General features: G+C 37.1%; 2 protein-coding genes across 7 annotated transcripts; both read left to right on the top strand.

Annotated features, from left to right (window-relative positions):
* The first annotated feature begins 23,505 nt into the window (after window positions 1-23,505).
* bean1 (brain expressed, associated with NEDD4, 1) lies at window positions 23,506-138,883 on the top strand. Of its 6 annotated transcripts, none has more exons than XR_007935881.1 (7): window positions 23,510-24,499; window positions 39,837-39,911; window positions 45,389-45,523; window positions 98,704-98,913; window positions 104,774-104,915; window positions 133,337-134,022; window positions 135,879-138,883. XR_007935881.1 is itself a non-coding variant. In XM_051932157.1 (6 exons), exons 1-6 carry the CDS (start codon window positions 24,472-24,474, stop codon window positions 133,671-133,673), a joined length of 924 nt encoding a protein of 307 aa, XP_051788117.1. In that variant the 5' UTR covers window positions 23,506-24,471; the 3' UTR covers window positions 133,674-138,883. The 6 variants fall into 6 exon arrangements, 3 of the variants coding, with proteins under 3 accessions (XP_051788117.1, XP_028665467.1, XP_051788118.1); XR_007935880.1 differs by having other exon boundaries at window positions 135,876-138,883; XR_007935882.1 differs by having other exon boundaries at window positions 133,337-136,039; window positions 137,940-138,883.
* On the top strand, window positions 86,442-86,826 carry LOC114657750 (60S ribosomal protein L30-like). The gene has a single exon (XM_028809635.2). The coding sequence runs from the start codon at window positions 86,450-86,452 to the stop codon at window positions 86,795-86,797; it is 348 nt and encodes a 115-aa protein (XP_028665468.2). The 5' UTR covers window positions 86,442-86,449; the 3' UTR covers window positions 86,798-86,826.
* Window positions 138,884-144,179: the final 5,296 nt, after the last annotated feature.

Genomic DNA, 144,179 nt, shown 5'->3' with positions numbered 1-144,179 from the left:
AAAAAAAAAGCAAATACCAAGCACCATTTTTATCTTTTAATCCTGTTCAAATAACAGTTGAGCATGTATGAGCTCAACAACTATGGCATACAGTATACATCATTATATAAATTTTCACTCAGCCTTCAAAATAGTGAAAGGTTAGTGTCAGATGACCTCCAGTGTCCAGCAGTTTGGCATGAGGCAAGTAAAGACAGCGAATAATCAGAGATGCTGGAATCATCAGCTTTGTAAGTCTTAACAGAATTTTGAAGATAATATGATATTGCACTGTAAGCCAGTGAAGCTGAGGCAGTTGAGAGGTGTTGTGTTAACTGGGTTTGGTCAGCGGCAGTTGTAACAAGAATGAGTCTTCAGACATTACAAAGGTTTGGGGCAGCTACCCGTATATTATATCCCAGCTGCAAAAGTTTAAAATAATTAAACAGAGATGTTCACAAGACTGAGTCCAACACAGAACTGAATATTTGGAGGTAAGATGGCGGTTTTAAGGGCTGGGGAAGGAAATGATGTCATCTATGCCGGAACCGGAAGTGATGTCATCCGATGTGTCAGACCAGGAAGTGACGTCATCAGAGGTTCCGGATGTGATGTCATCAGAGGTGCTGAAACCTGGCGAGATTTCCCAGGAATGGTCTGCAAGAAACTGAGAGAGACAGTCAGCACACTCTGCCACCCCTTGGTCTGGTGTAGTATTCCATTTACTCAGGCCCTTTAGATGTCTCCTACTCGCAAGTATGTGGCACAGTATAACACTGGCACATTTAGATATTGTCCAAAGAAATGTAATAATCAGCAGGTTTGCAGCAGGGCTTTATATGGACCCCCTAAGCTCAATAGGGAGTTTAGGTATTGTGTCTAGTGCATCTTGTCTGAAAAAGGGACCTGAGTTACCTCAAAAGCTTGCATTTTGTAATCTTTTTAGACAGCCAATAAAAAGTGTCATTTTTCTTAACTTCACACCACAAGGTACTATATACAGTTTTGGTCTCCGGGCTATAAAAAGGACATAGCAGTGCTAGAAAAAGTACACAGAAAAATGACTAGGCTGATTCCAGGGCTACAGGGGATTAAGAAGATTAAGAGGTGACGTGATTAAAATGTTTAAAATGATGAAGTGAATTAGCGAGGGGTTGAGACTTTTACTTTAAAATGAGTTCATGAAGAACACAGGGACACAGTTTGAAACTTGTTAATGGGTAAATTTCTAATGACTGTATGAATATATGATTATCTTGTGAGGGTGACATCATTAGTAACATCCTAGGCTTAAAATATCTCATGCATTAGTACCATATTCTGAGTAAGTGTTGAACCTAGGATTTCTGCTTAGTTGACCGAAATTACTGTAGTAGTGACTAGTGCACAAAGCAAGCATACAGAGACAGTGAAATTAATTAAATTATTAGATGAATAGACAAATTATAAACTTGGCTTATATTGATATTTTTCCAATATATTTTTCCTCTTCATGACTAGCAAAGATTGTTGTTATGCTATTTAGGATGGCTACACTCAGCTTTAGGCCCAAAAGCTTTTAAATAATGAATATTCAAACAATCTTTGGTGCTTTGGTTGAGGAAATGTGTTTGTTAGCTCTGGTATTTCACCTTTTGCTCAATTTTCAGGTTTATTCACTAGTTAGTTTCTTTACCGTTAACAAACCTTTGTATGTTTAAATGTTTAGATAGGCGGCTTCTTTCACTTTTTATTTCCTGGTCTGTTCTTCATTTTCTTTCCCAAGTATGCACTTTTCTCATCACAACATATACAACATGAACCACTTCATTTCTTTCTGATTCCTCCCAAGCCTCACAGTATGCAAATCCACAAAGCAGCAGTAAAGCAGAAAATTACGCAGCGCCATAATCCTCTGTGCTTTAGATCTGTGAATAATTTAAGTATGTAATGTCAGATGGCTACCTGAACTGACCTGATAGCATCTTGTTTAACATTTTAATACTTACTAATATATTTTCTTAATGTCTTTGTAGTGAGACAAGACTTGTCTAAAAGAAAATAAACAGCAGAGTGTAACATACTGCCAACTGTAAAGAAAATAAGCTACTTTATAAAAAAAAAAGTATTGTGTAGCTTTATGTATCATTTAGTACAGTATGTAGATACTATATTGTCTTTTTGTAAGTATGCATTTGATTGGGTATGTTGCATAGATGAGACCTTAAATTTTAATCAATATTTTAAAATAGTAGTGGATAAATGGATCAATGTTTGGCTAGTATATGAGCTATAACTCAAGTAACTAGGCCTGATGTTATTATAGGTTCTAGCCCTCATAGCTCTAGTTATTCCACGAGAATATGATGATATTGTTGAGTTGGTCTTCGAATTACTTGGTATGTTGTTCAATATATTGTACGTTATCTATAGTTCTGCTTGAAAGAAAAGAATATTTTCTAAATTGTATCAGCTGTTATCCTGAAATAATAAATGTAGGTTAGAGAAAGCAAGCTGTCCCAATTAGGGTTAACTAGTATACAAGTTATAGCTCAGGTATGAGTGAAACATCCATCACCAAACCTGATTAATTCAATAAACGATCACAAATATAGAGCCTGTTCAAGCAGCATATGGTAGGGACCAAACCTGGAAGGAGCACAGGTACAGTCAAGAGTACAACTAGAATTGCATTTTCCAGTTAACACACTCTCTCTCATTCTCTCTCAGCCCTTTCTCCTTCTTTTAGTCTTATTTGGCTTAAATTATTACCCCTTGTTTTTAAACATTTTAAATCAAGTGTGTCCTGTTTTCTTACTGGAACGTTTTCATGGTTTGACTCAATTTCCAAATTCCCCAGCTGTTCTGATAATCTGTCAACAAGGCAATAAGTTCACAAATTCAACTATGTCAAATTTAATGTCATGTACTTTATACCATCTTCTTTGGCCATTCAACAGACACATTTAATTTAGCTGAATTTTGCTATTTTTCTCTTTTTTCTTTTTTTAACATTTTATTGAATTTATTAAAATCAAATAACATTCCATACAAGCAAATCAGGTTTTACAAAACTAGGTTTGAATGTCAGTAATAAGCATGCTTATTCAGAAAATGCACTAGGGAGGGATGAAAAAAAATTCTTTAAGTAAAACAATCAAAAGAACAACAAAGACAACATGGTCTTGACTTCCCTTCAACTTTAGTGGCAAAACTCATTGATTTGTGGAAACACTAAATACTTCCACATTCCCCCAGATATCGGCTTCTCTTATCCCCAACTGCAGCATCCTAACTGCCACTGACCCTTCATCACAACTCACTCCCCCACCTCCAGTGTCAATATCCACTAGTATGGTGGACAGATTATAACTCATCTAGGGTTTTACTTCTGGGATTCTTTTCCTGGGTTGGAGATTTCCCATAAACTTTAGGATGCCACCACTGTAACACACTCTAGCAATCTAATTATTTCCCTGTACCCCTGAGCACAAATATAAAGGCTGCACCTGGGCTCCGTGCCTTTGTCCATGCAAACCGTAACCCCAGAGTTACCATTTGTGGGTTCTTTGTTATCACCTGGTATTCTTCCTTGTGTTTTGCCTTTTAAACAGAGTGGGCCCTAGGCTAGTAACTATACATAATAAGAATACTGTCCCCCAATAAAAGTTCATTCAGGCCAGACTAATGTGGATGTCTTGGTTCACACCAGTTTGTTGGGATCTGGCACCAACCCATTTTCTGCTTTAAACACTTCAGAGTGAAGTTGGGGAACCCTTAAAAATACACTAACTGGATAACTGCTGTGGTATTGCCAATATTTTTTTCTGTTAATTAACATTCCTAAGCTGATCTGTGAGTTTCTAAATTTCAAAATGTCTTACATTTTTAAATAAACTCAATAAAGGACCCCACTAGCTCTAAGATTTCAAAGCAGTAGTTTATACTTTGGCAGTAAATAACATGCCAGGAACAGGCAGGGTTTCTAGAGGAAGCCTATTTTCTTTAATCAATGAGTTTTTCTTTGATTATTAATCATCCTCATTATCATTTATTATATAGATGGGTTTATCACTAATAAATGTGTTGCTTTTGCTGTTTTGGTAAAAAGTAATTTTTTTTATCATTTTAACAAACACAAAGATTTCCATCTACAAGAGTAAAAGCTGAACCTAAAAGTTTTATGAGCTTTTACAAAGAAAACAAATCATGTTGGAATGCCGAGTCATGACTTTTGAACTGCAGATATATCAAAAACAATAAAAACATGTCAAGAGGATGTGCCTGTGAATCAGAGATCCAGGATATAAACGGCTACAAACACATTTTCATGGAAACACATGAATAAACAAAATCCCACCTAAAGGAAAAAGTACAAAATCCTGTTACCTATTTTACGTGGAACTCAAAATATGAAATTGAAAAGCCAATTTAGGACTGTGTTTTTAGTCAATATAAACAACACAAGGAGATACATTTTGAAAATCTATCAAAAGGTTAAATAACAACAAGTATGCTAGATTTGAACTGTGTTCATTTTGTACTTGGCTACAAAGACGCAACATTTTTCAGATAACACTGCACTTCTAATGTAGATGCCACTTTGTTCGGACTAGAAATCTACTGAGATTTGTTCATTAAGCTTATAAAAAAAATCAATATTAGATACAAAATAAAACAGTCTTAAGAATCTTTATATTGACAGAAGGCGTTTGCTAATGGGTAGGATTATTATTACTGAAATGAAAAAGAATCAATTAGTCATGACTCTTATGAAATAATAAAAGATTTTTTCAACTACTGAATCCTAAACTTTCATATTTAAAATGGTATAAAACTCAAATAAACAAAATACATGATCACTTCTGCAGTCTTGTTCTGAACAGTGAGTGTAAATACTCTCCTGTACAATTTTTTTTTTGCCAGCCTCTATTGTCATGATTGTTATGTTACATAAATGATCAAACATACAGTAAATACAATCGATATATTATAAATAAAATAGAAACACAGCTCTGCTTCATTTTAAACAATACAAACACCAGAAAGTAAAAATATATATAAAATTTCAATGATGTGCAGTGAAAACACCTTAGATAATGTCTGAATTTTGTCTACATTTCATACGGCATAATCTGTAGCTCAAGACAGAAGTTGTGTAGGAAGTAGGATAAAAATAGTCAAAGGCACAGAAAATGGTATGAAAAGACAACTTCAAATAAAGGATAAAAATTTGCACAGTTAAAAAAGCACAACAAACAAATATCTCTTTACTTACCATACTGTATATTTCTTGCACAATAGTGAACTAATCATTTTATGGGACAGTGTAATTTTATATATTGGAAAAATATCAATATTAGCCATGTTTGTAGTTTGTCTATCCATCTAATATTTTAATGGTTTGAAGTTTTCCATTATATGCTCTCAATAAGGAATTGCAGGTCCTGTTATCACTGAGCGAAAAGCAGAAACCACCTTGGATTGGACACCAGCCATACTCTTACATTCACATGTTCAACACAGTCACACACACTCAGTTTGATCCACTAATTAACAAAACCTGACTGTGTCTGGGGTCCCAAAACAGAACCACTATGCCTTAGATTTGCAAACTCCACACAGAAAGTTACACACTAATCATTTAGTACAAACCCAGTTGCTCTGCAGCCATGAATGTGTTTTTTCCCACCAATAATTCACATCTATTCAGTTTCATTTAATAAATATTAATTAATAAGATCTTTAAGAATAGTAAAAGTATACAAGTTGACCCAGATTTGCTTTATAATATTTCACTGCAGTAGATTGACAGCATTAATAAGTAATAGTAAAGCTTTTCCTTAAGCTCAACTGTGCAGTCGCTCATTGCCTCTTTAGATCACCTTATAATATTAATGAATGATTAAAAAGGAAATGTGAGCTATTTCTGGCCTGCATAACTGAACTGCTTCATCTAATGGAAAAAATTACTTTCGGCCAAAGCTGATCGGAAGGACATGACGTAACATACAGGGCAAATGACTAAAAATGACATCAGGTTAATGAAAACATCAGCACCGCACAACAATTATTCAAAATAGGAATGTAATTAGAAACAAAAGATTTCTATTAACCAATGTTTAGAATATTTAAAAAACATGGAAAGAAGATGGATGGATGAAAAATACTTTTCATGTACAGTAAATGTATTCAAAGGTAAATTGTTAACCAGGGTAAAAGAAAAGTTAAAAACTCTAGAAAAATATGTAATTTAGCTTATATTTTACTATAATATAAACTTAAACATCCAAATCAACTGCAGAATTGATCATCTGTTTATTCAGTAAAGGAAATAAAAAAATAATAAAAATAATTTTTTTCATTATGATGATTATTAATTAGAGATGTTAATCATCATGGTCAATGAAGAATGTTCAATTTAATGTAAGCATTGGGTTTCAATGGCCCCTTTAGAGGATTATGTATTTACTAGTCTAAGAGGGGTTTAAATCTAAGTAATCAACATAGACCTCAGTGTTAACGTTTGCAGTGCAGCATCTTTTGGAATGTATTTTAGTATGCATGTAGTAACAAAATGCATGGGACCTGTCATTCCAACAGATGGCATATCATAAACATTTGTAGTAATAAAATGCATCCCTACAAATGTTTGTGATGTACCATTTGTTGGAATGGCAAATGCAATGTCTATGTCTTGGTTATATGCCATTTGGTATGAGATTTGTAAAAACAGTGTTAATGTTTATGATGAATGTGCTGAAATGACAGAGACATAGCAAGTGGACAGACACACAGATACTTATCCTTTTATTAAGGTGGATTAGCCACATTACCTGTCGACAGGTAATAGAATAAGTTTAAAAATACCTGATACCTCTTTCCCTAAGTGTACTTTCAGTGACTTAGATTGGTATCTTCATGCATCTGTACCTCTGTTACCCAGCGCTCCTTCTGTTGAATGCATTCTTATAAAGTCTTCTTCTCAAACTCTGCCATTTTGAGGCCCCTTGCTTGCCTCATCTCTGGTTTTATACTCCTGATCTTTGAAGGCGACTCTCAGAATGCCTACTACACCATTATACCTCATCATGTATTTCACACTCATACTCCCTCTTTTGAGGAAGTGGCCAATCATATCAAAGCCATACTGACCAATCAGATTGCTTGGAGGAACCAGACACACTCACAGACCTTAATTGTATTATATAGTAAATATTATTCAAGCACCAAAAAAGATAACTGCCAATGCTATAGTACAAATCTATTATCACCCATTTTGTGGTAAATTAATAAATTCATGCATATAAAATGAAAAGCTGTTAAAACTACAGACTCTGCCCCGTTCTTTGCACTTTGCCTCATTTGTTTGAACTGCTTTGCAATGCTTGATATGACAAAGGGTGATCAATCAAGGGGATGATATCAGGAAATAAAGCATCAGGCACAACAGACAAAAACAGAAATGGACTTAGCAAGAATAAAAGAGCACAGAGGTGAGGATACTCTAGACAATCTTAAATCTGAACTGAAAAAAGAACACACAATAGAAAGGCAAGGAAGTAGTCTGTAAACTAAAGTCTTCTTGGAAGTGCTTTTCAGCTTCCTTGTTCTGAAGAAAAGGAACATGCCTTGGAGGCAGAGCAGAGCGGTGACCAGGTCTAGAACAGATAGGATCTCAGAATTGCTAGGAGTCAGAAAGGGAATTGAATAACCAAACCAAAACACTAAGCTAAATCAAAGTAAAAAGTAAAAAAGAGAAAACAAAACAAATGTCCTTTCACTATCTTGTTTTAAATTGCTCCAAACAGGAAAAAAAAACACTTCCAAGTACTATGCAAGCAGCAGACTCTTTTTACAGAAGCTGGTCATTTATGTGAATGATGAATGGTGTAAAAGGGAGCATATTACTGTTAAAGCTACAGTTTGTAATTCAGACATTGAAATTCTGTCTATCCAGTTTGCACATTATTTGCACAGGAGAAATGATTCATTCTGTAAACAACACTTTAATGACGACTCATCCTGACCATGCAGTTGTAATATGTGTTTACTTCAACCATGTGATTTTGGAAGGTATAATGACAAACTTTCATCAGTGTGTGTCAGGTTCTACTTGAGGAAACAAGGTGGACCATCTCTATTTAAATGTTATAGATGCCTTTAAATGTAAACTTCTGGCACATCTGGACAGATATCTTCACAACCTAATTCATCTAATGACAAACTTTCATCAGTGTGTGTCAGGTTCTACTTGAGGAAATAAGCTGGACCAACTCTATTTAAATGTTAAAGATGCCTTTAAATGTAAACTTCTGGCACATTTGGACAGATATCTCCACAACCTAATTCATCTTATTCTCAGCTTCAAGCCTATTATTAGATGGCAACCTGCTACCACCAGAACAGTGAGGAACAGGAGCTTAGAAGCTGAAATGGTTCTAAATGACTGCTTCCAAAAAACAGACAAATAATGTGTGAGTCACATGGGGACCAAGTGCAGAGACAACTGAGAAAGCTGCACTCTGGAAAAGCCATGGGACTAGACAGAGCCAATCCTTGAATACTTAAGGCCTGTGGTGACCAACTTTGTGGTATCATCTGTCACCTATTCAGTCTTTTCTTGAGGCTCCAGAAAGTGCCGCTGCTGTAGAAAACATCCTGCATTGTTCCTGTTCCAAAGAAGGCAGGCGCCTCGTCACCTAGTGACTACAAACCAGTGACAAGTCTCACCTCATGGAGACCTTTGAGAGGACTGTTCTGGACTATATGAGTCCTCTTCTGGCAGCAATGAGGATTATATTTTTTGATTTCCCTAGTGCCTTCATTACCTTCCAACCATCCCTGTTAAGGGGTAGGTTCAGAGATATGAAGGTAGATGAGCCTATGGTGTCCTGGACAATGGTCTAGCTGTCCAGCTGTGTTACAGCAGGGTCCATGGCGATTGTGTCATTTTAAATAAATAAATATGATTTCAGGTTTGAGCTATAGATATGTTTGGTAGTATGGAGGAGCAAATCTGGAGTGTGAATTGAAGTGATCTTCTGAGCATGCATTCATGTGCAGGCACACATAATTCAGGTGATTTCTTCATTATGTCTTCAGAGATGAAAATCAGCACCAGCACACCTGCATTCTTTGAAAGGGTATAAAGAAGCCTGAGCAGGAAACAGAGTGGAGAACGGAACAGAACAAGAGAAGGACCGTGAGTGAGAAGGCAGTATCGTGTACTGAACCATGAGTGAGAAGGCAGTATCATGCTTGAGCCAGTATGAGAGAAAAGAGGCACAGCAGTTGGTAGTCCTTCAAAGGAACAAGCGTTAAGCACTCCACGGGTGGATCATCCCTTGCTGAATAATTATAGCGGAGTGGGGTACAATTTTAGTAATGCCCTCCTAGGGATCCTGAATACTCATTTTGCAGACACCTACAGAGGCAATTGGGACAGATACGGAAGTGGGGATCGCAGCTACTGACGTCTTCACTGGATACAGGACTGTTTCCGTGAGCGGGGGAGACAATGGAAGAAGGCAAGCTGGGCTCAGAAGGAGAAATAGAGAGAGAACAGTAAGTACTCAATGCCTGCATGGTTTTATTCTGGTTTTATTATTTGATTAATTCTTGGGCTTTAACTCATGGACAAATACTGGTTTTATGGATTATTTGTTTATGTGGCGCAGTGGTAGTGCTGCTGCTTTGCAGGAAGGAGACTGTGGAAGATTGTGGGTTTGCTTCCCGGTTCCTCCCTATGTGGATAGCGCTTTGAGTACTGAGAAAAGCGCTATATAAATGTAATGAATTATTATTATTATTATTATTTATTGGAAGAAGCACTGCACTTTGGACACTTTATTGTTTGGTTTGTGATTAAAGCACTGAAGAACTTTTCGCATTCCTCTTGGTGACTGCGTGTGTCTCCATTTTCCAGGCTCGTCCTCAGTTTCATTATCAACAGATCCTGGTTCAAGCTGCTAGGGACATTGCAACTAACCCGAACTGTCACACTACCCTTCATTTGTACAATTAACACCATAAAAATACAATATTTGTATCTTACCAGCAAACAAAGTAATTTAAACTTTGCTTTCCCAAAAAAGGAAGAAAGAACCAGATAAAAAATATTAATAAATTAACAGTAGAATTAAAACAGAACACTGGCAATAGGTTTAAGGTAGAACATAAAAGTGACTGAACTAATTCCAGGTTGCAGAAGCACAGGACCCTTGGTGGTGTCTATAGTTATTTGTTTTTTCCATACGTTTTCATATATTTCTTTCCAAACACACAAAATTACTTTCTTTAATCCTACCATACTTTACAAATTCCTATGATTTTGTCACCTGCCAGGAAGTATGATACCAAAGATTTCTGTTTTGTAAAGAAAGATCATCACCCTTTGGCATTATCAGATACACTTTAATTTTGGTGGATTTATACTTGTGAGTGAAAATTGGTGTCTTGACTGCAATTAAGAAGGAACTTTAGCAACACGAATGTGCCTTGCTTTATTATTTATCTTTTTCAGTCTCTTGTTTGACTTTTCTCTTATATTGCCTCTTGAGATCTTTGGAGTTTCAGGTTAAATGACAAAAGATTCAGCATACTCAGGCTGCCTTTGGCAAAACAAAAAGCAACTATGTTTTCCTGCAATTCTCAAGGCTATTAGCAAAGATATGCCGCAGTTCAAAAACTTGTGAGTCTTCCTCCGCTGGTTTATATACAGTAGGTGTTACATCGTAGGTTTAGTTTGAAACATGCTGTGCCTCAAAGTAACTTGGTCAGACTCTGATAATGCTGGTAGTGTTTGCTACTTGTGGTATGTAAAACAAGAAGCAGACAAGCAACAAGATTTGGGGCACATCCATGTGACACTGGACAACACATTACCTGCCTTCTCCCAGTATGTGGACTGTAACACCCGGGGAAATAGACTATTGATTTACTGTATGCAAATGTTAAAGACGCATACAGCACCACCCCGCTGCCTGCGCTTGGGAAAGCATCATAACCTGGTTCTGCTTCAGCCTCACTACAAACCAAGAGTGAGGGAGCTACCTACCACCACACGCTCATTCAGGAAGTGGTCCCCTCAGGCAGAGCAGGCTCTCAGAGACTGCTTTGAAACTACGGACTGGGATATCCTGCAGGGATCTTATAGTGAGAACATTGAGGAGGTTGTTGTCTGCACTACTGACTACATCAACTCCTGTATGGACATTGTAGTTTCAGTAAGAACAGTACGCTGCGATGCTAACAACAAGCCATGGATTACAAGTGACATCAAGGGCCTTTTGAACCAGAAGAAAAGGGCCTTTAAAAGCGGTGATCAGCATGAGCTCAAGCGCGTGCAGAAGGAATTCCAAGGCCAGTTCAGGGCAGCAAAGGAGCAGTACAGGAGAAAGCTGGAGCAGAAGTTGCAGAATAACAGCATTAAGGAAGTGTGGGATGGGATGAAGATCATCACTGGCTGCAGCTCGAAGCAGGGTGCCACCATCGAGAGAGATGTGAAGAGAGCAAACCAAATGAACAACTTCTTTAACAGGTTTGACCACCCTAACCCATTCTCACCTCGGAGTACTGCACCCTTCACCCATCCTTCTGCTGATACCAGCATAGGAGAGACATCCCCACCCACAATTACAACAGCGCAGGTCAGCAGAGAGCTGAGGAAACTTCGTGCCAGCAAAGCAGCGGGTCCAGATGGGGTATCGCCACGACTGCTGAAGGCCTGTGCGCTGGAGCCAGGGAGTCCTCTACAGCGCATCTTCAACCTGAGCCTGGAACGGGGGAGAGTCCCGAGGCTTTGGAAAACATCTTGTATCACCCCAGTCCCAAAGGTATCACGTCCTAGTGAGCTGAATGACTTCAGGCCTGTCGCTCTGACGTCACATGTGATGAAGACCATGGAGCGGCTGCTGCTTCACCACTGGAGGCCACAGGTTTCCACGCCCTCGACCCTCTGCAGTTCGCATACCAGGAGAAGGTGGGAATGGAGGATGCCATCATCTATATGCTACACCGATCCCTCTCCCACTTGGACAGAGGCAGTGGTGCTGTAAGAATTATGTTTCTGGACTTCTCTAGCGCCTTCAACACCATCCAACCTCTGCTCCTTAGGGACAAGCTGACAGAGATGGGAGTAGATTCATACCTGGTGGCATGGATCGTGGACTGTCTTACAAACAGACCTCAGTAAGTGCGTCTCGGGAACTGCACGTCTGACATTGTGGTCAGCAACACAGGAGCGCCGCAGGGGACTGCACTCTCTCCGGTCATGTTCAGCCTATATACGTTGCACTTCCAATACAACTCGGAGTCCTACCATGTGCAAAAGTTCGCTGACGACACTGTTATCGTGGGCTGCATCAGGAGTGGGCAGGAGGAGGAGTATAGGAACCTCATCAAGGACTTTGTTAAATGGTGCGACTCAAACCACCTACACTTGAACACCAGCAAAACCAAGGAGCTGGTGGTGGATTTTAGGAGGCCTAGACCCCTACTGGACCCCGTGATCATCAGAGGTGACTGTGTGCAGAGGGTACAGACCTATAAATACCTGGGAGTGCAGCTGGATGATAAATTGGACTGGACTGCCAATACTGATTCTCTGTGCAAGAGAGGACAGAGCCGGCTATACTTCCTTAGAAGACTGGCGTCCTTCAACATCTGCAATAAGATGCTGCAGATGTTCTATCAGACGGCTGTAGTGAGTGCCCTCTTCTACGCCGTGGTGTGCTGGGGAGGCAGCATTAAGAAGAAGGACGCCTCACGCCTGGACAAACTGGTGAGGAAAGCAGGCTCTATTGTAGGCACGGAGCTGGACAGTTTAACATCCGTGGCAGAGCGACGGGCGTTCAAAAGGCTCCTATCAATTATGGAGAATCCAATGCATCCACTAAACAGTGTCATCTCCAGACAGAAGAGCAGCTTCAGCGACTGCTGTCACTGTCCTGCTCCACTGACAGACTGAGGAGATAGTTCCTCCCCCAAACTATGCGACTCTTTAATTCCACCCGGGGAGGGTAAACGTTAACATTATTCAAAGTTATTGTCTGTTATACCTGCATTTTTATTACTCTTTAATTTAATATTGGTTTTGTATCAGTATGCTGCTGCTGGAGTATGTGAATTTCCCCTTGGGATTAATAAAGTACCGTATCTATCTATCTATCAATTTATCTAAATAAAAGTGCAAAAAAAGGAATAATCATGTTACAAAGAAAGTGTAAATGTTTTTTTCAGATGGAAGACCAATGTAGAACTGATTAAAAGATGGTTGAGAAGCTGGTCATATGGGTTCCAGGCAGGAAGGGGTGGGTTCAGAACGATGTAAAACAGAAGTGCTGTCAGAGGTGGAACGGCCATCAATCTTCCCTTCTACGGAGGGAGAATGAGAGAAGGCATTGCTAACCCCATTGCAGGAGTAAATTATAAGAAGACCCAGGTTTTAATAGATATAATGAGATCTGGGATGAGAAGAAAAGAAAAAAATTCTTTTATCAGCATTCTAAGACAAAAAAAAAACTCTTTGTGTCCACAGCCCTTTAGAACAAGCTTAGTCGGAATTCTGCTGACCTTGCATTTTCACATTTTCTGTAATATCATACACCAAACAATTAAGTCCACAAGTATAATTATAGCCTTGTTATAGGTGGTTTGTTGTGCGGTGGGTGCGGCAACTCACTGTATCAGTGCATACTCCCAACATCCCTATACTGGAAATGTGCATAACACAACAGATGTTGATCTGACACACTCTTCTTACTTTGAACAAAAAGCAATCAGGAGTAGATATTAGCCAGAACAGCATGATTACCACACACATACTGTCTGAAACCAGCCTTGCCATCTCTTGCACTATAGAAAAACTAGTGACACCTAACTACTTTTCCATTTGCAGTTAACACAGAATATTTAACCACCATGAGGAGTGCCTTGCCTTGCTGCTATTTTTTTCAGTCTGGATACATATTTTATATTTTTCAATTTACATTTCATCAACAGGCATCAACTGCAACCAGTTAAGGAAAAGAATGTTATCCCTGCAGTTCTAACAGTGTTAGGTTTTAAGTTCTTCATTAGACACAATATTTTCATTTGAAGTAAACTTGTACTTTCCCAGCTCTGTAAAAGGTCATAAGGTAGAATGCTTTTGCTTTGGGTATTTCAAAAACTGGTGCTGATAATAGCCAGCTCTCCCCCAGCCACCCTCAACACAAATAAATGTAACTGGCCATTTCACACAATTTGTCACATGACCCTGGCAAACAAAGGCGCTGTTGCTAACAGCATGAAGAAGACAGTTAAAGAAGCAAATAAATATCTATTTCTAAGCAGCTATCTGTGCATGTCAGCCTTTTCACAAGCTCGAGTTACAGAATAAGACTGTTCCTAAGGGCCTTTCTAAGCTTTTTCCACACTGGTCTTCTGAGACATTTCCCCCTGAATTGAGCAAATGTGTATTATATATCCACATACAATACACAGCTTTGAGCCACAGAAAGATGTGCTTAGTTTTAGAAAATGTCACCAGCATTCTACTTATGGTCATCTAAAATAAAACTGAAAAGGATGTGTCACCTTCAGCAAGAATTATTTCTGTTAAGTTGTCCACAAATATTAACATTTTTCAGTTCTTTCTGTGGAAAAAATATGGGGAAACTCACTGTCAGCAAAATGATGATACAGGACAATGCTATGAGCTCACACAAGACCCGCTTATTAATGACCTATGTTTTGATGTAACAAATTATTAGAGGTAATTTATGCAGATATTGCACTGTGCATGCTGCTGCACTTAATACATCATAATGTTAAAACCTAATTATAAAATTAAGACATAAATCATGAAGTAAATATAACTGAATCACAAATTTAATGGAGAATTACTTACATTAGAATTAATGAATACTGTACATTAAAACTTGTGTTAAAACTCCACAAATACAATCCTCAATTGTTCATTACCATCAATGACTTGGTGCGCCATAGAAATAACAGTGTAGTACCCCAGGGTCCAGACCAGAAACAGACACACTCCTCACATTGTCGAGACATGTCCGAGGAGGACTGGAATACCTGGTGAAACCGACATAAAACCAGCTCTGTGACCGCCATTTTACAGACACAGCACTTAGAGATCACTTTAGAAGCCAGGAGACATGTTGGTGGTCCATCTGCCTGGGTGCGTGTTCAACAGCGACTCTTCCAGACCCAAGGGCCTGTGGGCATACAAGTTGCCTCTGACCCTGGGTCAGTAGAGTGAAGGCAGAGAGAGGACTGCCTGTATGAGTGGGCAAAGAGACAAAGCTGGTGGGAAATGCATCCAAAGTGCTCACTATGTGTTGTGTTTGCTTTTATTGCCTTCCCCTGATTTAATGCTTTTGTAGTTGGTAGAATCATGTCTGGCGATTTTTTGGGGTTACAAAAAATGTGCCACCACAAAAAAGCAGTTGGAAAATATTGTTCTACCTACATCATTGCTCCTGGCACATTAAAAATATCTACTTAGCTGCTATCTTGCTTAAAAACTGGCAATGTGCATTACTTGGATGGTTATGTTGCATTATTTGCATACATTAGTGAAGACACTGCAAACTTGAACATGGGTAGGGGTAATCATTACACTTCTGTTTCATAGAATTTCATCATTATATTAGGACAGACTGCACTGTAAACTACCTGGCAGACCAGCAAGTTAAATACAGAGGTACTAGAGACTTATTTTGGTTTTAGTGTTACTCAAAGATAACTTATTTAGCAATTACCCTAAGTTCTTGTCTATAAGCCGCGGCTTATCTAAGGAAAAAAGTTGTGAAAATGAAAAAATTGAATCCGGCTTATACAGTAATCCCTCCTCCATCGCGGGGGTTGCGTTCCAGAGCCACCCGCGAAATAAGAAAATCCGCGAAGTAGAAACCATATGTTTATATGGTTATTTTTATATTGTCATGCTTAGGTCACAGATTTGCGCAGAAACACAGGAGGTTGTAGAGAGACAGGAACGTTATTCAAACACTGCAAACAAACATTTGTCTCTTTTTCAAAAGTTTAAACTGTGCTCCATGACAAGACAGATGACAGTTCCATCTCACAATTAAAAGAATGCAAACATATCTTCCTCTTCAAAGGAGTGCCTGTCAGGAGCACAGAATGTCACATAGATAGAGAAAACAATCTCTAGCAAACAAATCAATGGTGCTGTTTGGCTTTTAAGTATGAAAAGCACCGCGGCACAAAGCTGTTGAAGGCAGCAGCTCACACCCCCTCCGTCAGGAGCAGGGAGGGAGAGAGAGAGAGAGAGAGAGAGTTTGTTTTTCAGTCAAAAATCAATACGTGCCCTTCGAGCTTTTAAGTATGCAAAGCACTGTGCAGCATGTCGTTTCAGGAAGCTGCACAAAAGATAGCAACGTGAAGATAATCTTTCAGCATTTTTAGACGAGCGTCCGTATCGTCTAGGTGTGCAAACAGCCCCCCTGCTCAATCCCCATACGTCAGGATCACAGATAGTCAGCGCAAGAGAGAGAGAAAAGTAAGTTGGGTAGCTTCTCAGCCATCTGCCAATAGCGTCCCTTGTATGAAATCAACTGGGCAAACCAACTGAGGAAGCATGTACCAGAAATTAAAAGACCCATTGTCCGCAGAAATCCGCGAACCAGCAAAAAATCCACGATATATATTTAAATATGCTTACATATAAAATCACAATTTAAATGACCGCTACGCGCGCGTGTTGACTCGGCGACGCCCAGAGCAGAAAGAACGCGCTCCGGCCACTCCAACCGCGCCATGCGGGGAGTGAGAGAGACGCCAATATCTCACACTCTCTCCCCCCTTAAAAAAATTAAATGGGTGTGAGTGAGACCACTGACCTCCCTCCCTTCTATTAGTTATAGGTTATAGTACGTTCGGCTTATCCATGAGTCCGGCTTATCTATGATAAGATTTTATTTTAAAAATTCGTATGATTTTTGGTCGCCGGCTTATACACGAGTCCGGCTTATAGACAAGAACCTAGGGTATGTGATATGACTTTCATTTGATCTTCTTAAAGAAACATGAAACAAAAAAAAAAGAGCATAATCTTTACCTTCGCAACTTTTCTCTATTGCACCACAACTGCCATAAATTCCCCCTCCTCACCCCCTTTCCTCCCACCCCGATGCACCTATGTCAGTATGTATAAATCAACAAAATGAACACCAGTGCTATTTATTGACATGTGGCATATTGTCGTGAACTGCATAATACTGTACTAAATATTAAACCTTTAAATGAAAATTTTATTTCACAAAATTTTTGAAGGTAGTATATAAATATGGCACTGTATGTGTATGTAATTCTTTAGGCTCACCAAACCCCCTGGCCTGCGCTACACACCACACACTTCACGTCTCTGCCGCTCGTGTTGTGAAGAGGGGGTTTGAACACACCCCAAGGAGACACAGTCGCTCCTCTGAAACCCCCTCTTAAACGGTGATACAATGGGAAACAATTTTTTTTTTACCTCCTCTTTGCTTGATCAGCTGCTGGCTTGCTGCTTCTGCCTTGCTGCATGATCTGCATCTCGTGCAGCACTTTGAACATTTAAAAGCCTGTATAGCAGCTGTCATTGTCATTACACTTTGTCTTTTATTTCCGGCCCAGGGCATGTTTAAATCACTTGGCACAAACTCTCATCTCACGGGATGGGAGTTCTTAATATTTTAGTTTATAATTTAAAAATGGAATAAGAATCTGAAAATCTAACAACATGACATTAAAGTTTGATCAGTTCTGAAAAGAATGATACCAAACATATACAGTCATATGAAAAAGTTTGGGATCACCTCTTAATTCTTTGGATTTTTGTTTATCATTGGCTGAGCTTTCAAAGTAGCAACTTCCTTTTAATATATGACATGCCTTATGGAAACAGTAGTATTTCAGCAGTGACATTAAGTTTATTGGATTAACAGAAAATATGCAATATGCATCATAACAAAATTAGGCAGGTGCATAAATTTGGGCACCCCAACAGAGATATTACATCAATACTTAGTTGAGCCTCCTTTTGCAAATATAACAGCCTCTAGACATCTCCTATAGCCTTTGATGAATGTCTGGATTCTGGATGGAGGTATTTTTGACCATTCTTTATACAAAATCTCTCCAGTTCAGTTAAATTTGATGGCTGCCGAGCATTGACAGCCTGCTTCAAATCATCCCATAGATTTTCGATGATATTCAAGTCAGGGGACTGGGAAGGCCATTCCAGAACATTGTACTTCTCCCTCTGCATGAATGCCTTTGTAGATTTCGAACTGTGTTTTGGGTCATTGTCTTATTGGAATATCCAACCCCTGCGTAACTTCAACTTTGTCACTGATGCTTGAACATTATCCTGAAGAATTTGTTGATATTGGGTTGAATTCATCCGACCCTCAACTTTAACAAGGGCCCCAGTCCCTGAACTAGCCACACAGCATGATGGAACCTCCACCAAATTTGACAGTAGGTAGCAGGTGTTTTTCATGGAATGTGGTGTTCTTCTTCCGCCATGCAAAGCGCTTTTTTGTTATGACCAAATAACTCAATTTTTGTGTCATCAGTCCAAAGCACTTTGTTGAAAAAGCACAAAATGAATCTGGCTTGTCTAAATGAGCATTTGCATACAACAAGTGACTCTGTTTGTGGCATGAGTGCAGAAAGGTCTTCTTTCTCATCACCCTGCCATACAGATGTTGTTTGTGCAAATTGCGCTGAATTGTAGAACGATGTACAGATACACCATCTGCAGCAAGATGTTCTTGCAGGTCTTTGGAGGTGATCTGTGGGTTGTTTGTAACCATTCGCACAATCCTGCGCATATGCCGCTCCTGTATTTTTCTTGGCCTGCCAGACTTGGGCAGCAACTGTGCCTATGGCCTTCCATTTCCTGATTACATTCCTTACAGTTGAAACTGACAGTTTAAACCTCTAAGATAGCTTTTTGTAGCCTTCCCCTAAACCATGATGCTGAACAATCTTTGTTTTCAGATCTTTTGAGAGTTGCTTTGAGGATCCCCTGCTGTCACTCTTCAGAGGAGAGTCAAAGGGAAGCACAACTTGCAATTGACCACCTTAAATACCTTTTCTCATGCTTGGACACACCTGTCTATGAAGTTCAAGGCTTTACAAGCTAATCCGACCAATTTGGTATTGCAAGTAATCAGTATTGAGCAGTTACATGCATTCAAATCAGCAAAATTACAAGGGTACCCAAATTTTTGCACAGCCAGTTTTTCACATTTGATTTAATATCATACTACTAAATACTGCTTCACTAAAAATCTTTGTTCGGAAAACACCCCAGTACTCAGTTGTTCCCAATAAATGAAAGACATACCACTGTTGTCTTTTTTGTTGAAAATAGAGTCAATTATTATGCAGGCTGAGAGGGCCAAACTTTTTCATATGACTGTATATGTAGGTTTTAAAATAAGCCCGATTTAAAGCGTGACAAAAAACGTGACATAAAATCGTTGCACAAAATCATTCCACTTTTAGGCTTAGTATTTTATATATGTTATGGCCGAATCGGTCAAAGTGGGAAGTGTACAGCCAAATCAGGAAATGGCCAATGTCGCTGTAAATTGACCAGCCAATGTCCGATCTTTTCCTCGATTTCGGGATTTGGCCAGGCAGTTTGCCAAATGACCTGAGGCGATCGGCCAAAGTCGGAAGAAAAAAGGCATGAGCAGCGATTTGTTGCGCACTTAGTAGTGCAATTGCATCGAGTGCAGTCTTGGCTGCTAGTCCGTGACTGGGAAGACACGATTGTTCGTAGTGATTTTTTCTATTGTGCCTACGGATTCCAGTGTGAGCAGTTTCTCATGCAGAATGGAAGACTCACTTCTGAATCTGCATCTGAAAGATTTTAAGCATCTTTGCACCTTGAGTGGACAGTCTTACATCAGCACATCGAATTTTGTCCAGGGAGTTCTCACCACTTCGTGAAATGGCCGGCCAAAGTAGCATATACATTGGTTATTTCTAGTAATTTGTGAAAATAACCAGGATCTATGCAGCGTTATTTTTGGGGTGTGTTTATCCCTATTCCTAATTAATAAATATAGTTAACTGTTGTCTTTTTATATCAATTTATCAGTTAACCAATTATCAATCTAACAAATAAGCAAATACAGCATGGACCTGATTGTAAAAAATATACTTTGATCTTATCTTTTTATTACTGTCTCTATCTCTATGCACAATCTGTATAATGAAGTTTAAAAACCTACAGGATAAAACGTTGTTAGGCCTACCTTCAACATTTATCTAGATTTCTAATTCTGTATTATTAATTGAATGACATTAAACAAAAGCACCTTTTTTGGTCCTAGCAAAACTGCTTTTTTATTACGTATAGTATTTACAAACATATAGCTAATATAATTTTTTTTTAAATTACTGTAATAGATATCTTAGCTCATTAAATATTCAAGTTGCAAGCAATTTAAATACTGTAATTTTAATCCTGTAGTATAACTATGCTTTTGGAAAACTTCAACTGTTTCAGTTTATACATTCAGCATCAATGTGTATTTTATTAAATATTTTATCTTATATTACACATCCCCTACTTCATCTTTAACAATACATGTTAAGAAAAGCATACAGTCTAAAACTGAGGTGATACAAAGTAAGGGGATCTCATTGATATTAAGTCTGAATATTTGGATCAAACAGTGGGAATGACGTTTCTTCAAGTCACTGAGAGGCAATGTCCAGTGACTTAGGCAGGTCATTGAGCCAAATTCAATAGCACTGCCAATGTGTCCAGGAGACACGTGAGATACTGTATACATAACATGAATGAGGTGTTTATTTTCATTTTTTGCATTCTTTAACTAACTCACAGCATCTAACAATATCATTTTATTAACCAATCCTAAAGATCTAAACAACTTCAAAACCCATTTCTAGGGTACCCATTATCTTTTCATATCTCTTTCATTTTACTGTGCTGCATAAAACATCTGTTAGGAAAAGGTAATGCCAGGAGTCTTCTTACTGTATATGAGGTATACAGTGATAAACACAAAAACATTATACACAGTATGCATAAATGAATTTTTAGCATGTTTCTATTTTGAAAACACTTATTTATTTTTTTAACATTGCAGAGACATAAACATTAGACTTTGTGGCATTTATACCATATTTTCTTCACCTCTGAAACCTATATGATTAACATGTCATACACCAATCTGAAGTAAGAAAATAACGGTTATTATTTTATACACATTTTATAATAATTTTACTTAGCTTGTAATAAAGTAGAACACAATAACCAAAAGGAAATATAGACAAAGACTACAGAAAGGACACATTTACCAATAGAAAGACTCATTCAAATTATTTATAACAGACTTAAAAAATAAACAACAGTAAGAATGCCATGGGAGAGGTTGGAAAGAAAACATGACAACTACCTCACAAAAAAAACTATTCTACTCCTTTCTGTATTTCTGAATGGGCATCTTTCACCTCTTGTTGAAAAGTTTAAACCATCAATTTAAAACAAGCTAAATACATATAGTCATAGCATTTTACTTTGCTTTATCTGCAAAGGTGAGGTGCCAACCCCCCAACAGTAGCACATCTGCTTGTGGTGTAATATCACAGGCCTTTGACCCTGGTTCAATTTCCAATTCAAGATCCATCTCTGTAGTACCTATTTGTTCTCTTCATCTTCCATTTAGTTCCTCACAGGTCTCCAGTTTGCTCCATTAGTCTAAGCCATTTTGTTTCAGAGAATAATGTCACTTGCTGTGATTTGTATGTGTGAGCTTAGTGATTGTTTTCCTCCTAATGTCCACTAAATGATGAAAAATGCTTTGGCTCTCAGCATCCCTTTTCAAATATTACAAATTAACAAAATATCAGAAATACAGTGTTATTGCTTTTGAGTCTTCACCCTGTGTAATCGAATATGTATATTAAAATAATAAAAATGAATTGTCATGCAATGTGTCACATAATCAGTGCAGGAAAAGAATATATAAATGTAAGTGAAGACAAATATAAATTAAGCAAATAATGAATGCAACGTAAATAAATAAAATACCAAATATAAAGTAAATAAATCCATTATTCCTTTTTCCAATTTCACTCACTGGTATATGGGGAGCTAATGCTGTAGCACTGAATGCAAAGCAGGAACACCTAAATAAATGAAAAAAAGTCTGAATTAGCATAAACTGCCCTAATCTGGAGTGTTCATAACAAATGTAATGATTTAATTAATGTGGTAGAAGTACACAATAAACAAGAATAGCTGCACCAAATATTTGAAATATGCTTCTATTTGAAATTCGTCATTTTTCACCATCTGGGAGTGACTCTTAGAGGGCTCCACTACTAAAGAATCAAATATCAAAACAATTATCATATTCATAATCCACAACCTTGAAGTAGAATAAAATAACACTCCCCATGCCTATATTACTGATCCAAATTTTTTCCAAGTTTTGTGCAAAGGAATCATTTTGACCCATCATACCCCATTAGAGGATTAACTACTGAGGTCAGCTGATGTGACATGGACAACTTCAAGTCCTTCTGATAACCTTTGCTTAAGAAGTCTATTGGTTTACTCCTTCATAAGGGTGTCATTTCCTGTACAAGATATAGCCCAAAATGGCCTAAAAATTAGTATTTTTTTGGGCCTATAAGTCAAAAAATGGGGGGAAACACCAAATAGCTCAACTGTGTGAATAACTAGAGAGCAAAATGAATTTAATAGTATATCACTTGTGGGTTTTTTTCATACAGGTGAGTTAAGGAGGATACCGGAAAACAAAACTGAAGCGATTTCAAGGAGTTCACAAGTTATGAACACAATAAAACAAGCAAGAATATAATGTGACAATTTTAATACTAGTAGATTTCACAAGTAAATTAACAAACTAAAATTTTTGAAAAAAAAAAAAGATACCGGTATTAATTTTACTGTAAATATTTAAATGTCTTTAGGAAGTAAAAAGACAAATGTAGAATTTAGGCCAACAACGGCATTAAGACCTTAATATTGGTTTTATTTTTAAAAATGATTTAATAAAAAATAATAAGGATTTTGTAAATGTGAGATAAAATTAAATTCAATGTTTAAGATGATTTAAAAATGAAATAATTCACTTTATTTCAGGTTTGTTTCAAAGGATACTTACGTCACAAAAAAATATTGAGATAAATTACGAAGCACATGGAGCAGCCACAGTGGACCACACCGGCTGTTCTATTTTTGCTGTACATTAGTAATATGATGAATTGGCTGCTAGTGCTTCGATTATTGAATTTGCATATGCGCCCGCAGTGTATTATGGGACCGACTGTTCTGAATTACTGTACAAATCTGAGCACTTCACCTTTTATTAAGTGTAGTGTGGCTGTATTTGATTTTCTCTGTTGTGCTGACTTCAATGTAAAACTGGCTTGTGACTCAAGAAGGTTATCCCTGATTAGACTTTTTCCCTTATTTTTAAGAAAACATGAGTATTCCTCATGTCGACGTAATAAAGCTGTTACATAGAATGCTGTATACTCCTGTTATGTTCGCTTTAGCCAGCACTTTCATTAGTCTTACCCAATGGACTGGAATGCTGTTTTCGGCGAACAAAATGCTTTGCTGACATCTAGGTCGCTAATCCATTTACCATACACAGTATATTTTTAATTAACCACGTATTCGTTGTTGACTTCGTGTCTTACAAAGCTTGTGTCTAACCCTAACCCTTCACAGCCCACCAACAGCAGCACTATGCAATAAAAGCGCTACCTTCGACTACGCACTGAGCGGCGGGTGAGCAAAATGGACGGACGGGGCCGGCCGGCATCGCGCGCGAGCAGCTAGGAGGAGGAGGCGCGCTCAAGCGCTCTGCACACCTGCTCAGCGATGGCAGCAAGAGGACCACAGTAAAGCCGTTTTTTTCGTTCATTGTTTCCGTTTGTGAAAAGCTGATGGGGCGGGAGCGAAGACACGTCGCTCATTCATTCAGCGTTTCGAGACCTGAAGATGGGAATTAAAAGATAGGCAGCAGAAGAAAAAAAAACGTTCGCCTTGCCCTCTCGATGCTTTCCATCCATCGTCTTTCTTTCTTCCGACAATTCATGCGGGAGGATGCAACATCCTCTTCGTGATGGAGCTAAATACCAAAGCACTGAATGAATAACCTGAACAGCTGTGCTATCTTCATGGAAAGGAGACGATAACATTGCCCAGATTAATCAAGGGCTTTTTTTTTCTTCGTGGCTCCCCGTTCTTTTTCGCCTCTAGCCACCCAGATGAGGGCTAAGATCTGTTCACAAAACATGCACGACAGCAATGTAATCTTGCAACAGCAAAGCGCGCACTTCAGCGAAGGAGCTTCTTTTATGATGCGGCTGTGTACTTGCTAACCAAGGAATCGGGCATCTCAACAAGCACAGTAAGAAACAGATTTAAAGCCAGTCAGTGAATGTCGCCGTGTCAAATTGTGCATCCTAAAGCGTATGGAGATACTATTATACCTTTCCTCAGGTAAGTGCAAAATCGTGCGCTTGTGATGAATATCAGGTGCCAGTAATACAGCATGCACTGGCGTGTTGATGGAAATCAACTCTTGACATGCGTTATGTGTAATATTAACGAGGATGCCAAAAAAACATACTTGATCATATCTCGCTTAGCGGTTGTTCGTGCAACCACCCACTCACCTAGGATTACAGGATGTTGTGCCCCGTGAAGACAGGACGACGAAGTTCATCGGTGTGGGCGCAAGTTGTGGGAACGCCGCTGCTGTACTGCCAATGCAAGGTACTGTGGATGCAGCGTGCCACTGAATTTAACAACTGGTTGCGCATACGAAGTACGATGTATAACCCATTGTGAAACTAGAATTTCAGGCAATTTGCAATGAGCTGAAGAGGGGCTAGGAAGAAAACAGGGATAGGTGTTAAATAATTCTTAATACCACATTACCAAACGTATGCTTGGTTAAAACGACATTGCAGCAAATCGCAGATTCAGCTGTCATCAGCTATCCGATGAGAAGTGAAACAAGTTTTTATCGCGCCCTACCCATAAGGAGCGTTTCCAGTGCACTATAACTAGTGTTGTCTCATTTTTCTCTGGCTACACCCCAGAATCGTGATCCAGCCGATCTAATTTGCTGTTGTATTTAACAGCCTGATTGGCCTCGATTTTTATGCTCTGCTTCCCTTTACCAAAATCTTCTGCGCATGGTCCAGTTTTGTTAGACAAGTATTGTGACCAGATCCAAGAAAGCCTCTTTATCACTCTTATAATCTGACCTATATTTGTGATTTATCGAACTCAGTTACTAGTAACATGCAGTGCTCTCCAAAGAATGCTTTGTTCATTTCTTATTAGAGCCTTGCTATTATTTAATATTCCAGAAACCGAATAATTAGCAATAGCGTATGCATTTTAACCCATCAGCTTTTAATGGCTTGCCCTAATAATTAAGATTTGCTCAAAACACATTTGTTCAGCTTGAAGAAAAACTATAGGCTACACTATCTTACTGATATTCCAGGGATTTTAAAAAATAAAAGGCTTACCTAGGCGAAATTGGTGAAGAAACAGGTGATGTGTAAATTTTTCTGAAGGAGCAATGTATACAGCAACTGAGTATTCAATAAAAAGTAACTTTTCTAAACAAAGGCATCAAATTGTAAGCTACCTTATTTGCTTCTTAAAAGTAAACTGTAGTCTTCCTATGTACTGTTTTAAATAAATAAAGCCATGTGTGTTACATTGTCATAAGTCATATTTTGATATTACACATAAGCAGTTATTTGGTACAAATGTACATTTTTGGTGTTCACAGTCTTATCCAGTAATAAGCATGAATACTGCTTGACAGCGTTTCAGTGACAAAATAGATAAGTGGTAACTGTGTGCACTTTCAATTGCTACTTACAAAATATTTCTCAGAACAATATATAATGTGTTTTATGTATTTCATTTCCTGCCCAGTAGTAATGAATTTGTTAATATATTTTGTAAAGACACAGATTTCAAAAAATGTTAACATTTCTTATTTGCATGAAGAACAAGAAATGTAATTAATGAATTAAGTAATTAATTCAGTCATTCTTTCATTTATCCGATTCAGCGTTGTGGTGGACCAGTGGCTGTCCCCCTAGCAGTCAGTGCTGGATAGGACTCTTTTATATTTCTTTTTTCTTACTTTCATCATAAATACAGTTCACTGTCACTTATTTTTTGGAAGATGGAAGTATCTTGTAAGTAGTCTTATTAGCTTTGGGTTGTAAACACTTGCCTCTGTACAATCTAGTGGATAAATGATCAAAGGCAACATTTTTGTAAGGTGCAGCAAGACTGATTAGTACCCATTCTTATTTGCGACATGGCATCTTCTTCTACTTCTTCCTTTTCATCTTTTCCCACTTCTTTGTGAAGTTGATGTTTTATAGGTTTCTGCGTGATATTTATGGCTGGATGCCTTTCCTGATGTCAACTCACATTTATCTGGGCGTGGAACTGGCTCCAAAATGGAGGCTGGGTTATTTTCCACTTGGCATATTTCATTTTATTTCATCTTTTAACATGCAATCAAATTTGCTAAACGTTATGACATAACTAATTGCTTTTTATTTTTGCCTAATGCTTTTATTAAAAGATTCATGCATAACAAAGCAATTGTTTCCATATTAGTTCTCACAGCTAATTTACAGCAAATAGGTTATTCCAAATTTTCTCTGGGTATTGTCATCATTTCCCAAAGACTGACTGTTTAGTTCGATTGGCAACTCTATCAGGCTGATACAAATGAGTGTGGGTGTATTGTGTGAGTGTGATATTTCAATGACTGGCAACTGCTGACCAGGACTGGGTTCCTCTTTGTGACCAATGCTGAGTCTGGAGAAAAAAGATGGACCACATTAAGGCAAATTACTTAAACTGAAGGACCTATATGAGTAATCAACAGATAATCTCCTTTACATACAGTTATGTCCATCCATTTTTTTATAGTTGCTCAGCCAGGTGATAGTATACCTACAATCTTATATTAGGGCAATTAAGCATTACTAGAAAGATTGGTGGCAGGCCACCTGTGGCAACATGTGGCACTCTAATTATGTATAATGTTTAATAAATCTTAAGTTTGTAACTGTATTTCTTTGTTTGCAACCCACAAACATTTCTGTAGTTTTTTGATTTTTAGTGTACTTTGGTATATGCAATTTTGATTGCCTTGGCTCATACTATTTTATCATCTCTCCAATAGAATCCTGTCTAGTTGAAATATCTAAATAAATGTGATCACAATTTCACTCAAGCTATTTCCTATTATTTGTGGTTATATAAATACAAGCCATACTGTACCTTCTGTTTTTTTAGGTTGATTGGCATCATTATAATGGCCCCTTATGAAGGTGGGTGCGTGTATACATGACAGTGCCCGGCGATGGAGTGGTGTCTTATTCAGGGCTGGTTCCTGCCTTGCTCCAGTTCATGCAGGGTTTGGCTCTTGCTTGTAATCCTAATCTAGATTATGTGGTTTCTGAAATGGATGGGTAATTAGTAATGGGGGTAATAACCTAAGTAAATACTGGTAGGTAACCACTATAAATGAGGCGCCATTAGTGGCAAAATGTTGTGCATTTGTTTTTTTAAATCACAGTTTTATTATTTCTTAAATAGGGATACTGTATATTCTTTGCATTCCTTGCTTGAAAATAAAGTTATATCAGTTTGAATAATTTCAAACCACATCTTAACACAGTGTGCAGATGTCTACATACGCACAGCTGTCTGTTGAGAAACAAAACAGTACAGGCAAACTATGGTTCACAAAAGCACTTCCCTAATTTCTCTTCTAAGATAATATATTTTATAAGACTGCAAAAGCATTCACTTCAAAAAGGCATTTCTATGAGGTGGTGAGGTAAATCGATAAAGTATAGTACTGCTATTTTTATAATTATAAATTATCAATATACTGAAGACATTTACTTGAATATTTTTGAGCATAATTTTTAAGAAACAATGCATTTAATTGGTACTTGCATCAGTTAGCACTTCTGCAGAAGAAACAACTGAAATGACTTGTCAGATCTGCCCCCTGTATTTGTATATGTCTTGCAGGTGCTTTGTTTGCCATTTTATTATTGGGTAAATTTCATCTCCATGTAAATCTGATATGAGTTGCAGAAAATCTCTGCAAGAAAAAGAAAACAAAAATAAAAGAGCAATGTAGTGTATCACAGGGATGCAATTTTCCATATGGATAATTAACATCTAACCTTTATCAGTGTTTGAGAAACAAAATGTTCAATATACCGTAATGTGTGTGACAGCTTAGTAAGTAATTTACTATGAAAACAGCTGGCTGTTATCAACATAAATACTGTATTTGTAGTCCTCACAATTTTAAACACATAATTATGTATTTTCAATTAATATATTTTTAATAAGAAATACTCTGATCTCAATTATTGGTTGAATGTACTACTACATACAGAAGGGCTTATCTCACAAGGAATCTCTCAGATATAAAGTTAGATGATATACTAATATGTTTATTATATGCTGTACCTTAACTAAGTATTTTCAGTCTTACAGTAAAGACGGCTGAGATACCTGAAATCCATTTGCACAACTGAAAAAGATTTAAGTAGGATGGACTGAGTAAATTGTATTTCTTATTAGTTGTAATAGACTGACACATCTCTGCTTTTAGACATAATTTCAACACTATCTTTGGTCATATGAAAAAAAAATTATACATTGCAATATTTTGCACAACTGAATCACAATGCTTAAAATATTTCAAATACAAAAAAAACATAATGTTATTGTACTGTGTGACCCAGATATTGGGATGGTATTCTAATGTAGCATGTCTAGCAATTTTCAATAGACGCTCCCATTTTCTCAAAACAAATGTCCAAGCTGACTAAGTTTTTATGTTCGATTACCTCTCAGAATGATTGGTTAACTGAATACACAACTGCTGAAATTCATACTTCTCTTTACACTTTTGTGTGCCAATAGTATAGAATTGAAACATATGTATAAACTTGTAAAAACACAAAACAGCAGTGATTGATAAAATTAAAGAATAGTCAACTGAAAACCCATGAAATAATGAAATCAATAGCAAAATTCTCAGCCACTGAAGTGAATAACAAGACAAGGAAAACTGGGTAAGTTTCAAGAATGGAAGTGATATCAACCTGAATAGGCATCAGCAGGTTTCTACCAATGGGAGTTGTTTGACCTTCAATCAGATTGTATTATGGTGTTGACCATATAGTTAAATGCATTTGTTAAGAATAGCATTAATTTACCTCTTTATGTTTGTCATTTTAGTGGCTGACTCACTAATGCTTAGTTATTTGATCCCATATAACCTGTAAAACAATAATAAGTACATTTATTGTACAATTTAATTTACCAAATCCATGTATTATATACAGCTAGTGTGCTTTCTGCATTATGTAATTGTTTGAATATGAATATGCCTGTGAATATCTATAACTACATCATATTTGGCATGTAACTTAGCAAGAGCCTCTTATACTGTAAAATGCATATACAACCTACACAATTATGTAATTTCGTGACTTTAACACAATGTGATTTTTGGAAATCGTTTGAGAAAAGTGTAAAAAATCATTATCAAAAGTTATTGAAACACTCAAATGATAAAAAGTTCATTCAGAATAAACACACATTCTGAAATTAATTCATTTCTTTGGCTTTATTTGATCAGTTTTATTAATGAAGGAATCAAAAATGTATGGCCACACTGTGGCTTCTACTATAGCAAGTGTTGGTTGGGAAAAACTTCATTAGGTGGGGAGAGCTGTATATTAAATGTAAGTGAAAGGAGTTCTGTATCTCCAAATGAAGTTGTTCCAAACTCACCAGGAATAAAACAACTTGAAACAAAAAATGCATATTAGATTAGAATAGTGAAAATCTTATGTAAACTAGAATAATGAAAGTATTATAGGTGATGTGCAGCTGAATATATTAAGAACCCTTAATTCCCATAAAATAAATGTAATTTCAAATGTAAAATATACAAAAATACATAACACATTCAAATATTTTTTTTATAATCTATGTGATTTTTTTGTTAATGATTGAATGAAATAATAGATTACAATTAAGTGTTTTATGCAATATTATCCATCATTGATTTATGTATTCTTATTGCTTAGTAATCATCGTCTCCATTCTCATCTCTAATAAATGAGAAATGAAAAAGTAGAGAAAATTGAGAAGAACTGATATTGCTCTCTGGAGTAAAGATTCAGTTTTGATTGTGTTATTGTACTTGTATAAGCGCACAACAAAAAATATAATAACAAAAAGTCATTTGTACTCATTATTTTCTTTTTCATGTGCTGCTCTGTGGCATAGTAGCTAGTACTTTTGCCTCAACACTACGGAGACCCCGTTTTCTGTATGAGGTTTTCACATTATTCATTAATTCCCATGGTTACTCCAGTTTCCTGTCATATAAGATACGTGTTATGTTGATAGGCCTCTCTTATTTGTAGCTGTTTACTTGATTGAGAATGTGTGCTTCCTGAGATGAATTGGCATCCTAATCAGGTTTGGTTCTTTGGTTTAAAAGGCAGGTAGAATTTATGTTTTATAATGTTTGCTTGCTTGTAACTAATATGCACATCATGTTAGCATTCATTTTTTTGTTAATCCTGTGTTGTTTAGTTATTATGCATCTATGAGTACATTTCTTCATTATATTGTATCTATATTACATGGAAACAATGTATATTTAAATATAATTTAGTTTTTGTTTGTTGTACAAGATCTATGAGTGTTCCCTTTTCTGTTAATGTACTGGGAACACATTGTTCAAATCTTTCACTTTCTGGCATTTTTTCCTATGGATGTTGATTTTCAGATATTTATCGGGAAATGGGTGTTGAGCATACTGGATCAGTGATTTATCTGTTTTTGAACAGGAAGTGGAAAAAAATATTCTGTTTGATGTTGTGAAATCAGATGCAAATGTACAAATGGAATCACTTAAAAAAGTGGATGCTAACAATTTTACAAACTCAGAAAGAATTGCATTTTATTTTTTATTATTAAGCCGGTTCCATGGTGAGACCTAATATTTAAACAAAATATCAATCAGTTATTTTTATATTATTTCTACAAAATAGATGATCACTACATCTAAATTTAAATCTTGTCCTCAGTGTTCCTCTGAGTGTATGGGTGCATCATGGTGGGGCAATCGGTAGTTCTGTTGTGCTGCTTATAAATCTAGTGTCTGAAGTTTGAATTATACTGTCTTTGTGCAGTTATAGCATTTTCAGCTCTGCATAACCTAATTTACAGTTTTCAATTTATAAAGTCCAGTTAACCTAAAGCAAACACCTTTTGGATGTGGGAGGAAAACAGCATACTCAGAAAAACTGACACATGTCGTAATTGTAAGGAGCTTTCATTAAACAGTCCAGTGGCAAAGCTTTAAAGGCCATTACAGAATAGAAGTCAGAGGTAGACAAAGTTGGGGAGTGGTAATACTAAAGGTAATACTAAAAATTGCTTGTTAAATTTTTAAGTAGATTGCTAAACTTAAAGTTTTCAACAAAACTAGACTCATCAAAATAATCTATCCAGAACAATGGTCAGGATATTGTTTTACAAGATAACCTGTATTTCTTTTATATTTCAAAAAGTGTTGAGATTCATTTAAAACTGCAGGCTCATATTTCATAATAAGAACAAAACAATGAATGATATAATGTGTCACTTGCTTAGCAATGCGCAGCATCATGGTGACCAAACTCCATAAAATATCAGGGGCTGAGAAAAAATGGCAGTACAGTATTTGTGTCTAAAGAAAATGAAAAATATACTATACACAAATAAGCAAAACAAAAATTGAACATTATTTGTGTAATCCTTATAAAAAAGACACAGCATGAACATACAGACTCTACAAAGATGGTACATGAGTGTGAGATTCAAATCCAGGATACTTGTTCAATGAGGCAGCAGCACTTACCACTTTGACCCAACAAAGAATAAACTACCCATATTTCCCTACATATTGTGACGAACGGCCGGGTCCCTAGCCCGGCCGGGGTGCCCCTGCTGTGTATGTTCCGGGGGAGCAGCCATGGACAGCTCAATACCTCCCCCGGGGCGCTTGGTGGCAGCCTCCCTGGCCGACGCTGATTCCCCAACCTCCCGCAGGGCTCCATGGGAGATGGAGTCCTCCACAGCTTGGTTGGGGCCCGGGGTGGCCGCTAGGGGGGCTGTCTCCTTCCAACAGCCCGGCTGGACGAATTTGCAGCCCCACCCGAAAGTGCAATTAGGACCAGGTGGTCAAGCACCTGGAATGCTTCCGGGTGGGCTATAAAAAGGGCCAGCCACCACCACTCGAGAGCCAGAGTCGGGAGGAGGAGGACTAAGCCTGAGGAGGAGTGGTGGTGCCAGAAGAAGGGTTGTTGTAATTATTGTGAGTGTTTTGGGACTGTGTTGGGCCTGTGGGACATGGGGAAGGCGTGCCCCACGGCTGAAGAAAAATAAAAGTTTGTTTATTTAAGTATGTGCCTCTGCGTCAGTCTTTCACAATATGGAAGACTATTTTAAAGAATTGCTTTTGCCAGTTATTCCACATGATATTAAGGACATAGTCTGAACCAAGGAATGCCTTGAAAGGAACGTTCTTAACTTACAGTGCTCATCTCTTTAACTTTTAATGTCTCTACAGACAGCAGTTTATTCAAGTGCTCTCTGCTGAGGCTTCCTAAATCTTTGTTCATTTCCGAAAGCAAACACAATTCCCGTATCTACAGAGAAGGCTATACTAGCATCTATTACATAGCACATAAATTCCTTTGGAGACTTACATACTTGTTCAGTAATATGAGGTGGCTTATAGATTATACACTCCGACAATCATTCATTATGCCTAAAAAATGAAAGACTCCATTTCCAAGATGACAAAATGTAATAGATTAGAAAACACACATCATGTTTTCTAAAGCTACTAAAGAAAAGTTATCAAGGAAAGTTATTTAAAATGATTTTAGTATATTTATGAAATATCATTGGATTTAGTTTGAAGGCATTCAGTCCAACCACATTATATTTTAAAGACAATTAAAGAAAAAACCTTAAGAGAAGAAACTGTGCTTTGTAGTTTAGTCCCATTTTAGTCACACACCATGTAATTTCACAAGTTAATTTTCTAAGTATAAGGATGGTTTTTACTATAAAGAGCAAAACAAATTAGCTGATAATCTGTTTTGTAGGTAAACATCACTGTACATCTTGCTGGAGGTGAGGTTCCTGATTAATGTTTCTCTTTAAAAATGCTTCTATCTGATAGTCAATACTTTGTAAGAAAGATTTACACTGTTAGTGGTGGAAATATTACATAATCATTATTGTGTTACTTTTACAAAGTTATTTTTTTAAATTACAGTTTATAATGACAATGTTTTAGAAAGCATAGCTGCTCATGTTAAAATGTCTTGGTTGGGGGTTGTGTGTTGTACTAATAAAAGATGTAATGATTACTGGTTTATTTACTGGTATAAAAGCTTGTTAGAAAACACAAAGCAGATAGCATGACCTTTTTCTGCTTAGTGAAAAGAGACAGATCTTTTTTCCGAGTGTGTCTCTGACATTTGAGCAGCTCCTGACATTTAGAGTGGCATACCATTTTATGTCACCCCACATATCGTTGCCAAGGTCATTTAACTCAGTAGCAGTTGTTTTACCTTGTCTTTCATTTCTTGCTCAATATTTGTTTACAACAGTCACATAAAACATAGATACAGTATCCCAACTCTTCTCTCACATGTGAGTACAACATATGCCTGAAACTATAGAACATTAACAATAGCATTGTAATTGTAGACTCCTGGACATGATTTGAAACACATTTGTTAGACAGCTGCATAAATTCAATAAAGATATTATCAAGTGATTATGCACTGTTAAAAAAATTACTACTTTTTGAATATGTCAAGTGCTACATTAACAATCAGAGGTGGCTCCTTGTTTAAAGCTAACACTTCATATTTTTCAATCAATTAATGAATTCACAGCTCTGGAGGGTTCTGCAGATTTTTTATATTACTTTTATAATATATACAAAATTAAAATAATAGTGTATAACTTGTGTAAAAAGGATTGTGAACAGTAAAAACGAAAATGTTGCATAATCATTTACCAGAAATTTGCTAATTAAAATATTAATATCAAAACTCTTATCTAAATTCAACACAGTATCTTTTTATGTCAAATAATACAATACTTTTGATACTATTAAACGTTTCACTCAGTCTTTCTTTAGACATAGATCTACACATTAAAATATTAAAGTTGAATGCTTTATGTATTCACCTAATTGTTGCACCACTTTATACTTGATAGTTATGAGAAGATAAAATCTGCCTCAGCAGCACTGGACAAAAGTAAGGATAAGGCTATTTTTTTAAATGTTGCTTTGTTTTTCATGTTGTGTTCTCTGGCTGACTATCTGCCATTCTTATCAAAGTTTCAAGATGGTTATAGCATTGAAGCATCACAGAGCCATGGCTATACCATGTTAGTCTGTCTATGAAATCATGGTATTTATTTTCCTCCATTTAAAGTTTATTTTAAAGCATGGTAAGATGTCATCTTCTATAATTTTGTCAGTTTGCTTTTTATATCAGTCTGCTTCTTTTGTTTATGCATATTGAACTTTAGCATTTCCTATAGTCACTACTTTTATACATCTTTTGTTTTGTTACCTGTATTTTTAAGACTGGGGGTTTTATTTCTGCTTATTAGTAGCTAGTGTCTTGTAGTCAGGTTATCATGTTTAACTATGTAGGGCTAGATGAATGAAGCAAGCATTTTGACCATAGGCTAAATACTAGTCTATTAAAGGTTTGTGCAAGATATGTAGTTCTCTTGTCACTGATTTCAGGAATACAACTCAGTGGTAGGACTTGTGCACCGGAAGATAATATTTTTAATATTGTGCAAAGTGACTTAATGTACAAAATAAAATAGCAGAAATACTATTGCAGAGACAAAAGAGCATTCATATGGTGTTTCAATATGTAAATGTTATAAGTCAGAGCACCAAGATTTCACCCCTAGTTTCCTCAATCTTTATCACTCTATCTTCTGCATTAACTCCTTTATCAGCTCAATTATTTATCTGTCTGCTTATATATTTCCATTTAATGTTTAAAATAACTACACAGTAGCTAACTGATCAGTGTCCAGTAACAGAGCTGCTGATTCAGTGACATGAATAAATGATCATTGTATGTAGTGTGAAGCAAAATGTGACAGAAATTCCAGCAATTCATGCTACAAAACTCATCAGTTTGTCTGCAGCTGATTTCCTGTCTCCTAGCATCTTAGAATAAACAACTTGACAGACATTCAAGAAATTTCACTTACATTTGGTGATACTCTAATTGTGACAGCCTTCATGTAGGGCTGGATGACACATCAGCACGTATGGTTAAATTGATTTTTCTCTGTTTGAAATCCTAGAAATGTCACATTTGTGTATGCACAATGTTCAGAAAATGTGCAAGGAAATAAGTGTTATTCATCATACTATGCATTTGTGGGAAAACTGTCCATTAATAACAAAATGGATAAAAGAAGTAGTGCATCTTTGAAACTGAGTGAAATTAAAAGAAAATAGGTTAGATGTAACGCCTGAGTCATTTAATTCAGCTCCTGTCCTAGGAATTGCAGCTGTTCTTCTGTTCTACCAGTATCATTTCATATTAAATACTTGTCTATTTGTTCACTTGCTTAACTATAAATGCAATATCTATGTCAATAAACAATCTTTTGTAAATATCAAAGTCATAAATGCAATGTTTTGGCTGTGTGGATTTTACTTCTTCCTACCTACAGTATACTTGAAATGCAAGACTTAATCTGAAAATTATCACATTTTTGGCTTTGGAGAAGAGTCCATGTCTTACGTTTTCAGCTTTAACCAAAATGAAAACATTTTGAAAATGACTTTAAATGCAGTACCAGTACAAACCAGGATGTGCTTGATAAAAAATATTTTGGCATAAATTAATTGCAAACACAAGCTAATAAGAGATTGAAAATAAGATGTGATTCCAGTGTCATTAAAGTTTATCATCAGAATCAATGTACATAAGCCAGCAGTCATTTTTGTAACATTTTGCCATTAATTTAAAATTTTAAAATAAATACCACACCGTAGAAAAATATTTACCATAACTCACTTCAGAGTTTTCACTCCTTCATCCTGAAGAGTTCCATCCATCCATTATCCAACCCGCTATATCCTAACTACAGGGTCACGGGGGTCTGCTGGAGCCAATCCCAGCTGACACAGGGCACAAGGCAGGAAACATACCCAGGGCAGGGCACCAGCCCACCGCAGGGCACGCACACACACACACACACACCCACTAGGGCCAATTTAGAATCGCCAATGCACCTAACCTGCATGTCTTTGGACTGTGGGAGGAAACCGGAGTCCCCGGAGACATGGGGAGAACATGCAAACTCCACGCAGGGAGGACCCGGGAAGCGAACCCGGGTCTCCTAACTGTGAGGCAGTAGCGCTGCCCACTGCGCCACCATGCCGCCCATCTTGAAGAGTTGTTCAAGTGTCCTTCAAAAATGTGCATTCCTCATACTTTACGTTTCAGGAAGCCAGCTTGGTCAACTAATGTAGCTTCCCTGTTATATAAAAAGCACTGTCTTAGAGAGAATGCACTAACCTACAGTAAGTGACTAATTAGGTAAAATTTCAGTCAACTGCAGGCTGTGTATGGGCCTTTATTTCAAACACTAGCATTTCCATTAGTTGTCTTCTCCACTAAACTAGTATTTTCTTGGAATGACATAAATCTGAATAAGTTCTTTAGCCATTTGCAAAAACACACTTAAACACACTCAACGAATTTCCCACCCATTGAAAAATCTTTCTTTGTTTTAAAATAAATTGCTTAGAGGATTGACAGGCTCTGTTTGCATTTAATATTCATTTTAAGATATTTTTAAAATGAATTTAAGAAAGATTAAAAGGAATAAGAGTTATCTAATAATATGTTTCAAGAAATATTAAATATTTTTCACGTATCTCAAATTTATTTCAGATTCATCTCAAGATATTTTAAATTAACTGGGCATTTTTGAGTTATCTGAAATGCAACTGAAGATATCTGAAAATGATCTGGATGTTATTTCAAGATATGGTATCTTAAAAATGTAATCACTGTATCTTCAAATACATATCTTCACATTGACAGATGTTTCAGATATCTAAAATGCTTTTTTTGATATGTTAAATTCACTTTGTGATATCTTAAATTGGTTTCTGCGTCGTTTGCAATATTTTCAGATGTATTTCAGAATATCCTGATATTATTTAGCAATGCCATTTCGCTTAACCTGTATGTCTATGGACTGCAGGAGGAAACCAGAGCAAACCAACACATAACAGGGAAGAACTTGCACACTCCATGCAATAAACAACTGGGACATAAAGTCCAGTTTCCTTACTGCGAGGCAATGGCGCTACCACTGCATCACCTGTAGGTATTTCAAGTTATCCAAATATCATTTTCAGTTTGTTATTGTTACTGTCTATATAATTATTTTCTTTTGAGTGTTTATGAGAAACATATCAATGTCTTTATTGCTGCTTATTATCAATGTTAATTACACAGCAATAAACATTTGATCACAAAAAAAGTTATTTTCAGATGCTTAAAATTAAGTGGTTAACCTGTGTTTTCAAACATATCAAAATAACATCCTGTTCATTTTTAATATATTAGAAGTTAATTTCCAGATATTGCAAAATAACTTCCAGTACATTTCGAGATATCTTAAAATAGACATGAAGCCCTATTGAAAGAATAGAACATTTTGCAGAAATTTATTTCCTAAATATCTCAAAATGAATTTCAGAGATCTTAAAATGCACAGAACATCAGTTTGAGATATTTAAGAATGTGTTTGAGATATCTTGAAATGCATTTCAATTAAATCAAAATGTATTTGAGAGACCTTTACATGTGAGCACGTTATTTTGGGACATCTTGCATTTAATTTAAGATACCAGAAAAGCTGTATTGCTTTTTAAAATGTCAAATTAATTTTGAGACATCACTGTATGTTAATTTAGCTTACCATACAGATAAGCAGCATCTTTTTGCCGTGTGCTTTATCTGACGAGGTAAGGTAGTTATACTCCCTAATCATATTAGGGCATACAAATAATACACTGGACTCTATACACATGACAATGAAGATCCTCAAAACCTATAAAATGGTGCAGTAAGATCACATGTTGGCGTGGACACAGACATGATACCTGCAGCATAGCAAGCAATATTTTGTGGCCCATCCAAAGATGTCATTAGTGTGTAACCAAAACATCAAAACAAAGGAAAGAAAGGAAAAAAAATACCAAAATAGGCATTTAAGAAAACATAATTTCTTAAATTAAAAGACCTTTAATAATAGCAGGAAATCAGATTAAATGGGCAGGTCACTAACTATTGATATGATACATTGAGTATCGATATGTGTCAGAAGGCTTATTCAGCTGAAATGCCACTCAGGTTACACTCAGGTTTTGGATCAGCAACAGTGTGCAAACTCATTAGCAAGACAGTGGCCCTTAAGTTGTTATATTGTAGTGAAATAATTTAGACTAGTTGATTTAAGATTACTTGGTGTTAAACAATACAAAAGTGATTTCAAATTGCATTTACAATGGCAGACATTTTTCACAAAACAACACATAAAATGTGAACATGGTTTAATTTTTTATGTGATTTTTCCCTGACAAAATAAGATTTAACATCAAAGATATAGTTCACGGAACATGTCAGCGGAAAACATAAAATTTCAAAATAAATTGACTCAAACAGCACATTACATTTGTATGCAGTGCATTCATCTTGAATCTGTTAGCTGATTCAAACAATAACATTGAAAATATTATCATTAGTGCACAGATGTCAGATTTGGTGGCATTTTCAGTTTATATTTGGATGAATAGGGTGTTGTGAGGAGAATTTAGCATACCAATGATCATAATGCAGAGATGTACACCGGGCATCTTGTGCACATTTTTTGTTTCACATTTCAGTGTTGTGGATCATTATTTTTTCTAAAATGACCAAATTAAGGTTCTAATCTATGCACAGATCTGAGAAATATGGGTTTGTCTAAAATTACATTTTTGGGAGTCATGAGTCAGTAGGTAAGAATGAATATGTGTATGTGCTTAACAGTTATAAATATGTTTTAGCAATTCCACTTATTATATAGGGCTTATGCTTTTACATAGCTCATTCTTTCATCCAGATTCTAACATTACAGTCATATGTTTTGTCATATTTGGATTATTAATGTAATGCGTATGTTTATAAATAAGTAAAGGTTATGTCCTCACAAGAAATGTACCTTCATCGTTTTCACTTTACTCATAATATATTCTATATGTATCAAATGTTGTATTAATACCCTGTAAGCCAGTAATCAGGTTGTAATCTTATTCTGTAACAGTATTGATTATAATGTTAAATGTACTGCATATTGGCATAGCATGTGTCATTATTGTAGCTAATTAAATGTAATACTTACTAATTAATTTGAATCTTTCTCCTAGACTGTCAGTATGTATCAATAAAAGTTACTTCAGTACATTGTTATACAGTGCATATCTTAGCTAATGTATAGTTCTGTTGCATGTAGTCACTATACAGTACCTTATCAGTGAAAAGATGGGGAGATGTATTTACAACATATGCATTTGGCAAATAACAAAATGTGTAATGGGCTTTAATAAACTCCTTTGCAGCTTTCCTTCTTCATACCTCAGTGGTCACTGGCACCTCTATTCATATTGGAGTTGGCAGAAACTTCACCAGTGCCTGTAAGTATTCTTAACAAATTTCATAATAACTGTGTTTTTTTATACAGGTTGCAGATGAAAATATTTGTGGTATTCTAATTCATGCAGTGAAGATTCTTAATATTTGTCTTTATTTTTCAAAAATATGCATGTGTCATTTGCCTGATAAACATTAATGGCTGTGGATTTCTGTAAGTACATTTAAATATTTCACATTAGATAAATAAATAGTTAATGCCTTCTTAAATATGATACCACTACTTAGTCAATGGAAAGTTTTAGGAATACTATAATTATTGTTCACAAAAATGTATCAGTAAAATATACCATAAAGATTCCTGATTGATGCCAGTACACTAAAACATATGATATATAGAGTGTATACTGGACTTTATTTAATAGACATACAGCTTTCCACACAAGGAAGAGTTCTTCATTTATGCAACTTTCCTCATGGTTTTCTACTTTGTGTTTGTTCTGCCGGAAGTTTAAATTTTGTCAGGTCATCAGGACAGTGAAGTAAGGGACCAGAAGATGAAAACACAATTCAAAAGGCAAATGACCACAATCAGGAAATCAGATATCAAAGAGGCAAACCTGAAACACTACATAAAAATCACTGTCAAAAAGTCAGATGATTTTAGCTGCACAAAGATGTAATTGATTATCTATGATCTTCCACAGCCTGGAAGTGCAGAATGCCAGCCTTTATACCTTCATGATAATGATGTCAAATGTCACACACGTCTGATTGCAAAATGGCAATTTATTAGTAGCTAAACTTCATTTGTATGTATCCTGTCATAATAAAATCTGCTTAGTTCAATTCAGGATTGCAGGTGGCTTGTCTTTGCAGCAATGGGCACAAGGCAGAGCCCTGGACAGTGTACCAGTCTTTGGGAACATTGGAGGAAAAGCAGAGCAGGGAACCAAGAGGAAAATCCATGAAGACACAGGAAGAACATGTAGTTTCCACACAGACAATGTCTAGGTGCAGGATCTGAACTGAAGATGTTGGACCTATAGTATAGCAGAAGCACTTGTGACTACATTGCTCCTTATATTTTTGCACTCTTTGACGTAAGCTTAAACCTAGCAAGGTGACTTGTTCACTTGCCTAAAGTACATCTGAAGTGCCAAACAAGGCACTCCCTTCTCAGCAACTGCTTCTCTCTATTTCCTTGTTTCTGCTTCTGTCTGTCTCTATCATGTACATGGCCTGCCTTCTTGCCAGTGAATCTTTACCTGTGTTCTTATTCTACTTGAGACCTATTACATCCAAAACCAAAGGTGACTTTAAACCCACTTCTGCTGGAATGATAAGCTGTTCTTGTACCCTAGAGACCTCAGTGACTCATAAAGGGCAGTGTTTCTAGGGTAGCTCCCCACCTACACATATTTGAAGGGATCGCACTGGCTCATGTCTTCCAGTCATGGAACATGCACTGTCTCCTTAACACAGGAGAGTAGCATCCTCCTAAAGAGCCTTCTTGACCTTATGCTTATTAGAGCAACATAGTCTCAACTTCCCAGACTGAGGACCATGTGTTGCAAAATTTTGACCAGTTTATAACTTCTTATCAGACATCTTTGGCCTTTCTTTTTCACTCAGCACATGGTAATCCCCATTCTGTTTTCTTTTGGACTATCTACCTTCTAGCAGCCTTGGAGAATATAACATATTTCTACCATCTCTCACTCTCCCTCTCTCTCGCACCACTGTACCTGAAACCTTTCCCTTCTAGTGTACCACACTTAACAGGACCCCTCACACTTTAGCCCTCCCTGTCCTTCCATATTGACATGCATATTTGTTTCTGTCATTGCCATTGCAAGCCTTGCTCCAGCTTTTTCACGCAGAATTCCTCAGAGAACTTCCCTCAGCATTATGACACAATTTCGTTATAGTTACTGTAAATACATACAGACCCAAAAAGGAATAGTTCAATTATATAACACTGGAAAATTTTTCAGTATAGCATTGTTGGTTACAAAAAATCTTTTATACTATAAGATAAGCAATTGAATTGTTTATGCATTGCACATTGATGTCCTTTGAAGATATTAATTTATTTGTGATTCTTCAAGTCATCTTTCAGATGAGTTATGACAATAGTGGCCAAACTGAAAGTAACAGGGTAGCTGATTTGATGTACAGGTAATATGCCTGTATTTGTAATAAGCTTTTAGTATCCCATGAGACTGAATATATTTTCTGTATATTGTGAAAAATAATTGTTTGTAAGATTTTCATATCTTATGTATCTTCTTTGCTACAGTATAGCAAGGTATGCACTAATGAAGCATTTTCCATCCATCCATCCATTTTCCAACCCGCTGAATCCGAACACAGGGTCACGGGGGTCTGCTGGAGCCAATCCCAGCCAACACAGGGCACAAGGCAGGAACCAATCCCAGGCAGGGTGCCAACCCACCTCAGGACACACACAAACACACCAAGCACACACTAGGGCCAGCATGTCTTTGGACTGTGGGAGGAAACCGGAGCGCCCGGAGAAAACCCACGCAGACATGGGGAGAACATGCAAACTCCACGCAGGGAGGACCCGGGAAGCGAACCCAGGTCCCCAGGGCTCCCAACTGCGAGGCAGCAGTGCTACCCACTGCGCCACCATGCCGCCTAATGAAGCATTTTTTTTATTTTAAAGTTTTGTACAATTTATTAAATGATTAAAGTAGGTACATTTCTGCCAGTTTACATAGATAGATAGACAGATAGATAGAACTTTATTTGTCCCAAGGGAGAAATTTGGCTTTTGTACAGAAGCTCTTTAAATAAATAAATATATAAATAGGTAGATAAGTAAGTAAATAATTAAATATACATACACACTTTGGTCTGAACATGTACTAGAATGGCTAGAAAGAAAGAAAAAAAAAGAAAACTTGTAATTTGCAGTCTCAGTCATAGCGAGGCATTATTGCTATTTGTATAAAAGAGCCCTTAAAGTGTTTCTTGACACACTTCTGCTGAATAATTCATTGGCTAAAATTATGTGTAAGGTTTTATGATTAGGATGCGAAGTAATCATTTTTATGAATTCAGTTTCAAGCAGATTTAATTACAGTATACTGAAAAAGAACTATCACTTCTTCAGATTGGTCTGATTTTTTACTGTTAAATTTATGATAGGTAAAACACTTTGAAAACATACCAGTAGGCACTATCATTCAGGAGGCCACTGGTGAGAGTGACTTGATTTTTTTAACATATGTATCATTAATGTGCACTGTTGTGGTGTAGTGGTTAACAGTATAAACCTCTATGGCTAATCATTGACTCACTGCAAACTGTGAAATTTGTATACTTTCCTTAACAAAATGTGCAGATGAGGGTGATTGGTGGCACTAAATTGAGACTTGTTGATGTGCATGTACAGTAAGTGTATCCTCACATGAACTGCAGTTGGTGTCTGCTGCCCCATGACACTCTATTGAAAAATGCAGATTACAAAAATGAATAAATAAATTAAGGTTATATCTGTACAACTGAATTAGCACTACCTAAATATGCTTTTTATAGGTATTATTTTCTTTGTTAAGTAGAATAGGACAATGTTGAACATTGTCACAAAAACAACCATAAGACGTTGAGAAGGTTTGGGGCAGCCAACTGTATAATTGTTCCCGGCTGCAAAATTGATTCAAAAGAGTTGTCATGTTTACATAACAGAGTCCAAAACAGAACTGATTCTGTATACACAAGATGGCAGCTTTAAAGGACAGTGGAGGAAGCGATGTCATCAGGACCGGAACCGGAATTGACGTCATTGGCTGCCCCAGAGCCGGCGGGATTTCCCTAGATTGGACTGCAAAAGATCGAGAGGGAGAATTAGTGCACTTCGCCATCCCCTGGTCTGGCGTGGAATCACATGTACTCAAGCCCTTTAGTTGTCTCCTAAACACACATGTGTGACAACATCAATCAGAAAGATATCATAGATAGATAGATTATAGATAGATTCATTTTACATGTGTGTCATAGATGTAAATTTTACTGGCAAAAATCTGTATTTTAAAATCTAGGGAGAAAAAAAGCATATTTATATTCGGGCTAAGTGCATAAGAATGGTCACTTGGGTGCTTCAGACATAGTAAAAAGAGTGACTCTAGTGCATGGGCAGAGTACAACTGAAGTAAAGTGTATGGGAAGTGTGATTTAGTGCAGTGTATAGAAAATCATTTTACAGTAACAACCTACTATTTTAAACCAATGGAGGCAATGCATGGATGTATTTTTTTTCAGAATCAGATTTCATTTTATTTGCTTGAGTTATGCTGTCAGACTACAATATTGTGGTATATTTGTGTGTATATTTATCAAATAATACAATTATGTTCTTGCTTTATTGTTTTGGTTTAATCACACCAAAAATGTTGCCAGGTGATAAATTAACACATTTAGCACTTTAAGTGGCAGACACACATTTTAAAACTAAAGTGCATAAAATTATTTTTAATTTTATGTGACAGCAGCATAAGTAATTAGCTGAAGAGGATTTAATAGGGCCAATTTGGTGGTTTGCACTGTTGCTTGAAACTCCAAGAAACTGGGTTCAAATCTTAGCTTAGTCTGTATAGAGTTTCTTGGATCTGCATTGATTTTTCTATAAGTACACTTGCTTTTTATACTGTATTTGGGAATATTTGCAGGTTGTATTGATCAGAGACTCTAAATTGGCCCTTTTATGAGTGATGGTGGTGGGATGGTTGATGGTCCCCAGTGACTGTTAACTTGACTGAGTGAAAAACTAGTTAGCTCAATATATCATAATTTTGAATCATGCATCTAGTTATTGTCTGCTTGGCATTTCCAATTTCTTCCTTTGTCTGCATTGGATTTTCTTCCATTTCCCAGATTAATGAATTAACGTAAACTATGTTAGTTAAACAGAGCAGAAAGGCATAAAATGCAGACTTTTAATTGTTGTATTTTTTGAAAATGTGTAATTCACAAATTATTGAAGTTGACCTGGACTAAAAAAATATAAAATATTTCATATGTCATGTGTTGGTGCTATCAAGACTCCGGTTTGCATTAAAACTTTTAGATGAAAAGTGTTCAGTAAAAGGATTAATTTGTAGATTTTGAATGTGAAAATTCTACATTTCACATTGAATGTGTATTATTATAATAGTGTTGTGTTAAGTTATACACACTAGGGCCATTTTTGTTATTTATACAGCTTAATCATTAAATTTCCACGTAGGTATTTCAGTGATGTTTATTTATTTTTGGTACCATACTATACAGAAACAGCAGATTGCTCATATAACTCCACATGGAAGCAACATAACTGTGAGGTCCACCATTAGCATTTATGATGTTATTTTTTAAAATAAAAGAAACAGTTATGAAATAGCTAAACCTTTCATCTCCATGCATAAGAAATAACTTATCAACTAAGAATATTATTTCTGGTAATATGTAGTCATAAATTCCATCATGTTGCTACTTTACTCCTTTTTGCATTTAGATGAAAAGAACATCCTTCCATGCAGGAAAGAAGAGCTTCAGTGTGGTAATGGCCTTTGCCTCTTTAACTGGCTAAGATGTCATTATAAGAAGGATTGTGGTAGAGATTACATGTCGATCCAATTGATCTGTTCAGGTAAGAGAATTTTATTATTTCTATTAAAGTTTAATGTATAAAATATGTTTATCATATAATAGACTGTTTTTGTTAGAACAAAAAGTGTTGACAGATGTATGTTCATATTTGCTGAAATCTGAAAAAAAAAATGTTCTGCTGTGAGTCAGTTGTTCAAAATTACAGGTTAATATTCACAAACATTTGCAGTCAGTGGAAGTTATTGACTATCTTTGAAAAAAACATGCATGCTTTTCCTAAATTCATACAGGTTTACAACCTTAATAAATCTTCCCACATGGCTTGAAACTGTCTGTGTCTATGTGCTAACTTTGTAAAGTCCTGCGAAAGTACCAGACTTCTGATTTGTGATATCTGATAGTATGAGTTTTCAAGACCAGTTATATGGCCAACCACTGTTCATATCAAATTTAACATATTTTTGGTTGCATAGGTAGTTCAGATTGTTCCCCAGATGCTTAGTTGTTTAATAGGTAGAATAAATTGCATAATGATAACAAGGTAATGATAATAATAATAATGATAACATATATATGCATATGAAAAGCAGAAAAACCTCACTGTAATATCTTGAACACACAGGTAGTAAATATGTTGTAGAAGGGGATATAAATGTACCAAACTGGAACGGTGGTGGTGCTGGAAATGCTGAAGGCAGCTGAATGGGTAATCAGTGCTTGTGGACTTGAGGTCCATTCACGTTTCATATGGGTGGTTACATGGTCATGATACATCACATTACAACACATTTTGAAAAGAGAAATGAGCAGATGATGAGTGGTTTAAGCCATTACTTGTGAATGTTAGTATTTAAAAAATATATGAAGTAAAGAGAGTGTGTGGATGTGTATGTGTATGTATCTTGTTTCTGTGTTTTGCTTCATGCTGGTGGGATTTGCATCATTTTCCTGCATTCTTTTGATATTTTAAAGATTATGGTTTTATGGTTGAGCCTTATACAATAGAATAATCGTGCAGCTAGCACCTGCTAACGTGAGATGTACACAACAGTGAGCAAGTCTGACTTTGTTATGTGCAGCAGTAACTTTAAAAGTCCTAGAGGAGAAATGAGTCATAAGACCATGTCCTTGAAGTCTTCACTGACAGCAACTGGCATTGGCGGAGTAAGGGAAAAAAAAGTCATAATCAGCAAGCTAAAATACATTTAAGTCCCTCTACTTCCTGTTAAAATATGGAATGGGTGATATGTGTTGTTGTCATTGCATCTTGTGTTATTAACACTTTCTTTGCTGTAAGCAAAAAATATTTTCTAAATATGGAGGGCATTTAGATTGCTTAGAGGGATTAACACTCAAACTACAACATAGTTTTTAGCATTATGCCATATGGGAGTTGGACATAATAATGGAAACACTGCATGAAAATGGACTGTAACTTTGAATTAACTAAATCATAATTACAAAGGTGATTCGGTGCCGATTAGCATCATGTGTTAACTATAAAAGTGGTCTGACAATTAACACTTTGATATGTGAGTTCTTGAACAAACTGCAGGTGCATTTGTCACAAAAACTACAAAATTATTTCATGTTTCAAGGAGAACAATCTTAAAAATTTTAACAGGATATATTGCTGTATATTCTTCAGCAAATGCAACACCAATAAACAAAGATATACTGATATTTTACTGAATATACTAGTTACTAAATGCCATAAAAGTACTGATTTGAGAGGAGCTGAATTGTATATACTGTAGTACTGAGCATGAGCACCATGAAACAAAACTGGAAATGACTAACTTATAACTGGCAACTTCATGGTTTCTTATAGACGCAAGTCTAAAATGAAGTACTTTCACTGTGGATAACGCTTTGTCTTGAACTCTATTTTGTACCATTCATTTTCTGGTTGAATCCATCCATGTATTTCTTTAACCTGTTTAATTCAGTTCAGGGTTGTGGAGAGGCAAAGCCTGACTCTTAACATTACACTTTACTGTAACTCTCATACAGGGCCAATACAGAGTTGCTAGCCACACTGAAATGCATATGTTTGAGATGTGGCTGGCAAAACTGATGTGAGCTTCATGGCACACCTGTCTTTTGTGATAATCACTGCATCAACTTTTTTTTTTTTTTGCATATGTCAGCATCAGTCTCTTGGTTACATACAGAAGGGTTTCTAGGTTTTCTTGCATTGCTCACGGAATTACTTGCAAATTAGATATTTTTGCTTAAATCCCTGATGTGTCAACTGAAGGAGTCTGTCTGACCACAAAAATACATTAATCCAATGAATACAACATATCTCTCCATCACACACACAAATAACAGAACTAGCAAAACAAATTGTGCATTGGTACTTCCGACTGGCTTTATTTGACTAAATTGCTTCTGCTAAAACAAGAACATACTTCCTTACCATTCATGGGGCTACATGTTAATGTGCCACGCTGTATTGAGCATTTTGCTTTTGGAACTTTTACCGTAATTTCAAATAGTCTAGTAAGAAATGTGAAATCCCTTTTGTATCAAATCTGAACTGTCAGATTGCAGTTTTGTAATTTTACTTTGAAGAGTCTTAGTCTACACCAAATAATAAAAAAACATAATATTTCATCAGTTTCATCAAAACAGTGGAAGACAAAGAGAGAATTAAGTAGTGTGTAGGTAATAGTACATGTGATGAGAGAAAACAGTCAGAGGTTTTTTATGCCAGCAGACTGAAAAGTGGACAATAACTGGGTGATGGAGGTAGAGGAGATCAACAAAAAGAGCAGACCGATGAAGAATGACATTGAGAACAATGTGCAAAAAATGGGCAACATTTACAGTATGATGTCTAAATCATTAAAACTGAATAAAGGGTAATTATTTGAGTCAGACAGTAAATTCAGATAATAGCCATTGAGTCAACTGTTTTTGCGCTTGTGCATATTTGTATTCATCTATGGATTAATCTCATATATATTTATCACTGAAGTTAAATACCCTAACATACTGTATGTTACTGTCTAGTACAATATAAATAAATTATTTAGATGGAAAACTAAATAGATGGGAGAGTATTATATTCAGTAGCCTTTTTTGTTCTTGTCCAGAAAAACCCTGTTTTATTATGTACTACTTGCCTTTCACTTAGCATTATATTAACAAATGTTGCCATCTGCATTTTTTCTAGAGTACTGTTTAATGTTTAAAATAAAGTAAACTGTACTATGATGTTTGTATATTTTAATCTTATTTCACTAATTCAAACAAATACAGCTGGTTCAGTGTCAACATAGCAAAGAACATGAAAAACTGTTACATAATTTTACGTGATCCTAAAGTGATGCCAAATTTCTTTTTTAATACCTTTTATTTAGATTTGTTTTCAGTAATACAGCTGTTAAGTTACAATATGACCAGAGAATAAAAATTACTTTTATTGGCCACAATACATCAATAAATATCATCTTTTGGTTTATTATTTTTGCATCTTTTCTTATTATACTTTGTGTGATTCTTGTAATGGAAATTATAGTTTTCATAAAACATTTTAAGTGAAATTATTTCTGTATGGAATATACTAAGTACAGACTAGCTGGTGAACTGAGTAAAATCTGACAAATATTTAATGACTATAAAATTGAATTAAAGAAAACTTACTGGTTACTTACTGGTACAATTGTGAGATGTAAGATATGATAATTATTGGCTATATTTTTTATTGGAATCCTTGCCTTCACTCTAATCTATAATTCACAAGATATACAACTTTATGTAAATGTCACTAAGAGCCTCAGGCAACATTTGGCTAGACTGGACATTTCATGACATCTAAAATACTTGTCAAAGAGTCTAGAAGCTTCAAGTACCCGAGTGTTTGTTTACAGTCCACATTGTTTGAAGACCACCTTGTATTTTTTTATTGCAAAAGTATAGTTGGAGCAACGCAGCATTATAAGCCTGCCTTGTTCTAGTCTCCGTATTGCTACAATCACAAAGAGAAAAATGCCCCTAAGTGATATAAATATCATGGACATTAATTATACAGGATATCAACAGATTTTCTTTTTGTCTCCATTCAGGGTATTTTTGGTATAAAGTACAGAGATAAATACAAATTGTAGAGTCGTAGATTATGAAGTGTGCTGAACATTTTTAAAGGTAATGGAAATTTTCCATTTAGATAGCAGCTACAACTTGAAGAATTACACTTCATGCTTTGGAATATTAAACCCTACTCAGAAAATAAATGGCCGTCTGCATTTAATAAAAAAAAAAAACTGTTCAGTATTAGATAGGTATGTTGATGGAGCATAGCTCTTCATACCCTACTATGTGAATATTGCTGTATGTAACTAATTATTTAATGTTTTAAAGATGGTAATGTCTTAAATACATTTATGACAAGTAGCAGTGTTTATTTAGAAGAAATCTAAATGTAATCATTCTTGTCCAACTGTCTTTAATGGTGTAAGATTGCAGTGTGATGTAGAGCAGCATTTCATGACTTACCTAGGGCACTAGTTCATCTATGACTGCCATTGTAGAAACCTTAAAAATTAGGCTGGATGTAAAGTGCTACCACTTGTGCGTTAAGGACAGTTGTACCTGAAATTAAATGTAAAACATATTCTTATCAAGTAGACCAATGGACATATCACTCCCAAATCTGAACAGTGGAAATATGACAATCACTGCAGAAAATCATGCCCATCCTGCTTACAAAAGATTGAATTAAATATGATGTAAGGGAAGAAAATCCACTCTTGCACTTATGCCATCAATTGCATACACGAGAATCCATTGCAGGCATCCTATTATAATTTATTGAGAACCAGTATCCTTTCTTGGAAACTTGCATTGTACAATTTAAAATGGAACTAGCTAATTTATTTAAGTTATTTAGCATCCATACATTCATCCATTAAATCCATCCGTCTATCCGTATATTTTTTGAATGCACTTTTTTTCTAGATGGAACAAATTCCAGACAGGATTCCAGTCCCTCACAGGACATTTTCATCCACATTTCAACAGTCAGTCATACAATTCTCTGATGTTGTAATCTAGCTAGACAAGGAATGATCATTCAGCACTCAGCTACTGTATGCAAGTAATTAATAATCCAACATAGACATAGAGTTTTACTTTAAAATTATATGTATTTGCATAATAACCAATTGCAGCAAATATAAGCAATACAAAGAATTACAGAACCTGGGTGGGTTGGTGCAGTCTTTATTCAGTCCCAAATGACGGTATCCCAGATCATCCAGTCCTTTAGTTATATCCTTAATCGAAAATTGAAAAGAAAAGGTTCAGGTGCAGGTGTCTAGTAGCTAAGCATATAGTGAGTTCTACTTAAATGTCCATAGCTTCTCTCAAAAGTATTAGAAAGGCAGCAAATGCACAACTGAACACTGAACTGAAAAACTGAACTTTTCGGAAAAAGTTCTAATAAAAAGGCATCCACCATCTCTCTCCCTTCTCACCCAAATTAAACACACACATCTGCTAGCAAAGCAACTAACACTTTTACAGTTTCTCAAAACATAGGAATGTTTTCACACATACTAGGGTTGATTCCTATGGGAATTAGAAGCTGAAATAAGCTGCAAACTTTCTGGCTATAAAAACATTCTAAGGCCCTGCATTTACCTTTCAGTTTTCCCAGAATACACTTCACTCAGATACACTTCAATGTAATACAAAGATTCTTTTTGTAACTAAAATCAATAGAAGTCTATAGTCTTATATGTAGTACAAACATAAAAATCAGGCATTGTTTAATTAAAAGGGACCATAAATGAGTAGATGGATGGATACATTTTCCAAGTAGAAATTTTATTGTTCAGAATTCGAGATACCACTTCTAAAACCAAGGGAGTTTAATCAGTGTCACTAAATTAAATAGCTACTCCTGTGAAAGCTGCTTGTCAGCCACCAGTGATGATGGTTAGATTCAAATAGGATGTAGATATACTGTTGGGGCTTATCTTCATATAGACTGACAGTGGGACTATGCTAACAGCCTCAGTGCCAGTGTGATTAACTGTTTGCTCTACTGCATAGCATTTTCTGCCCAGTGGCAGGAACAATGGCTGTTGCTTTGTCCAGACTTTATCACTTACTTGAATCCATTGCAATGGGCGATTGCTATGATGAACACCTGAATTTCTGTTAAAGAACTTGTAAAGAAATATTCCAATATGTTCATTGGTCTTGGTTTGGCAAACTATGAACTAATATTTAGAACTGATCTTACAGATATCAGTGAAAACTGCAAAAAATGCTCAATGATTTTATATAAGCTCAAAAAGTATAGGTAACTGTGCAATACACTATATACTATAACATGAAAACAGTATCCAGAGAAAACTGTTTGAAGATCATCTTGTCATATTTTCATTACAAAAGTATAGCTGGAATGATACCATATTGTAGACCACAGCAGCTGTCAATTGTAGAACTTCTGTCTTTTTTCTAATCTCATTTTGCTACAATCATCCTAACTTAAAGAGCACAGACAGAAAGTGCATGGCAAATCTAAATTTGAATGGTATGACTGAGTGGGTGTGTTTGAGTTTGTCTTGTAATGAAATTAAGCTTCATCTAGGATTGGTTCTCTTGTTGCCCCCATTACTGTCAGGATATGCACCTCATGAACCCTTAAATTGGATAAGTGGGTTAAAAAATAGATAGACCGTATTTTGTCTCAAGGGGAAATTTAGCTTTTACAGAAGATCAAGAAACATGGAAATATAAGAAACAACAGTAACCTGCCTCAAATACACACAAGAATTACTAAAAAGAAGAAAACATTCTGACTTAGCTAATGCTAAAAGAGAAGTCATAATGAGGTATTATAAAGACATATTGCAGTAAGTATGAAGGATCCCCAGTAGCATTTCTAGGTACATTTCTACTGAGTAGTTTGTTAGGCTAAAGGTACTTAGTGACACTGTGTCAGAAACTGAATATATAGAATTGTTGATAATGGCCTTCAGATTTGTCTTACTCCAGGGGGTCGAGAGTACATCCTGTAACTGAGCCTGGCTTCATAGCCTACTTAACGTTATGTTTACCCCAGGATAAACAAGTCAAAAACGTTGAATTTTTTTAAACAGGAAAAAAAATGTTATTACGTGTAATAAAAAACATAAATCCCAAAACATCAGCATCAATACAGTAGGAAAAGTATGTCTAGAGTCTACTGCTATACCAATGCAGATTTAGTACGTCTTTTATGTGACATGTTTTGAGACAGTTACCAATGCACAGCTCGATGTTTCAATCAGGATAGTAAAAATGTATTTCTTTGTACACTTTTCTTATACTTTTTCTGTTGTTTACACATGAGAGGGTAGAAAATTACCCTGCACAGTCGATGCATCAATTGTGTTATTGCAGGCTACCACAGCACAAGGCTTAGTTGCTTCCACATTTCCCCTTATACAAACATTGACATTGTGCTGATTTGTGAACAGTTCTTAGGGGGCTTAACATCTTGCTTATCCTTGCACTCTGATGCAATTGTTTTGTGTTTTTGTTGCACAGCTACTATCACACCACGGTGATGCTTCAGGTGACCAAATTCACTCGGCATATCACAGCAGTTTGGTCATACTGTGCCATATTAGGCATCAGTTTTACTTTTTTTGGTAGCATCTGATAACCGATTTGCATTGTCATCACTTTCACTCTATTTGAGCAGTGGTTCAATTTCAGTTTGTTCTGAAGCTGCCTTTTCAACTTTTACTTTGTCTTTGTGTTCTTTGTTGGAAGATCTGCACCACTCAGGAATATAAATGTTATCTTAGGGTGACAAAACGTATATAAATGTTCATGATTATTTTCAGCATGATGTTGTTTCATCCAGTAAAGAACAGCAGAAAACTTTCCTGAGCATTATTTGGCCTTAAAAATGTAAAGCAGATCATTACATATCACCCCTACTCTGGCTCATGGTTAATCATAATTTCAAGCTACATTCATTCTGGGGGTTAACGCCAAGGAAGCTAATTAGGAAATGAGAATGGATGGGTGGATGGGAAGGTGGATGAATGATAGAGACAAGGTACCAGCTTGAATGATGCTTTACTCTTTATGACTTTAACCAATTAATACAATTAATGAGATTTTATTAAATAGCTGTTGAACACGCCTAATTCTTTTAAAGTTTTAAAAAGCATAGTCCACCAATAATTACAGTGTTATAAGCCTACACTTCACTATGACCTTGGGTAATAGTTCACACCATTAGATTTTATAATCATTTACAGTTTAAATGATTTAGAAGAGTTATGGATAGTATGAGTCTATGCATTAAGTCAAGTGGCTTTTAGCATTGTATTATGTTTTAACATAAATACTGTAAGTGGAGACAACACAGGAATTTCTTTTTTAATTATTTAGAGATCCTTTGGTTATAGTCATTTATCAGTATCATTTCATCTTATTAAAAAAGCATAATCTGGCAGTTTCAAAAACATGTCTGGAAAGTTTTATAAGGCTTAGCATCCTACCTTAATATTATTTTCTTCAGAATACTGTACTTCACTTTTGAACTAATTAAAAATTAATGACATGAAAACATCCATCCATCCATCCATTTTCCAACCCGCTGAATCCGAACACAGGGTCACGGGGGTCTGCTGGAGCCAATCCCAGCCAACACAGGGCACAAGGCAGGAAACAATCCTGGGCAGGGTGCCAACCTACCGCAGAACACACACAAACACACCCACACACCAAGCACACACTAGGGCCAATTTAGAATCGCCAATCCACCTAACCTGCATGTCTTTGGACTGTGGGAGGAAACCGGAGCGCCCGGAGGAAACCCACGCAGACACGGGGAGAACATGCAAACTCCACGCAGGGAGGACCCGGGAATCGAACCCAGGTCCCCAGATCTCCCAACTGCGAGGCAGCAGCGCTACCCACTGCGCCACCGTGCCGCCTGACATGAAAACATAACGTCTAAAAATGATAGAGATAATGCTACTTATGAAAACCATAACAACAATTATGAAAATAGTTCAGTTTAATCAAAATACATATGCCACAAGATATTCATAGCGTCTTGCTAAACAGAATCACATTGCTATTATCATCCTAAGTTACATATAACTTTAGTTGTTTCATTGAATTACCCATGAACATCAACTTTGATGGGAAGGTGAAAGTGGGAAACAATTTTAAAATGATAGTAGAACTTGGCAAATTAAGTATATTTTATAACTTTTCTGATTTTGGAGTTTCTCTAACACCTTGAAAGAGATCTCTGTGACATTCAGACTGAATAAATACTTTTCTCAGATCTCAGTAGTGACAGTGGAGGCAGGGAGCTGAACATTTTGATTAGTACATGTGTAGACAAAGCTCTAGAACCTTTTAGTGAACTCCAGTGGTGAGAAATATCATAAAGTTAACATAATTCTGTGCAGTGTCAGAAGGAGATACCTTGATTAAACTGAGTTAAAGAAGTTAAATTAAGCAGTGTTTAGTAATCGCTGCACACAAATTACATTGCCCACCAGAAGGGAATGTCTAAATCTAAAACAAAAAAGTCTTAAAACTTCTCGCATATGTCCACTTTGAAGATAGTTTGGTGTAAGTGGTTAAGGCTTTGGACTTCAAACCTGGAGATTGTGAGCTCAAATCCCGCTACTGACATTGTGTGATCATTAGCAAGTCACTTGTCCTACCTAGGCTCCAATTGAAAAACCAAAAGCAAAGTAATTAAATGTTGTAAGTCACCTTGGCTGAAGGCATCAGCTAAATATGTAAATGGAGTAAAGAAGCTTATTGATGTATTAAATATGTGCTATTATATTAAGTATGTGCTTAGCCAAGTTGTTTTCATAAACATTCTGTATTCTCTGTTTTGTCATACTTTCCTCTGTTCTCTTTCATCCAACTCCCATGGCCATGGTTTGCAGTAGGTAGCCACCAGGAAGAAAAAAGATTTCAACTTTCTTTCATAGTACTTCTTGTGCTTTATTGTTTTCTTTTCTTTAAGCACCACAATTTATGTTTCTGACACATTTCCAGTCATCATTATGCCTACAGTTCTTTAGACCCTTTATGGTTTTTCAAAGTTAGTTGGAAGAAGCCATGGAGGCTAGAAATTGACAATTTTTTTATTATTCATTATTGCTTAGCTGCATCCAAATTACTTTAGCAGCTAGTTGTGACGATGTGACCTGATGTTTGTGTTGGAAAGTGAGACTTAAAATTGATCTTTTTTTGTGAATATGCTTCCAAGAAGTATTCAAAGTATTTAATAATTTTAGAGCATGCTGGTGCAGTACTAATTCAATAGTCAAGTTGGGATCCTAAATTTCAGAGAAGAAAAAAGGGATACAGTTACGGTTCTTCAGCATAACAGTGATACAATAGGAAAACAGGTAATGATGAAGCCAAGATTATTAATGTTCAAAGAATAGAATAGAGCTCTGGGGAAACTCATATGGAAATGTTGGGCAAAACCATTCCACAATAATCTGAAAATGAGTCAGATCAGGGTGGATTCACTGAGCCTAAATTTACCACATATTAAATATACTGTATTACTGCAGTCCTTCACCTGTCCTTCATTGTTCTTAATGAGTTGACATTTCTGACATGCTCCTGCACAATTATTTTGCTGAGACTTTAAAATTATCACTTCAGTTCCTAAGTTCAATTTCACAATACTTGTGAGATAAGCCCTTATATACTGCTCAAAAAAATTAAAGGAACACTTTTTAATCAGAGTATAGCATCAAGTCAATGAAACTTCTGGGATATTGATCTGGTCAGTTAAGTAGCAGAGGGGGATGTAAATCAGTTTCAGCTGCTTTGGTGTTAATGAAATTAACAACAGGTGCACTAGAGGGGCAACAGTGAGACGACCCCCAAAACAGGAATGGTTTAACAGGTGGAGACCACTGACATTTTTCCCTCCTCAGCTTTTCTGACTGCTTTTTCACTAGTTTTGCATTTGGCTACGATCAGTGTCACTACTGGTAACATGAGGCGATTCCTGGACCCTACAGAAGTTGCACAGGTAGTTCAACTTCTCCAGGATGGCACATCAATATGTGCCATTGCCAGAAGGTTTGCTGTGTCTCCCAGCACAGTCTCAAAGGCATGGATGAGATTTCACGAGACAGGCAGTTACGCTAGGAGAGCTGGACAGGGCCGTAGAAGGTCCTTAACCCATCAGCAGGACCGGTATCTTCTCCTTTGGGCAAGGAGGAACAAGATGAGCACTGCCAGAGCCCTACAAAATTACCTTTAGCAGGCCACTGATGTAATCGTCTCTGACCAAACAATCAGAAACAGACTCCATAAGGGTGGCCTGAGGGCCCGACGTCCTATAGTGGGCCCTATGCTCACTGCCTGGCACTGTGGAACTCGATTGGCATTTGCCATAGAATACCAGAATTGGCAGGTCCACCACTGGTGCCCTGTGTTTTTCACAGATTAGAGCAGGTTCACCCTGCGCACATGTGACAGACATGAAAGGGTCTGGAGAAGCTGTGGAGAACGTTATGCTGCCTGTAACATTGTTCAGCATGGCCGGTTTGGTGGTGGGTCAGTGATGGTCTGGGGAGGCATATCCATGGAGGGACGCACAGACCTCTACAGTCTAGGCAACGGCACATTGACTGCCATTAGGTATCAGTGTGAAATCCTTGGACCCATTGTCAGACCATATGCTGGTTTAGTGGGTCCTGGGTTCCTCCTGGTGCACAACAGTGCCCGGCCTCATGTGGCGAGAGTACACAGGCGGTTCCTAGAGGATGATGGAATTAATACCATTGACTGGCCCCCACGCTCGCCTGACCTACATCCAATAGAACACCTCTGGGACATTATGTTTCGGTCCATCTGTCACGGCCAGGTTGCTCTCAGACTGTCTAGGAGCTTCAGTGATGCTCCCAGCACACCATCCGTCGTCTCATTAGGAGCATGCCTCGACGTTGTCAGGCATGCATACAAGCACGTGGGGGCCATACAAACTACTGAGTACCATTTTGAGTTGCTGCAATGAAATTTTGACAAAATGGACTAGCCTGCCAATTCATTTTTTCACATTGATTATCGAGGTGTCTTTGAATTCAGCCCTCTGTAGGTTGATAATTTTCATTTCCATCAAACGATGCGGCATCCTTTTGTTCCTAACACATTACCCAGTCCATATCAGTATGGATATCCAGCATGATTTTTTTCCCATTGAGATCTGATGTGTTTTCAAAGTGTACCTTTAATTTTTTTGAGCAGTTGAGATAAGTCCTTATATAGGGTTGTCAACCAATAATTGAATTTAGAATCTTTTCACATTTAAAATATTGTTTGACTAAATAAATAAGTGTGTTTATATTTTTAACTATTTCTATCCTGTCATTCTGTGTGTCATTCTGAAACTTAAGTGTCACATCTCACAATTGTAAAACCAACTTAACACCTACAAACAGTGCATACATACTCTTTGTATGTTCTGGGTACTGGGATTGAACACTTACCCATGCACTACCTATATGGAATTTTGCAGGTTTTGCATATTTACATGTGAATTTTCTCTAGGTGCTCGGATTTCACTTTGAATTCCACAAAACAGGCATAATAGTTGTACTGTGGACTCTGAATTGGCCCAGTATGAGTGAATGTACCCTGTGATAGACTGGTGACTCAACCGAGATTATTTCCAGCGTTGTGCCACAAGGTAACAAGAAAGGACTCAGCTTCTCAAATAAATTACTATTCCTGATGGGAATAACTTTCATGATTGGTTGTATTTTTGTTTAATACTAGGTTTTTGGGTGTGATTACCCAGTGTATTGTCAATTTTTTTCTTTTTTCATCTGCGCTTTCTTGTAGCTTTGGAAATGTGTAACCAATAATACTGCATGAAGCAAAAATAATATATCTGCCAATTTATTTTGTCTGCATAACTAGTCAAGATCCTCAAAAATTGACAAAGAAAGAAAATATGAAAAAGAAAGACAAATATATTAAAAATATATGAAAAGAAAATGTATGGAACTAAATCTTTAAAATTACATTTTTTAAATTTATTAAATGATCTTTAATGAAAAACGCCACTGTATGAATTATGTTAATATATGTGAACTCATTCAAAAAATGAAAATAGAATAGTTCAGTACATTAGCAATACAGTATTTGCATCACTGAACATAAAGATATGTCATAAAATTAATACGCAAGGTACAGAATGTAGGTTTTCATATACATTTCAGATGTGCTCCTCAGTATTGTCAATGGGAAACAAAAAACATTTTGTATTTCTGTTATGCATCTAATTAGATTGAATGTTATTTACCTATTTACCTTGATTTATTTACTTACTTCCCACATCGTAAAGTCACAAGTAGACTGCAGAGCTTCCTGTGTTTGATTGAAAACAGGCATGCTCAAAAAATACATGTGTAATGTCACGAAAAGTGCACGCTGACACTTCAGTTTGTAAGCAATGGTACGAGAATGCAGTCAGACTTCTTTTTTGGGCACATACACCATCCAGATCTAAACACTAGTGTGGAGAGTTGCAGGTGGAAGCTGCCGTTGCTGTACTTTGTATGTAAGAGCCAGATTGAATGTTATTTACATATTTACTTTGATTTATTTACTTATCTTCCTACAACATAAAGTTACAAGTAGACTACAGAGCTTCTCATGTACATATACAAAGTACAGCGACAGCAAAAGTACAACGTGCATTCTTTCTCCGATGTAGAACCCTCATTCTCATCTGAGTTCACCTGTTATAGGATGTCTTTATGTGAAAACAGCAGTGTCAGATTGGGGGAAGCATGAACGCGACTGAGAGAATAAAACTGAATAAAAAAAAAACAAAGCTAACCTTTGTAAGTATCATAAATTTACACTGGCTGTTACAGACTCAAATCAAATGTATGTTTTTATTCTAAAATAGTAAGAATAAGAGCAGCTCACTTCTCAAAACAGAGTCGTCCAGGGTCGAACCCGTGAAGTTTTAATTACAAGTCAACAGTTGTTACCGTTGCGCCACCAAAGCGGTCATATGAAAGGGGTGTCAATGTCGCATCCTAATGCGAGTTCTTTTTCTGTAGTTACATTCTTGAATAGAAGCGCACTTGTTCTGTTACATTTGTACCTTTTGTGAAAGTGTTTATTTAATATTTGGACTTCAGACTTCACACAATATACACTTCATGTCTACATTTTGTCAATTATTACTAAAACATGAAAAACGTTTCTGTTTTAATGATGTGTTTACATAGATTGTTGTAGACACGAAATGTACTCCAAATAACGATATAGTATTTATAAAAGGTGTCATTTTGCTTGACTTCTCACTCTATACAACTCTAAGCAACTGACACGCAGGTAAACAGACTTGAGCTGAGAAAACTGTGCAGCGGTGGGGGGATGTGATAGCAGGCTGCTTGCTGCTTATCGACACATTTACAAGACAAAAGACGCTGGTGGAGAGGTGCGATGGGATTTAAGGTGGGATGGATTTAAGAGTTTTTTCGTAGGCTTTGGTAATTCTAGTGTTAAGAAGGGATTCTTGAAAGAAAGGTGCAAGTGTCTCCCGCTGCTGGTAGGTCTGTATATTTACAACTTCTAAAAACAATCAAACAGTTAACTGTATCAGGTACTCTTACTCAGAGGGATTTTTTCATACTTTTATTGGAGAAGGTTTTACTGTAACACAAATTTTTGCAATAGACCAACATCAGCAAATAATACTGCAACTCAAGTGAATCAAGTATATCAATGTATAATTATGTGTTCAAACACAGCTCTGACTTCATCAGTAAATTTGCTGTTGACATCACTATCATAGGAGTGATCCCCAGGAATAATGAGATGGTTTACAGAGATGCCAGGGTCAAAATCTCTCCTATAATGACAATAAAATAAGAATCTGGTAAAAAACTTCAAGAAGCAAGAGCTAGTTCACATATTCACATCTACATTGGAGTGGATGTGATGAAAATGATCAGTAACTTTACATTTTTTTTAAAAAATTCACTCTCGCTGACACCCTGCAGTAGGCACAACACATACGTCCTTACTTCCTTGTGCAATGAAGACCTGCAACTTTCCAAACACACAAAACCTCATTTGGTGCATTTTTACCCAGCAAGGTGCCCATGGAACAATGCCTTGTCTAATGTTAATTCATAGCTAAGATCAGAGCAAGACAAAGGTCACACTTGTTCAGTTTTCTGTTGAGTGAATAAGTCTTCAAATGAATGGGCAGACATGTATCATGCTTCCAGACATTATGGATTAAGCTACTCCACTGTGTTATGAGTACAACTGCAGGGAAGGCTTCAGCAGACCAACAGGACAGATAACCATTCAAGATCCAATTGTCTTGGAATGACTAAATCAGAGCAGGTCCAGCAGATGTAGGGTATGGGGCATGGAGTAAAAGCTTAAAAACTCATGAAATACATCCATTTTTCTTCTGCGCCTTCTGTGTTTCTGATGCATGTTTATGACAACAAAAGGGATCTGGAATATTGCATATACCCGGTACTATTTTTCCCATTGTAAGGATACATTTTCTATTTGCCTGTGTGAATTCTCACATAAATGTGGAAATAAATCAAAACAAACCAAACCACCCCACAAGGTGTTAAAAGGTTGTTGTGCAGGAGGGCTAAGTACTAAACTATCACACATGGCTTAATGTGAATTTCCCCTTGGGATTAATAAAGTATCTATCTATCTATCTATCTATCTATCTATCTATCTATCTATCTATCTATCTATCTATCTATCTATCTATCTATCTATCTATCTATCTATCTTCTTTTAAAATGGCTGTATGTCATAATATTGGTGTTTTTTTTTCAAAAATGACATTTATAAACTATTTGACAATGCGTGTGTAATCACAAGATGCAGATCAATACTAAACACTGTCTTGTCTTGAAACATGGACATATTTGGTAAGTTTTTAAGTTAATCCTCTGTTCCCCATATCTTCCAATGTAAAAGCATGGTGCAGGCAAGATATTTTTTTAAATTTATATAAAGCACTTCACGTTTAAACACAGTTTTGTGGGGAAAATGCATATACAGTACACCATGTCTATGAAGAAATAACTTTGACCTGAAAAGTACCAAACTTGCCCTTTAAGAATTAGTGGGAAACTGTGCTATTGGGAACCTTCAGTGTTAGAGGAAATCTTTTGTCAGCTTCCATAGATCTGTGCCTTGAGACATCCTGTCTCTGAGCTCTACAGGCAATTTCCTTGGCCTTATGGCTTCATTTTGCACTAACACACATCGCCATTGGGATGATTCTGAGCCAAATTTCAAGTGTTATAACAAAGGGTTTGAATACATGTGTCAATGTGAAATTTCAGTTTATTTTTAATAATTTGCAAAAACTTGAAAAATTAATATAAATGATTTTAGCATAAGGCTGCAATATAGAAAAATGTGAAGTGGTCTGAATACTTTCTGAATCTACTATATAAGCTACAGAGTACCGACCATATAAATACTGACAACAATATTGAACTTGAACTTCATTAGTGCTTCATATCCATCTTTGGCAAGACTTCCTAGGAAGTTACAGTTTTACAATTAAATTCAGATTTAAATAATAAAATGTATTCTATGAGTAAAAGTGTGTCCTTACTGGAATTTTTGTTATATTAGAATGCAGACATTAGTGCTAGTTTATCTCAGATTCCCATGTTACTGAAAACAATTAAAGACGTTGCAGGTGGTGGTACTGAAATGGCAGATGTCATGTGAATTCTCTCAGTGCCTCTTGGAAGGAAAGCTATTTTCTTTGTAATTAGTAGCTGTGCCTTTCTAATAGAATCTGCTAATTGCTGTGGAAAGCAGCTGTGGGTATACAATGAAGCCATAACCCAGGAGAGGAACTTTGTCTTTCAAGAGAATTATGGATGTACTGCATAGTACTGTGCCCTGCAATGGACTGGCACCCTGTCCAGGTTTTTTTCCTGCCTTACTGCCTATGTCAGCTGGAATAGGCTCTGGCACCCCATGCAACCATATTCAGTACTAAGTGGGTTGTATAATGACTGCCTGACTGTATAGTACTGTATACAGTTAAGTTTTAAGTTGTATTGCTGGTGGCAAACCTGTATTCCTGCGGTACAGAGAAAATGAAACACCAGAACAGATAAAAACCACTAGTTGACAGAAAGAACCAAATCTTAAAATTGCTTACTACCTGGACAACATTGGGTGCTGCTGCTAGTAATATGTAATGATATATGTATATCACATAAAATACATATTTCTTAATAATATATACTATTGCAGATAAAAGAATGGGCTTGCAATTGCATGTGTCTAAAATGAGTTTCCTAGTCATGGTTGCTGGGCATTCTCATCATTGAAGAGCACAGCACTACAAGAAGCAAACTTTTACTTATCTGGTTTAAGAAGAGCTGGTTAAGATATTACGACACCCTCAGGCATCTCCAACATGGAATGTACCAAATGATCCAGTGAGATGACTTGAGGCAGACCCAGGGCATATATAATGGATTTTATTCCTTGATTGGCCCAGAAATGTCTAGCAATTGTCTGTGCACAGGAGCTGCAGTTTGGTATGTTGGCTTCTCAAACACTCAACAAAAAAAATTATAGTATATCATACAACATAAATTTTAGCAGGCAGTTGATAATAAGAGAATTAAAAGTTTTATTCATGTTTTTAGATGAGATTATATACACTTTGTAAACTTGTGTAACATATAGTTAGCAGTAAACCACATTATCCAAATCAATTATAAATTAGTCAACTGTCAAATAGCATAATCACCATTTAATATCCATTATGTATACATCTTTCAGTGCTTACTTAATCATAATATGTACAAATGATTTTATCACTCATGAAATCGGGTTAGGTTGGGAAGCATGCATTGGTACATGCACGCATGTTGCCGCAACCACCACACAACGAAACTGCTTCCTCTGGAAATGACCCTCTATCTGCCACAGCCAAGTGTGGGCGTCCCCTTGGCCTGGTCCAGCAATTTAGGTCTTCAACAATGAGTATCCTTCGAGCCAATCATCCTTGGGGAATTGTAGTGCTGTAACTGACACTCCCTCACAATGCAGGTAATGTGCCTCATTCGGGACTCCATGAGCAACCATTCATTTGACACAAAGTCAAACCAGCAGTACCCAAGGATTCTCCGAAGAGAATCTCAAGAGCCCCAATCAGAGCCTCCATTGACTCTGTGAAGATCACAGCATCGTCAACAAAGTCAAGATCAGTGAATCTTTCTTCGCCAAAAGATTCCCCACAGCCTCTGGACCGTACAACCTTGCCCAACACCCAGTCCATGCAAGCACTGAGCAGAGTAGAAGCAAAAACACATCCCTAACCCTAACAAACCCCAGAATCAACTGGGAAAAACGCAGAGGTTCTGCCTCCACCCTGCAGAGCACTGATAGTACTAGTGTACAGGCTGGCCAGGACATCCAGCAACCTTGTAGGGATCCCACAAAGTCTCAGGATGTCCCACATATGAAATCCCCATATTTAAACCTTCTGAACCAACTAGTATTATTGGTAAGCACTCACTGGTCAGGCACAATCTGTTATTAATAACAAACAGGTTGGACTGATATGATTAACATTAGTTTATAAATACCTCAACCAACCATACTGTATGTTTTGAAACTATTGATTTCCAATAAATGATTGAAATTGTTATGTTAAAAAAAGTATTTATTTTTTGTGGTTATAGTGATCAAATGTTAGAGAGCTTAATGTAATATTCTCTTTTGGCATCACAGAGGTATGATTGGAAAATGAGTGATAACAAAGTTGTCAGGTCAAAGCTTGACCCGTTAGACATTTTGCAGCTTTACCGCCATACAAATAAGATATAATGCTATTCTAAAAGGAAACTCAACCTTGTTTTGATGCTTGTGGTGATGTTATATTTGCATCAATATCACCATTTCATATCTGGTGCTAGATTTTTTTAATACAGTGTCAAATTACTGTATTTCTAAAAATGGTATAAATACATAATTGTTTGACAGTAACATCCATTGTTATGCCACTTTGTCATTTAAAGAGCAATCTAAATAATGGGATTATTCTTTACAAAGATTTGGAATGTAATAGCAAATTAGACTTAAATAAAGGTAGTGAAAATACTTATGTGTACAAAGCTACTCTTTTTTATTTTATTAATATACTGTATCACATTGGAATACAGGCTTTAACTTATTTTTTGGAGTTATGCAGAATTCCTCAAGGAAAATAGAGTTGGGACTGATAAATGAAGATGTATTGAATTCTTAAGAATGTTTGTTCTTGATATATGTAAATGTTCAGTAAATCAGAATTTTTTTGTTGGCCAAAGAAAGGATTTGACAACACAAGAAACTTTACGACTCTTTACTAGTCATGAAGCTTAATTAATACACAGACTTGTAAACTCTAAGACTTTTAACAAAGCTCAGGTATCAACACCTTAGTCCCCATAGCCAGTAAAGAGCCAAACCCTGTAAGGTACTAATGATGATAGCCGATCTGATCCTCACCAATGCTGTAAATTTTAATGTAGGACCTCCTTGAAGTCACTAGTGTGACGTTTACCCATAGGATCACAGGGTTTCTTGATGTCATAACGGCCCCCGAAAGTGGTTACTTTGGGATACCCAAATGTTGCCAGAAAGTCCCTAGTGTTCATCAAACTAGTGAGCTGAGGGCTGGGAGGCAGCGTCATACAATGGACAGAATGAGGTACAGCTAGAATGATGATAGAAGGTGGAGTTTAAAAGATGAGGATGGAATTGCTTTATTGTACAGTATGCTCCAAAGAGTATTCATGTCTGCAGTTGTGTACAGTAGGTAGGTCCTGAAGGCAGAGTGGTTTATTATTTAACACTTTGTGTGTGTTTTTGTGTTTCCCCTACTATAGTTATTAATTCAGTTTGAGTATGTTGCCCCTTCTCCATTACCGCCCCACTACACATCTTTTCTTATACATTAGTCTGCTGTGCTTTTTTTTTTAATCATCATTGCCCCTAAGTCCCAATAGTGGCTCTGTAATTTCTACTTCTTTTGTTAGTTCTTTATGTTTCTCTTCATTGAAGATCTTCCCATGCCTTATTTTCCCCCAGGGCTTTTGATTATCTTTCACCTAAAATATTAATTATTATAGATTAATAATCTAATAATCTATTTTTAATTACTCATTTAGTAGGTCTTTAGCATTTACTGTATTTCCAGTTAATAAATCCTGTCATAAGTTATTAGTGAACATGTTTTAAATATTAGACAAAATACCATAATTCATTTTCTTGCTTTTTGCATTTCTCACCAATGCCCTATAATGCATGCTGATTCTATACAAGGTCTGTTTATAAAAAGCGATGTGCTAGTTTTAAAAGACATAATTATAGTCTGTCCTTAACCCTGTCTTTGAAGGACATGCTACGAAATGTATCTTTTTTATATACTCATCAAGAATTTTAGGCTGACAGGATAAACTCATATTTGTGTTGACATTTCCAAGTAGAATTTAATTCTATACAAGGCTTCTCTTATAAATCCTTTAAAACCTATTAAAGGAAAAATCTACAGTAGTGCCATTGGTGTGCCCTGCATGGCTTTAACTACTGTAATTCTGTCTGTTGTTATTATATATGAATTATTCATATCATTGCTTCAGGGTTTCCCTTTGCTACTGAGTTTTATTATTAAGACCTTCTTTAAGTGTCACAGTGGATTCTGATGATTTTAACATGTAGCATAATCTCTTTTCAATGCACCTAAACCTCTTTAGTGCTTAGGAGAACATGCATGTTTTCTGGGTTTACATAGATGCCAGTTTATTTTCATTTAGAAATCTGTAAATTGATGTTGCCAAGCTGCAGTATTTTGAGTCAGTTGAGCTTCAGGATGAGGACCCTTCATAGAAAAATCAGGTCTCTACATTGGTGTAAGTAGGAACATTAGCCCCTCTACAATAGAAGATTCATGCCAACAGCATAAGGCATTGATTGAAAGGGGACATTTTGCCAAAATCCTACTGAAGATTCTTTGCTACAGTACAGTGTACTCACTCAGGTGGTATTTGGAGTGTCACTTGCACTCCTCATGTAAAAAGTTACAGAACCTTTTAAATTTATAAGTAGCAATATATAATTCTGTATCGGTTTTACATACAGTGATGCTTATAAATGTTGAAAATTAAAATTTGAGTGTACATTTCAAGTGCAAACATTCTACTAATGGGCAACATGGAGACTTACTGATTAGCACTTTTACCTCACAAGTTCAGGGACCCAGGTTTGACTATTTACTCTACACACACAGTTTTTCTGTTCATGTCCATATGGATGTTCTCCCCTTATTGTGGTTTCCTCCCATATGCTAAAGACATGAGTGTTTGCCCAAATGGAAAACTGTAAATTGCCTGAGAATGTGAGTGTGGATGTCTGTTTAAATGTGCTTTATGATGGAGTAGCATCCCTTCTAGAGAAAGTGCCTTTCTTATGCTCAGTGCTGCTTGAAATTGAGTGGGTTGGAGAGATAAATGGATATTAAAATTATATTTTATTAAACATGTATAACCTTGACTTTAGATATTTGGAATACAGTATAGGTGAGCTATGCTAATATACCCGCATATCAATTAAACATGATCTCTAATTCATATTTCTAAGGATATAATGTGTTCCTATGTAGAAAATATTTTAGTATTCAATGATTTATTAGGTCTTCATTTATCAATCCAGGAACTTGTACTTTATAAACTTGTATTCTATGCTTGCACTTTGAAATGTCTATTAAAGGTCCATTTTTGTGTGCAGTGCTTTCTGTGATTATCATGTAACACCACTGAGCATGGAAGTGACTCCTTTTCTCCATATACTTCTGAACTCACTTAATTGAAATGGTAGGGTCACACAGTCCAAAAGCTTATGCCAGGGTGGACAAAAGGCATTTACCAACGCTAGACAGAAAAAAAGTCTATCGGTACGCTCAGGTACTTACATTCATACACTGCTACAGGATACATTTTTAGACTCATCAATCAAATCCGCATTGTGCATGTCATTTGACTGTTGGTGCAAATTCAAAATAATACATCATTTTATCTCTGTGCATTACAAAGTAGCAAGGAGCAGAATTAAAACACCCTATTTCTGGCACCAGCACATTTAACTGTTCATTGGCCCTTTATCATTTCACTTTGATATAATTATCATTTATCAAAATTTGTTCTGCATGAAGTCATCCCTGTTTTTGCATTGGGTTTTTCTGAGTGTGTTCAGGTTTTCCTGCCACATCCCAAAGTCATACAGGTTAAGTTGGATGGCAGTCTAAATTGGCCCAGTGTGAGTGAGTGTTAATGTAACTAAGTGTGCCCTACATTGGACTCACACCATGCAAGTGTGGTTTAATTCTTTTGGTGCCAAGATTGGCTCTGGTCTTCCACAGTCCTATATTTACATGAATGGCTTTTAAAAATGGATGAAACAAATGAAAGCCTCTTCACCTGTCCCTGTTTACACTATGAGCATTTGTAAATAATTATACTTCGTATGTAAACCAGTATGGGGTTGTGTTTATTGTGCAAGGAACTATAAAAATGTAACTGGTTTTTCATCATAATCATTATCATTCCAGTTTTCTATTGAAAGGCACAGTCGCAACATGTTGAACTGGTCTGGCCAGGCCTCTTTTTCCCCAGCATCTTCCTCTATTACTTTTTGGGAAATACCCTCCCACTCAAAGGCTAGTTGTTAGATATACTCCCTCTTGTATGTTTAGAGTCTGCCCCAGTTTTACTCCAGTGGGCAGTGTTTTCTACACCTCCAGTTTGATTTGACCAGAGGATATCCTAACTATGCCGAGAATATGTCAGATGGTTCTTCTCAATCTGGAGCAGCAGAATTTGTCCTTCAAGCCCAACAACCTTGCATGATGAGTCCTCATTCTGGTTGCTTGTGCTTGGGGTCCCATTCTTTTAGTCACTAACAGAGGTCATGACCAGAAATGAGATAGGAATGTAGACTGACTGGTAAATTGGCTGTTTTGTTTGTGAACTTAACTCCTGCTTCACCATAACAGGCCAGCAGAATTTTAGTAAAACTCATGCCACTGTGGTGATCCACAGTTAAAATAAGTGATCACCTCAGTCCTTATTTGTGAATAACTTCCCACTTAAGGCAGCTACTCACCCCTTACGTACAGGAAACATGACAATTCTTTCCAGGATAAAACAAAGAGCTCAGACTTGGAGATGGTAATTCTTATCTCAACTGCGTCACAATCAGGCGCCATTTCAGTGTATCAGCAATCACAGACTGGTAAGGAAATGCAAACTAAAGGGATGCAACTCTTACGTTCTCGAACTGCATACTGTCCAAGCCAAAGTAGCTCCTTGATATCACATCTTTGATAATCCTGAACAGGATAGGAAATACGTCATACCCTTGGCAGAGTCCAATTCCTACACTAAATGTTCCTGATCTAATACCAAGTATGCAAACACAACTCTTGCTCCGCAAATACAGCGACTGAATGACATACAACAACAGTCCTGGAATTCCATATTCTTGCAGTACCTTCAACAAGAATCCACATAGTTCCTTTTGAATATGAAGCTCAACTTCAGTCAGAAGTTCTCCACTGTGGTATTATAGACATAGTTTGTTTTTATATTTGCTATTATCGATTGATGACCTTCGAATTTAATATTTTTCATCATTTTTATTTCATAGTGTTCATCAGTAAACGTACTAGTGTAAAAGAATTGCGGCAGGTATAATTTTATTTTTGTACACACATAACATATTTCTTGATGTTTTTGAGTTCAACTTATGTTTTGTGATTTTATAATTTTACAATTTAATTGAGCAATGGTTTATTTATAATAATGTATACTAAAATTAATTTGTGTGAGGACGTGAGGTTTGTAAGAATACATTGAATGAAAGGCAATTGAAATGAATTGTCTATACATTTGATAACATTGAGGCAAATAGTGATTTGAACTTTGTGTATTCCATGATTGTCCACCAACATAATCACTGAAGATCACTGACCAATGTCCCTTTGCCTGCCCTCTTTACTGTTTCTTTTAGTAAGGTGTCTTTACAGAGAATGGCTCTGCCTCCTTAATGTGTACTATACATAAGACATTTGACAGACAAGTGGAAATCATTCAGCTTGTGAGGCTTGCTTGGTGAGATAATAGTTAAATTGTCCCAATATCATATCCAGAAACTTTTTTAAAAGTTGTTAAGGTTTTAGCTTCAAGTGCCTGACCTAGTATTTTGTTCTAGACACAAACAATTATGTGAAGAATTACCCCTAGGATTTTGGCATAAAGCGATTTTGCACCTTTTTAAAAGAAAACAGTTGTGATTATTTTGTCTCATACAGTGATGACCCATCATTAGTAAATTCACCTTTGGTCCACTCCAACCCAAGTTTAATTTGTCACTGAATGCTTAATGACGGCGGCATGGTGGCGCAGTGGGTAGCGCTGCTGCCTCGCAGTTGGGAGATCTGGGGACCTGAGTTCGCTTCCCGGGTCCTCCCTGCGTGGAGTTTGCATGTTCTCCCCGTGTCAGCCGGGCGCTCCGGTTTCCTCCCACAGTCCAAAGACATGCAGGTTAGGTGGATTGGCGATTCTAAATTGGCCCTAGTGTGTGCTTGGTGTGTGAGTGTGTTTGTGTGTGTCCTGCGGTGGGTTGGCACCCTGCCCAGGATTGGTTCCCTGCCTTGTGCCCTGTGTTGGCTGGGATTGGCTCCGGCAGACCCCCGTGACCCTGTGTTCGGATTCAGCGGGTTGGAAAATGGATGGATGGATGGATGCTTAATGACTTATGCATGTTGCTGCTCTGTGCATGGTGTTACCATTTGAATTGAAAAGGTAGTAGCAAGTAACCTTGCTCAGTTAAGAACAGCGCATACTCTGCATAACCTGCCAAATGGCAGTGATATGCCTTGACTCATACAGTATTAATGGATTTCTCTTGGGTACTGATAGAATGTTGTGTGCTGCTTTACTTGTTAAAGTCCTCTTGTGAGATTGCACCATTGAGAACTCCTAAAGAGGTTTTTTCTGCTCTTCATTCAGAGTACAATACAGTTTACAGTATACAGTTTACTGTATACAGTTCACCTACAAACTGAAAATAGCCTTCTTTTTCATCTGCTCAAGTAGCTTACCAGTAGACTACCCCTTTTCCTGAAATGGCATATAGCACCTAAAATGGTATGCTCCAGTGGCCAAAAGGGAATTACATCTTCTACTGACTTTCTTATGACTACAGTCCCACCCTTTGAGAAGGACCAATATATGACAGAAGTGTTTTGTTGTGTTTGTGCATAGCCCAAATAAAAAACGCAAACGAAGAGTACTTGCTGTAAACATAAGAGATTTTTGCTTCTCGAGAGTCATTATTACATGTTGATCACAAAAAAAAATACCTTACATTGTTCCAGTATTAAAAAATCATTCTTTTTCATTTTTATTATGCAAATACAGTACAGTATAATCCCTCTTTGTGAATGCTATAGATGAAAAAATATTTTTGTCTGCAGCTTGATTTTAAACGTCTTATCTGAAAGTCAGATTCAGCTATCTTGTCATTGCACTGAGCCACACTTGTACTTATTGATTTAAGGGTATAAGATAAATTTAGAAAAGGTCATCTGATGTTGTGTTTAGATACTCAGTCAGCTGCCTGTTTGAATAGAGCACTTGCAGGCCACATCAGCTGGTGCTTCAGGACTGACCTTGAGATACTGAGTCATCCGAATGTTAAATTGATTGTAAAAGATATTTAGCTGTATATTTTTGCAAAACTACTATGGACCTGCAACATTTTAAGAAGCCATTCTCAAATTATATCGTTTCTGAGTAACAAGTAAACCAGTTAAACCAGGGAAGTGAGATAGATAAGAATGCAAAAGATACTACAAAAATGTACAGAATGACATAAAAATCTGCATTGGTGTGCTGACTGGAGTGTTAATTTAGGTATCCCAAAATCTGACTGTCCATTAGGTGTTTTTGAAAAGCAGAATTAAGATAGCAGTGACTACAGTCACATGATGGTAAAAGTAATATAATTTACCATATGTACTTAAATTATAGTTTACCACATACATACCTAGCAAAAATGTCACGTGAAATGACAGGTTGCAAATTAATTTGTTAAATTTTAAAACACATATGTGAATGAGCTGATATAATGGCTGTCAAGTAGTTTTATGCATCATTTAACCACTGTGCAAGTCAGAACATATGGCAGCCATATTATGGCTAGCCTAAAAAATTAAAATGGTGTGCAAGTGGTTGTTACTTAAATAATGAGAGCTTTGTTTGCAGCTGATTTGGAAAAGGTTGACAAGAAAACACTGTAATTGGGGCTGTCCATGACCATCATTTCTCACCTTTGATTACAGTTAGGTATGGTCTTGACTTTAATCATGGCCTGTTCAGGACCTGGGGTTGTCCCCTATCTCGATACCTGCAATATCTTCCTGTGAGTGCCTTGCATTTAAATGTAAGCCCCCGTTTCCCCTGACTGTTCTCCTTATCTATCGACCTCCAAAACCCAATTCTGCCTTTATTCCGGAAATTACTGATCTTCTCACAACACTCTGTACTACTTCTGCCAACATCATAATCTTAGGAGATATAAATATTCATGTTGACAATCCCACAGGTTATCTCACTGCTGATTTCCTTGAGCTGCTAGATTCTCTCAACCTACAACAACATGTTGATGTTCCCACACATTCTAGGGGTCACACTCTTGACTTGGTCATTTCAAACTGTGCCCCAATCAGGAATCTACAGGTATTTGATCTTGGTATTTCAGACCACAAAGTTGTGTCATTGGAGCTGCCCTTTTTCTCCTCCCGTATCAAACCAAAACGACAGATCTACTTCAGAAATCTGAAGAATATCAATGTGGATGCCTTGGCCTTGGACCTTACATTTCTCTCCTCTGACTTTATCAGCTCCCTCTCTGTTGCTGACCTTGTGGATTTTTACAACCAGTCCCTGAGCAGTCTCCTGGATTTCCACGCCCCTTTAACATCTAGGTCCGTCTCATTCTCGTGCTCAGCACCTTGGTATACCTGCGAGCTGCGAAAAATGAAGGCGGCTGGGCGTGTCCTTGAGCGGCGGCTCAAGGCCTCTGGGCTGACTGTCCATAAACAGGCTTACAGAGAACACATGAGAGCGTATGCAGAAGCTCTGAAGGTTGCACGGTCCAAGTTTTATTCCACCATCATCAGAAATGGCTCCAGCAACACTAAAAAACTTTTTTCAACCATAAATCATCTTGTCAAACCTCCTTTACCTGCCCATTCTGAGACCACTGATGACAGATGCAACATGTATATCAACTTTTTTAAACAAAAAGTTGATAATATCCGTTTACACCTCTCTACCAAGGATATCTTGCCCTTCCCAACTGTTGACTCATTGTCTGAGACCGTCCATCCTCTTTGCTCTTTCTCTGTTGCCACACGGGAAGAGGTGGAGGATGTCATCAGGAAAATGAAACCGTCTACTAGTTCCCTGGACCCTTTCCCCTCACCCTTGCTGAAGGCCAACATTTCTGCCATCTCTCCACTTATCACCAGGATAATAAATCAGTCCCTCCTGGCTGGCCATATTCCTTCTGCACTAAAAACTGCTGTCATCAGACCTCTACTAAAAAAATCCACCTTGGATCCTGAAGTTCTCTCCAATTATAGGCCCATCTCCAATCTTCCATTTCTCTCCAAAGTTCTGGAAAAAATAGTTGCAGCACAACTTCACGATCATCTCAAACTGAACAATCTGTTTGAAAAGTTTCAGTCTGGTTTTCGCCCTGGCCATAGCACCGAAACAGCCCTGGTCAGGGTCACCAATGATCTTCTGATGATGGCAGATACTGGTTCACCTTCACTACTTATCCTCCTTGACCTGACAGCTGCTTTTGACACAATAGACCATAACATCCTTCTTCACCGCCTGCAATACACTATTGGACTCTCAGGAATTGTTCTAAATTGGTTTACATCATACCTGACTGGCAGAACTGAGCATGTCGCCCTTGGCAGCGCAAAGTCCCACACCCACAACGTCGCCTGTGGTGTTCCACAGGGCTCTGTGCTGGGCCCTATCCTTTTTACTATCTACATGCTCCCCCTTGGAACTGTCATTGGCAGACATGGTTTATCGTTCCATTGCTATGCCGATGACACTCAGCTTTACCTCAGGACTACTCCCACCTCCTCTACTGCTCCACTGCCAACATCTACATTGTCTACCTGCCTGGAGGAGATAGAGGCATGGATGAGGCTCAATTTTCTTCAGTTGAACAGATCCAAAACAGAAGCCATCTTAGTTGGTACATCACATCATCTTCGCTCTTCTACCATCACCAGTATTACTTTCTCTGGCCAAAATATTCCTCTTTCCACATCTGTTACTAATTTGGGTGTTAGAATGGACTCCCAACTTACTTTTGACACCCACATCAAATATCTCTGTAAGTCATCTTTTTACCATCTCAAGAACATTGCCAAACTCCGCCCATTACTCACCCTGGCAGATGCAGAGAAGCTCGTCCATGCCTTTGTCTCTTCCAGGCTGGATTACTGTAATGCACTCCTCATTGGGATTCCTGGCAAGAGTATCCAGAGACTCCAGTATATTCAGAACAGCGCTGCCAGGATCCTGATGAGGGTGCGAAAGTATGATCACATCACCCCAATCCTGAAAACCCTTCACTGGCTCCCTGTTTCATTCAGAATAGAGTACAAGGTCTCCCTTCTTACCCATCAGTGCATTTATGGACATGCCCCTCTTTATCTACAGGAACTCCTTACCCCCCATAACTCCTTACGTTCCCTCCGCTCTGTACTCACTAACACTCTTCAAGTCCCCAGAACTAAGCTCAGCAGCATGGGTGACAGGGCGTTTTCATCGGTGGCGCCGAGGCTGTGGAATGCCCTCCCTGATTACCTGAGAGCCCCACAGTCGACTGAGGCCTTTAAGCGAAACCTAAAAACTCATCTTTTTAGAAAGTCATTTTGTTAAAGTATTTTATAGACTCTTCTGTTCTTTTTTTATTTTATTATTCTATTTTTACTCTGTAGCACTTTGGGATTGCTAAAATATAAAGTGCAATATAAATAAAATTTATTATTATTATTATTACTATCTGTCTGGAGTTTGCACATTTTCTGCTCTTTACATGGATTTTCTTCAAGTACACCTGTAGGAGCTGACCAGAACTCTGACCACGCCACTGTTTTGCCTGCAAATTACCCTAGGAACCTCCTTTCAGAGGGTAGTGAATTGATCAGATCATGAGACAAATAAAAGAAGGAGCTAGACAGAGGCATTTCTCTCCAACATTGTGCATTCTGCTTTAATGAAAGCCTCTGGTCTACCTCTCTCTATATTTTTTTTAAATATTCCAAAGTCTGGTGTTTTTGATTTTTTTTTAAATCTGCTTCTCTCTAGTATTTAAGATACCTTTGCCTTTGCTGTACATTGCTATTCTTATTTTTATTTAATTTATTTTTTCAGATTACAGATAGGAATAATAAAATAACGTTTTACCTATTTATTAAATAAAACTGACTTCTCTGTGCCTTCAACTTGGATGTGTGCCACACTCAGGTGCAGTCTGGCTTACTCTCTCATCCCTGTATCCCTTCAATATCCAAAGCAAATGATGTTGAGCTGATATGGCTACTCTAAGATGGCCTTGTATAAGTGAATGTGTCCTCCAGTGACATAAAGTTCCAGCATTACACCAGATGCTAACTGAAGAGGTTTTGGTTTCCAGTGATCCTCCAGTGGGTTACTGAAAACTTAATGCATTTTATTCTAAAGTGCCCTAACAAATCATTGAAGCAAACCACACTCACATTGTAAAACATCAATTGCCTTAAAGTATAGTTGATCAGTAAATTGTTTTTATAGTAAGGCTGATAGAATATGGTATGCTTCAGAATCAGTACTAGTTAACTGAAATATTTCCTTTTATATAGAATGCATTGGTTATTTGTGTTCAAAACTGTCAGAAGCACTTTTTGTGAGGGTACTTTTAAATACTATTTTTATAAAGTGCCGAAAGGGAACAACACTAGAGAATATGAAGATCTGGGTTATATAACAGCAGGAGCAGAAGGGTTTACTTTTGTTTTGGTGATCTCGTCTTTTGTTTCCAAATTTGTGCAAGGACAAGAAATTTCTTTTGCTTTTGCATTATGATTTTCTTAATCCATGCCTCAGTAGACTTTTGATGTCTGTAATTATTACCCATTAGTTTCCAAATTAATAATAAATCCAACAATGAACTGCATGCCACACAAAGATGACTCCTATCTTGTTCCATGTACTTTAGAAATAGGATGTGCCCAACCCCAACTATATATTGAAATAAAGCAGCCTAAAAATGAATAAGTAAATAATATACAAGAAAAAAGCAAAAATAGAATATTACCGTGCTTGTGTTGTGTCAGGCTTGTACTTTCCGATGTAGAGAATAGATAATTCTAGATGTTTACGCTTGATTTATATGCCAGTTGGATTTCCCAACATAATCTCGATCACAGAAACTTAAACACTAAATTTCTGTAAGACTTTAAGTAATGCCGCACCCCACCCCTTCAATTTAAAACATTTCTCTGCTTAGGTGCTCAGGTGCTATGTGACAAACTGAAAACCATTAACCCGTTTATCTTTCATTTACTTAGATCTTGATGTTTCACCAAGCAACTATTCATCCATCCTGAAATAAGCATGGCTGTTTAAATTCTTGCTTATCCGATAAACATGTCGATTTATGAGGTACTGTATTCTGCAGGAGTGCATTCTCCCTGAAGCATTGGTTCTTTTATCTAGCCCAGGGGTCGGCAACATGCTGCTCGCGAGCCATATGTGGCTCTTTGACTATATGGCTGCGGCTCTTCCCAGAACTATAGGCACATTCACATTTTCATGTCTCAACATATTATTTGATAATACTTTCATAAAGATAAATAATTCATTTATGGGTTATAATTATTATTTTTCATTTAGATATTTCTTTAGCTATATGTGAATCAGCCGGACCATCGTGCTCCTCTTATGCATTTAAACTCTTAACTGCATCATCTACATCTTCCTCCAAGGCATTCTGTTTGACGTAATTACGTCTTCGGTCAAATCATATGCTCGCCAGAGTTTTCTTCAGTACCTGAATGTACGCTTCAACCTATATTGGGATTCCTAATTCTTTCATATACTTTTTGTGGTTAATCGTCACCATGCCTTCCCAGGTCTTCGTTAACATTATTATATTTTCTCCTATTTACATATTATAGCCAGCTGAGTTTGGAGTGGTGAGTACATTTTGCACTGCTCAGTCAGCACAATTAAAATGGTGAAGCGGATTGTGAAGGGCTGACCACTGCAGAGCCGAACAAACTTTCCTCAAGAAAAGGTTGAGGGTGAAGACTATCACTGCAGAACTGAACAATGTTGTAATATTAGTCATGTTTGCACAGTTACATGTCCAAGTGATTTAAAACTGAGACCCAAAACTCTATGGTTCTTCTAACATGTCTAATTTGCAATGAAAAGTTATCCAATAACAAAAAAATCTAATTTCAAATGTCACTTTTCAACAAAGCACGATGCATTTGCAAAAAAATATTCATTCGGAAAAGAAAGAATAGGACAGAATTAAAGCAATATATGCAACAATCAGCAAGTTTTGCTGTTCCTCGTTAGATTTCAAACCATAGAAATCCTTTCACAGATGGAGAATATGTAAAAAAGTGTTTTTCAAATTTGGCCAAACATCTCTACTCTGACTTCAAAAATAAAGAAGATATTATTAAAAAATTAAAGATACTCCATTGTCCGCAAAAACTGTTCACGACAGAATTATTAAGAGAGGCAAGAATGAGCCAGATCAACAGATTAATGATATAAAATCACCATCTATATTTTCTTTGGCATGGAACAAGTCATTACTTGAAGGAAATCGCACAAATTAGCCTTCTAGGATGGCATGTTTACAATAAAGGTCTCCTTGAAGAATTCCTGGCTTTGATATCTCTTAAAGGACAAACTTAAGGTGAAGATATCTCTTCAGCAATTTTGGAATTTTCGACTGTTGCAGAAATTGACATCAATAGAATGGTATTTATCGCTATAGATGGAGCCCCCAGCACAATAAAGACTTTGTTACTCTCTTCAAGCGGAACTACAGTGGAACCTCGGTTTGTGAGCATAATTTGTTCCGGAAACGTGCTCGTAGTCCAAAGCACTCGTATATCAAAGTGAATTTCCCCATAAGAAATAATGGAAACTCAGATGATTTGTTCCACAACCCAAAACTATTCATATAAAAATGATTAATACAAAATAAAAAGTAAAAATACATAAAACAAATTAACCTGCACTTTACCTTTGAAAAGAATCATGGCTGGTGTGAGGGAGTTTCTAAACTCTTGTGGGATTGCACCCAACGGGACGACACGCGGAAGAGCATCCCAAAGCAATCGCAGTCTCCCAGCGCTGTAGCAGTTCGCCGTAAAAGCGAATCCGAAAGATCGCGGACATGCTATATGCGCCTGCTGTCGATGGGTGATACAAGGAACAAGGAACATTATAAATGTGCAGGGCCCTACCTGACTGCTGTGTCTGTGTATAGGAGAGCGACAGATCCCGCTACAGTAAATAACCATGCTGTTGCTGTTTCAAGCTGAATAAAGCTGGTGTTGCTAAAGTACTGAGACTCAGCTTCGTGTTTTAGGGTGCAAGACGGGGACTCGCACGTCACAACACACACGCGCACGCATGCACACACACACACACACGAGTGCGTGCGTGCACACGCACATACACACACACACAAGTGAGCGAGCACATACACACACACACACACACAATGCTAATGCTGTAGTAAACAATAAACGCTCGTACGGATGTTGACTATATGAGTGACGCACGCCGACTCAGACGGAGAATAGGAGACGATTGCACACAATTCCGCAGCGAGAGAGAGAGAAGAACCATCAGCTCAGTTGTGATCACATGACACTCAGCAGACAAAGCGTATACATACTACTCATACTGCAAGACCTTGTTCGTTTATCAAGTCAAAATTTATTAAAAATTTTTGCTCGTCTTGCAAAACACTCATAAACCAAGTTAATCGCAAACCGAGGTTCCACTGTACTTTTGTTAACAGAAGACTTGAAAAGGGGAAATCTGTTCCATTTCGAAACCATATGGAAACTACTGGAAGTGTTATTGATAGCAAGTTCTTCCTGGCAACTATTACAAAAATGCATGATCCATTTATTGGTTACTTCAAAGATGTCAGAGATGAGAAGTCCACTCTTTTGTGCTCGACAAAACCACTTGTGGCAAATGTCAACTGAATACATTCTTCGCAGTTTCCAACAGTTGACAGAGTTCAGTTTAACCTACAACTAACAGACTTGAAAAGCAATGATTTGTGGTCTGTCAAAAGGAGGATGAAATGATTTTTGAAACTTGGAACAGCATTCCACACTATTATTGCCAACTCAAAATAGTAGTGTTTGGAATTTTGATTATTTTTGGGTCCACTTATTCTTGTGAGCAGACATTCTCCAACAGGAATGATATCAAAGAGTTCCAAGGCCAAAGGTCCACCCAGTGCCAAATGGGCATTCTACCTAACATAAATGTGCTTAAATCATTCTTGATTGTTTCCAATGTCTCATAATATCTTATATTTTCAGTACAAATTAAAATAATTATTTGTGCATATGGAAATGCAAACTGAATCCACCTTCTCACTAGGAGGAGAAAATTCAAGCAATTAATAATACAAAAAATACTAGAAAAAAGATGGCCTTGTATTAGCCCTTATCTTGTGCCGTGGTATAGCTCACAATGACGTGGCACACAGGACCCATCATGTCCATTAAGTTAAAATTCCAATAGGTTATTATATGTAGATAAACAACGCCAGGCCGCTAACATTTTAATATCAGTGCCATCCAATTACTAGACCTAGAAATAGCTGTCTTTATACTCTAGTGTCACTGGTATCTCGGGCAGCTATGTCTCTTTCAAATGTTAAAGGTCTTACAGGTCTTAGCATAGGATCACTGCAAGACTGTGTGTGGAGCCCTTTCCTTTACTCTTTGTATACATGTACCTGCATACCACCCCACAACACCGTACGGTACAACAATAGAAGGGCTGATCACTGAAGATAAATTTGATGCTTAACACCAAAAAAACTAAAGAACTGATCATTGATTTCAGGAAAAAGCAGGATGACCATTGGCCACTGTATATAAACAGTGACAGAGTGGAGAGTGTCTCTAGTTTTAAGTTCATGGGTACCTACATCTCAGAAGATCTCACATGGACAATAAAAACTCACTGCTTTCAAAAAGCGACTTTACTTCCTGAGAAATCTCAGGAAGGTTGACCTGTCACAAAAGCTTCTGGTGTCTTTCTATGTTTTTTCCATTGAGAGTCTCTTGACTCATGGAAAACTAGTGTGGTATGGCAACAGCTGAGAAACAGCAGAGAAAATTACCAACACAACTTTGCCTACCTTGGAAGACATCTACACCTCTTGGTGTCTGCGGAAGGCATCCAGCATCACAAAGTACTTGTATCACCCAGCACATGAACTCTTTCAACTTCTCCCCTCAGGGAAGAGATATAGGTCAATTAGAGCAAGGACCACAAGACTGATGAACAGCTTCTACTCCCAAGTGATTACTACACTAAATTCTGTACTGAAAACACATATCTTATATACAAAATTGCGAAATATCATATTCATCATTATTATTTATTTATTTTCTTAACTTGTTCAATGTTTTAAAAAAAATAGATTTTGCATATGCTGACAATTGTGTCATGTGTGAGATATTAGATGTGTGGTTTTTATAAGGTTTTAATAGTTTTGAGCATTGTTTTAGGTAGTGTACTGAAATCTCATTGTATGTATTATGCAATGATAACAAAGGAATCTCATCTTATCTTAAACAGCTGACAGTGATAAGTAGTAGAATTTAAAAGCTGTGTGCACACTATATACTCTGGATATCATCGAGAGGAGTCGCAGCATACGGCTCAATGGCAACTCTGGTCTGTACCGGGAACTGAGAAGGATGGCTGCGACGGCTCTGAGGGCAGATAAAGAGGCGTTTGTTACAGGAATCTGTGAGCAAGTGACACACCATCTGTGGTCTAGCGACCCATGTCCTGCTTACGGAGGAATCGAAGCATTACACACATCCAAATCTGTTCCTAGGAGAGTCGCAGTCAGGGCGGCTGATGGAATGGTCCTTATGGATGACACTGCAGTTGTGACCCGCTGGGCTGGCTACTTTGAGCTGTTGTTCAAAGCTGATCCTCCGGCTAGGACGTTGGATATCTCTGGGTCCACGGTTCTTGAGGCTGATCCTCCAATTAGCTGTGAACCACCCAATCTCACTGAGATTGCACAGGTGGTGAACCAGCTGAGGGGATGAAAGGCTGCAGGGATCTGTGGTATCCAGGGTGAGCTTCTCCAGGCTGGTGGTAAGGCTGTCCTGCTGGCATTGCAAGCAATTTTGCTTCCATTTCAGAAACTGGCATCATCCAAACTGACTGGAAAAAGGGACTTGTCGTCCCTATCTGGAGAGGGAAGGGTGATCGCCTGGATTGCGGCAACTACAGGGGGATAACACTGCTCTCAGTGCCGGGTAAGGTCCTTGCTAGGGTCGTCCTCAATAGGATCCGTGATCACTTGCTCACCTACCAGTGACCAGAACAGTCTGGTTTTACGCCTAAGAAGTCTACCATCAACCGCATCCTAGCACTGAGGATTCTCATGGAGCGCAAACGCAAATATTGGCAGAGTTTCTTTGCAGCCTTTGTCAATTTTCGCAAACCGTTCGACTCAGTTAATCGAGCTGCCCTGTGGGACATCCTGAGGGTTCGCGGGATCCCCTCGAGGTTCCTGGATCTCATGGCTGGCCTGTACACTGGTACTGTGAGTGCTGTGCAGAGTGGAGGCAGGACCTCTGCGTTTTTCCCAGTTGATTCTGGGGTTCGTCAGGGGTGTGTTCTTGCTCCTACTTTGTTCGATGCTTGTATGGACTGGGTGTTGGGCACGGTCGTGGGGTCCTGCGGCTGTGCGGCATCTGTTGATGAAGAAAGATTCACGGATCTTGACTTTGCTGATGATGATGTGATCGTTGCTGAGTAAATGGAGGCTCTGATCGGGGCGCTCGAGAAACTGAGCAAGGAGTCTGAGTGTCTGGGCTTGTGAATGTCCTGGATAAAAACCATGATCCAGGCCTTTAATGACCTCTTGGGCACAGCGATCAGCAGTGTGTCTGTCTGCAGAGAGAGTGTCGACCTTGTAGAGAGGTTTGCTTACCTTTTCAGTGACATTCATGTCTCTGGTGACTCTTTCTATGAAGTCAGAAGGCATATTGGGAGAGCATGGGGGGTTATGAGGTCACTGAAAAGAGGTGTGTGGAACTCCCGATATCTATGCAAAAGGACAAAGGTCCAAGTCTTTAGAGTCCTGGTGCTTCCTGTCTTGCTATATTGTTGCGAGACATGGACGCTATCCAGTGACCTGAGATGAAGACAGGACTCCTTTGGTACTGTGTCTCTCTGGAAAATCCTTGGGTACCGTTGGTTTGACTTTGTGTTGAATGAGCGGTTGCTCATGGAGTCCCGAATGAGGCACATTACCTGCATTGTGAGGGAGCCTCAGTTACGGTACTACGGACATGTGGCGCGTTTCCCAGAGCGTGATCCAGCTCGTAAAATCCTCATTGTTGGGGACCCGAGTGGATGGACCAGGCCAAGGGGTCGCCCACGTAACACCTGGCTGCAGCAGATAGAGGGTATTTTCCGGAGGGTGGGACTAGACTGCGTGTCTGCCTGGGGGGTTGCCAACTGGGATCCTGAGTTGTTTCATCATGTAGTGGGTGCGGCAACGCACTGTACCAGTGCACGCTCCCCAACTTGACTTGACTTGTGCACACTATACCTTGTGCTCCAGATATCATGTGTGTGTGCAATACACTGAAATCATTTTTTGAAGTATCTTAATATGCACTTTTCATGGAATGAATTAGCTACAACAACAATTTCTCTCCTTCCACCATGAAATAATTACATTTCCCAAAACTTTTTGCTTCTTGCCATGTTTTTTTTACTTGATAGCAAGCAAGTATTCCATCACATTGCAATGGTGCAATTCAAACTATCAAGCAGCTTCTGTATTTATTTATAGAAAAGATCTTAATTGAAAACTCACAAAATCAAAAATACAAGCATCATCAGTTAAGGGAAGATACTGTATATATATCAACAAGGATGGGCTGGGATCCATCATTGGTACTGAACTTCTGTCCAGACTGACCGATTATGATTGGCTGGGCACCAATCATCCTTCCATTCCATTCACTGCATGTACAATAACATTTCCTATTGTATAGTATACTCCCTGACATAAAGCAAAGGTTGCCCCTCAACTGTCTCTGTCCCACAGTTGATTTGTCCTGCTGCATTTCACCAACTATGCTATGTACTGTAGCTTTGCAGATGGTGCATTTGGCTGAAGCCTGACAAAAAATTAAGAATGTGTCCAGGTCTGACGCATAAAAGAGTTAGCTTTTAGTCCTAATTAAACTTCTACTTATTGTCATGTCATTTTAAATTCCAGTTAATCCAAACCAGGATTGTGGGGGGTGATGGAGCCTGTTCAAGCTGGCATAGAGCATAAGGCAGGAACAAACCCCGGACAGGGTTTCAGTCTATTGCAGGGAGAACATACATGCCCCAACCACACACTAGGGTTAATTTAGTGTTGCCAGTTCACTTAACCTGCATGTCTTTGGAAAGTTTGGGGAAAACAGAGCACCTGGAGGAAACCCACGCAGACGCAGGGAGGACCCAGGATATGAACCCTGGTTTCCTTACTGTGAGGCAGCAACTCTACCACCGCACCAACATGCCTCCCTCTACTAGCTAATGTTAACTCTATTTTATCCTTGTAAAAAAGAGCATGAAATAGCTTAGATCTTTTCGTCCTTTGCAGGCAATCTATTTCTTCCTTTCTCCCTTTTTTTGCACCATTCCATGGCCTCTTTTTCTCTCTTTCTCCTCTCTCTCTTATTCAGACTTAAACTTTGTGTCCGAACAGCACGGCTTACAGAGAGAATATTATCCTGTTAGTCCTGAACACAGTCCATCTCTGTGTGTCAGCCTGACCTTTCAGTATGCAGCTTGATTCCTAATTAAAGAAAGGGATTCTCCTTCAGTAATATCACAAGACCAAATTGGATTTATGTGGTACCAGACAAGGATGCCCCTTGTCACCACTGCTTTTTGCAATTGTCATTGAACCACTGGCAGTTCACTGTTGGAATGCTTATGAGATAAAGGGGATTATTAGAGAAGAGCTTGAAAAGAAAATTTCTCTATATGCAGATAATATGGTACTGTATATACAGTATCAGATCCACAAAATACTGAGGCTGCAGTCCTAATAGCACTAACAGAATTTCAAAAGATTTCTGGTCTCAGAATCAAAGAAAAGGCTCAATCTCATCTGAGCATTCTGTGGTCTGTGTAATACATACAAACACTGAATACCATAGGAAAAGAAAAAGCATAAAAACACTGGCTCTTTGAAAATAAGAAGGTTTATTTTCAAAAAGGAAAACAAGAACAAAATAGAAGACAAAACAGCAGGGTTTGCATAAAAGGCAACCCAATCAACAAAGTCCAATCTACAAATCAAGTTTGAAAATCTACAAAAAGAAGAATTAAAAAAAAAACCAGAACATTACCAGAGTTACACACAAAAACATATTTCCACTACAATTCTCAATTTGTAAGATCTGACGCTCTTCCTGTTTCCACACATTGTGCACTGCTAACATTCACAAGGAGCAGGTATAGAACTAACTGGTTTACTTAAATGTTCATTTTTAAATGATTTCCCTGTGAGCTGTTGTGTCATCTGATTTTTGTAAATCTTTGACAGATGTAAGAGATCTGTCGATTTTTTGACTCATTCCTTTGTGCACACCTTAGATGGAGCACTGCCCATGTTGTCCAGAAGTGTTAATTCTATTCATTCTTTCATTATTTCATTTTCTGAACCAACTTTTGTCCAATATTGAATCATGGAGAGCAGCAGCATGTTGTGGCAAGATTGTGAGTGAAGTAGGAAACTTTGCAACACACTACCCCATTGGGATGCAACTGCTTCAACCCTGTCTGCAAATTAATTAAATTTTGTTCTGGTTCCTCTGTGTTGTGAGACCAGTCCACCCTGTCATCGATGTGGACTTTGAAATACTTGTGGTAGTGCATCGACTCCACATCCATACCCTGAACATGACCAGGTGTGGTGGCAAAAGTCAATAGCCAGTTCTTTTGTTTTGCTGATATGAAGTTACAAAAATTCTTTCTGCCCCAAGAAAAAAGACTTTGATGATGAAGACCATGCAGGTGTGAACAGTTTGTCCACCTTGGTTTGAAATATGTATCATGCCACAGCCTTTAATTAGGTAAATGTAGAGTTCATTCAGATCATCTGCGCTTAGAAAGGACAAAACATACGGCAGATACAGGGAGTCTGTCACTTCATGCATGGATTTGCCCAACAGTAGACATGTTTATATCATTTAAATCAATAGTAGATATAAAAAAGGGTGCTTTTCCCACTGTTACTATAGATAGTGTCAATTCATAAATACTTCAGCCTTTTTCAGTGAAATAAAAACATTTATTTTACACTGAACACTCTTTCAGTTTGATGCTTCTTGTTCATGTTAGCATGCTGTCTCAACCTAAGTGGGCAAAAAAGCACAAAACCTATGTATTATCTTTTTGGCAATTGTTCTCTTCAAGATATTCCGGTTTTATCCTCGTTTTAAGCTTAACTAAGCAGTTCAAGTTGTATCCAACAAAACACTATTATTTTGCACTGTAAAAGTTACATGTTGTACTTGGCTGTGAAACAGAACCAAACAGGAGTGAAGCGTCATTACAGTTATTTTTGGATACATTTACATATAAATGTATATGTATATTCTCCTGTCAGAAGTGGAGGTGTGTACTGATTGATGAATAAGTATTAGTATTAATGTCATTATCTGTAAGGTACTCTTTGATATAAAAAAATGGCAATTAATTTTAATTCCCACTGGTGGAAGAACCGTATCAAATCAAATTTTAATTTTAATCCTGTCAAGAGCGTGCTGTGAAAAACTCATACTAGGATTGTTAATTTTTATTTTTGCCACTTAAATGTATAAAATGGCCATTAAACTGGGAGAGAGAGTGTATGCATGCTGTTTTTATATTATGTGACTTAGCATGGAACAGTATGTTCATGTGGAGAGTATCTATCAAAACATTCAACTTCTGAATGGGAAAGAAAAATGTAAATAAACAGCCTAACTTGAGTTGAAGGCAATAAAACCAAATAACATAAAAGCAAATTTGAGCACTGTAAGTTTTAAGATACCATGATAATAAAAAATGATCTGTAAAAATTTATATGAAAAAATATTAGTTTTTAAAGTTTATTTGGCCTTTTTAGAGTAGGAAAATATGCATTATAATTCCACAAATTGGTAACATTGATATGGATAGCTTAAGTCAGCAACTACTGTTAGGAGTACATTTAAAAAACTGAGTGAAAATTAAAATTCTATACTAAATCTTTTTCAAAGTTACAAAACTCAATTGTACATTTTTAACAGTTACTGCACACATACAGTTATTGCAGTTCATTAAAACCAAAATAAAAAATTTCTCTTCAGGATTAAAATTGATTAAGAACTTTGGATTGGAAATTCTTAAATTTGTGCAAAATAGGAAAAAAAGTTATTTGTTCTTATATTTCAGAAAGAACCTAAACCTTTATCTGTGTCTGAACTGCGAAAATGGTGGCTGCCAAGAAAACGAAAAAGTCACTCGAGTCTATAAACTCAAGGTTGCAACTTGTTATGAAGAGTGGTAAATATGTCTTGGGCTATAAGCAGACCCTCAAGATGATCCGACAAGGCAAGGCAAAGCTGATTATATTGGCAAACAACTGCCCTGCTTTGAGGAAATCTGAAATTGAGTACTATGCTATGTTGGCCAAGACTGGTGTGCATCATTACCGTGGAAACAACATTGAACTGAGTACAGCCTGTGGTAAATACTACAGGGTATGCACTCTAGCTATCATTGATCCTGGTGACTCTGACATCATCAGAATCATGCCAGAACAGACTGGTGAAAAATAGATCAGAACTTTCTTGCCTTATAAATAAATCTGATTAAAAAAAAAAGAAAGAAAAAAAATTGTGTCTCTGAGGCTTACTTCTGAGTTTACTATTATACCCAACTAGGAGGGTGCTACATGTGTATAAGTCATTTTTGGAACCTTTGCAATGTTTTCTTTTTGGGTCAGACTCAAAGGCAATGCAATTAATACATAAGCAGGTTTAGCATGCTAATATCAAACTGACTTGTGCTCTCATGGGTCCAGACGTGATTTTCAAATGAGAATACATGTCTGGGGACAACCCGTTAAAAAGTGTGTAGTGAATAGCAGCAAAATCTTGTGCTGCAAAGGCCACACATACAGAGGCTTCTTCCCAAAACACTCGCCCTCAATTTCTCCAGTCTGTGCATTTTAAACTGCTGCCAGGATTTCAGGGAGAGAGCAAAAGATACTGAACAAAATACTTGAAGCTGAGAGAAAATAAAAAGCTGAAATAGCTGTTATCCATTCAAGAATTTAGTAGCATAAGATAACTGAAACTTAATAATTAATTTGTAACTTTAACTGTTGCACCACTATATGATGTAACAACAGCAAATAGAGTTTAGGTAAGCATTGTTGTCAAATGATATACAATGTGTTAAAACACTGCAGCTATTTTGTCATGGCATGTTTGCATTTCCAGTTTGACAGTAATGTTAACCTCCTTTAGTTATTGTTTAGACGTGCAGTCAGAAAGGATGTTGTATAGCTTAATCTGTGCATCCGCTGGTGTTGTTAGTCATATTTGTTGATTTGGCTGGGGCTCTTCATTATCTGCTCTTTTAACAGCAGCCGTTTTGACAGAGTGTGATACTGTGTACCGTTTACTCCAGATTTTCATGAATATTGCTGCCAATTCCTTCAAGCTTATATTGACTCCTACATTATCATCATAATGCTGAACAACACACAGCACCTGCAACAACATATCATTGACACTTACCATTCGTCCATTGATGCCATTGAATAGCAAAATATACTGTAATCTGATGCTACAGAAAGGGTTTTCCCTTGCATCGGGTTATATTTATTTTTAAATGTGCTCTCTGCACATGTGACACACATTTATATGTCTCATAGGGATTTTTAGGAGATTTTTCAACTGTAGATGGTTTATCTTAAACAGAAACTTGCTCTTTGTTGAACCAGGTTAACAAGAGCACCACTGAACTTTGCAGTTAAAAATCACCACCCTCAATTTGAGTGCTGACCTCATGAGGCATTGGATTGGTTTAGAAATGTGACACTCAGTGAGCCGTCTAATTGTTCCAACCCACCTTTAAGCACAATTCACTTATGGTTGTCTCCACACATATACAGTATATTATACGACTGGCTTCAGTGAGACTTACCATCTTTTAACCTACTTAACCATTTCAGAATCACTGGGAGCTTGAATACTACTGGGAGCTTGAATACTTCAGCTACTGGCTGAAGGATGGAGACCAGCTCTTGTCAGGGCACCACCCTATCACAAGACATACTCACAGAGGGTCAGTTTAAAGTTACACATTAACTTAGTACACAGAAGTAAACAATATTCTTTTAATGGCTGTCTAATAATTAAAGTAAGTAGAGGGTTGTCAGTTGTGTTGTGAGCAAAGAAGCAGGTGGCCTAAACCTAGCTGGCATCTTTTTCATCAAAAAACACAGCATCCTTATATTCAAAAGTTAAAATGAATTATAGCAGGAAATGCTGCTATATGCCTGTCTGAATAGTTGCATCCTATTTCTTTGCTCATTGACAGCCATTCTTCTTCACACATGACATATTACCACTGCATGGTGGAGCAGTCAAAAGAAGAAGAAGAAGAAGAAGATGGTATAAACAATAAAATTCAAAACAATATACTATATCTGCATGCTTTTTAGTGAACTGCAGATAATTAGTTTGGTCTACAGTGTTGAATTAAAATGCTGTTATTTTATGATAAACCAACTTATAATATTTGTAAACTGTTGGCTAAAATTCAGTATACAATATTATTTTATTTGCATTGCAACATTTTTACCATCACTTCCTCAATTAATATTATATATGCTGTAGTGTCCGTAGAGTATGGTCAACAAGTAAATCAGTCTGAAACTAGTAAGAGTACGAATAATGTTTGGTGCTGTGAAAAAAAACAAAACACGCTAGCAATATTTTTGGAGTAGCCTTTGGCTTCAATTTTTCTTCATAGCTAGCTAGTCAGCTGGCAATATCGTGTTGTAAGCTCTTTTATCTATTGTCTTTATTTTCTAGTTTTACTGTGACTGTACTTAGAATATAGCTTTCATTTTTTGTGCTGAGTAATCTTTCATTTTTTAAATAGAGTACCTGGTAACATTTCATTTGCATTATACACCTCTTACTTCCATATAGTTTTAGGTGTATTTTCAAAGTATACAAAATATTATTTAATTAATGTCAGCAATATTACATCCATAACAGCACAATGCTTAACGCATATATGCTATTATGTCCATTTCTTTCTTGCTTTAGTCTGGTCATTGCAGTGAGTCCATCCTGCAACAGAAAATACAAGGCACCGTGGAGGATGCTAATGGGTGCAATCCTATACATATTAACCCACTGATCCTTACCAAAGGAGCATCTAATTATCCTATATGTATGAGTTCATAATATGAAAAAAATCCAAAGCTCACAGAAAAATACACAAGATCATAGAGAGAAAATGCACTTTCCACATAGGATGTAACTCAGGTGAGACTCAGGTGAGCATTGCAGCCTTACAGCTCCAGGGCCCTGTGCTTGAATTCTGACACGTTCTTATCTCCTTGGCAATTCTTGATTTCTTTATGTATTCTAGATTTTTCTATGCAAAACTAAAGAGAGAGTAAATGAACTTGAAAATATTTTATCAAATACATCAAGAAAAACTCTGTTAACAACACCAGGGTCACACACATGCAGTGCATTCAGAAAGTATTCAAAGCCCTTCACTTTTTGCACACTTTATTGTGTTGTAGATTTAATTTTCAGTGGATAAATTTGCCATTATGCCCATCAGTCTACACTGAATAACCCATAATGATTAAGTGAAAGCATGTTTTCAGAAAGGCTTGCAAATTTATTAAAAATCAAAATTTGAAATTTCTTACTTGTTTGAGTATTCAGAACTCAGGACATCAAATTGTGGTAAGGTGCATCCTGTTTGTTTTAGTTATCCTTGAGATATGTGTGTAGAACTTGACTGGCAAACTGAATTGATTGTACATCATTTCGAAAGTCACTCACCTGTGTATATATTGTCCCACAATTCACACTGCGTGTTTAGGACAAAAATCAAGCCATGAAGTCCCAGGACCTCTCTGTTAAAAACTGAGATCAAATTGTGGTGAGGCATAGATCAGGGCAATCATATGAAACCATTTCTAAAGCTTTCAATGTTCCCAGGAATAATTGTGAAATGGAAGAATTTTGGAACTACCAGAACTCATCTTAGATTTGGCCATCCAGCTAGCCAGAGCAACTGAGCAAAAAAGGACTTTATCACTCTAACAAAACTTCAGAGGACTTCTGCTACATTGATGAACATTTTGGCAGCACTCCATCAATCAGTTGTTTATAGTAAAGTGATTAGATAGAAACCACTCTTGACTCAAAGGTAAATGATAGCCCTATACTTTTGCCAAATGGCATTTAAAGGACTCTGGTTTGATGAGACAGAAATTGAACTATTTGGGCAGAACTCTAAGCACTATTTCTAGTGAAGACCAGGCTGTGTTCATCACCTATCTAATACCATCCCTATGGTGAAGCATGGTGATGGTAGCATATTACAAACAGAGCCACCTTCTTTGCTGGGAACTATCTCTTGAACAGGAGCTGCGGTACTATTATTAAAAATGTCACCAACAATAAAACTATGTGGTCTCTCTGGAAAATATTAAACGTCATGCCCCTTATAAGTCCAAAATTATTATTCAATTCATTTCTAGAAAGTGTAGAACATGATCTCTGCTTTTGTGTTCTGTTAAGCTGGGTATACAGTGTGCAATTTTAGCATGATTTTAGACCCAATTTGCAGTTGCTGACTGATTTTTCTGGTTCAACGTGAAATTTAGCTTCATCTGCCATCATTTCATGTGCAGTATGAAAGGGGTTGCAACATCCAACTGAATCTTACGTTTGGGCTGCCGTACAATTGAAAGAATTTCTGTCATGTCAGAAATATCAGTCGATAGTCTTGTAGTGTGAGAAGTCTGAAGTCATCATCAGATTTAAAAAAATTCATTGTGCAACATAGGCTGTGAGTGTATGTATGCAACAATAAAAACAACTGATTGGTATTGTATCTCATCTATGTCCTAGTATAGTAGCCAGATATTGTATGTTGGGTATTGGCATTGAAAAGCTCATTTTCACTTTACTGATTTCAAAACACTAACTGTCATATAGCAATACACATGTAACTAAATCTTGGGAATCATTTACTGGAATAACCTAAAATAAACACAGACAACAATGAATAAAATAAAATGAATGTACTTCCAACACTCTCCGTAAAATAGACAGACTATATTGTCTACCCCTTCCCAACTATCAATGTGTCCAGTTACAAAAGTATTTTCTTTATAGCTTCAAACCAAAGTATAGCAATTGTAAATAAGCAGCTCTTTTCTTTGTTGACATTTTGAGAAGCCTGTGGCCATAGATAAACCTTTACTACAAAATGTTAATGGGTAAAACTGTCTGTTGGAGCCAAGTTCATGCATAGTCTGAGCACCCATGTCATAACATGTCAATCAAGCCGAGCATGTGTGTATAGTTTGAGCACATACTATATAGGATTAGCGATAGGCTGGCAGTGTGAGTACTTGCTTGACAACAGTTTTTAAATATCACAACGTGTATGCCGATCTTAAGGGTGCTCTGTGACAGAGGTGTTTAGAGGGAAACTTAAACTGAAAATAACTAGGAAATAAAAGTAGCCATAAGGAGCTATCAAAATCTTAGCCCATAAACAGGTAGGGTGAAGAGAAACAAAACCAGAACACAAAGGCAATATAATGTTGCAAAAAAGTCCACTAACGTCTATTAATTGCCCCTAATTATTTTCTATTTGTAATGAGTCCAAAAGATTGGATACCCAAAGCTGCAAGCAGCTATCTTAAATAGGCAGAGCATAATACCACAAGCCATTTGACTTTCATGTAATGAAACTGGCAACAGTCATTGCAATGATAACACAAATGGTGACAACCACACTACAGCAGAAAAAAACCCCAAAATGTCATTGTCAGAATCAAGATTATTTTAGATACATTTTTTTAAATTATTTTTTATTTCTTCACTATTTTAACTTGTCATTTCAATTTCAGTTTAGTTTTAGCTTAGTTTTATCATTTCTATTTTAGCTTATATTTTTGGTGTCTTACCTCAGTTAGTTTCATTTCAGTTAAATTTATGTTTTGCCTGAAAAAAATGGCATATGATGAAAACTACAAAATGCATGCTGTGCCTCCCATAGTGCTAGGAATGTTTGTAGAAATATGTCCATTAAAGGGTCTGTGTGGCCCTTTTTGCTCCAGCCATTTATACAGAGAATTACGGTATCTTCTGAACAATTTTTTAAATGTTTCTCACTCTCATAGCAGTAGAGTGTGTTCAAGGATCAGGCACTTTGGCAGCACTGGGCATTTTAAACTGTGGATTAAGTACTTCACCTTTTGAAGGCAGGTAATGCATACAAACTCCTAGACACTTAATAAGTAGTTATAGCATCACACTTTCTCTCTTTTTGTATTTGATTAACTGAGGTGATCAGACAGTAGTTTTCTACAGAGGCAAAGTTGAAGTTTATTTAGTAAGGTTACTTAATTTTAAATTCTTTGGTGGGTTTGTGTTTTGTCAATGTTTCATGGTCCTGATCCTCACTATAAATATCTTTATAAAAGCTGTTTATGAGTGCTATTAAATTCATAAGGATCTTCTCTTTTTTGTTCTGCAAACCAGACCACCATGTCATTAGTTACATTCCTTGTTACTGTCACTGTAATACTCATGGCACTCTCAGACAGGACTTTCCCATTTATAACCAATTCTTTGGCCATGTTCAAAATTATGCCTTATCTAAGCAGCTGACAAACATTATAAACATTAGGCTACATTGCCATTTACTGTTATTATTTAGCTGATACCTTTATCAAAGGCAACTTACAACACTAAGACACACTTGAAAATGCATTTAATAATGTAGCATATTTAAACTGTTTAGGTACAAACAATTTAATCATTCATCACGAAACAGATATACTGAAGCTTGTGATGCTAAAGTTTGAGCAACTTAAAGAAAACACCTTTATAATGGCATGTTATATACAATTAGGTTATTAAAAATCATTCAAATATAATTTAAAATGGCCTCAAATCACAACTCTGTATTTGCATTAGAGTCTGAATGCAGAGACAAATTATTTTGCAAAATTCACTACTGGCTATAAATGTATTTCTTTTTAACAAATAATATTGTCCATTCTTCCATTCATTCATAATCCTAATCTGACAACATCAGGGTACAAGGCAGGTATCAAAACCAGACACAAAAAAGTTAAAAGGACAAAAATAATACAAGAAAATGTTGAATCACTGATCAGAAGTGCTTATTCTCCTTAAAAAAGCTAACAACAGACAGCAAGAACAGGAAAATATTTCTGATGAGGAGGCTTTGTGTTAAAAAGTGAATTGATCTCTATATCATAATCTAATGAGCTCTGTAATTCATGTTATTTAACACATATTGCAAGCCAGTATATGTGTTTGCACATTTTACAGAAAGCAGCTTTTCCACCTATGCCATCTTGAAACCAACTACATTTCACTTATCAATGCAAATAAAAATGGTGATTTTTCAGAATATTCTAATGATTATCATTTTTTTTAACTTGATGATTGACCTAATTCATCCAAAACTGCTGTCTGTGGGGCTCTTCTCTGATTCATGTGCTCAAACTCAGATCAGAATTCAGGGCATTCTTCTTCAAATCAGGGTTATGTATTAAAATATTTGGTCATTGAGTTCCAAGCTTTGTTTAATGATTTTTTTACAAACCAAGTTTGCTTTAAAATAAATAACTGCCATACTGTGCATGATTTTGTAGTGAGTGAATGGAAAATAAACAAATTGTGTCACCTTAATATCAGTTATTAACAGATTTGCCTGTGGATTTACAATGCCAAATTTGCAATAGAGAGTACAGATTTTAAAATCCATCCATTTTAATTTTACTTTATTTTTTTATGTAAGTCATTTTAGTTTAGTTTTCAGATTTCTGTTTTGTATTTATTTTATTTAACAAAATGCTTGTTTAGTCATGCCAGGGTTCGCTACAAACTTTCTAATTGTTTGTAACTGAGGGAGAACCAGTGGCGAGTGAGAGACACAACAATGTTCAAATTGTCCAAAAGTGAAAAGTGAATATTTATTAAATCAAAATGTGTCAAAGGTGCAGTTCCATAAATATTTAATAAATAAATGTTAATAAAACACACAGTGCATTAACACAAGTAACCTCTCCCAGCAACTTCACCTGTCTAATGATGTGCTGTGTCAAGTTTTGACACGCTGTGCCCCTAACTCAGCCGTACCTCAGGGCTCCTTCACTGCAACTTCCCATAGGTCTGCAGTGAGCCTGCTCTGTCACCTCTGATTGGTACCTGCAGAGCACAATCTGGTCCTGCCGACTCCCCTGTCTTCACAATCCAATTGTGCCCATGGAAACTTCTAACTGCTTCTGGAACTGACTTCTCTGCAGCCATCCTAAACACTAAATCCGATCCCCTTCTTTTCATTCCCCCGCTATATTTATCCTTGGCAATGCAGGCATTGACTCAATTATCTCCCAGTGTAACTACTGAGGAGCGGCTACACTGTCCTTTCAATTGTACATGTCTCTTTACAAGGCTACTTTCTCATCAACTGCACAATTCTGGTTGTGATTTAACTTGCACCGCTTCTATGTGCAGGGCAGCAGTGTGTTTTCTAAATAATCAATCTCAAAGAGACATACTAAAGTGATACTAGAATTTATAACAAGGAGGGACCAAGAAATACAGGAGCTAAGCTTGCTAATGCCACAGCAAAGAGCTAGTGGCAGGCAGACAGGTGTCTTAAATACAAGTAGTCCTCTCAGTTAGCTGTGGACCTAATGACTGAGGCACCCGAGAGTCGTATATCACTGTAATTCTCCAGCAATGTAAACACAAAACTAAAATGAGGACACGGAATCAGGGAAAACAAGAAAGGCAAAACAAGACACTGCTGTAATACTATCACAGGTCAATTCAATTTTCTTTGCTCCTACACAAAGACTGAAGGCTTTATAAACATAAAAAGAATCAGATATGCAGATAAATTTGTTGGCAACTCACATTTTACTACAATCAAAACTCAAAACTGACATCATTTAAATTTTGAAAATGGACCTTCCACAGTTTGGTTTGTCAACACTGATATGCATTATGTGTGTAATAGAATAAAACTGATAAAACTAAAAGTACTTGAATTGAGTCCTTCATGCACATGTTAGCTTTACTTGATTCTTTAGCCTTTTTGACCTTTGCATCAGATTTCCTACTCCACTTTTGCAGATAATGTCTACCTTGTTTTTGTTCATTTTCTGTTTGCCATTGTATCTGTTTTGGTGACACTGATAATCCATAGTCAAGTCATTAGAAATCAATGTGGTGTTCCACACTGCTGTCACCTGGGTAATAAATTTGAGCACAAAAGACACACAATGCCTGAACAAACTTATCAGGAAATCCTGCTCCATCACAGTCCTAACCCTAGACACACCGGAAACTGTTGTGCAAAAGAGGATGGTGGCAAAATTGGATGCCATCTTGAAAAATTCCCTCTATCCTCTCCAGGGGGCACTGTATTGGAGAACTTTCAGTCACAGGCTTATAACACCACTGCTATCACTCAATTTAAATCTTTCACCTGACATAGTTGTTAAGTTTATTTTTATTTATCAATTGATTGATTGGATGTATTTTTATTGTTTTATATGTTTCTGCTGCTGTATATATTTGAATTTTCCAATGGGATTAATGAAGTTTATTTAATCTAATCTAAACTAATCTAATGTAATGTAATCACCTATCCTTTTAAATTTGTTTTTTACCTTTTTGGCTTAATAGCCTTAATGCTCACCAAGGTCTTCACATTCACAAACAATTCTGTCTCAAAATTGATTTAGTTTTCAAAATGTCACCCTGTTGTGGCTGTCTTCTAGCTAACTGTGATTTCTAAAACTTCAGTAATTTAGTAATTTTAGAGCCTATGTCTGAGGATAAAAATATATCAGCCAGTGAGGCTCTTGAAATGTGGTAGGTGTTTGCAAGTGATACGAACTCAAGAAAGTCACCTTAAGTTATCCTTTGGTTTTATGATTATTGATTAAAAGTGGGTAAGGCTAAGTTAGAGTTAGTTGATAAAGTTGTAATCTATCATAAATCAATGCATGGAGTCTGGAGAGCCGTGCATTCATAAATTCATAAACACTGAAATAAAGTCTTACTACACAACTTCATATCACTCATCTTGTGTAAAAGTATATCATTTTAACCATTATACAAAATAAAGATAAATGCAATTTTGTTAGTGTCAAAAGGAACAAAATCAGCATAATAGAGTTCTTCACTAAAAGTGATATAACATTAGAAATGGGAGATTTTCCCTCAACTACAATGAAATTAAAAACATGAGCCTTAGATTTAAAATGCTTTTTAAAACCTTCAGCATTTCAAGAGAAAAACATGTTTTAGAGATATTCCTGCAATAAAAATGTTTACTCTGGCTAATGACATGGAAGTACATAATGCCAGTTTATCCCTGGAGTTAACATTATAGGCTTACCCTGGAGGGCTACAAAACAGTCACTTAGGATTAAAAGATTAACTGCAATTAAGAACAACAGGAATACTTATTAGCTTCATTATGGAAATTCATTTTGAGCTGAAGCAGACCTTAATATCATTTACATGTTCATTATGTTTTTGGCTTCATCCATATTTGGCAGAACGTTTCAGACTTTATAAGAAATATTGAAAAGGTTAATTTAATTTCAGTTTTGATTTGAAAAAGATGAAAGAAATATTCCTTCTTGTCATAAAATATTTACAAAGGGCTACATTCAATATTCATCAGTAGATAGGCATTTAGGGACAAAAGTGCTTTAAAGGGAAAATGTTTCTTAATGTATAAACCTAAACAGTTGGCATTTGAGACAGAGTGTATGGCTAGTAATAATTAATGCACTGCTGTGTGTACCCCTTCCAGAAGAGGTTCTTATTATTTTAGTTTTTTCACAGTACTTGGGTCCAAGGTTTGAATCATAGTTAATGTGTCTTTTGGGTATGGTGTGGTTCTGTCTTACAGTTTATGAATATGCAGTCAATACTTCATTTACCTTGTGTTTGTATGTCTATGTCTGTATCTGTGTGTGTTTGAAGCATCCACTGAGAAGTCGACATCTGTTTATAGCTGTTACTGCTGTGATTGTCACTAGCTTCCCAACAACCATTATAAATAAGCGATAAAATTGATTATCTTGGGGAGAATTCTGAAAGAAGGTGCCAGTTTACTACAGGTGTTTTTATAATTCTATTTAATTTCTGTTTTGCTTGCTTTTGCAAGCAGTTTGCATTTGCCAGTGGTAACTGTGTTTTACCTATGAACTTGTTACAGTGCTATACAAAGATAAACTGAATTTAACATTAATTTGTAAGAACAGAACAACTTATGCAACAGTTTAAACAGCATTAGTAAAATAAGTATCTATAATGATATCAGGGTAGGCAAAACACTGTAATGAGAGACTTGGTTTTTCTTATTTTATTTTGTAATTATTATTAAAATGCATAAGTTAGTTAATCTCATATTTTTCCAACAAAATAAAGCAGAGTATGTTGTTTTGGTAAATGAATGTCTACTAATACTGGAACTTAAAGTTAAAATAAAATAAATTAAGAAAAAGTTCTACCTTAGGCCTTCCTATCCTTTACTGACATACTTCTGCCACCTCTTGCTCACAATATATTGCACATTGCAAACCATTCATCTTCAACCAGAAGAAATTCTCATCCATTAGCAATGGTGTAGGTTCTCCCCTCCACCTGGCACATTCCCATGACAGTAAATAAAGTAGGCAATGCAGGCAGTAACTATTTTGAAATTACCGGTTTCTGCAAAACACCACAATGTATCAGCATATTGTTCCTGCAAGAAGGTGTAAAATAATTTAACTTACGGTAACATTTCAACAACAACATTTATTTATATAGCACATTTTCATACAAAAAAGTAGCTCAAAGTGCTTATACTTAGTGCTTATATTTCAAATATAACAAATCGGAGAATTAGTTTTCGTGCAACAAATTCTATACCAGTTTTCTAGATTAGTTATACTCTAAAACAAACATTCATATCGGCTAGTACAATAGATGAACAAAATTATAGCACATTAATATATGATAGCAATTAAGTTTAAATGAGGTGTCTGCTATAGCATATTACATTTAGTTTGTAATTTTCATTTGCCTATAAAATTGATGAAAAGATGTACAGATTAGATTGATTTGTGGCTGTAAATCTGCCTGCATTGAGTGAGTGTGAAAGCTTGAGTGAATGTGTTTTTGAAGGAATAAAATCCCATCCAGCATTGACCTTTGCATTGTTTCCACTGTTGATGGGATTAGCTGGGTTAAGTAATTAATTATTGAATAAATATAAACTGTTAAAAACAATATTTTATAAAAAAAGTTTTTAATTATAAGTATAGAAGTGAGCAGTTGCTGTACTATATTCTAAAGTATATGTCTTCCAATACTAATTGGGTGATTTTCTTTTCACTTTCTTTCTCTCTAATAAGAAGTGAGCTCAAACCACACCAACCCTGTCAATGAGTACACAGACTTCAGAGAAGGTGGCAACGAGGCTAGCCTGCTGGTATCGCCCTTGGTGGTGGCAGGTATCGTCATCGGCCTGGTACTCTTCCTGTCTTGTGTTACCATTATTGTGGGCAGTTTGAGGAAGGATGGCCGCCTTCGCAATCCACATCTGCGTACCGAAGCCAGCTATGGTGAGTCCATTACAATAGTGTATCTATCATGGAAAGTCTTTTGAATGGCAGGTATTAAAATCAACCAACTGCCTATTCACAGACAATATGATGTAAGATCAGGTCAGGTCATGTTGGGGAGCATGCACTGGTACAGCGTGTTGCCGCATCCACTATAGGATGAAACAGCTCGGGAACTCGGTTGGCAAACCCCAGGTAGTCACACGGTCCAGTCTCACCCTCCGAAAATGACCGTCTATCAGCCACAGCAAGATGTCACATCTGTGTCCATTTGGCCTGGACCAGTTCCTCAGGTCCTCAACAATGAGGATCCTGTGAGCTGGATCACCCTTAGGGAATCATGCTACATGGCCATAATGCCGTCACTGATGCTCTCTCACAATGCAGGTAATGTGCGTCATTCGGGACTCTGCAAGCAATCGCTCATGCGACGCAAAATCAAACCAACGGTACCCAAGCATTCTCTGAAGAGACACAGTACCAAAGGAGTCTAGTTTTTGTCTCAGGTCACTGGATAGCGTCCATGTCCATTTGGACCTTTGTCCTTTTGCAGAGATATCAGAAGCATTCACACACCCCATTCTAGCGACTTCATTACCCCCCATGCTCTCCCAATCCATCTACTGACTTCGTTTGAAGAATCACCAGAGACATAAATGTCACTACCGAGGTAAGTAAACCTTTCGACAAGGTCGACATGCTCTATGCAGACAGACACACTGCTGATGGCCAAGAGGTCATTAAAGGGCTGGATCTTGGCTTTTATCTAGGACACTTGCAATCCCAGACACTCAGACTCCTTACTCAGTCTCTCGAGAGCCCCAATCAGAGCCTCTGGACCCCATAACCCTGCCCAACACCCATTCTATGTAAGCACTGAACAGAGTAGGAGCAAAAACACACCCCTGAAGAACCCTAGAATCAACTGGGGAAAAACACACAGGTTCTGCCTCCACTCTGCATAGCATTCATAGTACCGGTATACAGGCTGGCTATGATATCCAGCAACTTTGAGGGGATCCTGTGAAGTCTCAGGACGCCCCACAGGGCAGCTCAGTCAACTGAGTCAAATGCTGTACGATATAATTATTTTAAAAATGCCATAACAATTTACTATATGCCCAACTATTATTTATTCATGCATATAATTTATTGTGACTTTTTTTTTCAAAGTGGAAACTCTTCCATTTAAGATTAGCTTTTAAAGTTAGGCTTTAAGCCTTTGTATTATGAAGTCAGCACATAAGCTTTTTGTTTGAATCCCTCTTGCACAGTGACAAGACTTCATCGTGAATCGCCTGCAAGCTGTTGTTCACTAGGAGATGGTACTGTTGCAAGTAGAGGCCTAAATTCCAGTGCCAATCATGTGGGAACCACTAGACCCAACTTAATTATTTGTGGCATGATGCCTGGTTTTAGTGCTGTGAGCAGGAACAGCTGGTTAAGAAATAAAAGTGGAAGATTTTCAAGATGATTCTTTTTTCTTTCTATTTCTTTTTTTACATAAATATAATAGAGGTGGCCTAAATCATCCTATATTAGGTACACCTAGCTCTTTTAGGTACTGTGATATGTTCCAAAAGAGCCAATAACTTAGGATGAGGACACAGGCAGCATAAAATGCTCTTTTCATGCCAGAAGCTATTCCTAAATTAATGTGAAACTGCATGTTGGATGATGCAGTTAAAATGAATAGCAATACGAATATCATCAAAATACTGAAAAGGTTCTTAAAAATTGTGATCTTAGATCCATAAACAGTCAAAAAAAAAATAAAGATATATGGCAGTCATAAAGATATATCCACCCATCCATTTTCCAACCCGCTGAATCCGAACACAGGGTCACGGGGGTCTGCTGGAGCCAACCCCAGCCAACACAGGGCACAAGGCAGGAATCAATCCCGGGCAGGGTGCCAACCCACCACAGGACACACACAAACACACCCACACACCAAGCACACACTAGGGCCAATGTAGAATCACCAATCCACCTAACCAGCATGTTTTTGGACTGTGGGAGGAAACCAGAGCACCCGGAGGAAACCCACGCAGACACGGGGAGAACATGCAAACTCCACACAGGGAGGACCTGGGAAGCGAACCCAGGTCCCCAGGTCTCCCAACTGCGAGGCAGCAGCGCTACCCACTGCGCCACCGTGCCGCCCCATAAAGATATATGGTTGTGATAAAGTAATTTGCCATTTTTTATACAATACATGTTTAAAGGTTTTACTATACAATATCCAGGGACCTGATGTGAAATAACTGCATCTAGAAGGGCTTTTTGTTTCATTTATTTAAATTGTAATTGCCTGTGCAATTTCTAAATATGACTTATTATCAGTTGCATTTTAAAATAATCATTTTATTTTTATAAAAACAGACTTACTATAGTTAGCTGTAAAAAAGGCAGATAATAACAAATGCCTAAATACTACATACAAATAAAAGTTTGTTAGTCTCCTGCTCACTGTTTAGGAGTTACATTAAAACCCTATTATCAAGTTTCTGGTGCAGTCCCCAGAATCACTTCCTAGGTCAGAAACATCCCTTAAAAGTACCAAGATTGTTTATCCAGACATTCCCCTGGAACTATACATGCATTCCAGATCTTCCTTTTATAATTTATACTTCCCTGTAACAGGTGGCAGGGCCTTCCATGCACTAGATGTGGGCCATAGCCTAACAATTACTAATCTGGGACAGAATTCTGCCCATTCCACATGGTCTCCCTATTGTTTTATTGCTTATAGAGAATTGATTTCCAGGCCACTCATTATACCTAATGGCCACACAAGCCCTGCCAGCTGCTTAACAACACTTCCATTTGCCGGGACTCTCCTGTTAACAGTGTGACTTACTCTTCTAGAAAATAGTAAATAGTAAAATATACACAAGCAGCTTTCACTTTAGTTCTTTCACCTTAGAGGACCTACCCTGACTCAGCCTGTTAAGACTCCTGCCATTACCTGCTTATACATGTGGAAGCCCCTGTTGTAATATGGCTTCCAGTTGCTATGTTTTGGAGCTTCATTTGTTCTGCTAATCTTTTCCACATTCTGCTGCATCATGTCTTCTCCTGTCTGTATAGTATATTGCTATTTATATTTAAGCTACCCTTGCCCCAAAGAAAGTGAACATACTGTATTTATTTATAATATTAAATCAAGTTACGTACTGTGTTAATGGAAAGCTCTGTGTTAGGGGCTGTTGGACAGGAAAGCAGGATGTCAGGGAGGCTTCATGAACTTGTCTCCTGCTTTCTTGGCTTTAAATAACATACAGTAGGCCACATGAGTTAAGCCATACACATTGAGTACTAATAAATGAAAATAAATAATGTTTAATTGTTATCACAGTGAACCAAAATAAAAATGTAGGAAATGTACACTTACTCTGAAGGCTGCTTTAAAATATATATAACTGGATTAAACTATAAACAGTTTCTTTGTAGACAGCTTCCCAAATTTCTTTATGCATGTTCAGTTCATAAGATTAACAGCCTAGTTATTTATTTTTCTTTGAAATGTCATTCATCTAAATATTTAAAAGGTCTTCTGATTATCCAGTAGTTCTACCTAGCAAGCTTGTTGGTGGCTGATGTCTGGTTCACACTGATCAGAATGTATACATTTTGTAGCCATTAAACAAAAGGGAAAATACAAATAATAAGCAGGTAATCAAAGGGCAAAAACCTCTATATTCAAAAACAGAGCAGCTGAGTGAACAAGAACCCAGAATGAAGGTTTATTTCCATGGCACCCCTCCATTGTATGACAGTTTTAAAACTGGTTTTAACAGAAAATATAGTCAAATGCTCCACACAAAATGAGCCCAGGACCCATTTTTTACAAGAATCAGTGGTTAACAATCACATGTCTGCATTACATTCAATCATTGCTGTTTTTATGGTTAAATTTAGTATTTTTCTTGTAAGTTTGGCGTTTAGTTTACAAAAACAATGCATCAGTTTACATTATCCTATATATATTGTTACTGCAGATGAAGAACATTGAAAAAAGTGCAATATATACTGTATACAAGCACGAATCAGTGTAGTGTTCTCCACAGCACCATCTTTTGGTATATGATAAAGATGCATGGTAAATGTGGAGTGATTTAAGACAGACCAATTGACAGAGTTTTCTTTTAGGAAGTTTACAATCGAAAAATCACACATAGCCTAAGTTGGTAACACCAAAAAAGTCATCTAAGTTACAGGAAGGCTGCTAAACTAGAAGTCATCAACTAAATCTTATTCATAGCCAGAAGATTTTAATAAAAAAAGTTAAAAGTATAGATTTCTTGAGAATCTGTCTTATCAAAAACTAATAAAACACAAAGGGAGCATAATGTGTGTAATCCAGACAGAGTTTCTGGTACTGTTGTAAGTATAGAAGGAGAAACAAGAAAACTGACCAAGATGATTTTTATGGCTATAATAACCATGTCACTGGGTTTAGCTCATTTCTGTGTCTGAACAACATAGGAAAAGAAAGAAAAAAAGGACACACAATTAAATGAAATAGGGTGCTATACTTAGGGGCATTTACACACAATTATTTAAATTCAATACCAAAAATGTTTTTTAGCCGAGTTTGATATTTTCTCACCTTATAATTAAAAGGTTACTCATATGTCTACATATTTTTTATGTAACTATGCAATATTATAGAGTATCTACTTTTCTTCCACTTTACATTTGTGATTAAATTGGAAAACTTGTTTAATATGAGAGTTTTTGTGTGTTTGTCTTTATGTTGGTGTAGTGTAGTGAAATGATCTGAGGAGACATACAAATAAGGATTTCATTGTACTCCATACACGACAATAAACCTGAACTGCACCACCTACACTTCTCAAAGGCCAGATATGGGTCAGGGAGAGTTAAAAAGGCCTGCATCATTTTTATATAAAGTTTGTATAAGGAAAAGATTCAAAGTCATAAGATTTTACCTTTGAGATGGAATTCATTCTGTTACAAACTACATCTAAAGCATGCAAAATAAACAAGTAGTAGAAATGAGAAATAGACAACTGTTAATAATTGATAGAGAAAGATACGCTTAAAATGTGCCTTGTTTTGTCAAGGTTTTATTTATGTTATGCACCTCTCTGATTCTGAAGGTTTTTATTTGTTTGTCTAATATTCAAGTTAACGGATCCTAGGGAATTTAGTAAACATACAGTACACTTGTGTTGACTTTTTCAAGTAGTATAGGGAACACATATTATTAAGGGTGCTAAATTTCAACTTGGAGTTTGTGATGGATTTTAAAGGCTTTGACCTCCCTGAACACAGTTTTACATGTGAATGCATGTCCCCGTGTTTCAGTCTGCTTTTGGTGTACATAATTTATGAGCAGAACTACACAGCAGATGATTTGCAATCATGAAATCTGAGAATTCTATTGATTTTTGACTTCTGTTTTACTGATTTCAAATTCAATTAAATTATTTTTTTTGTTTTTGGTGACAGAGACCCTAAGTGTTTCACTGTATTTCACTCAGTTTGTTTTTCACTTATTTATGTTCTTCTTTCATTTTGTCATGTGACAATTAGCAGTGAAGAATGGTTTTGCTGCCTTTGCCCCATAACTCCAGTTTTCAAAAAAATTTGTCAAATGAAGAGTGATTGGGAATAAAAATCTTTTATGATTATGTCTTTTTTGAAATTCAAGAGCCCCCTCTTGGTGATCTATAGCACTTAATAACTGTTTGTATCATGGCTACTTGTAGCTACAATGCCATAGTGATTAGTTAATTTATTCTAAACTGCTGTTGTGAAAATGGCTACTTTACTGTACAGCGCTCCATCCAATTGCATTCTCTAATTAATATATTTGAATTTTCAACAGCTCCAGATGGCTTTTCCTATGGAGGCTCCATTAGGGATCTGAGGTCAAGTTGCATTGATGAATTTCCACCAGCATTTGACTTTGACTCATATATGGAGACACTGTCTCAAGTCAATGTAATCTACCCCGACTCTCCACCACAGTGAGTAAATTGTAGATTTCCGTAGTGCTTAAAATGTTACTAGGAAACAACAGTGAATATTATTTATTAGGTAAATGCTATTTTATTTCAGATAAATGCTTTTGTCTTATTACTTTAAACAATTTTACTCAAAGTGACAATTCTCCAAGTAATGTTGTTTTGCAATAAATGCTGCACTACACTGTGACCCTTTAAATAAGGGGCGTGAAAGACAGGACCCCACTAAGCCCCAAACTCCAGACACAACTACACCAAAGCAGTCCTGGGTGCAAAATAAATGTTTTCTTATTCCACAAATACCTTTTTACAGTCCACACAACAATCTCTAATTAACAATACTCCTTTTCATCCTCCAGCTGAGCTTTGCCTTAAGCCTTAAGGAGACTGGGCAGCTTTCTTTTATGCTGGATCCGGATGTACTTCCGGTGCCAGGGCATACCCTGTTGGAAGTACTTCCAGGTCTCCCTACCCTCTGACAACACTCAAGGACCCCGACAGGGTTGTCCCTCAGGACTATGAATCCCATGGATCCTTGTGGGATTCCATAATGGGTCCACTCCAGTGTAGCACTACCATCTGTTGTACTGGGGGAGTAAACCATTGTTGATAAACAACCTCCACCAGTCCATCCATTATTCTTTCCCCTTGACTAATTTAGCAATCCAGACTCATCCCAGCCGGGTTATGCCTCTTCTCATACTGTCCTTCCATTATTGTTCCCAGACGGGCAAGTGCTTATGATAGCACTTACAGGGATCACAGTTTGCACTAAGATACAATGCTGTCAAATGTACTACTTTTGAAGACAACAAGTGCTCTGTTGAAAAACTGAATCAGTCAAATGTTAATGTCGAGAGGGGCAAAACTTGCAAAGATACATAAGTTTTTTGACTGGTGATCTGGGAATTTATAGAAATGCTTTAATTAATTATGACATTTAAAAATATATATATCAGAATAACTCCATTCACCAGGAAAAAATAATCTAGTATTAGGAAGGCTATTACATGGTTTAGTGGATACACATCAATTTAGTTAATTCATGCATACATTTTCAATATCTAAAATACATTTAATTCACATATAATGTGGGTTAATATAAGGCAAACAGCTAAACAGCAAAATCTGTTTTTATTTGTTTCAAGTGTAGTTTACAGGTACAGTTGGAACATTTATGCATTATCATAAACAAAAAAAAGAAGATAGTCTGGAAGATATTTAAAAGTGCAGTTAATGTCAAAATAAAAAAATAAATATTGCTGGGAACATTTCAATTTAATATTAGTCACTGTCAATGTGGATTATTTTTAATTGAACTAAACTATTCAAGCATCCATTTCCATACCATTGTCCTGTTCAGGGTCACAGGGAGCCCAAGCCAAACTAGTAGTAACGGTGTGTTTCTGAGTGTACTGGCACACACACATACATAATACATTCATCAGAACACTTTAGTGTTGACCCATTAGCTTGTTTCTACATTGTGGGTAAAATTTAGACCGAATTTCTTGAAAATTGAAGTGGAATTTTTATGGTGAGATGGAAAGTTGGCGATTGTTCTGCACTAAATTAGTTCACAATTATCAAATAATCCAGAATCATCACTGAATTAGTTCATGGAATAGTATTCCTATTCTGACAGCACTGGGGGCAAGGCAGTAAACAGTCCTGGAGAGGGCACCAGTCCACCACAAACTGAACACACTGTGATGCTATGTTTTTGAATGCACAAATGTAAATGGTATGATAATAGAGAAGGAAGTAGATGAGCATTTTATTAAACCAGAAGATTATTGGGTATAATAAATAAAAGGCTATTAAAACTTAAAATAAATGTTCACCTTTACCAGGTTTCATACAGTAATTTGGTTGTGTGGCCTCTTCTCTATGTCTGCAAAGTTTCAGATCAGCTGAATAAATTGTTCCTAAGGAAATGCTGTTAAGGTGGTTTTTACATTATCCTTCACAGGCTTACCACATTTCAGACCTTTGTATGCTGTACTAAAAACTGAAACCATGTGACATATGACCTTGAACTTTACCAAATTATTGCATGGCCTATATTTGCCTACAATCACACCATATCTCTTCACATGCGTTTATGAATTTAGCCCCTCAAAAAAGAGAAAATAAAGAAATAAAACAAATGCTGTAGTTGCCCATCATATTATGCTTGGCAACATAATCAAAAAAAAAAAACCCAACATTAGAATGTGGCAAGCAGCTTTGTGTACTGACACACAGATCATGAGATAAGAGGAGGAGAAGGTTAGGAGCATGCACTGATACAGTGTGTTGCCACACACACCACATGACAAACAGCCTCAGAATCCAGGTTTAGGACCCAAGTGCAGCCATGCAGCGGGACAATGTGAGGTTTTTTTATGGTGGCTGGAGTGCCAATTCTGCCACCAAACCCCATGTTTTCCCTGCAGATTAGAGGGCCTACCTTCAGGACTGGGTGCAGATTAATGTCATACACAGGATGGAGCAAATGCAAGTTAAGGGCCTTGCTCAAGGGACAGAGTAGGGTCACTAGTAATTGATTAATATAGTATTTTTGTACATCTCACTTAATAATAAAATGCTTACTTCTCACTAAGGTTTCTGGTGGTTCCGTTTTAGTGTGGGCTACATTAAGGCCCACTGATTCCCCTGGGCTAGGTAAACTTGAATAAACATAAAGCAATTCTGAGCGATTATATTCATCCTGACAGTAATGCCCCCAGCAAAACACTAAGTAACTACATTTATAATGGAGTTACAGAGTGGCATCTTCACAGCACAGTAACAGACATTTGTGAAATCTACTTCAAAGCACACCAAGGCTGCTCTGCCTCTGTATGGTGGCCTACTGCCCTATTTAAGCACAGTTTATAGAGTTTTTTTTTATTGACCCCAACTTCCATGTCTTTATGGTGATTAAGAATTTAACATTGGTTAGTCAGCTGCAGCAAATGACTTCTCACCAGGACAATGGTTGGTGCACATCATGCCTTTGGTAAGTCATTCTGCTTTATTTTGCCAAGGAATCAATAGGTAAAGATAAATGGCTTTTTTTAACCTGGGTAAAATATTAATTATAATAATAATAATACAGGGTGGCATGGTGGAGCAGTGGGTAGTGCTGCTGCCTTGCAGTTAGGAGACGCGGGTACACTTGTGTGGAGTTTGCATGTTCTCCCCATGTCTGTGTGGGTTTTCTCCGGGTACTCCAGTTTCCTCCCACAGTCCAAAGACATGCAGGTTAGGTGCATTGGCGATTCTAAATTGACCCTAGTGTGTGTGTGTGTGTGTGTGTGTGTGTGCGTGTGCATGCGTGTGTGTGTATGTGTTTGTGTGCATGCCCTGTGGTGGGCTGGTGCCCTGCCCGGGGTTTGTTTTCTGCCTTGTGCCCTGTGTTGGCTGGGATTGGCTCCAGCAGACCGCCGTGACCCTGTACTTAGGATATAGCGGGTTGGATAATGGATGGATGGATTTTAATACATGGATGGATGGATTTTAATACATAAAATGTATTAATGCATGGGATTGCTGAACAGATGCAGAGTTTGCATATTCTCTCCAAGTCTGTGTTTTTTTTTCCAAAGGTTACTCCCAATATTCCTTCCACATTCTAAAAATATTTGAGGTTGTTTAATTTTAGGCTCAAATTAGCCCAGTATGAGTTAGTGTGGCTTGCAGTGGACTGCCACCCACTCTTGAGTTCAATTCTACCTTGCCTTTGATGCTGTCCTACTCCCTTCAAAACTAAAATAGAACTGTATGAACTTAGTAAAGGGATATTTGCTTTCTCACATTTCAGTTACAAAATTAATCAAGTTTATTATTAGGGCTTTTTAATTTTTCACACCTCTAAAAATAAAAAGGTACATATTTCACTAGCTGTAAAAAGGACAATTGTGCAGTGTAAAAATAAATGTTATGCAGAGGGTTACATCTGAGTGCTTTTTACAAGATGTCTTTTGTCACCTTTTCTCCAGAAACACACAAAGAAGATCAATGTGCTAAGATTCCTGTTTATGATCACATATTTACAAGAAGACTGTAATTTATAATGCTGAAAATCATAGATGCTTCTGTAAGATACAGGTGCCATGTAAAGCTACAAAAAGATTACTCCACCGCTACACATCTGACCTTAATCAAGACATAGCACCTTAGATAATCATCACTAAATTGCACTGCCATGCCTCAAAAGGAGGTCAAGGAGGATGTTAAATGCAGGCTGCAAAGAGAAAAGCAGGTTTATTCAGCTGTTAAAGTGTGGATAAGAAAAAAAGATTCTGAACCAGCGCTTAACAGTTGAAATGCTATTAAAAGACAAAAAGGTTCTGTCTGGCCAAGCTTATCCATGTTTTTTTCATACAATTTACAAAGTTGAAAGCTCAGCTTAACCTTGTCTTTTTGATCCAAATTGATGCTGAGGAATCTGGTTCAGTCCCTCTCGCTATATCAAGAGAGAAATGGAAACGATTTTCAAAACACAAACATCTTTTCAAGTCAGTGCTTTCAATTAGCCTATCCATACGCTGTTCAGTTTCTCTGATATCTTTTTCTTATGAGTGTTGGAAGAGGTGCACAGTTCTCTGGCAGACCACTAATTAGATAACTGTAGCAATGCTTTTGTTCTGGAGGGCATAGACTAAAAGGAATTATTTGATTAGAAGTGTTTATCTTTAGACTCATGCATGCCATTTTTTAGCACGCAATTAATACTGATTAATGCCTTCAATTTGCCAATGCCATCTTAAGGAGCAGCTGCATTTGTGCAAGGGCATCATTGGATTAAAAGCGATTTACTAAAATCACTCAACCCATTGCTTTTCCAAAAATGCGATGTTAAAATTAACTGCCTTATCATTTCTAGGTGATTTTCACAGATATTACATGGACCAATAATATTATGAAAGGAAAACCAGAGTGTAGTTTTACTATACAAAAAAGGACAGTTTGTATTATCTACTGTATAATATAAAAATGAAATACATCATTCCTAGATAAATCATCATTTGTTTGTTTGTTTTGCTTTTTCATGTTTTTAGTATTGCCTTTGTATTAGGCAATAAACAATCTTTCATTATGCAAAAACTATTTTGGATGCAAGTCAGAAAGATCAGTTATCCACTGTTCAATGATAAATAGGGAATTATAAAAAAATATTCAGTAACAAGGTATACATGACACTATTTAGTATGTAATTTATCTTAACTTTACTCGACATCCGTATGTCAGGTGTTGGTCAGGGTAGCAACACACAGAGTTGGACAGATGAGACCATCCTGATGGCAACAGCAATTTGCAAATATGCAAGCACCTGCACCAGGCCAAGGCTGTAACCTTAGAATTTAAATTGATTTACATAAATTTTAAGTTGAGCAGAAAATGTCAGATTAACAAAAGATACGTAAATGTCTTGTATCTGCTTATATTTTTGTCTCATCACTATTGATCCAGCCCAACAGTGAAAAACAAAATTTTCATGGATACTGTAGGATGAGTTCAAAATGTTTTCTGATTTTCACAGAGATTACATGGACAATAGTATTATAAAAAAAAAAAGAGTAGTTTTACTATACAAAAAAGCACAGTTTATACTCTCTAAAATATAAAGATGAAATACATCATTTGTAGATAAATTATCTTTTGTTTGTTTTTGTTTAGTTTTTTTTTTTGCGTTTTTTTGGGTTTTTTTTAGTATTGAAGACTTTGTATTAGGCAATAAACAATCTATCACTACGCAAAAACTAACATATGCAAGTTACTTCATTTATACCAAAGTGTGCTCTGTAATTGAATACTTTCTTACAATTGCCTATTTATTCTCCAGTATATTCGTACAGACCTTTGTGTGAAGCTAGCATGCAGCTGCCATAGTAGAGGTTGCAGTGTTAAATGCTTATTGCATGACTTACTTAACAGCAAGCCTGAAATAAGTTGGTGGTACAAATGAACAACAACATTTATTTATATAGAACATTTTCATGCAAATGTTGTAGCTCAAAGTGCTTTACAAGATGAAGAAAGAAAAGTTTATAAAAAATAAAAATAGGATTAGGCAATACTAAAAAACAAAGAATAAGGTATGATCTGATGGCCAGGAATACAGAAAAAACAAAAACAAAAAACTCAAGAGGGCTAAAGAAAAAAAAAAAAAAGATCACCACTACAGAAAACAGGAAAAAGAATAGCAGAGAAAGTAGGGCTTAGTACGGATTGCGGGGCCATGATAAATTCAATGCATATACAGTTTATCAGGGTTTCACTAAAATATGGCTATGTGTGATATAGTGGGTCCATGCCTCTAAATGGATGGCCAGTTTTTAAATAAATAATCACAGCACTCTTGGCTTAAGGAGGGGGCATGGTAAAATGGCAGGAGTGGTTCCTGGGCGTGATGCGACGCAGGCATTTCCGCACTTAGGTGCGTGGTCGTCTGTGGCCGTAATTGATGCAGGGACCTTCTAATCGCCACACCTGTGCCATGTCCCCATTATAAGAAGGAGAATTGCGAGTGCGGAGGGAAAAAAAAAGAGAAGGGAAAAGAAAGTGAAGGAACAAGAGAGAGAACAGAGGTTAGAGAAAAGCACTTGCACAGTTTACACCTTCGCCTTGCTCCATGTGTGATTTGTCCTCATTTGCACAGCTCATCCGGTTACATTACCGACAGTGTTGGGTTCAAGAGGTTCCCAAAATTGGAAGAGGAAGCATGGAGCAGGACCCGCACCATCACACTATGAGAAAGCCATGTTAAAGTAATGGATTTCAAGCAGTTTTTTAAAGTGCTCCACCGTATTAGCCTGGTGAACTTCTGTTTGGAAAGCCATTCCAGATTTTAGGTGCATACTCTCATTTGAAGATCTAACATTACGATTTGGAGTGTAAGGTGAAAGGCATTTGAAATATAGGATGGAGCGAGATTATTTAAGGCTTTGTAAACCATAAGAAGTATTTTAAAGTCATTTCTAAATGGCACGGGTAACCAGTGTAGTGACATCAAAACTGGAGAGATGTGATCTAAAGCAAAATACGTGTCATCTTTTTCTTAGAATAGTTCATATGTTTAATTTATGAAAACTGCCTTATGACAAAATATGCTGATATTGAGATATATAAATAAAAGTTAATTTTATTCATTTTACAAATACATTTGGCTGTAGATTTACCAGCACTGAATAGTACAGTGGAACAGCATCGTCAGTATTGCTAGCTCAGATCTCATGTTGATTAGGACTTAAAACTTATCTACGTTGGATACTGAAATGGCATTGAGTTGAGGATGTTCATGTTGCTGCCAGGGCTCGTCTTTCCTGTCAGTTAGCATATATTAGAAAAATGAAGCAGCAGCACCAACTTCTGTGTCACCATCCTTCCATTTTCCAACCCGCTGAATCCGAACACAGGGTCACGGGGCAGCCAATCCCAGCCAACACAGGGCACAAAGCAGGAACCAATCCTGGGCAGGGCACCAACCCACCACAGGACACACACACACACCAGGCACACACTAGGGCCAATTTAGAATCGCTAATCCACCTAACCTGCATGTCTTTGGACTGTGGGAGGAAACTGGAGCACCCGGAGGAAACCCACGCAGACACGGGGAGAACATGCAAACTCAACGCAGGGAGGACCTGGGAAGCAAACCCAGGTCTCCTTACTGCGAGGCAGCAGTGCCACCCACTGCGCCACCATGCCCCCTGGTGAACATTTCAGCCAAAAGTGCCTCAGAGTTAAATGACAGCATACTCTGCTGTGTTATATTTGTTTTATTCATTGCATAATTATATTTAAGGAAAATGTAACAGGCTAGATTCAGCATGTTGATACAGATGTTTCTTTGTCTTTGTGTAATTCATGCAGTTCCCTGGTTACATAACTTTGAGACAAATTATTCGTCCAGGCTTTATGACAAGCTCAGTGGTTTGCTCTGAAAATTAGGTCAACTTGTCCCGAAGTTGACTTAAATGTGCAGCATTTGCTTCCACGCAATGGCCCTCCAGAAGATTTAATGGCAGTGTAATGAAGTTGACATCTGCTCCAGCATCTGTCACTTTGATTTTACACAAGGGCCACAAAATATTGACAAGTATGACCTGAAATGGGAGATAACAGCACACACTCACCCTTCATGGCTTGTTTCACAGTGTCACAATATTATTTGCATTCTTGTGACAGTTTCATTATGATGTCTGAACATATTCCACAGCTTTAAGTGGAGTTTCTAAGGAGGCTGAAATTACTTTCCATAACACACCAGCCACATATCTAAAACTGATAAATTATGAAAAATATTTTTCTGCATTTCAAGTTTTGCAGACTAGTTAGTAACTGGGAAAGGCTTTTTTGATTGGTGCTTTTGCTACCAGCAATGTAATTTTCTAAAGCAGAGCAGAGCGTATATAAGATTGTTTAACTGTGATGGCTTGCCAGATGTAAAAGATCAAGTATGAATACTCTGAAGCCATTTATGCAAGAAGAACACAGAGCTTTTATATTCATTTATCTCTTTGGATTTACTGTGAAATGGAAAGTTTAAAGTTGAGAGCTCTGTTGCCATGAATAAATAATCCTTTCACTGAAGATCACATGTATCATACATTATACTTCATATTAGACACTTTAACTAAGCGGCAGAGTAAATATTCAGAGATTCAAATACTGGAAATTCTAAAAATGATTTCAGTAGCCCTCCACCCTAAGTCTGGATGACAAATATGAAATATAATGCTGACCCATCTGTCTAAACCTCATTGCTGTGCTATCATTGAGAGAGATAGAGAGTGGCCAACAATTGGCCCGAGAAGACTGCATAAGAATGTTTTTATGTATCTCCTACCTACAGCAATCATGTTTTTTTGTTTTCTTTTGTATCCAGTGCCAGTAATCGTCTGGCTGTTAGCATTGAAATACTGTCGTTCTGGATTAGTTGTCTTTAGAACAATGAATTGCTTGGGCCCGTTAAGAAAACTGTGAGAATACTCCTAAGTATGGAGATCATTTCTAAAGTCTTCAGTAGCCAAAGAGAATAGTGCTGCTGCCTCACAACTTCAAAGAACTGGGTTCAAATACTGGCCTGATCAATGGCTACTTGGATTCTGCACATTCTCCTTTTGTTAGCGTTTTTTACCTGGGTATTTTTTTTTTTTTTCTAACAAATCCAAACGTGTATTTTGGGTTAATTAGCATTTCTAATTTGACACAGTAAGAATGATTGTTGATGTGTACATGATCTGGTAACCCTAAGTTTGGGTAACATCCACATTATTGATGGATAATCGAAAACCAACATTGAGAAAAGATGTGTAAGTTTATAGTATATTAAGTTAAAAGAGAACACTTTGCTAAATAAAAGTTTTGTCGTATAGGATCCTATTGTGACCCTATTTTCCCCTTTATATTCTTTATTGTGTAGACTTAACCAAATTGCCTTAAATCCCATACAGTTACCATTCTCTGGTCAGATACACTACTTCAGTTAAGCACTTCCTCCCTTCTTCCTTTCTTTATCTGTAACCTTATGCAATTAGACAAAATGAAAGAACAGGCAGGAGAAAGAACTACACTTTTAACTACCGTATATACTCACAGATATTCCGCAGATAAGTCAGGACTTGATTTTACCGTATAATTTCTGGTACTTTATAATGTCGGTCGTATAAGTCGAATGCAGGAAACTCACTCTATTGGTACAAGGGATTATGATATGCTAATGCCCACATGAGAGAGTAACCACGGAGCACACAGCCTTTTTTTCTATGTGGGTGCGGCAATGTCCTGTATCAGCGTGTGCTCCTAACCCGTCTCTCTGTCTCTCTCTCCCTCTATTGTGCCTACGTGACCACACGGTAATACCCAAATTATTCCGAAGCAACGTTTGCACTGATTTGTGTTTTTTGTATCTCACACCCTCATACACCTTCATTGTAAGAGCAGCCCTTATCTACAATGGAGCGTTTTATTGGAAGAAAATATGAAGCTCGTTTTAAATTAAACATCGTTGAAGTAGCAAAAGAAATTGGTAACTGCGCTGCTGCAACAAAATTCGATGCATCTGAGAAACTGATGCGAGATTGGAACAGGCAAGAAGATGTAAAAAAAAAAAGATAGATTTTTTTCGGGTTTCAAGACCCGACTTAGTATATACGGTATGTATTATAGCTAATACATTTTATTATAACTAGTGCCGTACAAGCAAATGGCATGTGGCTTTGTAAACCATGACCTTATAACTTGATAATACTAGATTTGTGGTTTCAGGTTGTAGTGGGGCTACATAGTAATAGTATATTTTATGTGTGTTCAGTGTGCGTGTTGTTTTCTTCGTCCCGTTTACTGTTCATTACGTGTGCGTCAGTGATTGTTGTCCATGTAAGTGCAGAGGGGAAAGATGATGGAGAGAGACCGCAGCCCCAGGACAGAAATCACCTGTTTACACACCACTTACATTCGGGACATTTTACATTTAAAAAAAAAGAGCGAGAGGCGAGAGAGGAGAGGTGGAGAGAGAGAGGAAAAGAAAAGAAGACAATTTATCCATCCATCTACAAACTCGTTACTGCTATTGTTTGCCTTATTCCACTGCCTGCTTTTTCGTCTACCGATCATTCATCACGACAGCCACAGTGGCGTAGCTGGGGGGAGCAAGGGGAGACATCTGTCCCCGGGCGCAGCATCCAGGGGGTGCCGAATTGATGTTCCCCATTGCATTTTGGCAAACAGGAGGGTGCGCGAAATCTTCAGTTGTCCACGGGTGCTGAAAACCCTAGCTACGCCTCTGGACAGCCAGAGCTGAGAAACCCTGAGGTTGAAGTCATTCCAACCATTGCCAGGACATTAACAATGAGGTTGTTTTGTTGTCGGGAGGAAGCACAATAACACCACAACCAGTATCTATACTGCTGGACTTTATTTTGGGACACATTTTTTCACCACATTTTCAACTGCCGTGTTTTTCAGATCTACAGTATGTTTGTATTTGTGTTGTGTGCTTTTGTTAATTGTTTGGGGGCGAGGGAGGGTTTATTGTAAATATTTGTGTTAATATATATATTAATTAGTCACTGGTGTTTTGGGGATAAGTGGTCATTTGCGCACTCTTATACATATTTATTTATTATTGAATGTTTTTCTGTCTTTCATTTTACAATATATCGGTGTTTAATTTGACATATCCGTTTACTGTCTCTGGTTATTTCGTCATGTTGAGAAAATAAGACATCTTGTAAGGAGTACGGCTTGTTATTAGAGCAAGAAACTTCAGGTATTCCAAGTTATAGTCTTGGTAGTGTTGTGGCCGGTCTGGGTAAGGGGTCGGCCATTACAAGGTGACGCAATGCAGTGGAACCTCGGTTTGTGAGCATAATTCGTTCCGGAAACATGCTCGTAGTCCAAAGCACTCGTATATCAAAGTGAATTTCCCCATAAGAAATAATGGAAACTCAGATGATTTGTTCCACAACCCAAAACTATTCATATAAAAATGATTAATACAAAATATAAAGTATAAATACATAAAACAAATTAACTTGCACTTTACCTTTGAAAAGAATCATGGCTGGTGTGAGTGAGTTTCTAAACTCTTGTGGGATTCCACCCAACGGGATGACACGTGGAAGAGCGTCCCAAAGCAATCGCAGTCTCCCAGCGCTGTAGCAGTTCGCCGTAAAAGCGAATCCGAAAAGATCGTGGACATGCTATAAGCGCCTGCCATCGATGGGTGATACAAGGAACAAGGAACATTATAAATGTGCAGGGCCCTGCCTGACTGCTGTGTCTGTGTATAAATAACCGCGCTGTTGCTGTTTCAAGCTGAATAAAGCTGGTGTTGCTAAAGTACTGAGACTCAGCTTCGTGTTTTAGGGTGCAAGACAGGGACTCGCATGTCACATACACACACACACACGAGCACGTGCATGCACACACACACACACACACGAGTGCGTGCATGCACACACACACACACGAGCGAGCGCGCGCGTGCACACACACACGAGCGAGCGCGCGCGTGCACACACACATGCACACACGCGCGCGCACACACAGTCACAATGCTAATGCTGTAGTAAACAGTATACGCTCGTACGGATGTTGACTATATGAGTGAGGCACACCAACTCAGACGGAGAATAGGAGACGATTGCCCACAATCCCGCAGCGAAAGAGAGAGAGAAGAACCATCAGCTCAGTTGTGATCACATGACGCTCAGCAGACAAAGAGTATACATACTACTCGTACTGCAAGACCTCGCTCGTTTATCAAGTCAAAATTTATTAAAAATTTTTGCTTGTCTTGCAAAACACTCGTAAACCAAGGTTCCACTGTACTTTATAGTTTCATTCAATTCATCCTGATCAGCTCATCATCTGCACAGGCCCAGGCAGCCTGCTTTCTTCAGGTTACATATGTTCTTCTTTCATGACTATGCAACATGACACAGACAGCATATCTTTATAATCCTCTTTCTTTATTTTTCCTGTGTAGCTCCTGAATAATAAACACCTTCCTGTGCCATTCACCAATGGAATAGCTCAGGCACAGCCCCCCACCTTGTAATTTTGATTTTTATCAGCATCCTTCAAACAAACCTCCATGAAAAGAAATGCAAGTCATTAAGTAATAAAACTAGCCCCCTCTGTCACAGGTGACCAGCAATCCAGTCATAAAAAACAGAATTCCTAAAATTTTGGAGGCAGAGAAAAAATTGGTTTGTCCATTTTCCTTCCTCTTTAAAAATTATAAGAAAATGCTAATTCTACAAATAAAGACATACATATAATTTCATAAATATTTTATAGCATAACACTCTACCACAACATATCATCAGTCTTTTGCATTATTTCATGTGAATAAAAAAGTATAATGGCCCTAAACATAGTGGAATTTGTGCTGGAATGTGGCTGAAAAAGTAGGACAAAGTGTGGTGCTTATCATCACACATAAATTAGTTATTCTTTGGCGAGGCCACTGGGATGCTATACTTCGCTTACAGATTTTGAAATCTGCAGAATAATTATTGTACTTTGCTCAGAAGTATAGATTATCCTACGTAAAGATGCTGCAATAGTTTCCTTCATATTTATGTGTTCCTGCAGGGTACAGTGCACACTGTAACATCAGACATTGGCATTCAAAAACACCCACTTCATATTGCCATGTGAAATGCGTTAGGCCTGCAGGAATTACCTTGTCCGCTGATCTGAAGCAGAGTGTCTCATGCCTGAAAGATGGAAAATGGCAATGTAAGATACGAGAAGCTGAAGTTATCTTACAATTCATCTAGCCAAATTGTCACTTGCCATGTGGATCCAATCTGTATTACAGAGCTCATAATTAGAGAACAAACAGACTAACAGGAAAACTGTGTTTTCAATTTCTAGCCACCTTGTTTTCAAGGATAGTGCCTTCAGAAAGGGTAAGGTGTTGTTAATGAATGTAATCAAAACAAGCCTCATATAAACTTCAAAATAATGTATGTGCTTATTTTACCAAATAATGTTTGCTATCCTATTTGCCTATTTTCCACACACTTTTCATCCTTAGACCCTAGAGTTTTTTCCTTTTAAATTATACCCTTGTTAGTTTTGCTTTGTTACAGGTTTCTTATTTGCTGGTTATGGCTCCTGAAATGTAATTTCACTTAGTTTGAAACTGTCCTAATTATGTCAAATGTAAGTGAGATCTAGATGTAAGACATAAACAGGTTTCAACATCTTTTTCATAATTTGCTTGTTAGCTGACTCCATTTCCTGTCTTAATTTAATAATCAGACAAGTAATTAGTTTTGTCAGTGGTGTGTTTCCTCAGGAAATGCCAAAAACAATCAGTAGTATCTGTTTTTTCCAGCTAAAAGCTTGCTGGTGTTATTTTCTACTAGTAATTTGTGTCTCTGGGTCAGTGACATACATTAACTTAATTCTATTAACTGTTTTTTATGTTTGGACTTTAACAGTAGGTACAATTCTTTTCATTTTTGTAATACCAGATTTTAGGCAAACATAATAGTTTCACATTTACTATGTATGGCAGATATATACAGTATATGTATTATACATATTTTTGCATAAATGTGTTTCTGATACACTAGTGCCTTTCTTAGATATATTGTTGTGTCTTTACGAGGGAGATTATAGAGACCACTTTATAACGAAGCATGCATTTTGATTTTGAGTGCTCTGCCTTTGATAACACCTGGGACACCTTGATTTGTAGACAGGTGATCTACAAATTAGGGCAATTCGATTGGAAGAAAGAGTCAGTGGATTAGAGAGTAGGAAGACCATAGCAGTGACCGTGGTATAGCGGGCCCACGGCTTAGAAAGTAGTGGCCTATTTTAAATAAATAATTGAGCCCCAAGAAGTTGCAAGCTCCAATCAGTGCGTTTCACACTGCAGTTAAAGTGGGAACTGGCTGACTGCCGCGGAGGGCGCAGCTCGTCGGACTCATACCCAATTAGGCACCATAGGATAAAAGCAGCCTGCATGGGACAGAAGGGGTTCAGAAAAAAGAATGAAAGAACAGAAAGAACAGGACGAGCCAGCCAGCTAGTGTGGAAAGGGAGCACGGTTGTTGCTCCCACGAAGGATCAGTGATCTGAACATTTGTAAAAGAGTGAGTGCAAGCATAGTGGAGTCCTTGCCAGGGAGCCGAGGTACGCCAGGGGTGCGAGAAGGAAAGCAGGAGGATAACCGACCCTGAGCAGTCTGGCTGGCGCCACTTGGAGGCAGCTAAGACGGGGGTCAGGTGGTGAGGACCGTGGCCCTTGTGTCTCTGCCGGCTGAGCAAGCAATGGGAGAGCTGGGGAGATGAAGTAGGAGTTGTTGTCTTGTCAGATGGAACATCACCCTGTGTGGTCGGTTTTATTCTGGATTTTAACATTATGGGCTTTCACTATTTTAAAGGATTATTTATTCATTGAACATTTTGAGCACTGCACTATTTGGACACTGTTTTTGATAGTTTTAATAAAAGCACTATGTTCACTTTTGCGCCCACACCCTGCTTTGACTGAGTGTCCTCATTTGCCATGCTCATCCCTCAGGTATGTTATAGGCATTAGTGGGTTCAAGAGGCTACCTAAAGCAAGTGGGAGTGTGGAGCAAACCCACATCACTACAGTGACATGCATGATAAAAGGTGAGCATGTTGTCCTGTCTTGCTGACATTGCTCATGTACAGTAACTTTCAGTGTACAGTAAATATTGAACTGTATGAGCAGAGAGCAACCTTTCAACCTGAGAGTTGTTTTGAAACCAGTTTTTTATGGAACTGTCCCCTTCTGTTTTTAAGTATTGCTTTTCGACAAAGGCTATGGTTATTCTATTGTCACTGACAGCAGTGGATGTCAAAAGTCTACATGCCGTTATGAAGTGTTACTTGTTAAAGACTAAAATCAAGTCACATTTTTAATAAAACCTCACTTTTAATATGATTTTCTAATCAACAATATATCAATTAAATACAAATTGTTAATTTTTATAAAAAATACTTAAAACTGTTCTGTTCCTTGGTTACAGAAGTGTGCACACCCTTTAACTAATACTTGGAAGAAGCACCTTTTGCTTTGATTAAAGCAGTAAATTTGTATGGATAGGATTTTACTATATTATCCCATTATTTTTTGTATTGAAAAAAGTTAATTAAGACTGAGTGAAGGACTTAAGTCCCAGACAATAAATACACTTTTTGTCAGAAATATGAAATAATGGAAATATACAATTATAAGTAATGGCATTAATAATTACAATGACTGATGCCAAGGACATTGGGATGATTATGAAATATAAGGGAATGGAAGTTGCATTAAAAAAGATTTTTCTAATCAGATATGCAAGGTTTTGTATATGAGGCATTCCATTTTCAGATTAATTTTAATGAAAGGGATAGGCAGTACTAGAATATGACTTGCTATGACTTAAACTTTACCTAATACTGTACGTTGCTGGGTAGACTTTGCCTCAGTCACAATATGCAAAGGTCTGTGAAACAAGCGTAGCCACAATATCAGACGGGAAAAATGAATACAGATTAGATTTTCAGATACAAGTTGTGCATAAATAAAATACAATTAGCTTCAAGGTCTTCTTTATTACAGTATAATGATCATCAAGTCAATGCAAACCTTTTGATATATTTGTTTTGACACTGTATGTGTTCCCAATGGTGTATCCCAGGACAATGTAGTTGTAAAACAAGCTTGGACTGCATATACACAACAATTGCAGTGAATCAATACATATCAATTTACACCAACTTTAAGAAGAGTGGAAGTGTCCTAGTGGTTCCACACTTCTTTTATTTCATAATTATTAAGGCCACTGGGAACACTCTAAGCTTTAGAAACGATTTTATATCCTTGCCCTAATCTATGCCTCACTACAATTTTAATCCAGAGGTCTAAAAGGTTTTCCTTGGACTCTATGATTTGGCTTTTGGCCTGGCATGCAGTGTGAATCATATACACAGGTGTATGTCTTTCTAACTTATGTGAAATCAGCTTAGTTTGCCACAGGTCGACTCCAGTTAAATTTTAGACACCTCGCAAGGATAATTGAAGCAAACAGAATGCACCAGATAATAATTTGGAGTGCCACAGCAAAGAATCTGAGTAGGAATGAGAGATTTCAGTTTTTTTATTTTTAATAAATCTGCAAACCTTTATGAAAACATGTTTTAATTTTGTAATCATGGGTTGTTGAGTGTACAGTAGATTGATGGGTACAAATGGCAAATATATCCTTTTGAAGTTAAATCTACAATATAGTATAGTATGCAGATAGTGAAGAGGTCTGAATACTTCCTGAATTGACTGTATGTTCATATATTTTCAGTTGTACAGATACATGTTCAATTAGAAATTGTTTACTGTATATAAAAAACACAATCTTCCATCCACCAGCCCCGTGGTAACAGAAAAATACTCAAGCACTAAAGAAAGGAAACTGCAGTTAGCTTGATTTTTAAGGCTCTTAGAAATTCCCATATACAGTACATCACTCAAAGAAGCCAGAGCACAGATACTCCTCCCTTCCACACGTAGTTCAATGGGTTCTCCCAGCCATCTCCAGGTTTGTTCTGAAAACATTCAATGAATGTTAAATCACATTCATTGTGAATGAGTGACAAGACAGCAGAGTTGACAAATGCTAGGTTCCAGGATATGGTGGCTGTTTTATAAGAAAAATATATTTTTATAATTCCGCTGAAATACAAATGCACAAGACACATGTTTGCCCAAATTCTCTTATATTGGGTGAAAACATGCAGTTTATATCTTCTACTTTTGGTTTCTTGTTGTTTACTTCCAGCATTGCCTATGTCCTCGCCTTTTCCTTCCCTTGTAGTTTAATTTTAAATCATGCTTGTTGATTAATATAGTATCCGCCTTCAATTAACATACTGTTATGTTTTCTTTCATGAACAAAGTGTTCTAATACCATATATGTGAAAATGTGAGTAAAGCATATTTAGGAATCTAAACAACGCTCTAGTAGTACATCCATGTCAGTTAAGGAGTTTAAAGTACAAGTAACATTTGCATATGTCTCAGTTATGAATTAATATTTATTTCCATTCTTACTGTGGTGCAGAAATATTTGAGTAAACTGAAATTAACAGAATAAGCACATAGTGGCCTTCTTGACCAACAGATATAAGAACAAACAAATCAGTTTTTGACATTTATCCATATATTCATTTTCAAACCTTCTCAATCCAGGCAAACGCTGCAGTGCGAGGAACCTACACTGACAATACTGGATGTAGGGCAGGAAGAAGCTCTGGGGTCAACACTAGACGACTGCAGGGCAAAATCACATGCACATAAACACACACACACACACACATACACAGAGGGCCAAGTTCATTAACCCAATACATGTATGCTATCTTTGGGGTGTGAGAGTATAGTGAAGGGGCAGCAAGGCTGAAGAGAGAGGGAGAAGGAGAGCCTGATGCTGTATTATATGATATCCTCAAAGTTTCAGTAGAAGTCACAGTCACATTTCTTTATTTAGGTGTAGAAAGTTTCCTGAATAAGCCAAATATCAGCTGAATAAGGTATGACTCAAATGGCCTTGGTTTCATTGCCAGCCTCACCATGTGAGAACATGAAACAGAAAGAGACAGAACCCTTAGCGATTTCTTATCAGTAACATTGTGGAGGGGTTTATCTGGAATCGCTCAGGGGTGAGTGTACTGAAGGAGCAACAAGGTTGAAAAATGAGAGAAAGGGAGGGAAACAGAGAATTTGCTGCTATGTAGTATGACACCCTTGCAGTGACAGCAGAAGCCAGAAACTTGCTTTGTCACTTACTTGGGAAGGATTTCCCTGTAGCTCAGCTACATAAGCTGCTGCTTAAAGACTTGGAAGCATTAGGTTCACAAACAGCCCCCTTGTGGAAGAACATGAAGTGAACAGCAGCAGGGCCCAAAGTGGCTTTTTGCCAGTGACAGTAAAGTTTACAGGTATTGTAGTTCAGAGGGTGAATGTGGGTAGTGAGACTTAGAAACCCTGATAATGATGCTGGGGTTTCCAGGCAGGCATACCTGGTAAATGGTAAAAATGACATAATTTACAAAATTAACAGATTTAATGGAATTAACAGATAAGTTACAGTCACCAAATTAAAGCAAAGTGTGACAGTGGTGTCAAAAGGAATACATCAAAATGTCAAGAATTGAAATTGCTGCTCGTACCCCAACAGAATTGCAATTCTGCCAGTAAAGATAAAGTGCATTTTCAGTCCAGTTGGTAGCACAACCACTGTACAGTGTAAGACTGCAGAGCCAGGATCCCGATGATTCATACTGAAAGAAGTACTAGGATATACTAAGTATCATTTGGTTACAAATACCTGTCTGTCTGAGGGTCAAACGTATATACATTTGGTGGTACTGAAATGGTGATTTTTTTTTTTTTATGCCACACACTGGGTATCTTCATAAACAAAGAACAAACTTTTTATTGTATCTGACTATCACTGCTAATCAGTTGTAGCTCTTCATGGCAGAGGTGTAACTGGTCTCCACGATTCAAGAAAGACATAGAAACCCTTGAAGCTGTGCAGAGGACAGCATCCAGGTGCATCCCAGAACTTTAGGACATGTTCTACTCTGACAGACTCACTGAATTAAACCTATTTAGTCTTGAGCAGAGGAGACTGCGTGGGGATCTAAACCAGGTCTTTAAAATCCTCACGGGCATTAATAAAGTAGATCCAGCAACATTCTTTTGGCTTAAGGATGAATCAAGTACTTGAGGGCATCAATGGAAATTAAAGGGAAGTGTATTTAAAACTGACCTGGGACTGGAACAGACTACCAAGACATGTAGTTGAAGCGGAAACCTTGACAACCTTTAAACAGTATCTGGATGAGAATATTAGGAGAGCTTAGCTATTAGCTAAACAAATGGGCTTGATGGACTGCATGGTCTCATCTTATTTTTCAGATTTCTTTTGTTCTTGTCTGTGCATCGAAACTATAAAAGGAGTAGAATAAGGATGATGTTTTAATACACATTTTTACAACATGCATAAAACTCCAAGGAGTACCCACAGTGCTCTTCAATGAAATATACATCTGAGTTTTTACGACATTTTTAAAGAATGAATTAATCAATGTTTACTACACTTGCTGGATTAATGAGTTGTGTCCTGTTTTGGAACTATGTAAATCTGGTCGGCATACTTAGAATAGTTCCAAAAACAAGATAGTGAATCTAGCATAATTCAAAAGCCATTCTGGTCATGAATTCCAACATCTGTTAGACAAGGCTGTTGAGCAGCTGAGCTCCATCACTAACTGAAAAGAAACAACTGTGGGACATGCAGGAGCACTTTTGACAATATGATGAGTTACAGTAATTACACTTTTAATTCAACCTGTTTCAAGGTAAATTGGGAAACCAATTCACTATTTGGTATGTGCAGAGCTCTTTTATATTTGCAATACATGCAAAAGGAACATGAGAAACATCTTGATTAACATTTTTCACTTGTTACTCCACACAGGCTTTGTTCTTTCCTTTGTTGTGGTTTTCAGTTTTAAATGCAACAGGTCTGGGTTGTGTTAAAGGTAGCTGTCACTCGGCATGGGGTTATTATTTTAATATATTTAAAAATTGCTTGTGTTTATGTTTAAAATATTGGTTCTTGCATTGCAATAAAGATTTGATAAAAAAAAAAAAGAAAAACATTTGTAAAAATATTTATTGGATCTGTGGTTTACTTGTTTTCATTCTTACATTTGCTGAATGCTCAGTAATATTGGTTTACTTTTAAAGAGAATTAATTTTGTTTTATATTTTCTTCATATTTTATTAAAAATGATAGGAATCTAATTAGGGACAGAAATACTTAGTGGAAGAAAATTCTTATGTAAACTGTTGCTCATTCTAAACTAAATGCAATGCTACGAGTCAGAGAATATTGTACAGCAGCATCTGCTACCCAGCCCTCTACACAAGGGAATGTAGACGTATGCATATTGCTCTATATGAAGCAAATACAATAATTTATGAATGACAGCAAGCCAAACTAGACCCAGACGTTGCCACGACAACAAAAGAACCTTATTATTCATTCCAATAAGACCTGCCAAAATCATACAGAGCTATTTAGCTTTTGTAACAGACACACACAAATGTGTGCAAACAGAATAAAGTAAATCAAAAGGGTCGGTAACGTTACAAAATCCAACTTTCATTTTCACATTTTTAAATGGTTGCAACATTTTTTATGATTTCAGTATAGTTTATTATAATTATTGATAAAACTAATATTGCTTACAATTTTAGGTCATTAAGAGCTAAGTTTTATATAACTAAACATCAGTTTTACAAATATGATTATACTTCCTATTCAAAATACATTTTCTGGGCCTTGACTTACACTACTGTGTTTCCCAGAAAATAAGCCCTACAGTACTCCGAAAATAAGCCCTAGCATGATTTTCAGGCTGCTTTGTAATAAAAGCCCTACCCCAAAAATAAGCCCTAGTCAAGATCGTCAGCTGAAAAGTAAGGTGCCTAAGGCCAAGTTTATACTTCACGCGATGCAACGTGTGTGCCCAAAACATCCATTAAATTCCGAGGACACTTTGCCACAATATCTCTGAAAAGGATGTTTAACGATTACATCCATCAATTCGGGATAAATCCATTCCAGCAGCATCCCCGAAAGACAGAAACAAAATCCCTGGACAAGGCATCAGCTCATCGCAAGGTGAACACAAACACACACATACTGTACACTGGCGTCATTGTAGCTTCACCAAATCCCCAAACCTTCATGTCTTTGGATGGAAAACCGAGCCCACTGTGGAAACCCACCAGGAAAAACATGCAAACTCCAGGCAGGGAACACAAAGGGCATGACTCCCTGTGAGACAGCAGCACTACCACTCTGCCACCGTGCCACCCCATATGTGTAACTATTAACAGTATTCATTATTTAAACAAAGTTAACGATTTATCTGTAAAATGTAACATACATATTTTAATGCGTTTCATCATGAAAGTGATATCAAGTATAAATCTAAGAATTCTAAATGTGCAGAGAGCTGAAATATCATAAATGTAATGTGTTCTGTGTGGCGATGCTGCTTGCCGCCTCTGTCAAGTCAGGAGGAGACCCCAGAAGCGCGTAGCGATTTAACAACTGGGTCGATTTTAAGATGACATTTACGATGTTCTGCTTTAATGATAAAAGTAAACTACAAGATTAAAGTGGACATTTCAAGGTTGCCTCGAAAGCTTGCATATTGTAATCTTTCTAGTTAGCCAATAAAAGGTGTCATTTTGCTTGGCTTTTCTCTACAAGGTTAAAACCGAAATTTTTACTTTAATCACAATAATAGACATTTTCATTATGTCCTTATTTTTTTTCTCTGTGGCTCAAATACGCCACCGTACATTCTGATGGTATTGTGAATGTGCAAAAAAAAAAAAAAAAAGACGGCACAGAAGATGGTATGTGAGACTTTTAAAATATATCATGTCATTACTTTGGGGAATCTGTGACGCTTGAATAATAAAGCACCACGAATGCATTTGTGTGTCGGCATTTTGCCTCACCACATCGAACCATTCATCAAACGCACAACAATCCTGGAGGATCCTAAAAGCGGCTGGAGTAGCAAGAAATTCAGGCTGGAATTCAGGGTTTGAATGTGGAGAGTTATGACGATATTCCAGAAGAAGATAACATGACTGTATTTGGATAAATGTATTTTGTTGTACATGAATAAATATAAGACATCTCCTAAAAATAAGCCCTAGTGCATCTTTTGGAGCAAAAATTATTATAAGACCCTGTCTTATTTTCTGGGAAACACAGTATTACATCTTGCATATTTACATATTAGGTATATATTAAAAATGTTTAATAAATCAGGCATTGACCCTGGCCAGTGAAAGAAAATGTGTTGCTATTTTGTCTAATATTAACTAGAGTTGTGCTGTACAGTACAGAGAAACCCAAATTTTAAAAAGGTACAGGCATGCAGGAAACTACAAGCTTTGACGTAATCGTGAGACCCCACCACCAAAAAAAACACCATTTTTGCTTTGACGCGTTCAGGACTTCACTAGGAAACCAACAAAACCCCCCATTGCTTTGACACAATCTGGATCTCACAGCTATCAAGAATAAAGTGGTGTGTGGTGAATTGCAATGGCTGGAGTAAGACAGGGGTTTTGAAGGTATCCGTTATTTGCTTCTGAGCCGTTTTGGTACCGGTACTGAAAAAGCAGGTATTGATTCCACAGTCAAAATTTTAGTACCAGTCCACCACTAATATCAACATTATTTCTGACGTGTTAGACTGATATGATGACACACGTACAGTAAGTTTACACCACTGAGCATGATACTTTGCTGAGCAAGTCACTGGCTGCACAATGTTAAGACTAACTACAATATATGATTACACTGGTATGTTTTACTTTTTCTCTCCCGTCAAACTCTTTAAGTTTTTCATAGATTTGAAGGTGCTGAATCCATCTCTGGTAACGGAATTGCTCTATTGCATTCAGTTTTTGAGAGATGAAGATTTAAAATGAAACAAACACCATTTTAGAGAAAACATTTTTAAAATTAATTATTTAGATTTAAAAAATATAAATTACACATATAATTGTTTTATTACCAAAATCAGTCATTTGGAAGTCTTTTGCATCCTATAATCCTTTCATGGTGTTTCACGGTGAAATAACCAACAGATGTCTACTAAAGGCCTGCTAAAGTCCCAGAGATTTCCAGTCGTAGTCTTCATTTACATAATCTTAGCAAGTCAGAGTGGTCTCCAGTGAAGCCATTCACGTAATGTAACATGCCCAGCGACTCACTCCAATGAGTCCACAACTCGTTCCCACAAAATCAAACACATTTGATTTTGTCTTTAATTATAGGGGCAAGCTCTGTATGCATGTGAGCTGACAAGCAATGAAAGCAGTGACGAGGAAAGAGGAACGCAGGTGTTTTGGACGTCACAAACAGAAGAGTAGCTTGTCTGTCTGATGTCTTGTGGTTTACGTGCCACTACAAACTGGAAAAGAAGCATAGAAATTACAGCTGAATTTGCATACCTGTTAATCTTTTGTACACCGTGGGCTTCATCTGGCAGCTCACAGTTGCTGGAAGGTCAGTGTTTAATCGGTAAATTTGACATGCCCACCAATTTACAGTTGTTAATTGACATATTCTGACAACAAAATCAGCAACTACAGTCAGCAAGTCTGGCAAACCCAAAGTCTAGCAATTGCATAATTTGACATTGACTTGACACAAACTCACTCCACTTTCCTTTATGACATTTCTCCATTTGAGCGATGTCCTGGTGGAACCTCTTCACAAGTTCATCAGAGACCACTGCCATGTTCTCTGGGTTTTGGGGGGGTATGGTTCCCAAATGAGAGTGTAGGAAATAGATTTTTAAAGACATGTTGCTCCCAAGTACTAGGTAGGAAGAGAGAAATTAGTTCCTTGTAGTTTTCCGCCTTTTTTTCCATGAAAATTGTGGCACAACCTTTTGTTTTCTTCAATAAAGCGAAGGTGTGTTTTCTTTTACTGTTTGCTTGCCTGTTACCTGGTCAAAACAACAGCTGGATCAACCTGTCCTTGCCTATGTCTGTATAAACCATTTAAACAACATCTTTTTCTCTCCTGAACAATAAAAAGACACCTGTTTAACCTCCTAAATATAAATTCCTGGCTATTTTGACGCAATTAGAAATAAGAAAAATATACTAACTGAGAGCAAAAGAAGTGTAGCAAATACTTGAAGGCGGCCATGAATATCTGACTAATGGATATTACTTTCAGGTTGTATGTATTATGTGTCTTAAAAAACAGCTCAGCTAACAAAGCAGCAGAATGTAGGATTTTTCCCTTTAGTTTTAAAATAGGCTTGGTACTTGCCAAGGTGATTCCTTGTAGATGACTAATTAAATAAATATTATTATTTTTACCTTACTCCAACCAACCTGAGTACTGCTATTGTGTTGGAATTAAAAAAGGCCAAATTTGATCAAAGTTGAGTTACTTTGAATGTGAATGCTTGCATCAGATATTCAGCTTTAAAATCTAATAGCTTGCCTGGTTCTGTTCATTTTCATGCAAAAAGCACAGCTGGCCACCTGTTCCATATTTATATTAATTTATATTCTCCAACCTATAATTCCTCCAGTTGTTACGTTGATATAGATGGGAAGCTCAGCATGTGAAAAAATAATTTAACTCCTGTCTGAAGGGTCCTTTCTCCAAGTTCATTTGATTTTAACTTTACCTCTATGGGTGGGATTTTTCTTAGTGGGGAACGTCTTTTATTTATTTTTTGTGAGTTTTGACTTTTTTGGTATCTTGTTTAGGGATAAATGCATTTTTCAAAAAGCTATAATGGTAGTAAGGGCAATTTGTTTTTTAATATAAAACTGATGTGCATGTGACAAATTCAAGAAGCATAATTTCATTGAACAAAATGCCACTTCTCAATATTTTTTACATGAGTAGAAGAAATGCTACTTTGCACTGTATATGGCGACCAAGGTAAATCTTTTTTAGAATTTTCTAATAAAGACAAAAGTAGCTCATACACAGACAAACATGTCTCAATTTATTAAAATTAAGCCCTGCATTTCAGGTTTAATCAGCTATAAAAATGAACAGTCTCTGCATTACACTAGTGGCACACATACTTCCTGGATAGACGCCAATCACAGCAATTTAAAGTGTAGTTAACAAATTTAGAAAATGAATTATAAGTACTTCTGCTCACAGGCTTCAACAAAAATATGATACTGTTACCTTTATCACAACACTGACACTTAAGCACATTTTCAAGGTTCAAGCATAGCTCCTTAAAATATTTAAAAAAAGAAAGCAGTGATATGATGATGTATGGAAATGCTTTAATGGAACACAGCACCTTTCTGATGAAGATTTACAACTCTGTTGTAGAAGGAGGTCTGGTCAAGGTCACAATTGCAGCCTCACAAAATTGATTCATGGTAGGGAGAAGTAGTCCACCTGGCCCTGTATAACAGGACAGGACTTGCAGGTACATCTCGGGCCACTAGGGGGAGTTCTAGAGGTCCGGGACCAGAATTTCTATAGCCCATTCCTGACCATAGAAGTGATTCCCAGGACACACCCACTCATTTCCTCTCCTTGCCCTTTTATACCATTAAGTATAAAGCTGAGAAGGAGGGAAAGGCAAACATTCAGCTGGAAGTAAGAAGGAAGTGAGACCAGAGCTAAAAGGTGAGGAAGGTAAAAATGGAGCGTATTCCTTCAGAGTATATTGCTGGGTAAGTGCATTTACTTAGTTAGAAAACACTTCACTGCTTAGTAAGGCCTAAAGGGAAGTTAGGTGTTTGTAAGTGTGTCCTTATTTTTATACTTTATTACATCTTTATGTTTTCATCTTCTTTTGTATTATTGATTTCCTTAATAAACAATATTTTTGTTAATTTTGCCTTCAGAGGCATTGTTCTGGGTTCAGAACCAATCCTTGAGTACCCCGTCTGTTTATAAACTGTCTTTCAGTTTGTAGTAATCCACAGACATAGTATTGCATCAGGACGGGGAGCTGAACGAAGTGGCACTCTATCCTACGCAGAAAAATCCCACAATATTTAATGGCATGTGAAATGGTCAATAGGTACTCAGAACAAAAATACACAGGCTAGTCATACTTATTAAAATTCAGTATACATTCAAAAATACTTTGAGTGGAGGAAAACACAAAGGGGGTCCCCAATGATAACTGGAGTGTCTCTCCAAGTGCCATTTGTAAGTAACCAGTCACCACAGGGCTAAATGCTATACCAGTGATGCCCCAGAAATATTATCACATGTGCTTTGAAATATAAAGCTCGTGGGAGACTGGTGAACAGCTAAGAGAACTACCCCACAGTATCAGATGTCAGAAGATGGTTCTAATGTGTAAAAGTTGAAACTCTCTGTGTCATATTATATAGGGCGTCAAGCACTGGAAGCATTCAGTGGTACCTGGCCTTTTAAATAGGACAGGAATACATAGATACTGGGGACCACCATGGAGCACTTTAAGGAGATGGCGCCAGACCTTCCAGAGAATGTTTCTGATGTCAAAGATGATTCTGCGGATTTTCTTGGTAGTAATCTAAATCTGGGGTGTAAAGGTCACCTCATTCAAAAGACTCGTTGAATAGGCTTAATCAAAAGGGAAATAGTGTTACCAGAGAGGAGAGTGTACAAGAGAAAGTTTGGGGGTTGCCGTGCTTGTGATATTATATTTTGGAAATTGAGTAAATATACTGTCCACCTCATCTTATACAAGTAGTCATGGAGCAGAACTGGTTTAGTTTAAGTTGGGCAAATCGATTATGCATGCAATATGATGACTCAATATCATTGCCAGTCAATTTCATTTTTTCCAGCATTGTGCCAATCAATAAATGGACTTTTTCAGCGGGGAACTGCTCCATGCCACAAGGCTAGGACAGTCCTGGAACTGTTCCCAGATTGTAACAGTGAGTGGAGCTTAATTCAGTCATCTCTGCAGTCACTAGAGCTTACTGCAACTGAGCATTTCTGTGATAAGATGGAAGAGCTCCAAATTAGGCATCTGAATTTACTGTTCAAAATTCATACTTGTCTCATATTTTAGAGACTGTTTATTTCTCGTTGCATTACGTTGTGTAGACATTGCACAAATGTTTTTGCATACATCACCTTGTGAGCTGTATATATGTACAGTACATTTAATCACCTGTCCCTGTACTTTAATTAAAACTGACTGATCAGTTGGCTATTAAAGTCAAATTGCATGCTAGTGAAGAATCTCTTTTAATGAAGCATAGCACTCAAATAACATGGAACTGACAGCAGAGCAGGCAGTGAATATGTCCATAATACAGTATGTCTAAGTAGTTTTCGTGTGAAGTTTTAGAATTTGCGGTTAGTGGTTTGCATTTTTTTCAGTCATTTTTGGTTTGATGCATGCAACTTTAGTGTTGTGTATAGTGCAGTACAGTGCCAGGCTGTCATCTTATTCTGTGGAGCTTTTCATACAAGCAATGTTAACACAGGCTAACATCCCTGCACCATAGATTGGATAACTTGTTCAGCGTGTGTTCCAGTAAATTTCGGCTCTGCTGAGGGTAAATGTGAAAACCATTACTTTTAAGTTAGTGTACTTAGCCACTTATTAACTCTGGTGTCCGGAGTCGTTTTCATAAAAGGTTCTTGAGTGTCGACTGGATAAGCAAACCTGCTTAGAACCAACTGTCATACCATTATTTGGAGTGAAAATAAGATAATATTTGCATTATTTTCACATCTTTTCTTGGAACAGTACTTAAAAGTCCAATGTGACATGCAACTTGTCAAAAAGCTTTTTAAAATAGTCAAATATAAATAAGGATATTTTTCTGTTTAAAAGTGCAGGTTTTCCCACTGTCTCAGAATACATCTGTGAAATAATTTCAGTTTTGTGTTGCTCAATTTACACCTAACACATTTTATATTTGTGCCTTTTTGCCAGAACATTCTTACCCAGCTGTTGCTGACTCAGTGTGATTGTTGCCATTGCCAGAGCGTTGTTTGTTATTTATTAACTGCTTTAATTACTACTGCTGCTGCTGGCATCATTAATGTGTTTTCCAGGCTGAATCCAAAATTTAACCTAAATAATTGTTTCAACATGCATGAGTTTATCATTTAGTTTATGTATGTAAGAATATTTCCTCAACTGATTTATTTTCTATTTACGCAAATTTGTCAAATCACATTTTTTGACATACTGTTCACTACTTAATATTACTCACTGCATAAGGTTCATTCCTAGGCAAATGCTTATTATTTAGCTTTAAGTATGTAATATTAAAATACAGTAATAATAATATATTTCAATAGATTTTTGTCTTTCTGCTTTCAGCTATGAAGAATGTGTGGGGCCTGGTGCAACACAAATATACATCCCAACAGATGATCCTCCCCCCTATTCAGTAACTGACCCGTGTCAAGAGGATGTGATGGCTGAAGCCTCCTGGGTTGTGGGAAGTACCTCCAGAAATCCAATCAGGATGCGGGAGAACGGACAGCAGGCCATCTCTTCTATTTCATTTTCAGCACATCCCTTGGAGAATGCACCCCCGTACGAGGCTGTTGTCTGTGAACAGAATCTTCCCATTCCCCTTATCCCACTGGACTTACTAAAGCACACAGACACAGATTGCCATCAGCCACAACCTATTTTTCATAGACTCTTATAAGCACTATCAGCATGAGAACCTTTTTCAGTGTTCCAAGGCAAGGTTATTCACTTTGTTTTTTATTACTGCTATTGTAGGAGTATTTTCTCTGTTTTACTTAAGAGAAAAGATAAGTGAATAACATTAAACCCTGTAGCTCAAGCAATGGATCCTTTCACCTGTGAAATCCCGCTTCCATTAACTTTCAGTAGACTGTACTTGCAGAATTATTCATCAGATGTTTGTCTCTCGCTGGAAAAACACAGTGAAATGAAGGAGTATACTGACTTTTTATAACAGTTTATTATCAAGAACATATCTGGAAAAATTAGTTCAATTTTGGAGTTACAAGCTAGATGCCCAGTTCTTAGTAAGTGGTTGGTCACTGCCAATAAAACATTGAACTTCATTGATAATGGACATTTATACATTGAAATGATCATTGTGTAGGCTAGTTGGGGAAGGGCTGAGCTACAATTCTTGTTATAAAGCAAAGAATTGTTAAACTGACAAATTTGAAATAGAAAATGCACGAGGATCTATGACTGTTAACAAAAGGGAGCTAAATAATCCATAAATGGTTCTAGCTGTGCATTATGTGACCTTTGCTTTATGGGTTTTTATCAGATCAATATTTTACAAGTCTCACAGTAATTCCAACTGTAGTTCAATTCAAGTATTTTTTTAAAACATTTATCCCATGTTCTTTGGAATCCCTATAATTCTAGGATTTTTTAGTAAACATAGCATCTGTGCAGTTTTCTTTGATAAGTTTTCAAATCTGAAAGCACATAAAAATATTGGTGGAGGAGTCAGGTCACTAAACTGAGTCACTTACTTTTGTACAGATTATTCTCTGGGAACACCAGTTTCAGGATCACATTGGGGAGCTTGCACTGGTACAGCATGTTGACACACCCACCAGACGACAAAACAGCTCGGGATCCTGGTTGGCAGTCCCTCAGGCAGATATGTAGTCCGGTCCCACCCTCTGGAAATGACCATCTATCTGCTGTAGCCAGGTGTTAGGTGGGCATCCCCTTGGCCTGGTCCAGCCACTCAGGTCCTCAACAATGAGGATCCTGCGAGCCAGATCACCCTAAGGGAATCGCACCACATGGCCATACTGCCATAACTGATGCTCCCTCACAATGCAGGTAATGTGCCTCTTTTGGTACTATGTGAGCAACCTCTCATTCAACACAACGAATACCAGCAGTACCGAAAGGATTCTCCAAAGAGACATAGTGCAGAAGGAGTCCAGTCTTCATCTCTGGTCACTGGATATCGTCCATGTCTTGCAGCCATATAGCAAAGCAGGAAGCACTTCGTCCTCTTGCAAAGACTTCGGGAGCGCTACACACCCCTTTCCAGCAACCTTATGACCCCCCATGTTCTCCCAATCCGTCTACTGACTTCATAGAAAGAGTCACCAGAGACATGAATGTCACTGTCAAGAGATTCATGTCTCTGTGAACACCTAATATACAGTATTAAAATGGCATACACAAATATATGTTAATTTAATTGAACTACTAATAATTGTCGTGCACAGCATCACACAGCCAGGTAGGGATTTCTTTGTATGAATATATCAGCCACACACCAATAGTATTACATGAAGATGGGTAATTCCCTTGTTTAATAAATAACTGAAGGATGTCTGTGTGAGATTATTAAGCAAATGTGTCATTGTTATCATTTTGAAACCACCCTATTTCACCCTTGCTTTTATATACTATACATATTAATTGGATAGCTGTACATATTACTTTTAAATGTAGGTATGCAATCTTCAGGCATCACTTTCCAACACAGTACAAGAGTAGTGCAGTAGCATAGAATATACAGTTAGAACAGAATTTGACTCAAAGCTGTTTTCAGCAAAGAAAGATTAGGACTTTTCCCTTTATTCCACTTATTGATTATTGGGTACACTTTTGTAAGTTGTACTGTACAGTGCAGGATTTTAAGAAATGTAAGCCTTCTTTATTGTTTTGGTAAATGTTGTATTCATTTCTCACACCCTGTTTCTTCATCACCAAGCAACCATTTCTGTTAATATGCAGAAGACTTTGGGGCCAAAAGCAAATGGTAGAGTCTGTCATGGTCAGCTTATGGGAGACGGTTTTAATTATAAAAATCCTCTGTAGCTAGCAAAGTTTCTGTATCATACAGATTGAAAAGTAATATTTTTATATATAAATGACTGCTTTTATTCAGCAGGCCTGTGACTTCCTAGATTCTTACATTGTTGGTGAGGATTTGTGCCTCTCAATTCAGAATAGTCCACAACCACAAAAGAAAGACAAAGCTCAGAGATTCTCCGTCATGTGTGTCATGGTGCACTTTGATGCACACTTCTGTTGTGATGGCAGCACATTCGGGTATGTGGCTATTTCATTCATTCTTCGTATATCAGTTTTGTTGTGGATTAGTGACTATAAGGAGTAGTGTTATAGAAGGCCAGAGAATGCCTGGTTTTATCTGTAAAAATAACAGGTTTAAACAAGAAACAAATAGGACAGCCAAATCTTCATCTCTTTTTTTAAATCAGCTTTGTTTTTGTGTATAAAATAACGTTACTTTTATGTTAAGCAAGTCAAATCAAGCATTTTGTGTCAAGAAAACAACATAACACTGAATTGATTACTTGTGATATATTTATACAATGCTTGTGCTAATAAGCTTTCAAATATCAGTAAAGAAATAATTTTCTTTTTTGATTATTTCTAAAATGCATTCATTTTCTGTAAAAGATCAGTATTTGCCTGACTAGTATTTTCTTTATCAACATCTGAATGACTGACATAAATTTAAACAGCTTTATTGATTAAAATGATTAAAAAGAATGAGATTTCATTTTCACAGATTAAAATATCAGCTTATGCAATGTAATATTTCAAGCAGTCAAACGGTTTAGTTTGTTGCTTTTTTTTCTTTAGAACAAAATGGATCAATATTAACATTTAGAGTTTCACCCTGCAGTGTTTTTCCTAATAATGTAAGTTATTCCACAAATGTACTGTGCATTATTAACGATTGTCTTTACTGATGAAACGCAAACTGACGAAGATTCAGAAATTCTTCTTGTTGGGAGAGAATTACCACGATTTGTGGCAGTTTGGATGCAATTTAAGAATTTAGTAAACTCTCCAAGCCAGAGGAAGCAGTTCTGTGGGATTTATATATCAGTTTTGTCTGAAATCCCATTTTATATATATGATCATGTCATGTGCTATTAGAAAAATTGTGTGAATGCATTTCAGATTTAAATGAAATAAATGACCAGGCTAAAGAACTGTTGGTTACATATTAAGAGGCCTGCTTTCTAAACATGATGCGTTATTTACTGGTTGTCACGTACAGTAGACAATGCACTAATGTCAGTAGTTAAGTAAATGTGCAACCACTGAAAATACTTTCTATTTCATTGGTAATATACTTTTTATTGAGTGTTTGTGTAGAAGAGAATTAAATGGTACCCACCTGCACGCAATAAAAGCAGTATTGTAGGCTACTGCTTGCTTAGTTAGCATAAAGCAGGCATTAAAACATGTCTTTGGACACCACAGAAAACTGCTTAAAAGAAATGTTAAAATGCTGTAAACAAGCAGAAGAGCCGATTTGGTGTTCTCTTTAAAGCAGCAGCTCTAATGACACTGTTTAATGTTGTTATGCCACCGTCTGTCTGTCACTGTGTATTTGCAGCTGTTGATTCTATTTGGTAGCATAGCATTTATATATATTGTGTTATTTAAAGCACCAAAGGTTACACAAATAATTGTTTGTATTAATGGAGCTAGGCAGAATTTGTTTTGATGAAAATAAAATAGAAATAATAAAATAGCAAGTAGTTTACATTGATACTAGCTCAATATATGAAAAGCTAAATACAAATTTTAAAAGTTACAGAAGGAATTTGATTAATCTCTTTTGATTTTATAGCAAACATTCACTTAGCACTGCCCTGAAAAATGTTTCCCTCAAATACTGACGTATGGTTTCAGAACCACTCAGAAATTATTCTTATTAGGAGTATGTAAACTAAAACGAATGCATCTCATTAAAATAGTGACATTTGTAGACATTTGTCAAACAGTATAATAAATAAATATGTTTAAGATTACAATGAGAAAAAAAAAGTTTACTGTCTGACAATATGGCAAATTATTTGATGTTCATGAAGAGCACCTACCATTTCTTAAATACGTTTGCCATGGTTTCAGCAATTCTGCAATAAATAATAGCATTTGCAGCAATGAAGTGAAATGTATGCATTTGTAGGATACAGCGTAATGGGATGAAGACTTTACCAGCTAATCCAACGTTGATACACTGAGAACGAAGTATGAAATCAACCGAAAACCGAACATGTAAAGGGTTTTTTTTTGCCTTCACATTTTCCATGCTTTACAGTATTTTTCTTTCTCTCTGTAATTTAAAATTGCTTGTAACCACCAAACCAAATTCCAAGCAGGCTAATTTTGTAAGCAGTGTTCTCTGGTGAGCTGCTTGATAAAGAAACTATAAGTTTTGTTTATTTGTAAACAGTTCCAACAGAATATTGATAGTTTTTTCATTCATGCAAATTTATAATATTCTGTTCAGTCAAAGTTTTAACATGGTTGATATCTGAAAAGCATGCGTGTTATGTTATGTGAACATCCCTGCATGAGTGATTATGGGTGCAGACGTCATCCTGCCCTACATTGGACCTGCATCCTGACCCAGGGTGTTTCTTAATAAGCTACATAGAATAGACACTGTAATGAAAAAGAGGTGGACAGATGTAATTACACACAAGAGAGTTTATACAATGAAAGCTTAGCTAGTCTGTAGTTATTATTAAATCAGTTATTAAAGTATATCTTTATTAATGTACAATAAGCCAATGATGCCGTGCCTTTACAATTATGGCGGTTAATGTAATGGAAACGTTACCCTGAATTTGAAAATTCATAGCTCTGTTTACATTAAAATTAATTTGTGATTAAGTGAGAATTACCCAAATGGTAGAAAAGAAATCGTATAACTAACACTGCATTCAAAACTGTCAAGATCATAGAATTTTATTTTTAATCCAACATCATCACTAGCATACTACACAATATTTTAAAGACTGAAAGCATCAACACATATGTTATCTGTTATACAGTATAATACTGCAAATCATGCGTCCTTTTACCAAGAATCCTTATTTATAAAAGTCATGCCAAAAGTAATGAACATAATCATTTTTATTGTTCAATAAAAGTATAGATTGGAAGTGTCTGGCTGTGAATCAGATCTACTGTGCATATTTGTGTTTACATCTCTATAAAATCCACTTCCACTTCCCAATTTAAATGTTTGAAGATCCCCTTGTTGTTGTTAATATCCTGTCCTTGCTGCCATTTCCATGATTGCCATTTTTGATTCTTTTCGATAAGCTGATGTCTTTCATTGCTGCTTAAGCAGAGGCAGTTTGTGGCTGACCACTACAGGACTAATCGGTGAGAATTGTATTGTATTGTATCTGTGTTCCTGTATTTAAAGTGCTTAACACATCACTCGCATTTCTCACCATGCATGTTGAAGTCATGCATGAATCAGCTGCAGAGATTTTCCATAAGAAATTCAGGCACCTGTCAAAATAGAATGTCCTCGTGAGCCATTCTTTCACACAGAGCAATGTGCACATAAGTGAGGAAGATTGTGTCAGTTTTCATTCTGGTATGAGATGTGAGTCACATGGAACTCCCAGTGACATTACTGCACATTTCAGTACTGTCACGCTCTATTTGGTAATTCCAGTGTGGTCATTACTTTAGGTATGAATCTCAGTTTTAAAATAAATATTTTGTTATCATTCAAAGGTCTTTCTTTTTTAATTTTCCTATTCATTGGATTAATTTCAAATCTTTTTGTCTGCTTGAAATAATTTCTTTATGGAGACTAATCGTTGAGATATTTGTAATAAAGAAGGGAAATGTTGTGTGGCTGATCTTAGATAAATCAAGTCCTTCAGCAGTAAATTGAACTGTAAATGATATTGTGGTGCACTGCAATCAGACTCAGTGTTGATTTGAAGCCTGTTTGGTTGAGTCTTTAATTCCAAAAATACTGACGACAGAGATTTCCACCAAAAATGATCCAAAACAGCTCTCTGATTACAATTAAGCAAGCAGTCCAGAAGTAGTTTTTACACTTTGACTTTGAAACACTAGTTTTGAGAACATCAATGACTTATGGGCATGACACTCGCTCTCCAAATTCTATATCTGTTTCTGTTGTCAGTTACTGTCTTTATTGCTCAATTACTGTAACAAAAATGTATATGTATTTTCATGTTTGTATTAGAAATTTATTTCCTTTCTTATACTCTAAAAAAATAAAAAATAAGAACGTGAAATCTCTGGAACATCTTTCTTTATCATTTACAGCAGAAAAATTAGATAACAAAATACACTGCCTAGTGCTTATTCAATATGTGAAAAGAACAAAACAATCCCGAAAGGTACATTTTGTGACAACTGGTTACAAAAAGTTTATTAAAACATAATTTTAAAAGATCCTTTTATCAGGATATTAGGCTGTTGCATTTAGTCAAACACTTAAATACGGTGCCTTTAAAAAGGATTGACCCCCTTGGAAGTTTTCACATTGCATTGTTCTACAAGAGAGAGGTGGGCTACCAAAGCACCAAATGAAGTTCTTAAGCTCAAGATTTATTGTTGTTTTTCATTGCGATGCTGGTGTGTCTCTCTTACACTTTTAGCACTAACTTTACAGCTCAGGAGCCATATATGTTTGAAACTGCTAGTAAGAAGCCAGCTGAGAAGGAATCTGAGGCTTGTTAGCTTGATAAAATTGTTATTTTGTGTTTTATGTTTGTCATTAATTTAAACTACTTTGCATTTTGATGGAATGGTGTCCTGTCTGAGGTTGGCTCCTGCCTTGTGCCCAGTGCTGGTGGGATAGTGCAGACCTGGGTTAAGAGGGTTAGATGGATTCATGGATAAAGACACTTCAAAGTTTTAAACAGGGAAAAAATCTTTTTGGAATTTACAAAACTAGGGGGCTACGCCCCCTGCTCGCTTCGCTCACCAACCCCCGTGTTTGGTTTTCCGAATACACACTTTTAAGATTTTTTTTTCTTTGAATTGTTGTTATTTCATTAGTTTCACTTTTATTTCAGAACTTCAGTAAAAACAATATTTTGAATCTTTCGAGTCCCAACATGCTGAATCTTTTAAATGAGGTCCATGAGACATGTGTTTAATGACTTTATACCATAATTGAGGATAGGTTACTCTGTTTGGAATTTTAACACAAACAAAACAATCTGCATCATCAGCAGTTAATAATTTTTTTTGCAAAGTAACCAATAAATGCACGTGAGGTAAACACCATTTTTGAAATTCTCTGACTTAAACTTCAAAGCCTTACAATATTTACATACTTCTGACATATCACCTATGCCCATATATTCGATCTCTGTTTGCCTTTTCATTATTTCTCTGAGTAATAATTTATCTTTTTTTGCACTAATGCGATGTTTACTTTCTTTTTTTGACTCTGTCGTTTTTTTCTGCTTTCATATTCTGTATTTTGCTCTGCATGTGTTTTTTTTGAGTCTTTCCAATTCCACTGTTTTCATGATCTCTAACCTGCTCTGCATGTGTTTGGCCCCCTAGTTTTTTAACCTCTTTATGATGTTTTACTTTGTTTTCTACTCTTTGTCTTTTATTTCTGACCTCGCTTTGTCCTGCTTTTTTTTCAATGACACCTGGTCCGTGGTGATTATTTTCCCTTTTTTTGAGTAATACTTTCTGTTTGTTTGTGCTGCTGCGATCTTTACTTTCTTTTTTTTTATACGTTCTAATTTTCCTGTTTTCATATTCTTTTACTTTCTACATTTGTATCGCGCCAACTTTTTTTTTTTTAGCCTTTCGAATTCCACTGCTTTCATAATCTCTAACCTGCTCTGCATGTGTATAGTGCCAACGTTTGTGAACGTCTTTATGAAGTTATACTTTGTCTTTTAATTCTGAGCCCGATTTTTTTTTTCAATTCCACATGTTCCAAGCTGTTAATTACTTTCCTTATTTTCTGAATTTGCACCTAGATTATTCTTTTTCTTTTTTGCATTTTTTTCTCTCCAACGCTTTTGAGTCCCTTTTGTCCGTGCTGCTCTTTCTTCTTGGCTTAGTCGTCGATGTTTCATCTATAACATATTGTTCTTATACGCTTTATGTGCACTGAGAGCGCTAGATCTGCATGTGCTTAAAGCCTTTACATGACTGAGTGTTTTGCTGCCCGTGGTCTTACTTGATATTGGTTGTAAGTAGGGCGTGTCTTGCAAGAATCTCATGTTCTACGTCCCCACGAGACGCTCCGTGGCCAATCTCTTGGCACAAAGTCTCATGTTTAAGGTCCCCACGAGACGCTCCGTGGCCAATCTCTTTCGTCTCGCGGGTCCTTTAAGTGTCTTCCTAGTCTTTCTCTCCCAGAGACAGAAAAAGTGAACATAAGCATATATATGAGAGCCACTCATTTTTATGTTTTTAATGCCCCACACAAGCCCTATTAGAAAAGTAATTAAATGACCAAACATACATGACTGTGCAGTATGCATGTCCCTTCCATACACTGAGGCACATTGGACACATGCCTTCTAACCCCTACAGAGAACTATCCTGGGCACAGCACTGCACCTGGCAGCAGCTTCAATTTAATTTATTTCTCTGTTTTTACTGAACAGCACTTTCTCCAGTTCAAGGTTACAGGAGTCTGGACCCCATCTCAGACATGTCCAGCATAAAGCAAGAAGCAGCCCCCTTGATGAGAGACCATCCTATTACAGGCTGCAGTCACTCACACAATGAAGGATGGACAAGATAGAGCAGGCGTCCTCAATCACAGTCCTAGAGGGCCGCAGTGGCTGCAGGTTTTTGTTCTAACCCGGTTGCTTAATTAGAAAGCAATTCTTGCCAATAATTTAATTTCATGGCTTGCTAGTGCTTTAACTCTCCCATGTCAAGTCATTCTCATATCCTAGATTTTCTTCCCCTTTCTAAGAATATTTTCCAAATGATTTGAAGGCTAAAACAGACGAGTTATTCTCAGTGCTTCACTTTTTTCTCTTCACTTTCCTTCCAAGTATTTAATTAAACCCAATAGTGCATGATAAATAAAATATAGATGTAAATGGAAACAAGCTAAACGGAGAAATGCTGGTCTCTTTTGTCATGTGCATCTTATTGCTAATTAGGAGCAATTAAAAGCCAAGAATACAGCTGTTTAACACTAAAATAAACAATAAGGGTTCAAAATCTTAACGAGCGAGACAACTAAAGTGAAGCAGAAGTGTTACTTGAGGAAAAACCTGCAGCCCCCTAGGACTGTGATTGAGGACCCCCAAGTTAAACTATACCAGTGGTTCCCAAACTCGGTCCTGGAGACCCCCTGTGGCTGCAGGTTTTTGTTCCAACCAGATTCACAATCGGTGATAAAAAGCAATAACAACTGATCTCATTTAATTAGCTGGTCTTTTTTTACTCTTCTCTTATTCATCATTCAGAGAAACAAAACAGTATGGTTTTTGCATTTATAAGACATTTAGAAATATTTCTGTTTTTTTCTAAAGTTATAAATGCTTAACTCTCTGTTGTTGTTTTTCTATTATTTTCCCCTTCCCTGTGTAGTTTGTTCCCTTCATTTAACCCTAATAGTGACAATTAACAACCAGCAGAGCAGACACCCAGGATGATGAAAGCAGCAACGACTTCAGTGTCAGAGTCGCTAATTAGTAAATAATCAATTAAATAACCAGAACACCTGGAAAAGCACAATTAAACTTAGGTTGAAAATACTGTTAACGGCTTAAAAAAAGCCTACATATTCCCCATACAACTGCTTATTACATTTTAATAAAAAGCTACGAAACTTAGTTTGTAATTTCTACATTGACTCCAAAACACTGAAACTGGGAAATGACGACTCACTTAATTAGGCAAAGAGTCCAATGAAAAACGGAAGTTGATTGGAACAAAAGCCTGCAGCCACTGCGGCCCTCCAGGACCGTGATTGAGGACCCCTGAGTTAGACTGTACCAATCAATATGACCCACACCTTTGCAAAGTGGGAAAAAACAGGAGTACAAGGAAGAAAGACCTGGAACACAGGAGAGAACATGCAAACTCCACAGAGAGACGAAAACCTGGTCAAGACTCTGAAACTGTTATAGTTACCACACTAATCACTATGCCTCCATGTTGCAATTATATATTCATTTGTTTTTTTAATTTAATGTATCCTTACATGTGCACAGAACTGTTTACTGTCCTTTTTGCTTTAGAAACACAACATTTATTGTCATGCTAATAAAGCTTTACTAGTAATATAAAATTCATGGCTGGCTGGAACCCCACATAACAGTATGACTGAAAACAGATCCTAACATGACAATAAGACATTGTTCAGAGAAGCAATCCTTTAAAAAAGTCACAGCAGTAATAGTGCAAAATAGGAAAATGTCTGAAA

This window comes from Erpetoichthys calabaricus, chromosome 9 (genome assembly GCF_900747795.2).
Source record: "Erpetoichthys calabaricus chromosome 9, fErpCal1.3, whole genome shotgun sequence".
In the NCBI taxonomy this organism is placed as follows: Eukaryota; Metazoa; Chordata; class Cladistia; order Polypteriformes; family Polypteridae; genus Erpetoichthys; species Erpetoichthys calabaricus.
The sequence above is the reverse complement of the archived record's forward strand: the minus strand, read 5'-3'. Positions and strand labels throughout refer to the sequence as shown.

Coding starts and splice junctions, on each gene's coding strand:
- bean1 (XM_028809634.2), top strand. CDS start 24,472: ATGGAGATACTATTATACCTTTCCTCAG. Junction 39,912..45,388: donor CAGAAACTTCACCAGTGCCT/GTAAGTATTCTT, acceptor TTTTGCATTTAG/ATGAAAAGAACATCCTTCCA. Junction 98,914..104,773: donor GCGTACCGAAGCCAGCTATG/GTGAGTCCATTA, acceptor AATTTTCAACAG/CTCCAGATGGCTTTTCCTAT.
- LOC114657750 (XM_028809635.2), top strand. CDS start 86,450: ATGGTGGCTGCCAAGAAAACGAAAAAGTCACTCGAGTCTATAAACTCA.